This window comes from Triticum urartu, chromosome 5A, assembly GCF_056163025.1.
Source record: "Triticum urartu cultivar PI428250 chromosome 5A, HENAU_Tu73, whole genome shotgun sequence".
In the NCBI taxonomy this organism is placed as follows: domain Eukaryota; kingdom Viridiplantae; phylum Streptophyta; class Magnoliopsida; order Poales; family Poaceae; genus Triticum; species Triticum urartu.
Window position 1 is genome coordinate 80,137,812 of NC_141877.1, and position 144,179 is coordinate 80,281,990.

Consider the following 144,179-nt stretch of genomic DNA (forward strand, 5'->3'; position numbering starts at 1 on the left):
TGGGCCTACTAAGTTCATGCGTACACAAGGTTTATAAAAAAACTTAGTCAACAATCGACTCTACCAGTGTCAGGCCGTTAGATGTCAATCTAACGGCAATCGTGCTTCTTCAATCTCTGATCTTCCTGCCCCAGCCGCCCAAACCAGCACCGTCAGAACCGCCTGCTCCCGCCTCCCGTGGCCGGCTGTGCTGCTGGGTAGGCCTCACGGCCCCATCATATACTCGCATCCCTGGCCTATCTATCCCTCTACTCACCCACACCTCCTGTTATTTTCCAGCGACGGCAGCCGAACCAGTCAACCCTCGTACTCTCCATCGCGTGGGCAGCCACTGGCGTGTCTTCCCCGGCTCCGTGTCGTTCCCTTATTAGGCCTCACCGTCGTCCACCGCCCTGGTGCTCTCGGCGCGGCGTAGTCAACGAACGACATCCATCGGAAGTGGACTGTAGGTGGAGAGCCTGGCAGCTGTGTCCACGGCCGCACACAAGAAAATGCCTCCTTATTACGCGCAAAATAATGATTCCTCCACCTCACATTTGGGACCCGCCGGAAGGGCCTTTGTATTTCGCGAAAAAAATGTCCCTCCGCTGACAAGTCGGACCCACCAACTATATCTTTGCACGCAAGGAAGTGCTTCCTTATTGCGCACAAAAAAATGAATACCCCCTGCCAGCTGGGACCCACCATAGTGGGAGGCTGACTTGTCGGCCTACTAAGTTGACGGGGACAGAGGGCTTTGTCAACTTAGTCAATATGAACGATTCTAGCTCCAGTGACCGTACAATGTCCATCCAACGGCCTTAGTGCTTCTTCAACCTCTGGTCTTCTTGCTCCAGCCGCCCAAAGCAGCGCCGGTCATGCCGCCTGCTCCTGCCTCCCGTGGCCGGCTGTGCTGCCGTGGAGGCCTCACCGCCCCCCATACTACTACCACCGCTGGCCAGGCCATCCCTCCACTCACCCACACCCCCTGTTATTCTATGGCGACGGTAGCCTCACAACGCAGCCGAACTAGTGAACCCTCGTACTCCTCTCCGCGTGGGCATCCACTGCCGTGTCTTCCCCGGCTCTGCGTCGTCCCCTTCCTAGGCCTCGCTGTCGTCCACCGCCTTGGTGCTCTCGGCATGGCGTGGTCAATGTGGTCAACGACCGACTTCCATCAGAAGAGTACTGTACGTGGAGAGGCTGACAGCTGGGTCCACGGCCACAACCCAGTTTTTTGTGATTTGCCAAGTAAGTCGCTTTGTCAGGCCTGTTGGGCTGCAAATCTTTCAAGACGAGCAGAGCTTCATTCGGCTGGCCGAGAAAATGGCCTATCAGTAATGAGAAATGGGATGTACATTTTTAAAGCACATCAAACCGGCAATTAGTTTCAAAATTCTTTTTTTCATTTCAAGATTTTAAATTGCATTGATTTTTATGCATGGACAATTTGTTGGATTTTATATTGATATACATTTATTTTTAAATCAGTTTGAATGTGACTTGAAATTTTGGGATTAAAAACAGTTCGGACCGCATCGAAATATGCAAAATTTTGTATAATTTTTTAACCGTGGCCACAATATGGGCTGTAATGCTAACAAAAAGAATATGGGCTCCAAAAAAACCTTAAAAATTAGCAAATGGGTTGTAAATTATTAGAAATAATGGCAGATGGGCTGTATGATGTTTTCCACGGATTTGAGGCTTTCCTAAAAAAAGGGTTGATGCACAAGCAGTGACTGTTGGATGTCCATCCAACGGCCGTCGTGCTTCTTCAATCTCTGCTCTTCCTGCTCCAGCCGCTCAAACAAGCGCTGGCGGGACTGCCTACAACCTCCTCCCCACGGCCGGCTGTGCTGTCGTGCAGGCCTCACCGCCCCACCGTACTCCCATCGCTGGCCTAGCCATCCCTCTACTCACCCACACCTGCTGTTATTCTCCGCCGACGGCAGACGAACCAGTAAACCCTCATACAGTCGTAATCCCCTCCGCGTGGGAAACAACTGCCGAGTCTTCCCTGCCTTCGTGTCGTTCCCTTCCTAGGCCTCGCCATCGTCCACCGTCTTGGTGCTCTCGGCGCGGCCTGGTCAACATGGTCAACGACCGACATGCATCTGAAGTGGACTGTACGTGGAGAGGCTGACAGCTGGGTCCACGGCCACACGCAAGGAAATGTCTCCTTATTACGTGTAAAATAGTGATTCCTCCACCTGACATCTGGGACCCACCGAAAGGGCCTCTATATTTCATGAAAAAAACGTTACCGCCGCTGACAGCTTGGACCCACCAGCTATATCTTCGCGTGCAAGGAAGTGCCTATTTATTACGCACAAAAAAATGAATCCTCCCCCTGCTAGCTGGGACCCAGTATAGTGGCACGCTGACTTGTGGGCCTACTAAGTTGACGGGGATGGAGGGCTTTGTCAACTTAGTCAATATGCATGATTCTAGCTCCAGTGACCGTACGATGTCCATCAAACGGCCGTAGTGCTTCTTCAACCTCTGGTCTTCTTGCTCCAGCTGCCCAAACCAGCACCAATCGTGCCTCGTGCTCCTGCCTCCCGTGGCCGGCTGCGATGCGGCGGAGACCTCACCGCCCCCTACTACACCCACCGCTGGCCAGGCCATCCCTCTACTCACCCACACCCCCTGTTATTCTACGGCGACGACAGCCTCACATCGCAGCAACCCAGTGAACTCTCATACTCCTCTACGCGTGGGCATCCACTGCCGCATCTTCCCCGACTCAGTGTCTTCCCCTTCCTAGGCCTCCTCGTCGTCCACCGTCCCGGTGCTCTCGGCGCGGCGTGGTCAACGTAGTATAGGAATGGCTTCCATCGGACATGGACTCTACGTGGAGAGGCTGACAGTTGGGTCCACGGCCGCAGCAAGGAAGTGCCTCCTTATTACACGCAAAATAATTATTCCTCCACCTGACAGCGGAGACCCACCGGACGGGCCACCATATTTCGCAAAAAAACGTTTCCTCCTGACTGCTGGGACCCACCAGCTACATCTTCGCACGCAAGGAAGTGCGTCCGAAAAAATGATTCGCCCCCTGACTGCTGGGACCCACCAGCTACATCTTCGCAGGCAAGGAAGTGCCTGACAGTCAGGTCCCACCTGATCGAAGCGTACGTAGTGTTTTCATTCTGGTCGTGAACGTGTACGTACATACTGGTTGATGTAGAGGCGCGCACGTGTCATAGTAGAGGCGCGCACGTAGCATGTACATGGACGTACAGCGGCAAGTGTGCAAGAAAGAAAATACGACCACGTACGTACATACAGGCAGAGTCTTGAACGCCTACTCACGCATACGTACGACCAAGGCTCGTGTACATGGCTAGGTCGGAACGGAGAAACTGCATCATCGTCATGCTCATGGGGAGCCAACCGGCTGGGTCAGAATGAAATGCGTCGTCGTGTTCATCGGGAGGGCTTGGACGGAACAGCCGATGGAAACAAGGCCTGGTGTACCGCAAAACGGAGGAAACAACCTTGTGTTCGACCAGCCACGTTCGAAACGGGATCTTGTTCATCGGGAGGGGTCTGGCGTACCGCAAAATGGAGGAAACGGACCTCCTACGGTCGAAACGGTGGTCCTGTTGATCGGGAGGGGTGTGGCATACCGCAAAACGGAGGAAACGGACTTGTGTTGGAGCGCTAAGGTCAAAACAGGGGTCTTGTTCATCGGGAGGGGTGTGGCGTATCGCAAAATGGGACTCCACGAGATACTGTTCATCTCCACCGTCGACCCCCTCCAGCCTCCATGGGCTATTATTCATCCAAACCCCCAGCAATGCTCACTGTTCATCCAGAGGCAACACCACGGGGTCCTGTTCATCCACCCCACCGGGACTATTCATCCAAACCCCCCAGCAACGCTCACTATTCATCCAGAGGCAGCATCGATCGGCTTCAGTTAGCAGTAGTAGCGAAGGAATCACTCGATCGGGTTCAGTTAACAGCCATCGACCGATCGCTCGGGTTCAGTAACGCGTAGCCTGCAGTGCAATCGCTCGGGTTCAGTTAGAGCCCAACGCCTGGCTCGGGTTCAATCAGAGCCCAACGCCTCGCACCCACGCACGTGCATGTACGAGAGAGAAATGCGCATCGCTCGGGCCTGACCACCCACCGTAACCGGGAACACCCTGATATTTTCCTTTCCCTCGCTTCTACCACGGTTTTTCCGTCATGGACGGCCCAAAGAGTGTCATGCAGTTGCGTCTCCAGCCCGCCCAGGACGAAAAGCCCATTTTTTGTCATGATTTTTTGTCATAGAAGTAGGATCCCACCACATCTATGATGATACCGGGTTTTGTCACAATTATCGTCATAGAAGTGTCATAAATATGGCCGATTTTTTTTGTTCAGCCCAAAATGTCACGGATGTGTCTTTTTTTTGTAGTGGAAGCAAGCCGGCCCTACTGCGTTGTTCTCGTCCAGCTCTAAGGAGAGGGCGAGCTGGTCGAGGCGGTGGCGAGCATCGGTGTCGTCAATGGCGCATGGGCCTAGCCGGCTAGCGACCGCTGTCGGTGTCAAAACCGTTCGATCATAGGTAGGGGGTACCGAACTGTGCGTCTGAGGATTGAAGGTGACAAGGGACAGGGGGAACACTATGTTTACCCAGGTTCGGGCCCTCTTAATGGAGGTAAAACCCTACGTCCGGCTTGATTGTATTTTATAAGTATAGGGGTTACAAGAGTTGATCTACCTCGAGATCATAATGGCTAAACCCTAGCTGTCTAGCCTTTATGAATTCTAATGACCTCTACAGACTAAACCCTCTGGTTTATATAAACACCAGAGGGCCCTAGGTTTGTACAAAGTCAGTTTACAGAGAAATGAAATTACATATCCGGACACGATCTTGCCATCCACGCATAGGAGAGTCCTACCCGGACACGGGGGAAGGCCTTCTGCCTTGTATCTTCACGGCCTGTCAGTGCGGCCCATATCTAGTAGCCCGGACACCCGAGGACCCCCTAATCCAGGACTCCTTCAGTAGCCCCTGAACTAGCTGTCGGGGGGATGACCCCTGGGTAATCCCAATACGGCGAACCGGATGCGGTGCCGGCCTGCCTGGGCCGACTACACCGGCTCGCACCTGCGGCCGGCTTCTCCAGCAAGCCGGCTGCCCGAAGTCAACTTCCACATCCCATCGGACACACGCAGACGGTCATACCCTGCAGTAGTGCACTATTGGAGAATAGTGGAGCACTGTGCACTGTTCATCATCATCATCATCATCTATAGTGCACATCATCATCAACAGTGCACCACCGTCGGCCACAGTGCCACTTTATCCTGGGCGTCTGTTGCTAAAAGACCCTAGGGGCTCTCCTCACATCATCATGCTCGCGGACGCTCTGTTCTCCCGCTCCCTCGTTCTCCCCTTCTCCATGAAATCCCCATGCTCCTGGCCTCCCGTTCCTTCCTTTTTCTCTCGCTAGCACCACCAATGGTCGGTCCCATGGCCAACACCTCCACACCGAGTCGTAGCTCAATGCTCGCCTCTGCTAGTTCCTGCTTCGTTCCCTCACGCTGCTAGCCTTGGTGCAAAAAAGCCATCGTTTCCAGTGCGCTGCTCCGCCCCGGTCACTGATGCGCTCCGGTTCAACCATGGCTACCACCACCTGCTCGCTGTATCCCGTGGCCTTCTCCTCCATGCGGCTCCGCCTCGCTTCCGCCGTGAGGCCCCGGATGACCATCACCATCTCCGACCGCCCCTCACACGCGGTTTCACCCGCTCTTGCGCGCCACCAGGGAAGGATCCCCTCGCACCCGCTCCCCCAGCGTGTCATCCCGCCGCTGCACGCTCCGCTCCGGCCGCGAGCTCCATGCACCGTGCAGCCGCACGCCCGCGGTCTCCCGTCTCCGGTGCCGTTTGGGATACACTCGCGTGGGGACCTAGCAAGTTTGGGATATTCTCTGTAAAGATCTTACAATTAGCTTTCAAGGAAGCACACAAAGGACCATATAGTAGGTCTAGTTCTTTGCCAGATAGGCGTCGTTCTTGCTGGAAGGGTTGTGTGACATGCCCTCGACCGTCCATAACCATGCATGGCAAGTTTCAAAAAATGCATTACCGACCTGGCAGAAAAAAATTAGCAGGGGTTTGGAAAATGATGATCTATGTCCAGTTTGTGGAGTAGAACCGGAGGATAATTTCCACCCCTTTATTCGATGCCCTTTGTCACGCGAACTTTACAATCCTATCATGCATCATGGTATAATGTGGAACCAACTTTCCACTCTCAATTTATATATGAAAATTTCAACACCCTTCAAAACGGTGATAAGATAGCACTCTAATTACATATGGAAAATTTCGTCTCCTCTAAAGTTATGTGCCTGAAACCATTGCCTACTAGCTTATTTCCAAATAAAGATTGCATTATTGAACCTTTAAATTAGGAATACTTGGTAGAGAATTCAGCAATATGATTGTTTGAGGTTCCTCCTTCTCGCACTGCCTTCTTAGCCTTTTGCATCCACTTCATAGCATTCATTTTATACTCGTCCTTCTTCTCCCCATCGATGACATCTCGAATACACCTCTCGACCTCCGCACTCATTAGTGATCCATTTTCACTCTTCCGCAATCACACACCCATACCCTAGTGGTGGGTTGGTCCGCTGAGTGCGGAATTCCCACAAGAGGTACACCGGAGACAACTGCCTCTAGTGTCGAGTTCCATCCACAGTGGGCAACAAAACAACCACACATATATTTATGAAATAAAGATTAGAATGTCATTGTTATTTCCCCATTTTAGCAACACTTTTAATTCATTTTCACATGAAAATGAAAATAAATATGTCTTATGATATGATACCAATGGCCTTGTGTGCTAGAACCTCAAGCTGGGGGCACTAAGAAACAATTAATCCATTCTTCTGACATTTCACCTTGAGTTGATCAGATAACTTGTGTGCCTCATTGGATCTAACAACCCAAAGGAAAGGTTTGCTAGAATTGCATAGTCCATTGCCAAGATCCTCCAACTGAGTCACGTCATAGTTTGGATAACTCCCATATGATACTGTAGTGACCCAACCCAATACGGTCAAGTCTCCATGCTTTCTGTGCCATCCATAGATCAGTATGCTGGTACAAACAGTACTTCGATGAAATACCATAACATCACATGTAAAATAAGTACCGTAGATCCAGAGTATACTTTATGTCACAGCGGAAACATATCAATAGGGGTGTGGAGTCCCATCAACACCAACAACAAGTTGAGTGTGGACCATAACCCTAGATCGTACTCGTACTTGTTGTAGAAATCTTGCAACATGAGACGTTGCAGCCATGTAGGTCAGTATAGTGAATGTACAGGTAAGATCACAATAAGAAAGCAGATGATAAAACTATACTATATGCAATATGGCTTTGTGGCTCTGTGTCTCAGGTTTTTGCATAAAAGTTGGTTTTATTTTCCCTACATCAAAGAATTGTCAAGAAATCTTCACTATAGAGTTATCTACTATGACATGGTTCCGCCAACTGTTGTCTCATAACACCAATTCAGTATAAGTGGCCCATAATTAATTAACAGTCTGGTATTGAGAGTTCAGAGATAGATCCAAGTCCAGAGGCTCAAATTGTCTGTAACCGTGGACACGGCTAATCAATTAGGTTTTAACTCTGCAGAGTGTTGTGCACTTTACCTACAAGAATCGTTCCCTCCTTTTATGTCCTCGCATTGCCTGATGTTTGAGGATGGGATGAACGAAACATGGTCTTTCGAAGAGTTCCACTGACCTATGCCCAGTGCCCATCCAATCCTACCATAGTTCTACATCTACTGGCACTGGTCCAGTGAGAGTCACAACAAAGGTCAACCAAGCCAGAGCCCATAATGACTTGTGGCTGCATAGGTAAGCTTCCGGGCATGAAGTATTCTTCAGTCTCTTTGAGTCTTGGCGGAACTTTCCTCATGAGTACTGGCCTACTCCATCTCATTAGGCATCCACTGGGTACTCCAGGGTGCCTCATAACCAGTCCATCCCAGTAGTGTGTATTGAAATCTTGTCTCTAGTCTTGAAGTGTTGAGGTCTTGAAGATGCAGGCCTTGAAGATGCCATCATGAAGTGGTCGTCATTGACATAGAGTCATCTGGAAGTTTTCTTCATTGATGTGGAGTCCTCCTTCTCACATGACTCCCGAGCACTCTTACCAAACCCCGTCCGCTAGAGCGTAGCATTAAAACTAAATAATTTCCCAGGCTTGATAACAGGGAGATGGGTTCTTACCTCATGCATTCTACTCATCTACAAGAATTCAATATCACTACTAGAGGAAAAGTTGAAAGGGTAATACTACATACAAATAAAACTTAGGTAATAACAAATGGTCAAAGTGAACTTGTCTGGTATTACTTGATGAAGATTTATAATACTCTCAGAAAATGATGTCGTAGAACTATTCGTCAACCCGTTGAAATCTACATTAACAAAAATGACATTCACATAAGCAAGCATTCTAGCAAGCAATACTAACAATCAATATACAACCAAAATTAAAAGCCAATATGAAAACAATAATGAAATCAAAGAACCCAAATAAGATCCAATGAAAAACTTCAAAATAAAACTCTAAAGGAAAACTATAGGGTTTTACTACAAACAACATAACACTTTTTGTCCTAAGTAAACTTAACAACAAGGACAAATACCACACTATTAAATTAACAGAAAATAAATAAAGTTTTATTAAAATAATAGAAAGAAATTTGGACAAAGTTTTCTATGCAAAAAGAATTAACCTAAAAGCATTTATAAAACTCCTACTATGATAAAAAAATAAGGTTTCAAGTAAAAATAAAAGAAATTAAAATAAAAATTATTTTCAACTACAAATAAAAGTGGCTAGTGTTGACTAATAGAAACATAAAACAAATTTGTCAAAAGTGACAAAAGAAATAATTTAAAAATATTAAAAACAACAAAGAAAAACTAAAATAAAACTAAGTAAAATCCTAATTTAAAATAAACTAAAAATAAATCACTATATGGTACCGAATAAATAAATTAATAAGTAAACAGTAGCAAAGAGAATCAATCAAAAATATATTTTAAAACTCAAGATATGGCCAAATTTGTGGATTAAACAAATTTAATGAAATTCAAATTTGAAAACCAAGTGCGTCAAAAGAAACTTCATAAAATTTTGAAACTACGGCAAAAAGAATCAATAAATTTGGATCTAGAAATTAAAAGATATTAAGATTCTAAAATTGAAACTACATCCATTTTTAAAACAGAAACTGAAAAAACTAAAACGATATGGCTGGCCATGGGCCACGTGGTAGCTTATGGTTGGCCGAGGTTCGTGATACGTCTCCAACGTATCTATAATTTTTTATTGTTACATGCTGTTTTGTTATCAATCTTGGATGTTTTATAATCATTTTATATCATTTTTTGGTACTAACCTATTGACATAGTGCCAAGTGCCAGTTCCTATTTTTTCCGTGTTTTTTACATCGAAGAAAATCAATATCAGACGGAGTCCAAATGCCATGAAACTTTACGGAGATTTTTTATGGACTAGAAGGAATATGTTGGCCCCTGGTTGCACCTAGGGGAGTCCCGAGGAGGGGACAACCCACCAGGATGCGCCAGGAGGCCTAGGCGCGCCCTGGTTGGCTGTGCCCACCTCGGGTACCCCCCGGACCGCCTCTTTGCTCTATAAATACCCTAAAAATACCAGAACCCCAGAAGCGTCGATGAAATATTCATCCAGCCGCCGTAGAGTCCATAACCACCAGGTCCAATCTAGACACCATCTTGGATGGGGTTCACCACCTCCATTGGTGCCTCTCCGATGATGCGTGAGTAGTTCTTTGTAGACCTTCGGGTCCGTAGTTAGTAGCTAGATGGCTTTATCTCTCTCGCTGAATTCTCAATACAATGGTCTCTTGGAGATCCATATGATGTAACTTTTTTTGCGGTGTGTTTGTTGGGATCTGATAAACTTGGAGTTTATGATCAGTCATATCTTTTTATATCCATGAAAGTTATTTGAGTTTCTTTGATCTCTTATATGCATGATCTCTTATAGCCTCGTATTTCTTCTCCGATATTTGGGTTTTGTTTGGACAACTTGATCTATTTATCTTGCAATGGGAAGAGGTGCCCGGTAGTTGGTTCGATCTTACGGTGCTTGATCCCTGTGACAGAAAGGGAACCGACACGTATGTATCGTTGCTACTAAGGATAAAAAGATGGGATCTATATCTACGCAATAGATAAATGGATCTTGTCTACATCATGTCATCGTTCTTATTGAATTACTCTGTTTCTCCATGAACTTAATACACTAGATGCATACTGGATAGTGGTCGATGTGTGGAGTAATAGTAGCCGATGCAGGCAGGAGTTGGTCTACTAATCTTGGACGTGATGCCTATGTAATGATCATTGCCTGGATATTGTCATAATTATTTGAGGTTCTATCAATTACCCAACAGTAATTTGTTCACCCACCGTTTGCTATCTTTCTTGAGAAAAGCCACTAGTGAAACCTATGGCCCCCGGGTCTTCTTCCTCATATATTTGCTTGCGATATACTTTTGCTTTGCATTTTTATTCAGATCTATTAAACCAAAAATACAAAAATAATTTGTTGCACATTATTTTATTTGTGATCTATTGTTCCAATCCATTACCAATTTTTGGCATCGTTGCCCGAAAGGGATTGACAACCCCTTTAACACGTCGGGTTGCGTGGTGTTGTTATTTGTGTGCAGGTGATGTTTACGTTGTGTTCCTTGGTTCTCCTACTAGTTCGATAACCTTGGTTTCTTCACTGAGGGAAATACCTACCTTCGCTTTGCTACATCATCCCTTCCTCTTTGGGGAAATACCGACGTAGTCCTAGCAGACAGAAGCTTTTCTGGCGCTATAGTCAGAGAGCGATCAGTTCATTTGCTACTCAGACGATCGCAAGTTAACAAAAGGAAGTAAAATAAAAAATACGGCCTAATCCTACGCGTCAAATCTCAATCTAACAGTGGGGCGGGCCCGATGGCTTACAGTGGAGGAGGTCGCCGGAGTTGGGCAGCACGGCGTCGGGCACGAACAAGGCGGACGCTCTGGTGGTCTTCGGCGTCAGGCGAAGCGTCCAGGTGATGCGGCGGAGCACGATGGACTCGAAGGTGGCGATGGCGGGGGTCGAGAGTGGACGTGGGTGGTGGAGCGAGCTTGGCGAGGCGGCGGCAGACGCGGGTCACCGACGAGGGATTGCGAGAGTGTGAGGGCGTCGGAGAAGGGCGCCAAGGGTGGAATTGTGCGAGGGAGAGCGGGGCTTTATATGGCGAGGTTTCTTGGTGTAGGGGGCATACTGGAATGGCAGGGTAGCACGACAGGGATTCGCTCCTGCGAGGTAAGGCAGGGGATTAGGGAGTTGGGGAAGGTGAGTGCGACAACGATTCGGTTGGCCAGGTGGGTCCCAGCTTCAGCGAAAGGGATGGGAAGGAAACGAATCGAGTAGCCAATCTAGAGGAGATTCGGCATGCGCGGCGCTAAGCGGGCCTGGAAGAGAGAGAGAGGGGGAGGTGCGCCTCGGTCCGTTGGCTTCGGCCATTTTTTGTTTTTTAAATAAAACATAAAAAGGAAAAAAGGAATAAACCAAATAAAATAAAAAGTATTATATAGACATATAATATATCAAAATTGCAGAAAAAGAAATCCTAAAACATGGACTATTTTTCAAGTCCAAATAAAATACGCAAAAATTCTAAGAATGAAAATAGTCCTACTATTGCATTTAAAATGCAAATAATTTTTTTAAATACCAAAATGATTTCAAATTTTCTCCCAATTTTTCATTGAAGGGAATCATTTTACCCTTATTCCCATATTTTTATTTTTGTTTTAGGAGAAAATAATTTTAAAAATAACTCCAAATAGCTTTGAATTTGAATTTAAAATATTTCCCAAATCCCTTATGATTTTCACGTTGATTCAAATTGACACTGAATTTACGTGTCAGATTGCTCCTCTCATGTTTGAATATTTTTGGAGAAATTTGAAATTTGGGAAATTCCTTAACTTTAAATAGAAAATGGATTCCACATGGTTTTCAAAGGGACTTTCAGAATGTTTCTTTTAAACTTCCAACTCCTCTTTGAAGAAGTCATTTTATCTTATCTTATGGAAATCATTGAGTTGCATGAAGTTCCTGGTTTGAAAATATTTCAAATGGAATTCAAATCATTTTCAAGCCCCTTTTCATTTCTATAAATGGAAGAAGTCATATCATCTTCACTCTAGGGTTTTATGATATGTGATTAAATGAATTTGAATTCATGGAACAAAATGCATGATGAAAGTCTTGGGAATTTCCTTTTATTCCCTCTCATTCAGCTTTCAAAAAGTTTCAAATTCTACTCAATTTCACACAATCGTTCACACAACAATCAAACAAACAACCATAACTATTTATTTAATATGACATTCCCGAATTTAGAATTTTGGGATGTTAGAAATACAAGCACAAAAGAGGAGATGCTCTGCTTTTCAAGCCAACCCATGCATGCTGCATCAAAAACAAAAAGGTTGAAAACATAAGACTTGTTGGATGGCACGCAATCATCGCCGAGATAAAATGATGGCCAGGTGGGACGTGGAGTCTTCGCTCTCCATGTTAACTTCTTGTAATCCACCTCCTGTTTGGTTTCCATAGTGTCGATGATCAAAATTAATTTAAAACCCACTCCCTTCATTTGGGTCATAAGTCACACGCATATTCTAAGATTAGTTTTGACCATCAATTTGAGCAACCAACTATGATTCATATGACAAAAAAATCATACCATTGGATCCACATATTAGAATAGTTCCCACCTATACAGTTTTGTATTGTATGTAGCATATATAATAGTCTTGATCTTTCTCCCGAAAAAAGGAGACGGTCAAAGAGGACTGTAGCCCCTCCTCCTCTGGTGCTCCCACGGGCGGTAGGGGAGGAACCCTAGCTGTTGTCCGCCTCTCCCTTCCCCTCACCTCCTCCCTCTCCCGCCGTCGCTAGAGGGCACGGTCGGGCGAAGCCAGGCCGGTGGCGGTGACTTCTCACCCGCTCACTCGACAGCGGCTGTCACAGGTCGGCGTCGTTAGGCCTAGGCACTGTGGTGCGCGGGATGCGGTGGCGGGTCGGCATGGCGGAGGCTCGGTGCCCTGTTGGTGGCACGGTGGGCTGCGCTGGGGCGGGGCGTGCCCGGATAGGAGCTGGCAGCGGCTGTTGCGGCGGCGGCCAGATCTGGCGGGTGGCGCGGGCTGGGTGCTTTGTGGGCAGCTTGGGCCGTGATCGGCCATCTCTGCGGTGATCGTTGGAGTGGCGGCGTGGTGGTAGTGGTTCGTGCCGGTGGTGGCATTGGCTGCGGTGTGGGCTTCGGCCGACCTTGCGTGCGGCGGCCGTTGGCAGCGAGGGTGGTGGCGCTGGTTCGGGTCTGCCCCTCGGGCTCCCTACGTGGATGTGGGTTGCCACGACATGGTGGTGGCTCATGGCGGTGGTCTAGGTCATTTGACGGCGGTGGCTAGACTTCTTCGGCGTCGGCCTGTCGTTGAGCGCCCTTGACGACCTTCGATTCCTCTCCCCGTCGTTCAGGCGCTACCTTCATCGGAGGGTTGGCCCTCTCCCAGGTGTGGCCCATCGCTCATCTCTCGCCCGGCAGCAGGACTGAGCTTGTCTCACGCCCGACAACAGGACCTGACACATCTCGCGCCCGGCTGCAGGACCGAGCTCGTCTCGCGCCCGGTGGCAGGACGAGTTGATGGAGGCCAGTTTTGGCCTGCCTATTGGCTCTCGACGCTGGGGACAGCTCAGGGGTGCGAAAGGCGATACCTTTCCACTCGTCACTTTGGTTGGGTAGCGGTGGGTGGCGGGTGAGGTGGTGTCAAGGTCCTGGATGCCGGGGTGGCGGCCCTGGTGGTGGTGTCGCGGTGCTCATGGGCAGAGCCCGTGGCTTGGTGCTGCCTGGTGGCCATGGCCGTGTGGGCGGCGTGTTAGCTAGGGTGTGACGTTCGGTGGTGGTCAATATTTGCCGGGATGAAAATATTTCTATCTTCGGACGGATCGGCAGCGACGAAGCTTGTTCCCTTCTTGAAGGCATCGTCGTGGCTCTCACTACCCATCATGTTGCTCCAAGGGAAACTCTGATCCTTGGGTCGGGCAGTGGTGGCGCTTCGGTGTCGTAACCTTCCTGATGGCACCACCTTGGAGCCCACGGTTCGTCGTATGTAGCTTCATCTATTCGAGGTGGCATGTCCACGGTTGAGGCCCTCGGTTGCTTATGTAGTGCTAGGGGTGGTGTTGCTGCGCTCAACGCCTATGTATCATGCCTTGGGTGTATGTGTGTGTCCTGTGGGCATGTGTTGTACTGGGTTGTTGATGCTCTTTTCTTTATATATAAAGTGGGGCGAAAGCCTTTTTTGGTATATATTAATCTCAGTGGTTGTCGCAGTAGATCTTGAATTTGTGCATGTCATATAAACTCAATTGGATTGGAGAAATTATTTAACTTTCTTTATAGTGACTATCAAAGTATCTACCAAGCCTAATAACCAGTTTAACAGACCAAACCACCCCTAAATAAGCAGAACAAACGATTTGTGTGGCGGGAGCACACAAGTAGCATGAGTGTATGGCTCACCGTTGGCTTGATGTCACTGAATGAATTGACGAGCACATTGTCGGCGTCCACCAGCCCGTCGAACCGCTAAATCGAGGTCTTAAGGAAAACCGGCAGCGACTCTGGCACCGACGCGAACGGCGGCCCGTCCTCTGGTCCTAGTTCCATGATTTTTTTGAAAGTATGATGAATTTATAGCAAATTCGGAAACTATATGCCTTAATGCATAAAAATCGAAACTATGACCCTGTCGGCCCCCTGTTGGCCGAAAAGGGCCTTTTCGGCCTACCGTTGGCCGAAGAGAGCTCTTCAGCCTGTCGTTGGCCGAAGAGTGGTCAGTTCGGCTGAAGATAGTATCTTCGGTTTATTGTTGGCCGAAGAGTGGTCTTAGGCCATGTGTAGACCAAAGAGTGGTCTTCGGCTTCATGAAGGCCGAAGATCAGTGCACGACCCATCTAGGCGCTTTGCCTCGCTGCAGCTGCACATACACTGGCTGGCTGGCTTGCTGCCATATGCATGCAACAGCCTTTACTCGTGGATATGGACTCGATCTCACATGCATGCAGTTGCATGTACGTATCATTCCATCCGTCGATCTCACATGCATGCAGTTGCACGTACCTGTCGTTCCATCCATCGATCTCACACGGCAGTATCTAATCACGCACAGCTGGCCGTTGGTGCTACTATATTATCTAATCACCTGCAGCATGTGCTAATGCATGTCCCAGATGCTCGCGTCGTTGCAGTTATAGACTCGATGGAATTGACCTATCATTTCATCCAACCATCCATCGATCTCAGCTGGCATGTTTGCATGTTTGTGTACCGACGAAATTGCCCTTTGTATAGGGCGACATCGCGACGGATTTTGGATGACACTTGTGTTCGGTGCTGATCCCGGACTTGGTTATGTTTGTCGTTCCAGGCTTGATGGCTTTCATCTCGAGTTGGGGCACGTCCTCTTGATCCATAGATTGATCTGGTCTGGCAGGCTCTATTGGTCGGGTCCTGATGTAGGTCATACGTGTAGCCGGAGGCGCTGACTCCTTGCCTCTATGGTGAGGGGGCGCCGGCTGGTGTACGGCATAATTAGCCGTTTTGTCTCGTCCATGTGGTGGTCAGTCTGGTTGATCAGCCTGATTGTATTTTGACGGTATTGGCTCAAAGGCCTCGTCGTCGAATTGTGGCAGTAGCCTGCGTTTGGGATAACTCTTTGTTTGGCACTCAAAGACATATCCTTTTTCAGCGGCTAGGACCTTAGTCCATCTGTCATTGAGCATATTGATAACCCACAAGTATAGGGTATCACAACACTTTTCGAGGGTAGAGTATTCAACACAAATTTATAGATTCGACACAAGGGGAGCCAAAGAATATTTGTAAGTATTAGCAACTGAGTTGTCAATTCAACCACACCTGGAGATTAATTATCTGCAGCAAAGTGATCAGTAGCACAGTAATACGATAGTTTTGATAGTAGTGACAATAGCAATAGCAACGGTAACAATGATAGCAGTAATTTTGTAGCAAGTGCAACAGTAACGATAGAAGTAGTAACTTAGCAGAAACAATATGATAGAAATTCGAAGGCATTGGGTCGGCGATTTGTTGGATTATATTCTTCATGTGGCAGTCATAACCTAGGGCAATACGGCACTAGCTCCAGTTCATAAATATAATGTAGGCATGTATTTCATAAATAGTCATACGTGTTTATGGAAAGAACTTGCATGACATCTTTTGTCCTACCCTCCCATGGCAGCAGGGTCCAATTGGACATTAAAGGATATTAAGGCCTCCTTTTAATAGAGAACCAGAACAAAGCATTAACACACGTTGAATACATGAACTCCTCAAAACTACGGTCATCACCGGGAGTGGTCCCTGTTGGAATTGATCTCGACTAACAACCGAGAGAAAAGTTGGGGTGTGGCCCACCATACCTCTCTCGGGCACGCACTGTGATTGGGGGTGCAAACAACCTATTGGTTTCGGTCCCTGTTCCCTAGACCCCACATATAAAAGGGAGGTACTTCTCCTGTATGTGTGATCCATCATTTACAGGTAATTTTTATCATGACCTCAACTACCGATCCTAAAAAGGGGAGCTAAGGGGATCAGAAGGCCGTTTCCACCTCTGGTCGCCGCAAGGCTGTGCCGGCGGCTTCCTGTTGCCACCGGCGAAGCTCCTGGATGAGTTGCTGCCTCTCCACGACTACATCACCGCGGTGCCACTACTGTTGCTCATCCTCATCACTGGAGTTCATAGGCTATGTTGTGCCTGCAACGAGAAAGCATGTAAGATCTCACGAACCACTCTGTTAATCATATCTGGGTGATCTAATGCTAGGCAAATGATCCTATTACAATAATCTTAAAGTAGTATTTCTAACGTTGGCATCAGAGCATGTTTATGCCTAGATTAGATCCCTGACGTTCTGTTTACGTTAATGGTCATGGTTAAGTCATAATGATTTTGGATTAAGAACGATGGTTAATGCCTACAGATTAATGCCCCCTGCTAAGTCAATGAAATATGTTCAGGTTAATTGGTTTCGGTCAAGGCCTAATTGCTATGGGTGAATGCTAATTAGACAAAAAGTTCAATCTATTTTGTTAGATTAATTAAGCCTTGCTTCCGCATTTTGTTTCAATGATCTAATTAGCACTGTTAGCCCAGTTTAAGCAATTAGAAGGAGGGGAATCGTTTTTTAAGTAATCCCCATTTTTCCCAATCATGCAACCCTGGCCCTAGATTGAAAATCCCCAAATGCAAATCTCTACAAATCAAATCGCCAAATTTTGGAACCCAAAGGTTGAAATGAAAGGACAAAAGGTTAAGCGCTCACCTTGATGACGCCGCGTCAGGGTCCAGCACAGCCGCCGCCGTGCGTGGGCATCGACACCGGCGACGCCGCCGTCTCTCGGGAAGATTGCGGCCGTAGCTGATGTGCTCATGGACACATGTGTCGGCCGGCCTCTGTGCCTTGCATGTTGACGCCACTGCCGCCGCGGAATGCTTGCATTGGCAGCCGCCGACGAGATTCCTCCCGCATCCCAGGCGCTGAAGGAGTCCGGGTCTCGCCATGAGCTCGACATGGCTGGTGCCGTTCGGCAGAGGAGCGCACGGCCTTGAGCCAGACACGCTGCTCTGACAAATGGAGCTGCCGCACCGCCATGGCCGGAGTACCTCAGATCACTGTTTTGGTCGCCTCTGTGTTGCTGCTCCATGAAAATCGGGGGAGATGAGGGGAGATGCCGCTAGGGTTTTGACCCTGTGTTGTTTTGCTCTGGCCCGGGAGGATCGGGGCCTTCGGCTTGATCCAACGGCTGAGGCCGACGCGCAGATCCGAACGGGCCTTCGGGCGCTTAAAAGGCCGCTTCTGCAGTTGGGTTGCGGCCCAGCTTGTCTTATCCTGGCAGGAAACATTTTTTTCTAATGTTATTGTCTTTTGAGCTGGGCCGAATGAATTAACGGTAGCCAAGGGCTGTATTGGGCCAACAAATTTATGTTCTGCACGTATTTTCTTTTATTCAGTGCAATTCTGTAATTAAGATTATTCTAAGAAAGTCTTTTGCACTGTTATAGATAGAAAATTGCCAGAAAAATTAAGTTCTAAATTGTGTTTTAGTTTTCTTAGTACAATGGAACCAATGACAAGTTTTGCTTACAAAACTAATGCACAATTAATGTTTATGTAATTTTCATGGCAATCCTTTAATGATGATGAAGATTTATTAATAAAAATACATGGATGATTATAGGTCAAATTATGTTCTTAAGGCATTTTGTGCAGTTTTAGTGCATTCATTAAGTTTCAAATAATGTTTTTGCAGTGATGAGTTTTAAAGTGCCTATAATTATGTTTAAATCTTCTGAATTAAATGGAATCAACGGGAAATTTTATTCTAGAAAATTTAATAAGACGTGCATGTTGATGTCATTTAAAGGCACCTTTTATGGTCATCACTTTTCAAGTATTATAACAATGATGAAATCTTAATGTTAAAACATTGAGCATTTTTTTCAGTCACTCATTTAAGTTTCTAAACATTAATACTTTATTTGGAAACTTTATTTGAGTGTGAAGTTTGTGGTGATGCCATCCTAGTGGAATTTCTTAATGATGTGATCATTTCTAATGGGCTGAGGCCACCTCGCGGGGAATGTGATGGTCACATGGTTCAATTTTTGGCATCATAATAATATTGCGGCGATACACCTATTGGGCAAGACTGAAGTTTTTATTTGGTGCATTTCATGCCATTTTATTATGATGTGCATTATTGAAATATGCATATAAAGACTCTAAATAATGATCATGGGGTTGTGATCAATTCCCTAAAGAAAGGAATTTTTTTCCCACAGTACATGTTGTTGCCAAATATTGTTATTTTGTGAATCCTTATGAAAATTTATGTCCAAATTTTATTATTTGGAAAATGTTATGATGTCATGATGGCAATATTAGTGTCTTTTTAGACTGAATGTAGTAAGTTTAATGTTTATTCTTTGGCGATGGAATTTATATTATATGTTAATTCCAATGCCATTTTTTATTGAATGTCACTCAGAATTTATGATAATTTTCGCACTTATGTTTAATTTTTTAAATGCCCATTAATCGTCAAAATTGAAGTTCAAGATGTCTACAACACGTTATGTATCCTTGTGTCCTATGACACAATGAATTGCACTATATTGTTGCTTTATGTTAATGATGGTTATCAATTTTAGTTGATGCTCTTGTTGGCTTTTATGTGATTTTATGTCTCTCTAATCAATATGGATTAGAGATTTAATAAAATAATAATTCATAATGGCGCTTGACCATATTCTGACCAACGTTGATTATTTTCATGTGTCATTTATGAATGAATAAGATTCTTTTCTGCTTTTCTGCCCAACGATAATACATATTATAATAAAAATTAAGAATATTTTTTATTCATCTCATTGCATGGTTAATTCATGCTTGATGTTTTGCTTTGATGTTCATAATGATGTACTTTGCTTTTATAGCAATGAACATTAATAATGATGCCAAATTCCATTTTTGGCATAGGCAAACCTTATGTAAATAATTGTTTCATATGGAGAGTGGAGATCATTGTCTCATGTAAGGAATCTCCCAATGCTTTTCTGCCACTAAGGTTGAAGGATGTTAATCATGATCATAAGGCAGACATTGGGAGAGGTTTCAAGATGCATGTGCTATCATGCACATTACTAATGCAATGGAGTTTAAAGTTAAATCTATTGTGTTACTTCACTAGGATTTGGGGATGCTTAATTCTCCATCTAATTGATGATGTTTATTCATGCTTCTAGTCATTGGAGAAACTTATCTTTTGTCTCTCGAACATATGGCATGATTTTGTATGTTATTAAGTCAGCTGCAATTACGTAATGTTAGTCCCATTCTAGGGTGAGACAAGTTATGTTTTTCGAATGGATCATTTGTAAAGATTATGCATTACGTTACAATTAAAGGTTTAAGAGAAGTGTAAATAATGAGACCTCATCGAATTGTGGCTTTAGACCACATTTCGAGGGGGAGAATGGAAGCCTCATTTAATATGAGATATATCACGTTCACTTCTCCTACTTAGATCCAAATATGTATGTTAATTCTCTAATTAAAGATGGAACCAACGAGAAGTCTTTGTTGGAGAATGTATGAAAAGAACATACTAGTGTCAGTTCTCTAATTAAGATGCAACAAGTCTTATTTAGAAGAATGAATAAAATTACTCCTTTTATTATGTTATATATAATGTGCACTTAATCCCTTATTAGCATTATGAAGCACACATGAATGCTAAAGTGAAGCATGCTAGTCTAATGAACATCATGATGTAACATGTTGATTATATATATGACCAACATCATTTATAATCATATGTCACACTTCACTCAAGGGGCAAGTTTTTTTTCCAGTATCATGTGGCTCGTGGTTATATTTCTGACTATCGTCGTTTATAATCCTTTGTCACAATTCATTTAGTTCTTTTCCATCTTCGGCCCAATGGTGTTATGTTTTAGAACTGAAATGATTATTACCAAGATATATTTTCCATTTTTCCAATAATGTGATCATCTGGTAACTGGAGCGTATGAACATGAATCTTAAGGATAACTCCATTAGATTTTTGTTCATACGCATCATGTAAGTTGAGAAGAAATGCATATTGCAATACTCAATGTTGAGACTTAACAATTTCTGTGTGATTCATAATGTTTGTGAATGATCATCTTAGAGGCTTGTGTGATATTGAGCTCTAATGATGTATGGAACTCAATAGAGTATCCTCAGTGAGTTGTTTTGACACTTGTGTTATTATTATAACATACTCTTGTGTTGACTAAGTTAAGAATGTATGTATGACTTAACCATAAGGTTTCATCAAATAGGTGAAGTTAACACAAGGTATGTTGCCCCAAGAAATTCAATTATGAAATAAGAAGAGCGTCGGGAGACTCATACCATAAAACTAGGGGGAGTAAGTATACTACCTTGAGAAGATGGAATATTTTTGGCGGGCCAAGAATTTTCTATCTTCTATTTATGACATAAAGAATCTTGGTCATGCCCTATACTTTGTTTGTATCGAGTTTCGCCAAGATGTAGGTCCAAAAGGGGTATAAGTTTTATTATGACGACATACCTTGATAGGGTACGAAAGAAAATATTATGTGATAGTACTCTTATCGCACCTGCTACTAAAATCAAGGGAAATATAGATGGACATTTTAGTGTCCAAGGAACCATTATGAACTGATCAGATAATGCCGTTTCCTTATGCTCAGTTGTCAGAAGAAATGTGTATTCAAGTATGAACATGCCCTTGTTTGTGATCGAGATAATTGGCAAATATACAAGTCCAGAATGGAGCACTGGAAAATCCACCAAATGTCCTGCAGATATGCAAGACAATAAAGTTTACATGCTCACTAATAAGAAGTCTAATAACTTCGATATCCTAGGATATCGACACATTGTTTCTGTGAGGTGTGTGGATCTTAAAGTTTCCACGCTATGTTATATCCTCACTCTCGCATATGGAGCTATATCGTGGAATAGCTCTATAATGACACTGATGGCATTAGAAATAATGCATTTAATTATGTGGCGTGTTAAGAGGCTATTGGGCAGGTTGTATGTCAAGAAGTTTTATTCCTGAAATTATGGTGGTAGACAGCATTTTGTGGCCACCTACTGCAATATGAACACACAGTTTTCTATGCGAGTAACAACAAGTTAAATGGTTTTGCCAAAACCATTGACAATATGATTTTATGTTGTGAAAGATAGAATCCAGGATCAAACATATGATGTTTGATTTATATAAGTTTTGCGGTTCCGCGTATTAAAGGGTTACCACCCATTTTATGATTATTAATTATGTTGCCGGCATGGGTTCAAACAGCCTTTTGATCCTGGAAAATAGGACCGTCGAATAAACCAACTCCCATAAAGTAAATGTTATCCATTTGAGATAGAATGATATAGTGTAAGTATTGAGGTTTAATGGCACATCATTGGCATTGCAACACCTTACTTTGGCATATTATTTCTATTAAGAGTGGGCTTATGATGTCAGTTAGCCTTACGATCAAGGGGGAGAATGTTGGAATTGATCTTGACTAACAACCGAGAGAAAATTTGGGGTGTGGCCCACCATACCTCTCTCAGGCACGCACTGTGATCGGGGGTGCAAACAACCTATTGGTTTCGGTCCCTGTTCCCTAGCCCCCACATATAAAAGGGAGGTACTTCTCCTGTACGTGTGATCCATCTTGTACAGGTAAGTTTTATCATGACCTCAACTACCGATCCTAAAAAGGAGAGCTAAGGGGATCAGAAGGCCATTTCCACCTCTGGCCGCCGCAAGGCTATGCCGGTGGCTTCCTGCTGCCACCGGCGAAGCTCCTGGATGAGCTGCTGCCTCTCCACGACTACATCACCGCGGTGCCACTGCTGTTGCTCATCCTCGTCACTTGATTTCATAGGCTATGTTGTTCCTGCAACGAGAAAGCTTGTAAGATCTCACGAACCACTCTGTTAATCATATATGGCTGATCTAATGCTAGGCAAATGATCCTATTACAATAATCTTAAAGTAGTATTTCTAACAGTCCCGACTATTGTCACTCCGGGGTTGCCGGATCATAACACGTAGTAGGTGACTATAACTTGCAAGATCGGATCGAGAACATGGATATAATGGTGATAACATAAATGGTTCAGATCTGAAATCATGGTACCCGGGCCCAAAGTGACAAGCATTAAGCATGGCAAAGTCATAGCAACATCAATCTCAGAACATAATGGATACTAGGGATCAAGTCCTAACAAAACTAACTAGATTACATGATGAATCTCATCCAACTCCTCACCAACCAACGAGCCTACGAAGGAATTACTCACTCCCGATGGGGAGCATCATGGAATTGGAGATGGAGAAGGGTTGGTGATGACGAAGAAGATCCCCCTCTCCAGAGCCCCAAACGGACTCCAGATCTGGCCTCCCGATGAAGAACAGGAGGTGACGATGGCTCCGTCTTGTGGAACGCGATAATTCGTTCTCCCCCATTTTTTCTGGAAGTATGGGATTTTATAGCGTTGGTTTCAGGGTCTGCGAGGCCACTAGGTGGGGACAACCCACCTGGGCACACCTGGGGGCAGGCGTGCCCTGGTGGGTTGTGCCCCCCTAGGTACCCCCACCCCCCTCTGGTGGTTCTTGGCTCCAGAAATTATCTTTTATTGTATAAAAAATCCTCGCAAAGTTTTGCTCCATTCTGAGAACTTTTATTTTTGCACAAAAACAACACCATGGTAGTTCTGCTAAAAACAACGTCAATCCGGGGTTAGTTTCATTCAAATCATGCAAATTAGAGTCGAAAACAAGAGGAAGTGTGTTAGGAAAAGTAGATACATTTGAGACGTATCAACTCACCCAAGCTTAAACGTTTGCTTGTCCTCAAGCAATTCAGTTGATAAACTGAAAGTGAAAAAGAAAAACTTTTAGCAACTCTTTTGCTCTTGTTTGCATAAATAAGCTTAAATAGCATCCAGGTTTTCAGCCAACATTATAACTAACCATGCCGACAATAACTCCTAAAAATTATAGTAACTCATATCAATGACATAATCAGCTAGCGATTAATAATAAGATATCTCAAACAGCAACACGTTCTCAAAACAACCATGATATAATATGACAATAGCGGTATCTCGTAGCCCTTTCTGAGACTGCAAAACATAAATGCGGAGCACCTCCAAAGTTCAAGCAGCGACTAAACATTGTTCTTCATGGTAGAAAAGATCCAGTCATGATGCACCCAACATTAGCTACACACAATGCATCAGCATGACAGCAATGCTCTCAGGTTCTGGCGCTTATTTTAGAAGGTGATGACACAACATAAAAGTAAATAGATAGTCCCTTCGCATAGGGAAGCAGTGATTTGCAGAGGTGCCAGAGCTCAAGTTTTTAAAACAGAGGTAAATGATATTTTGAGACATGCACCTTTCTTGTTTACGTCACGACCATCAGTTATCAATATCTTCCATGCTAAGCACACTAGCGGCGATTCCCAAGCGATAAAAGTAAAGGTTTACTCCCCGTCCACCAACAATCACACTCCCCGGCTTGTCCGAAACAACAGGTGCCGTCCATACCAACAATAGTCCCGGGGGAGTTTTTTTAATTATTTGCAATTTGAGTTCGGGACTGGGAATCCCTATTATCGTCCTTTTTCTCATACAGTGGCAAGTGAATAAACACTCAACCTGAGAATAACCCGCATAGCATGGAAGATACCGACCACCTCCTGTCGTTCCATGAACGATCCAGGCACACAAAAAGGATATTTATTTGAAGTTTTTAGAGGTGGAACATGCAAATTTACTTAGGATGACAAGGTAATACCGCATATAGGTGTTGGGGAATGTAGCATGCAATTTCAAAAAAATTCCTATGATCACGCTAGATCTATATAGGAGATGCATAGCAACGAGAGGGGGAGAGTGTGTCCACGTACCCTCGTAGACTGGAAGCGGAAGCGTTAGGTTAACGCGGTTGATGTAGTCGAACGGCTTTGCGATCCAACCGATAAAGTACCGAATGTACGGCACCTCCGAGTTCAGCACACGTTCATCTTGATGACGTCCCTTGAACTCTTGATCCAGCAGAGGGTCGAGGGAGAGTTTTGCCTAAGCACTACGTGAATATGACCAGAGGAGTAAACCGTGGAGAGAGACGCCGCACACGGCTTGGAACAATTGGTGTGTCTCCAAGGGGTGCCCTGCCCACATATATAAAGCAGGAAGAGGAGGAGGCCAACCACCAGGGGCGCGCCAAGGGGGGGGGGTCCTACTAGGACTCCACTCCTAGTAGGATCCCCCCCCTTTTCCTTCTCATGGAGGGGGGAATAGGGAAGGGAGAGGAAGAGGAGAAGGAAAGGGGGCGCGCCCCCTCCCCTAGTCCAATTCGGACTCCCTATGGGAGGGGGGCGCGGCCACCCCTTGTGGGCTGCCTCCCCTCTCCCCTATGGCCCATGTAGGCCCAATACTTCCCCGGGGGGTTCCGGTAACCCCTTGGTTCTCTGAAAAATACCTGAACCATTCCGAAACCATTCCGGTGTCCAAATATCATCGTCCAATATATCAATCTTTACCTCTCGACCATTTCGAGACTGCTCGTCATGTTCGTGATCTCATCCGGGACTCTAAACAAACTTCGGTCACCAAAACACATAACTCATAATACAAATCCTCATCGAACGTTAAGCGTGTGGACCCTACGGGATCGAGAACTATGTAGACATGACCGAGACACATCTCCGATCAATAACCAATAGCGAAACCTGGATGCTCATATTGGTTCCTACATATTCTACAGAGATCTTTATCGGTCAAACTGCAATAACAACATACATTATTCCCTTTGTCATCGATATGTTACTTGCCCGAGATTCGATCGTCGGTATCCTCATACCTAGTTCAATCTCGGTACCGGCAAGTCTCTTTACTCGTTTTGTAATGCATCATCCCACAACTAACTCATTAGTCACATTGCTTGCAAGGCTTATAGTGATGTGCATTACCGAGAGGGCCCAGAGATACCTCTCTGATACTCGGAGTGACAAATCCTAATCTCGATCTATGCCAACCCAACAAACACCTTCGGAGACACCTGTAGAGCATCTTTATAATCACCCAGTTACGTTGTGACGTTTGATAGCACACAAGGTGTTCCTCTAGTATTCGGGAGTTGCATAATCTCATAATCAGAGGAATATGTATAAGTCATGAAGAAAGCAATAGCAATAAAACTTAACGATCATTATGCTAAGCTAAGGGATGGGTCTTGTCCATCACATCATTCTCCTAATGATGTGATCCCACTCATCAAATGACAATACATGTCTATGGTCAGGAAACTTAACCATGTTTGATTAACGAGCTAGTCTAGTAGAGGCATACTAGGGACACTTTGTTTTGTCTATGTATTCACACATGTATCAAGTTTCCGGTTAATACAATTCTAGCATGAATAATAAACATTTATCATGATATAAGGAAATATAAATAACAACTTTATTATTGCCTCTAGGGCATGTTTCCTTTAGTCTCCCACTTGCACTAGAGTCAATAATCTAGATTACATTGTAGTGATTCTAACACCCATGGAGTCTTGGTGCTGATCATGTTTTGCTCATGGAAGAGGCTTAGACAACGGGTCTGCAACATTCAGATCCGTATGTATTTTGCAAATCTCTATGTCTCCCTCCTTGACTTGATCGCGGATGGAGATGAAGCGTCTCTTGATGTGTTTGGTTCTCTTGTGAAATCTGGATTCCTTCGCTAAGGCAATTGCTCCAGTATTGTCACGAAAGATTTTCATTGAACCCAATGCACTAGGTATTACACCTAGATCGGATATGAACTCCTATATCTAGACTCCTTCATTTGATGCTTCCGAAGCAACTATGTACTCCGCTTTACACGTAGATCCCGCCACGACGATCTGCTTGGAACTGCACCAACCGACAGCTCCACCATTCAATATAAATATGTATCCGGTTTGCGACTTAGATTCATCCGGATCAGTGTCAAAGTTTGCATCGACGTAACCATTTATGATAAGCTCTTTGTCACCTCCATGAACGAGAAACATATCCTTAGTCCTTTTCAGGTATTTCAGTATGTTCTTGACCGCTGTCCAGTGATCCACTCCTGGATTACTTTGGTACCTCCCTGCTAAACTTATAGCAACGCACACATCAGGTCTGGTACACAACTTTGCATACATGATAGAACCTATGGCTGAGGCATAGGGCATGACTTTCATTTTCTCTATATCTTCTGCAGTGGTCGGGCATTGAGTCTGACTCAACTTCACACCTTGTAACACAGGCAAGAACCCTTTCTTTGACTTATCCATTTTGAACTTTTTCAAAACTTTATCAAGGTATGTGCTTTGTGAAAGTCCAATTAAGCGTCTTGATCTATCTCTATAGATCTTGATGCTCAATATATAAGTAGCTTCACCGAGGTCTTTCATTGAAAAATTCTTATTCAAGTATCCTTTTATGCTATCCAGAAATTATGTATTATTTCCAATCAACAATATGTCATCCACATATAATATTAGAAATGCTACAGAGCTCCCACTCACTTTCTTGTAAATACAGGCTTCTCGAAAAGTCTATATAAAACCATATGCTTTGATCACACTATCAAAGTGTATATTCCAACTCCGAGAGGTTTGCACCAGTCCATAAATGGATCGTTGGAGCTTGCACACTTTGTTAGCACCTTTAGGATCGACAAAACCTTCTGGTTGCATCATATATAACTCTTCTTTAAGAAATCCATTAAGGAATGCAGTTTTGACATCCATTAGTCAAATTTCATAATCATAAAATGTGGCAATTGCTAACATGATTTGGACTAACTTAAGCATCGCTACGGGTGAGAAGGTCTCATCTTTGTCAACACCTTGAACTTGTCAAAAACCTTTCGCAACAAGTCGAGCTTTGTGGACAGTAACATTACCATCAGCGTCAGTCTTCTTCTTGAAGATCCATTTATTTTCTATGGCTGGCCGATCATCGGGCAAGTCCACCAAAGTCCATACTTTGTTCTCATACATGGATCCCATCTCAGATTTCATGGCCTCAAGCCATTTTGCCGAATTTGGGCTCATCATCGCTTCATCATAGTTTGTAGGTTTGTCATGGTCTAGTAACATGACTTCCAGAACAGGATTACCGTACCACTTTGGTGCGGAACATACTCTGGTAGACCTACGAGGTTCGACAATAACTTGATCTAAAATTTCATGATCATCATCATTAGCTTCCTCACTAATTGGTGTAGGCATGCATCATTGGAACTGATTTCTGTGATGAACCACTTTCCAATTCGAGAGAAGGTACAACTACCTCATCAAGTTCTACTTTCCTCCCACTCACTTCTTTCGAGAGAAACTCCTTCTCTAGAAAGGATCCATTCTTAGCAATGAATATCTTGCCTTCGGATCTATGCTAGAAGGTGTACCCAACAATTTCTTTTGGGTATCCTATGAAGACGCATTTCTCCGATTTGGGTTCGAGCTTATCAAGTTGAAGCTTTTTCACATAAGCATCGCAACCCCAAATTTTAAGAATCGACATTTTAGGTTTCTTGCCAAACCATGGTTCATATGGTGTCATCTCAACGGATTTAGATGGTGCCCTATTTAATGTGAATGCACCTGTCTCTAAAGCATAACCCCAAAATGATAGTGGTAAATCGGTAAGAGACATCATAGATCGCACCATATCTAATAAAGTACAGTTATGATGTCCGGACACACCATTATGCTATGGTGTTCCAGGTGGCGTGAGTTGCGAAACTATTCCACATTGTTTCAAATGAAGACTGTCGGTGTCAAAACCGGCGGATCTCGGGTAGGGGGTCCCGAACTGTGCATCTAGGCCGGATGGTAACAGGAGGCAAGGGACACGAAGTTTTACCCAGGTTCGGGCCCTCTCGATGGAGGTAAAACCCTACGTCCTGCTTGATTAATATTGATGATATGGGTAGTACAAGAGTAGATCTACCATGAGATCGAAGAGGCTAAACCCTAGAAGCTAGCCTATGGTATGATTGTTGATGTGTATGTTGTCCTACAGACTAAAACCCCCCGGTATATATAGACACCGGATAGGGTTAGGGTTACATAGAGTCGGTTACAATGGTAGGAGATCTACATATCCGTATCGCCAAGCTTGCCTTCCACGCCAAGGAAAGTCCCTCCCGGACACGGGACGAAGTCTTCAATCTTGTATCTTCATAGTCCAGGAGTCCGGCTGAAGGTATAGTCCGGCTATCCGAACACCCCCTAATCCAGGACTCCCTCAGTAGCCCCTGAACCAGGCTTCAATGACGATGAGTCCGGCGCGCAGGTTGCCTTCGGCATTGCAAGGCGGGTTCCTCCTCCAAGTACTTCGTAGAAGATTTTGAACACAAAATAGTGTCCGGCTCTGCAAAATAAGTTTCCACATATTGCCATAGAGAGAATAATATTTACACCAATCTAATCTGCTCACGTATTCCGTAGCGTGACACACCACGGCCAAGCCTTTATCCGAGTCATTTCATTATCCCACCTCAGTGCGTTATGCGAGGCGGTTTCCTTGGCACGTCTTGTTAAAGTAGAGATCGTGTCCCCTTATTCCGGGATTCTCATCAATACAGGCGTGGGTAACCCAACCGCGCCATTGATTACGGAGCTTGGAGATAAGCGAGTTTACCAGGCTGGTGGGGACATGTAGTTGCGTCCATCCATATAAGGGGATAAAGATCCACCTTTTCACCTACGCCTTCTTCCTCCTTCGCCTATCCATTCTTGCGTACTCGAGCTCCAGCGCCCAAGTCTGCACTCCCTACCTCAACCTTCTCCAGCCATGTCCGGAGCAGGAGGCAAGTGGATGGTCTCCTCCGTCACGGAGGGACATATCAAAAAGCTGAGGAAGTCCGGATACCTGTCTAACGACATCGCATACCGGCTCCCCCTGAAAAGGGGCAGCTCATCCCCACCCCTAGGACCCATGAGAGGGTGTTGTTCCTCCCCCATTTCCTCCGCGGACTGGGCTTCCCTATCCACCCATTTTTCTGGGGGCTCATGTTCTACCACGGCCTGGATTTCCACGATCTGGCCCCGAACTTCGTCCTCAACATCTCGGCGTTTATCGTCATGTGCGAGGCCTTCCTCCGCATCCGCCCCCATTTCGGCCTATGGCTCAAGACTTTCAACGTCAAGCCGAAGGTGGTGCGCGGCAACCAGGCGGAGTGCGGAGGCGCCATGGTGGGCAAGATGGCCAACGTCCTATGGCTCGAGGGCTCCTTTGTGGAGACCCTGAAGGGGTGGCAATCGGGGTGGTTTTACATCACCGAGCCGCGCGACGCCGAATGGGTCGCACCCCCCGAGTTTCGATCCGGACCCCCCACGCGGCTCACCTCCTGGAAGGAGACGGGCCTGTCTTGGGGTAAAAAAGGAGAGCTGACCGGACTCCAAACGTGCATCCAAACCCTGGCGGACAAGAAGCTCAAACTTGTCAACGTAGTCCAAGTTATGCTCATCCGCCTGATCCTCCCGTGTCAACAACGGGCTTTTAATCTGTGGGAGTTCGACCCGGCGCGGCACCAAACTCTAAGCAGGCTCTTTGACACGACGTACGAAGATGCCTGGAAGGTGCTTTTCAAAGGCGCTGAGGCTCCCGCATCCGCTACCGAGGATCGCGGATTCAATGCGCAGCGTCACGCTCTCGCGGTAAGCTGTTTTTTTCCTTTTACAGGGTATCAGTTTTTCATAGTTTGACTCCATGCGGGATCTAAGCTCCCTTACCTTTGACAGGATTGGCAGGTGACATCCAGACAGATCAACTGTCCAGCTCCTTTGCCCGAAGGCCCAACGGACGCTCGCTTGGCGAAGCTGCTCGTTCCGGCACCCTATGTGGTGCCGGAGAAGAAGGCCGCGAAAAAGGCCGCGGGGACTCGAAAGAGTGCTCGGCGCCAGGAGGTGTCGGATCCATCATCCGATGGTTCCGAGGCGCATTCCTCCCGTGAAGACGAGGAGGAAGAAGAGGAGAACTCTCCCCCTCCAGCGGGAGGAGAGAAGAAAAGGAAGGCTGCCCTCTCTGGGGAGGCCGGAGGGTCCAAGAAGGGGAAAACCCTTCCTCCGGACTACTCCACCGACGCCGACGGCGGAGAGGAGTGGCAGCCCAGGGCCAAGCCCCTGGCAAAATTGTAAGTATCCGGATACCAGAGTAATTCATAGTATTCGTTTATTGCACAGCTTTCCCTTACGTCGAATATGTTTATGCAGCCCACCCAAAGACTGGCTCAATGCATCGTCGAGAGGCTCACTGGACTCGTCGGATGTGAACTCGCTTCCGACGGCTTCCTCCCCCCGTCCTACGGACGACACCGAAGTGTTGTCCCAACAGGTTCCAAGCCGGGAGGAGGTGGTCCTGGTGGCGTTGCAAGGCGACCTCCCGGACTCCAGGAGTAAAGGGGATGAAACCCCCCAGGGCTCCAAGTCCGGCTCTAGGCCGGACACCGCTCCGGAACCTTCAAAGGTTCTAGAGTCCGGCGGGGGACCTCCTTCCAAGAGGAGCAAGTCCACCGTGCCGGCGGCCCCCGTCCAACCGGAGGCGCCAGACAATATGTTGGAGGCGCTCCAAGGCGCCTCTATCGATGAGGAGCTCCGCACTATTATGAGTGCGGTGGTCCAGAAGGTTCAGTCCGCCAAGAGCGGACTGACTGAAGCTTGTACTAGCCTTTTGACAGGCTTTGAGGTAAGTAAAGAATGTGTAAATAATAGTACCGCATAGACAATAGCCCCTGATGCTCTGTTTGGCGTTCGGGAAGAAAAGCCGAATAGAGGATCAAATAGAATTCGCAGGAGTCTAACAAAAATGAGTCAATATGCATATGCAGGCTTCACTGCTTGCGTCCGCCACACTGACTGCGGAAGTGGACACGCTAAAGCAGAACCTCGAGCGGTCCGAGCAAGAGCTCGGGCATGCCAAGAAGCAGCTCGAGGACAATGAAGGTAAGAAATACCTTGTTTTTAAATATATATATATATAAAGGTGCAATTACAAAGAATGACAGGATTATCGTGGCTATTTTAGGGGCCACGTCTGAAGTGGCGACCCTTAAGCAAGCGCTGGTCGAGGCCGAGAAGAGGGCGGCCTCGGAGCGCACCGAGCGGGAGAAGTATGAGGCCGAGGTTGGCAAGGTGCGGCAAGAGCTCTAGGCTCTCACGGAAAAACATGAGAGTTTGGAGCTTGACTCAAAGACGCGAGCGTCCGAGCTCGCGGTGGCTATTGAAAATGCCAAGTCTGCCAAGGCCGAATCCCAGAAGACCCTCCAGGAGTTGGATAAGGTGAAGAAGATAGCGGCGGGTAAGGCATTCTTTATGCAAAGCAAACACATAAACGTGAGTTACTTGTTACTTACCTAAATCCGGAGCTCTCTAGGAGCGTTCGCAGATCTTCCCCGGAGTGTGTCCGATGCCGCCGCATTTTATCGAGCCAAGGAGGGTAGCTCGACAGAGAAGGTGTTCTGGTCTCAGTATGCTGAGGCCGGACACCCCGTGCCCCTAAGCGACCAGCTGAAGCAACTGGTCGAGCTCCACAAGGCGGCCGAACAGGCCATGAAGGGCCTCATTGTTTGGCTGTGGCCTGGAGGGGCTCTTCCTGGGAGCAATTTCAGGCTGGTGCGGCGGTTGGTGGAGGCCTGTCCAAGGCTCGAAGTCATCAAGCGCTCCGTCTGCATTGAAGGTGCCCGTAGGGCCCTTTCCCGTGCTAAGGTGCACTGGGGCAAGATGGATGCTGAGAAGCTGGTGAAGGACGGGCCACCGCTGGGGAAAGAGCATCGCAAGCCCGAGAATTACTATAAGGATGTTCTGAAGGGTGCCTGCCTTGTGGCGGATGAATGTTCTAGGGATGTAATTTTTGAGTGAAACTTGCTTGTTTTGTCCTGTGCGCTGAAAACTTGTTTATATGCGCTAAGCAATGCTGTTGGAATTTAAAATATTACCTTTTGTGCGGCTGTTAATCAATTCTGAAAGATGGCGAGTCGTCGGCTTCTGCCCCCATGCCGCTAGTGCTGGGGTGTTCGGGGATAAACCTGAGCGCTCTTTTTCCCATGTTTGGGTCCTTAGAGGGAGGCGCTCAGCCCAACGAACAAGGCAATCGGACTATAATGCGTGAACACTCTCACTTAGCCATAGAATTCTATAATTTTAAATTTCAGCAAAGCCCCTGGTATTCGGAAGACCGAATTCGGGGTGCTATCCACGCCTTGGCCGGACAGAGCCGGCTCCTCGCCCTAAGCGGCATAAGTCTTTAGGGACTCGAAAAACCTGTCGAATAGCGACCAGCTCTCGCTTCATCATGACAGTCAGTTTTAGCTTTCTCCACTGAGGTGCTCGACCCAGCTCAACTGGGGCTCAATCGCAGTGGTTCTCCTAGTGCTACCTTAGCCGATATAGCGAAACGTAAGGCACCAAAACATAGGAGCCGGGCAAACCCAACTATTGACCCAAGACATGATTCGGAGCCGATGCATATAATGCTATAAGTTCGGGGTGCCGCACTTGTTAAAGTGTTCGGACTTCTCACACCATATTGAGTGGTACTAAAGCCCCTGGCGTATTTTGGCCGTACCAACGTGTACAGGTGCAACATGTCGTTAAGGAACATATATAACGAAAAAAGGTAATGCAAAAATAGACGAAAGCTATGCATTGTTTATTAAAAAGGGTTGCGATCAAAGCAGAATGATACAAATAATGCGATAAGTGGAAGCTTGGACTAGTTAACGTGTCCGTTCCAGGGGCAAGCTGCGAAATAGTATGCGGAACAAGTATACTGCTCGTGATAGAGACCACCTGGGAGTTCCGTACTGCGGCGTGGCTTGTCTGCTTCCCTGGTTCTTGCATCGTTTGTGCGGCAATTGAAATTCCGAACAGGCCTTCCGAAGGATGGGGTCCTGAAAGTAAGAGAAAATTAAAAAAATCGGCAGCCCCTGGTACGGTTTAAGCCATATTTTTGGGCGTGCCGTGATGGTGCCCCTCTCCCTGTACCCATGGTATCTCTAGAGCGTAGTTATGTACGCGAAGTATTGGCGTCACCTTTTTGTGAGGGTTGGGGTTGGGGCCGCATTGCTACGCCTGCTCGGATCGTGCCAGGCGGTCTTGTTGTAGGTTACTCCGGGCGCACTTGACGGTGTCCGGTCGTTTAGTGGCTGGACTGGAGAACTGCCTGGAGAGGCTGCTTTGTACTTCCGCTACATGGGCCGCCTTGTGCTCCTCTGTCGGAGGGAGCGTTCGGTGTTTCCATTGACCATAATTACTCCTCGAGGGCCTGGCATCTTGAGCTTAAGGTATGCGTAGTGCGGTACCGCATTGAAGTTAGCGAATGCGGTTCACCCGAGCAGTGCGTGATAACCACTGCGAAACGGGACTATGTCGAAGATTAACTCCTCGCTTCGGAAATTATCCGGAGATCCGAAGACCACTTCAAGTGTGACTGAGACTGTACAGTTGGCCTCTACACCTGGTATTACGCCTTTAAAGGTCGTTTTGGTGGGCTTAATCCTCGAGGGATCTATGCCCATTTTCGGCACTGTATCCTGGTAAAGCAGGTTCAGGCTACTGCCGCCGTCCATAAGGACTCTAGTGAGATGAAATCCACCAATAATTGGGTCTAGGACCAATGCAGCAAATCCGCCATGACGGATGCTAGTGGGATGGTCCCTTCGATCAAAGGTGATCGGGCAGGAGGACCATGGGTTGAACTTTGGGGCGACTGGCTCTACCGCGTATACGTCCCTTAACGCGTGCTTCCGCTCCCTTTTGGGGACGTGAGTTGCGTATATCATGTTCACCGTCCGCACTTGTGGGGGAAAACCCTGTTGTCCACTGTTGTTCGGCGGCCGGGGCTCCTCGTCGTCATCGCTATGCAGCCCCTTGTCTTCATTTTCGGCGTTTAACTTGCCTGCCTGCTTGAACACCCAACAATCCCTGTTGTTGTGATTGGCCGACTTTTCGGGGGTGCCATGTATCTGGCACAAGCGGTCGAGTATTCGGTCCAAACTGGACGGGCCCCTAGGATTCCTTTTGAATGGCTTTTTCCGCTGACCGGATTTAGAGCCTCTGAATCCGGCATTAACTGTCGTATCCTCAGCATTGTCGCCGTTAATGCGGCCCTTCTGCTTGTTGCGACGTGACCTACCACTACTGTCCCTGGTGTCCGAATTACCAGGGTTCTTGGTCATATTGTTTCTATGAGCAAGCCTGCTGTCTTCTCCCGTGCAAAAGCGGGTCATGAGTGTCGTGAGTGCTGTCATAGATTTTGGCATTTCTTGTCCAAGGTGCCGGGCCAGCCACTCGTCACGGATATTGTGCTTGAAGGCTGCTAGGGCCTCAGCGTCCGGACAGTCGACTATTTGATTTTTCTTTGTTAGGAACCGTGTCCAGAATTGCCTGGCCGATTCCTCTGGCTGCTGAATTACGTGACTTAGGTCATCGGCGTCTCGGGGTCGCACATAAGTGCCCTGGAAATTGTCGAGGAATGCGGCTTCCAGGTCCTCCCAACAACTGATTGATCCTGTTGGCAAGCTGTTAAGCCAATGCCGAGCTGGTCCTTTAAGCTTGAGTGGGAGGTATTTGATGGCGTGGAAATCGTCGCCGCGGGCCATGTGGATATGAAGGAGATAATCCTCGATCCATACCGCAGGATCTGTTGTGCCATCATATGATTCGATGTTTACGGGTTTGAAACCCTCGGGGATTTGATGATCCATTATTTCGTCTGTAAAGCATCACTAGTAGAAAAGGGGGCTTCGGTCCAGGCCGGGTAAGCCCATTAGTCCCGGTTCAGTCCAGAACCGGGACCAATGGGTGCATTTATCCCGGTTCATGCGGCTAAGGCATTAGTCCCGGTTCACCTGGGCCCTTTAGTCCCGGTTCGTGCCACGAACCGGTACTAAAGGGTGCGATGCCCATTAGTCCCGGTTGGTGGCACCAACCGGTACTAAAGGTTAGACCTTTAGTCCCGGTTGGTGCCACCAACTGGGACTAATGGGCTTTCAGGCATTAGTACCGGTTCATGGCACGAACCGGTACTAAAGGTCCCATTTTCAAACCCCCCCCCCCCAGTGGACCGCCTTTTCAGTTTTAGAAAAAACAAAAGAAAATGATGGAAATGTCAAAAAAATAAAATAAAATAAGTTTCCCATGTGATATGTGGTCTAGTTGTTGGGAAAATTTACAAATATGAATTTCGACTTTATTTACAAAATCTCTCTGGAATTTGTAAAACGGGCATAACTTTTGCATACGAACTCGGATTAAAAAGTTTTTTATATGAAAAATCATCTACTCGAAAAGTTACATCCGATGGAGACCGCCTACGGCCTATTTGCAAATTTGTAGAATCCTCAAATTCCAAAAGGAAAAAAAGTTATGCTCAAATTTCAGTTTTTTTAAATTTTCATTAAATCTGGTCAAACTACTTATTCAAGAAGTATTAGTGTTACTAAATAATTATTCAAGAATATTAGTGTTATTAAATAATTATTTCAGCTTTTTTGAATTTTGGTCAAATCTGGTCAAACTATGGTCAAACTGTGGTCAAACAATGGTCAAACTACTTATTCAAGAAATATTAGTGTTACTAAAAAATTATTGTTTTTTAGAACAATAGTTTCAAACTCAAACAGTGAAATGTGTGACTTCATGCTCAAGCTAAACTCCTGAGGGTTAATAGGATTGACATCTTACTATTGTCAGGAAAACAACGAGTGCAGACTTGGAAACGAGGGAGAATAGAACCCGGAAGTTAAGCGTGCTCAGGCTGGGGGAGTGGGAGGATGGGTGACCGTCCGGGAAGTTAGATGATTTGAAATGATGAGGGGTGATTAGAGATTAAATTAAGCAGTGATGAGGGGTGATTAGAGATTAGAGGTTAAAATAATTCAGAAAATTGAAAATAAAAAAATTCAAAAAAATCAGAAAATTTCCTTTAGTACCGGTTGGTGTTACCAACCGGGACTAAAGGTGGACCGGCCACGTGGAGGGCCTTTAGTCTCGGTTCTGGATTGAACCGGGACTAAAGGGTCAGGGCATTAGTACCGACCCTTTAGTCCCGGTTCAAGAACTGGGACTAAAGGCCCTTACGAACCGGGACTATAGGCCCTTTTTCTACCAGTGCATAGTGGGTGTGCGGCGCCTCTATACTGGGCGATATCATGACGTAGCTCCAATGAGCTGTGTTCGGCCCTGCCGAATTTGTGGCCGGCGTGACGGTTACCGTCTCGAGCCGTGGGGCGCCCACGCGATCCGTAGATCGAGCGTGTTTGCCTTGCCTTGTCCTCCAACATGTCTCGTAAGTCCGGCGCGTATTCCCGTGCCTTCGTATGGGGTGCGGCTTGAGTGGAGGGCCGGGAGGCCTCTCTGTCGCGGCCACGAGGTGGCCGGTCGGCCGCATCAAGTGCTTCCTCCTCTAATCGGGATAGCAACCTGTGCTTTGGGTAGCTCTTGGAGGGGCGTTCGAGTTTATGTTCTTCGGCCGCAAGGACTTCAGTCCATCTGTCGACTAGCAAATCTTGATCAGCTCTAAGCTGTTGCTGTTTTTTCTTGAGGCTTCTTGCTGTGGCCATAAGCCTGCGTTGGAAACACTCTTGCTCGAGGGGATCCTCTGGCACGATGAATTCGTCGTCGTCGAGGCTTGCCTCGTCTTCGTAGGGAGGCATATAATTATCGTCCTCGACCTCTCTGTCTGCCGCTCTCTCATGAGGGCTGGTTTCTCCATCCTCCTGTGCTAAGTCTTGCTGGAGGGGGTTTTCTTCGGCACTTTATGGAGTATTATTATCTCTCGTGCTGGAATCACCGTATTTGTTTTGGCGGGATTTTGAGCGGCGCCACTGACGCTGGCGCTTAGGCTGTTTCTTGGAGGGGTCATCCTCCGTTGTTCCATCGCCATCTCCCTCTTTTGGGGTGTCCACCATGTATATGTCATATGATGAGGTGGCTTTCCAAGGCCTAGTAAGCGCTGGTTCTTCATCATCTCCTTCATCGGCATCCATACCGTCGATGTCTTCGGAGTCGAAGTCGAGAATGTCAGTTAAGTCATCGACAGTGGCTACAAAGTGGGCGGTGGGTGGGCTTTGAATTTCTTCATTGTCCGTACCCCAACCTTGCTGACCGTAGTCCGGCCAGGGCTCTCCTGATAAAGAGAGAGACTTCAGTGACTTCAGGATATCGCCGAAAGGCGAGTGCTCAAAGATGTCCATGGCAGTGAACTCCATGATCGGCGCCCAATCGGATTCGATCGGCAGGGGCGCCGAGGGTTCGGAGTCTGAAGAGGAGTCCGGCTCCTTGGAGTCACGAGTCTCGCAGAGTATGGGGCTGGTGTTTGGCTCAATGCCGTTGGGGTCGAGTCCCCGAGGTGGCGTCCAACCGCCCATCCTCGATCGGCGCAGTTGGTTCCGAATTAAGGGTCGGAGCCGATGCGGGTGCGGCCTCCAGGGCACTGTTCGGCGGCAGAGCTAGATCATGCTCGTCGTGATAGTGCGGCGCGCTCGGCAGTGGCTCGAATCTGTCGAAGATCAAGTCCCCGCGGATGTCAGCCGTGTAGTTTAAAATTCCAATCTGACCTGACGGCCAGGGGCGTAGCTTTCGATCTGCTCCAGACGGCCAAGCGAATTGGCCCGTAGTGCAGAGCCGCCGAAGACGAAGATCTGTCCGGGGAGGAAGGTCTCACCCTGGACTGCATCGCTATCGATGATCGTAGGAGCCATCGAGCCTGACGGCGACGACACAGAGGAACTCTCAATGAAAGCACCAATGTCGGTGTCAAAACCAGCGGATCTCGGGTAGGGGGTCCCGAACTGTGCGTCTAGGCCGGATGGTAACAGGAGGCAAGGGACACGAAGTTTTACCCAGGTTCGGGCCCTCTCGATGGAGGTAAAACCCTACGTCCTGCTTGATTAATATTGATGATATGGGTAGTACAAGAGTAGATCTACCACGAGATCGAAGACGCTAAACCCTAGAAGCTAGCCTATGGTATGATTGTTGATGTGTATGTTGTCCTACGGACTAAAACCCTCCGGTTATATAGACACCGGATAGGGTTAGGGTTACATAGAGTCGGTTACAATGGTAGGAGATCTACATATCCGTATCGCCAAGCTTGCCTTCCATGCCAAGGAAAGTCCCTCCTGGACACGGGACAAAGTCTTTAATCTCATATCTTCATAGTCCAGGAGTCCGGCTGAAGGTATAGTCCGGCTATCCGAACACCCCCTAATCCAGGACTCCCTCAAAGACCAAACTCGCAACTCAAATATTCACCTCCATGATCAGATCGTAGAAACTTTATTTTCTTGTTACGACAATTTTCTACTTCACTTTGAAATTCTTTGAACTTTTCAAATGTTTCAGACTTATGTTTCATTAAGTAGATATACCCATATGTGCTCAAATCATCTGTGAAGGTCAGAAAATAACGATACCCACCGCGAGCCTCAACACTCATCGGACTGCATACATCAGTATGTATTATTTCCAATAAGTCAGTGGCTCGCTCCATTGTTCCGAAGAACGGAGTTTTAGTCATCTTGCCCATGAGGCATGGTTCACAAGCATCAAGTGATTCCAAAAGCCCATCTGCATGGAGTTTCTTCATGCGCTTTACACTAATATGACCTAAACAGCAGTGCCACAAACAAGTTGCACTATCATTATTAACTTTGCATCTTTTGGCATCAATATTACGAATATGTGTATCACTATGCTACCTCTTGAGCATGCGTAGGTTTTCCCTTGAAGAGGAAAGGGTGATGCAGCAAAGTAGCGTAACTGTTTCCCTCAGTTTTTGAGAACCGAGGTATCAATCCAGTAGGAGACTGCACGCAAGTCCCTCATACCTACACAAACAATCAAGAACCTTGCAACCAACGCGATAAAGGGGTTGTCAGTCCCTTCATGGCCACTTGCAAAGGTGAGATCTGATAAAGATAATAAGATAAATATTTTTGGTATTTTTGCTGTATAGATTGAAAATTAAAGATTGCAAAATAAACGGCGACAGAAATAGCTAGTTCACGGGAAAATAATATAATGGAGAATAGACCCCGGGGCCATAGGTTTCACCAGTAGCTTCTCCCAACATAGCATAATCTACAGTGGGTGAACAAATTACTGTTGAGCAATTGATAGAAAAGCACATAGTTATGAGAATATCTAGGCATGATCATGTATATATGCATCACATCCGTGACAAGTAGACTGAAACGATTCTGCATCTACTACTATTACTCCACACATCGACCGCTATCCAGCATGCATCTAGAGTATTAAGTTCATAGGAATAGAGTAACGCATTAGGCAAGATGACATGATGTAGAGGGATAAACTCAAGCAATATGATATAAACCCCATTTTTTATCCTTGATGGCAACAATACAATACGTGCCTTGTTGCCCCTGCTATCACTGGGAAAGGACACCGCAAGATTGAACCCAAAGCTAAGCACTTCTCCCATTGCAAGAAAGATCAATCTAGTAGGCCAAACCAAACTGATAATTCAAAGAGACTTGCAAAGATATTTAAATCATGCATATAAGAATTCAGAGAAGAATCAAATATTGTTCATAGATAATCTTGATCATAAACCCAGAATTCATCGGATCTCGACAAACACACCGCAAAAAGAATTACATCGAATAGATCTCCAAGAGAATCGAGGAGAACTTTATATTGAGATCAAAAGAGAGAGAGGAAGCCATCTAGCTAATAACTATGGACCCGAAGGTCTATGGTAAACTACTCACACATCATCGGAGAGGCTATGGTGTTGATGTAGAAGCACTCCGTGATCGATTCGCCCTCTGGCGGAGCGCCGGAAAAGGCCCCAAGATGGGATCTCACGGGTACAGAAGGTTGCGGCGGTGGAAATAGGGTTTCGTGGTGCTCCTAGATGGTTTCAGGGTATATGAGTATATATAGGCGAAATAAGTAGGTCGGTGGAGCCATGAGGGGCCCACAAGGGTGGGGGGCACGCCCACCTGCCTCGTGGCTTCCTCGCTGCTTCCTTGATGTCCACTCCAAGTCTCCTGGACTGCGTTTGTTCCAAACACGATCCTCGCAAAGGTTTCATTCCGTTTGGATTCCGTTTGATATTCCTTTTCTGTGAAACACTGAAATAGGCAAAAAAACAGCAACTTGCACTGGGCCTTTGGTTAATAGGTTAGTCCCAAAAATATATAAAAGTGCATAATAAAGCCCATTAAACATCCAAAACAGATAATATACTAGCATGGAACAATAAAAATGATAGATATGTTGGAGACGTATCAAGCATCCCCAAGCTTAATTCCTACTCGTCCTCGAGTAGGTAAATGATAAAAACAGAAGTTTTGATGTGGAATGCTACCTAACATAATTTTCAAAGTAATTCTCTTTATTGTGGCATGAATGTTCAGATCCAAAAGATTCAAGATAAAATTTTAATATTGACATAAAAATAATAATACTTCAAGCATACTAACTAAGCAATTATGTATTCTCAAAATAACATGGCCAAAGAAAGCTTGTCCCTACAAAATCATATAGTTTGGCTATGCTTCATTTTCGTCACACAAAAATGCTCTCATCATGCACAACCCCGATGACAAGCCAAGCAATTGTTTCATACTTTAGTAATCTCAAACTTTTTTCAATTTTCACGCAATACATGAGCGTGAGCCATGGACATAGAACTATGGGTGGAGTAGAATATAATGATGGGGGTTGTGTGGAGCAGGAAAAAAAGGAGAAAGTCTCACATTGACGTGGCTAATCAACGGGCTAGGGAGATGCCCATCAATTGATGTCAATGCAAGGAGTAGGGATTTCCATGCAACAGATGCACTAGAGCTATAAATGTATGAAAGCTCAACAAAAGAAACTAAGTGGGTGTGCATCCAACTTGCTTGCTCACGAAGACCTAGGGCATTTGAGGAAGCCCATTGTTGGAATATACAAGCCAAGTTATATAATGAAAAATTCCCACTAGTATATGAAAGTGACAAAATAAGAGACTCTCTATCATAAAGATCATGGTGCTACTTTGAAGCACAAGTGTAGAAAAAATGATAGTAGCATTGTCCCTTTTATTTATTTTCTCTTGTTTTGTTCTTTTTTGGGACAATGCTCTATTAATGATGATCATCACACTTCTATTTATTTACAACTCAATGATTACAACTCGATACTAGAACAAAATATGACTATATGAGTGCCTCCGGCGGTGTACCGGGATGGGCAATGAATCAAGAGTGACATGTATGATAAATTATGCATGGTGGCTTTGCCACAAATACGATGTCAACTACATGATCATGCAAGGCAATATGACAATGATGAAGCATGTCATAATAAATGAAACGGTGGAAAGTTGCATGGAAATATATCTCGGAATGGCTATGGAAATGCCATAATAGGTAGGTATGGTGGCTGTTTTGAGGAAGATATAAGGAGGTTTATGTGTGATAGAGCATATCATATCACGGGGGTTGGATGCACCGGCGAAATTTGCACCAACTCTCAAGGTGAGAAAGGGCAATGCACGGTACCGGAGAGGCTAGCAGTGATGGAAAGGTGAGAGTGCGTATAATCCATGGACACAATATTAGTCATAAAGAACTCACGTACTTATTGCAAAAATCTATAGGTCATCAAAAACCAAGCATTACGCGCATGCTCCTAGGGGGATAATTGGTAGGAAAAGACCATCGCTCGTCCCCGACCGCCACTCATAAGGATGACAATCAAAGAACACCTCATTTTTCAAATTTGTCACACAAACGGTCACCATACGTGCATGCTACGGGACTTGCAAACTTTAACACAAGTATTTATCAAATTCACAACTACTCAACTAGCACGACTCTAATATTACCATCTTCATATCTCAAAACAATCATCAAGTATCAAACTTCTCATAGTATTCAATGCACTTTTTATGAAAGTTTTTATTATACCCATCTTGGATGCCTATCATATTAGGACTAATTTTATAGCCAAAGAAAATTGCCATGCTGTTCTAAAGGACTCTCAAAGTAATATAAATGAAGCATGAGAGATCAATAATTTCTATAAAATAAAGCCACCACCGTGCTCTAAAAGATATAAGTGAAGCACATAGAGTATTCTAATAAATTCAGATTCATGTGTGTCTCTCCAAAAGGTGTGTACAGCAAGGACGATTGTGGTAAACTAATAAGAAAATACTGAAATCATACAAGACGCTCCAAGCAAAACACATATCATGTGGTGAATAAAAATATAGCCTCAAGTAAAGTTACCAATGGACGAAGACGAAAGAGGGGATGCCTTCCGGGGCATCCCCAAGCTTAGGCTTTTGGTTGTCCTTGAATTTTACCTTGGGGTGCCATGGGCATCCCCAAGCTTAGGATCTTTCCACTCCTTATTCCAAAATCCATCAAATCTTTACCCAAAACTTGAAAACTTCACAACACAAAACTCAACAGAAAATCTCATGAGCTCCGTTAGTATAAGAAAACAAATCACCACTTTAAGTTACTGTAATGAACTCATTATTTATTTATATTGGTGTTAAAACTACTGTATTCCAACTTCTCTATGGTTCATACCCCCCGATACTAGCCATAGATTCATCAAAATAAGCAAACAACACACGAAAAACAGAATCTGTCAAAAACAGAACAGTTTGCAGCAATATGTATCAAACGCATACTTCTGTAACCCCAAAAATTATGAAATAAATTGGTGAAAGTGAGTAATTTGTCTATTAATCATCTGAAAAAAGAATCAACCTAATAGCACTCTCCAATAAAAAATGGCAGCGAATCTCGTGAGCACTAAAGTTTCTGTTTTTTACAGCAAGATCGCAAAGACTTTCCCCAAGTCTTCCCAAAGGTTCTACTTGGCACAAACACTAATTAAAAACATAAAACCACATCTAAACATAATCTATATTAATTATTTATTACTAAACAGAAACAAAAAGCAGGAAACAAAAATAAAATTGGGTTGCCTCCCAACAAGCGCTCTCGTTTAACGCCCCTAGCTAGGCATGAAAGCAAGAATAGATCTAGGTATTGTCATCTTTGGTTGGCATTTATTCAATGGAACACTTATAACCCTTATGAGTTTCCTTCTTTTTATTAATGATGAAACTCCTAGGAAAGAAATCAAGAAATTCATTTGTAGCAAAAGGTTCCTTAATGATAGCGAAAAAGTTGGGGTGAACACTTATTGATTTGAGATCCGCATTTTCCTTACTAGAAGATTCACCTTTATTTTTAGGCACATACATAAACTTGGCAACTTTAGTAGTAGGAGGATTTGGAGTATTTTTCATGGAAGAAAAGGCAGACCCTAAGTTTGTAATAATATCCTCAAGTTTATCAATTCTTGTGGAATCTTGATCTATCTTTTCGTTAACTATGGGTTCCTTTTCTTTAAAAATTTAAGAGTGACTCTACCTTAGATCCGTATTGGGTAATTTGGTTGTGGATCTTTTTATCTAAATTTTCAATCAACTCTACAGTGGCAACTTTATTTTCAATAATTTCAAGCCTTTGCATCACATGTTCCAACGTTAAAATAGTTCCATTAACAAAAAGAGGTGGTGGGCCAAACAAATCTAACATAGAATTATAAGAATCAAAAGTATGGCTACCAAAGAAATTCCCTCCGGTAATGGTATCAAGAATATATCTGTTCCAAGGAGTGATGCCTACATAAAAATTGCGAAGAAGAACGGAAGTAGGTTGCTTCTTAGTAGATCTATTCTGAGCATTGCAAATTCTATGCCAAGCACCTTTTAGATTTTCTCCCTCCCTTTGTTTAAAATTAAGAACTTCATGATCGAGATTACTAACAATGATAGAAGGACTAGCCATGATGACGAAACAAATGATCTAACACACGGACACACAAGAGGCAAGCGAAAGAAGGCGAACGGAAAAAGGGCGAACAGAAAAGAGGCGAATAAAATGGCAAGGGTGAAGTGGGGGAGAGGAAACGAGAGGCAAATGGCAAATAATGTAATGCGAGGGAGAAGAGTTTGTGATGGGTACTTGGTATGTCTTGACTTGTGTGTAGATCTCCCCAGCAACGGTGCCAGAAATCCTTCTTGCTACCTCTTGAGCATGCGTTGGTTTTCCCTTGAAGAGGAAAGGGTGATGCAGCAAAGTAACGTAAGTATTTCCCTCAGTTTTTGAGAACCAAGGTATCAATCCAGTAGGATACGACATGCAAGTCCCTCATACCTGCACAAACAATCAAGAACCTTGCAACCAACGTGATAAAGGGGTTGTCAGTCCCTTCACGGCCACTTGCAAAAGTGAGATCTGATAAAGATACTAAGATAAATATGTTTGGTATTTTTGCTGTGTAGGTTGAAAAGTAAAGATTGCAAAATAAACGGCGACAGAAATAGCTAGTTGACGGGAAAATAATATAATGGAGAATAGACCTGAGGGACATAGGTTTCACTCGTGGCTTCTCTCAAGATAGCATAATCTACGGTGGGTGAACAAATTACTGTCGAGCAATTGATCGAAAAGCGCATAGTTTTGAGAATATCTAGGCATGATCATGTATATAGGCATCACGTCCGTGACAAGTAGACCGAAACGATTCTGCATCTACTACTATTACTCCACACATCGACCGCTATGCAGCATGCATCTAGAGTATTAAGTTCATAAGAACAGAGTAACGCATTAGGCAAGATGACATGATGTAGAGGGATAAACTCAAGCAATATGATATAAACCCCATCATTTTATCCTCGATGGCAACAATACAATATGTGCCTTGCTGCCCCTGCTGTCACTGGGAAGGACACCGCAAGATTGAACCCAAAGCTAAGCACTTCTCCCATTGCAATAAAGATCAATCTAGTAGGCCAAACCAAACTGATAATTCGAAGAGACTTGCAAAGATATTTAAATCATACATATAAGAATTCAGAGGAGAATCAAATATTGTTCATAGATAATCTTGATCATAAACCCACAATTCATCGTATCTCGACAAACACACCGCAAAAAGAATTACATCGAATAGATCTCCAAGAGAATCGAGGAGAACTTTGTATTGAGATCCAAAGAGAGAGGAGCAGCCATGTAGCTAATAACTAAGGACCCGAAGGTCTGTGGTAAACTACTCACACATCATTGGAGAGGCTATGGTGTTGATGTAGAAGCCCTCCGTGATCGATTCCCCCTCCGGCGAAGCGTCGGAAAAGGCCCCAAGACGGGATCTCATTGGTACAGAAGGTTGCAGCAGTGGAAATAGGGTTTCGTGGTGCTCCTGGATGTTTTCAGGGTATATGAGTATATATATAGGCGAAAGAAGTAGGTCGGTGGAGCCAGGAGGGGCCACGAGGGTGGGGGGCGTGCCCTCCTGCCTCGTGGCTTCATCGCTACTTCCTTGACGTCCACTCCAAGTCTCCTGGATTTCGTTTGTTCCAAAAACGATCCTCGCGAAGGTTTCATTCCGTTTGGATTCCCTTCGATATTCCTTTTCTGCAAAACACTGAAATAGGCAAAAATAGCAATTTGCACTGGGCCTGCGGTTAATAGGTTAGTCCCAAAAATAATATAAAAGTGCATAATAAAGCCCATTAAACATCTAAAACATATAATATAATAGCATGGAACAATCAAAAATTATAGATATGTTGGAGACGTATCACACTACGATCAAGATTCAATAAAAATAGACCACTCATCAAGGGTGCATGACCATAAAAGATATTACTCATATAAATAGAACAACCATTATTCTCTGATTTAAATGAATAACCGTATCGCATCAAACAAGATCCAGATATAATGTTCATGCTCAACGCTGGCACCAAATAACAATTATTTAGGTCTAAAACTAATCCCGAAGGTAGATGTAGAGGTAGCGTGCCGGCGGCGATCACATCGACCTTGGAACCATTTCCGACGCGCAACGTCACCTCGTCCTTAGCCAATCTTTGTTTAATCTGAAGCCCCTGCTTCGAGTTGCAAATATGAGCAACAGAACCAGTATCAAATACCCAGGCACTACTACGAGCATTAGTAAGGTACACATCAATAACATGTATATCAAATATAATTTTCACTTTGCCGTCCTTGTTATCCGCCAAATAATTGGGGCAGTTCCGCTTCCAGTGACTAGTCCCTTTGTAGTAGAAGCACTCAGTTTCATGCTTAGGTCCAGACTTGAGCTTCTTCCCAGGAGCAGCAACTTGCTTGCTATTCTTCTTGAAGTTCCCTCTTACCTTTGCCCTTTTTCTTGAAACTAGTGGTCTTGTTAACCATCAACACTTGACGCTCCTTCTTGATTTCTACCTCCGCAGCCTTAAGCATTGCAAAGAGCTCGGGAATTGTCCTTTCCATCCCTTGCATATTATAGTTCATCACGAAGCCTTTATAGCTTGGTGGCAGTGATTGAAAAACTCTGTCAACAACACTATCATCCGAAAGATTAACTCTCAGCTGAGTCAAGTGGTTATGGTACCCAGACATTCTGAGTATGTATTCACTAACAGAACTGTTCTCCTCCATTTTGCAGATATAGAACTTGTTGGAGACTTCATATCTCTCAGCTCGGGCATTTGCTTGAAATATTAACTTCAATTCTTGGAACATCTCATATGCCCCATGACATTCAAAACGTCTCTGAAGTACGGATTCTAAGCCGTAAAGCATGGCACACTGCACTGTCGAGTAGTCATCAGCTTTAGCTTGCCATATGTTCATAACGTTCAGAGTTGCTCCTACAGCAGGCCTTGCACCTAGCGGTGCTTCCAGAACATAGTTCTTCTGTGCAGCAATGAGGATAATCCTCAAGTTACGGACCCATTCCGTGTAGTTGCTACCATCGTCCGTGTATTTGCTACCATCATCTTTCAACTTAGCTTTATGTAGAAACACATTAAAATTCAAGGGAACGGTAGCACGGGCCATTGATCTACAACAACATAGATGTGAAAAACTATCAGTACTAAGTTCATGATAAATTTAAGTTCAATTAATCATATTACAAAAGAACTCCCACTTAGATAGACATCCCTCTAGTCATCTAAGTGATCACGTGATCCATATCAACTAAACCATGTCCGATCATCATGTGAGATGGAGTAGTTTTCAATGGTGAACATCTCTATGTTGATCATATCTACTATATGATTCACGTTCGACCTTTCAGTCTCAGTGTTCTGAGGCCATATCTGTATATGCTAGGCTCGTCAAGTTTAACCTGAGTATTCTACACGTGCAAAATTGTCTTACACCCATTGTATGTGAACGTAGAGCTTATCACACCCGATCATCACGTGGTGTCTCGGCACGACGAACTGTAGCAACGGTGCATACTCAGGGAGAACACTTATACCTTGAAATTTAGTGAGGGATCATCTTATAATGCCACCGTCGTACTAAGAAAAATAAGATGCATAAATGATAAACATCACATGCAATCAAAATATGTGACATGATATGGCCATCATCATCTTGTTCCTTTGATCTCCATCTCCAAAGCACTGTCATGATCTCCATCTTCACCGGCTTGACACCTTGAGCTCCATCATAGCATCGTTGTCGTCTCGCCAACTATTGCTTCTACAACTATCGCTACCGCATAGTGATAAAGTAAATCAATTACATGGTGATTGCATTTCATACAATAAAGCGACAACCATAAGGCTCCTGCCAGTTGCCGATAAGTTTTATAAAACATGATCATCTCATACAATAACTTATATCACATCATGTCTTGACCATATCACATCACAACATGCCCTGCAAAAACAAGTAAGACGCCCTCTACTTTGTTGTTGCAAGGTTTACGTGGCTTCTACGGGCTTCTAGCAAGAACCGTTCTTACCTATGCATCAAAACCACAATGATTTTTCGTCAAGTGTGTTGTTTTAACCTTCAACAAGGACTGGCCGTAGTCAAGCCAGTAAAGCAAACGCTACGGCGATTTTCCAAACCCAAGCAACAAGCTATGGGGGAGGAGCTAGCCAAACTACTCGAAGTCGGGTTCATCAAAGAGATCAAACACCTGGATTGGCTAGCAAACCTGGCCATGGTGCCAAAGAAGGATAAATCCTAGCGCCTTCGTGTCGATTTCAAAGACCTCAACAAGGTATGCCCTAAGGACCCCTTCCCATTGCCCCGCATTGACCAAATCATCGATACAACTGCAGGACATGATTCGCCATGCTTCCTTGATGCATACTCCGGATACCATCAAAATAAGATGAAGGAATATGATCAGGCCCCAACAACATTCATTACTCCGTACGGGCCTTTCTATTTCAACACCATGCCTTTCGGACTCAAAAATGCCGGCGCCACTTACCAACGCATGATTCAAACATGCCTAGAAAAGCAAATAGGCAAGACGGTGGAGGCATATGTAGATGATGTAGTCATCAAGACTAAACATGTCGAATCATTGGTGGATGATTTACGCCTCACATTCGACAACCTCTGAACATATGACATATGGCTCAATCCAGAAAAATGCATTTTCAGTGTTCCGGCCAGAAAGTTACTCGCGTTCATTGTCTCCAATAGAGGAATTGAAGCAAACCCGGCCAAAATCTGAGCCCTGTCGCAATTGGCAATCCCAACAGACCTAAAGTAGGTCCAAAAACTAGTTGGGTGTGTGGCAGCCTTGAGCCGCTTTATCTCTAGATTGGGAGAGAAAGCGATGCCGCTCTATCGCCTGATCTGACGTACCGACCGCTTTGAGTGGATGGATGCGGCAACAGCCGGCTTGGAAGAAATAAAAACTTTACTAGCAAATAACCCAATCCTTGCCACACCCAATGTTGGTGAACCTATGCTGCTATACATATCCGCAACTCACCAGGTGGTGAGCATTGTGCTCGTCGTCGAACGAGAGGAAGAGGGACATAAATTCCCACTCCAAGAGTGCTTGATCACGATGGCCTCCGAGGTACCCCTCAATGACATCATAAACAATCGAAATGCCACCGGCCGCATTGCAAAATGGGCTATCGAGCTCTTACCATTTGAAATAACATACAAGCCATGCCGAGCTATTAAATCTCAGGTGTTGGCCGACTTTGTCGGCGAGTGGACAAAAGCCGAACTCCCTAAAGAGTACGGCACATACTCCAACTGGGTGATGTACTTCGACTGTTCTAAGATGTTAGCCGGACTGGGGGCTGGTGTCATCCTAACATCCCATACAGGGGATACAGTCCGTTATGTATTACAAATCATGTATACGGACTCCAATAACGCAGCCGAATATGAGGCACTACTGCATGGTCTCCGGATGGTTGTTTCTATGGGCATACAATGCCTCGAGGTGCGCAGGGATTCAAACCTCGCAATATCCAAATAAACGGAGAATTTGATGCAAAAGATCCAAAGATGGCGGCTTACCGCAATGCTGTACTTAAAATATCAGCTCAGTTTGAGGGGCTCGAGTTTCATCATGTGGCCCGAGACAGTAATCAAGTAGCGGACGTCCTTGCTCGAATGGGCGCTAAATGCGACCCCATCCCACCTAACACCTTCGTGGAAAGGCTTTTCAAGCCATCCGTGGTATGGTAGGACGAGAGCGGAAATTCCAGTCCGGCGCCGACCACACCCATGGATGCCAAACATGATTCAGATATCATCGGGGGCTCGGGCACCGAACTAACGCCTTCCGCCCATGTAATCATGGCAGTGATCTCCCCATGGACCGAACCCTTCCTAGCCTACCTCAATAGGCAGGAGCTCCCTGATGACCAGAACGAGGCCCGCCGCATAGTTCGACGCTCTAAAGCCTACAAGGTCCATGAAGGAGAACTCTACAAGAAAAGTACTACCGGAGTCCTTCAAAGATGTATCTCCGAAGAGGAGGGGCGGCAGCTCTTGGCCGAAATACATGCGGGTCTTGGCAGCCATCACGCCACAGCTCGGGCACTTGTAAGTAAGGCCTTCCGTACGGGCTTCTTTTGGCCCACGGCCCGAGCAGATGCACATGATCTTGTACAATGCCGTGTCGGATGCCAACTTTTTGCCAATCAAAGCCATATGCCGCCCACTGCCCTACGAACAATCCCCATTACTTGGCCTTTCATTGTCTGGGGACTGGACATGGTCGGACCCCTTAAAGGGGGAAGCCATAAGAAAAAATACTTGCTGGTTATGGTAGATAAATTCACTAAATGGATAGAGGCCAAACCAGTTAAAATGGCTAAGGCCGGACCGGTGATAGACTTCATATCCAGTGTCGTACACCATTATGGTGTCCCACACAGCATTATTACTGACACCGGCTCTAACTTTACAACCGATGAGGTGAAAAATGGGTGTGCTAATTTGGGCATTAAACTCGATTACGGCTCCGTATATCAGCCCCAAACAAATGGTCAAGTTGAAAGGGCCAATGGCCTGATAATGAGCGACATCAAACCCAGACTAGTGCGATCCCTAAAGGATTCAGAAAAACACTGGGTCGAGGAGCTTGACTCCGTACTCTGGGGCCTGCGGACCACGCCCAACCGCACGACCGAATATACACCATTCTTCATGGTGTACAGTGAAAAAGTTGTCTTGCCCTGCGACATTATTCATGACTCACCTCAAGTGCACATGTATGAGGAGAGAGAGGCCAAGCTAGATCGGTAGGATGACTTAGATGGCCTAGAGGAGGAGCGCGATGTCGCAAAAGCTCGTTCTGCATTTTACCAACAACAGGCTCGAAGATACCAAAGCAGAGAAGTGCGAGTGAAGACATACAATGTCGGCGAACTCATTCTATGCCTGCCAGAGAAGAAAAAGGATAATCTCTAGCCCAAATGGGAGGGTCCCTTCATTATAGATGAAGTTCTCACTGGAGGAGCCTATCGCCTTCGCAATGCCTCGGATAATAGCCTAGAGCCGAACCCATGGAACGCTGCTCGGCTCTGAAGATTCTATGCCTAAAAGTCCAGACATACACCTTTGTGCGTCCCTTCTTCTCCTTTCTTTCAATTTTTTCCTTTTTCTCTTTTTCATTTTTATACGACTTCTAGCGTGTATGTTCGGGTCATCCGCACACTGGATGGGTATACATCCTTAAATATACACACCCCACCATAATTGGGGGCCTCTCTTAACAGAAGCTTATTATTATTGTGAGTATAGAACTCACTATACATATGTATTTTTTTATACGTCATGTCTTCGCCATTATATGCACCTCTATGACTTAAGTTTTTGCCAAGATGGGTTGCCTGGCTCCTGTGCTTATGCTCTATGTTCCCGCTTGTTCGGCTAGGGCATAAAGGGAGCACCTCTGCGATTGTTACAATCGGGTCATCCGGACATGTACCTCAGACGGGTGAAGCCGAAAGCTAGCATTCTTAAGGGAATATTTGGTCGGCGGACAAACAACGAACTACCTTCATTGCAATCTAAACTATCAAAATATAAAGACTCCTGTGATTCTTTCGCATCATGGCTTAGGCATGCATACATAATACATGCTGACCTAGGGAGAGGAACCCTTAACAGAACTATTCTCTCTGGAAGATGTTTCTTATGTTAAAAAGTAATATAACATAACTCCCCGAATACAGTTTATCTGTTCAAGCACTATGACCAGATTGCCTGGTTTCCACACGTGCTTAGTGCTTCCCATAAGTATAGTATGCGAAAGCACTCCAAACCTTGGGTTTAGGAGGATGAAGCAGAAGGTCTGCCATGAAAATCTTTTAAATTTCGACCGGGGATGAGTTTGATGATAAAGTACATCTTTACATGGAATCAAACGCCTACTCTTTATCTATATCATCTATCAGGCTGTCTAGTCTATAGTCCTGTTGTGAAAATTTGGCGACTATTTTTACTTGGTCGTATACCAAGCTAACCGGAATTTCTTGTCTGTCTAGTCCCTGAGGTCCGACCCGGGCCATATGATTCAGATCAAGTCCGGTATATCGCGTTTTCACCATGGCCCAGGCTTCTCGTGCACCTTCTCGACATGCTGATGCCTTCCATAGCTCAAAACAAAGGCGAGCTCCTCCATAATTTCTGGAGGATAATTAGATGGCCATAAAGCCTTCGCCATGTTCTTCAAGGCTTTTCGGGGTCGCTCGTGCACTTTGGATAGCTCTTGAAGCAGGTCACCTTGAAATCCAGACACTTCCCCCTTGGGTCGCCCGGTTAACAAACCTACAGGAACAATCTCATAAAACATTCCATCAGGGGACTATATGAAAGTAAGGTTAAAAGACATACTAAGTATGCCACCTTTCAACTTTCTGTTTTCCTTGAGGGCATCCGACAATTGGGCCCATACGTCCTTCAGTTCTTCGGCTTGCTTGATGTTTGCATCCTGTAGCTTGTTCTTCTCATCCCTGGTCCATGTCAATATACGTCGACCAGCGGCTTCTTGCCTTTCATCATGTTGTTTGTCCGCTTGCGCATCCTTTAATATCTCCGCCAACTGATCTAGCGATCCTGCTGCTGCAAACAAAATAGTGCATATTTAAAAATCATTGTTGGCGCAGAATCGTATTTGCCGGACACTAATTGGCCTTACCATCCGGTGCCTTCTTGGACTTCTCCAATTCGGCGGTGACAGCAGTTAGCTTGGTCCGACATTCTTCAAGATCCTTGGATAGCATGTTGTTTTTCTCCGCGAGTACCTGATAATATGACGATCCTTAAATCAGTTGGGTCAAACTGCTTCAAGTCTCGGGGGCTACCGGCACATGATTATTGGATCTACATAAAGCTCTTACCCGCATATCCTTTGAAAGCTGGTGTGCGGCTCCGGCAAGTCCATCCCGAGCAGCTCGGATATATGCATCCGCAGAGTTGAGGTCATAGAACACCTCTCCGGTGAAACTTGGGTTGCGCATGGCCTCTTTCTGCTGCCGATGATTCATCGCACTCTCCACTTCAGAATTGGTGACGGATACATCATCTGAATCCTCTTGGAGATGACAGTCTGGCATTTTACCTGTATCAACCCTAGTCCTTACGGCAGGGTCCGGGGCCGGATTGGTCGATGCATGGCCGGTGAGGTCCTCGGATATAGTCCGTCGTATGCTCAGCAGAAAATGTCACAATTCGGTCCACCCACCGAGTGCCTGGTAAAAGCTATACCTTTTCGGTGAAGGCGGGGGCTCGGTACTATCACCGTTCGCCCTTATTTTCAAAGACCCGCCCTACGCGGGCGTCACTGTAACGCCCTCGATGCGGCTATATCTCCCACGTGTCGAAGCACGACTTAGAGGCATAACCGCATTGAAAGCAATGTCGCAAGTGAGGTAATCTTCGCAAACAACCCATGTAATACAATAAGGGAAAAGAAACATAGTTGGCTTACAATGGCCACTTCACACAAATACATGAATAAAGCATTACATCATCCAAATACAATCAGGGCCCGACTACGGAGCCAAAATAAAAGAAGACTACCCCAAATGCGACACGGTCCCCGATCGACCCCAACTGGGCTCCACTACTGATCAACTAGAACGAAGCAACACAAAGGACAAGATCTTCATCGAGCTCCTCCTTGAGCTCGGTTGCGTCATCTGCACAGTTCAACGGCACCTGCAAACTGGTTTTGGAAGTATCTGTGAGCCACGGGGACTCAGCAATCTCGCACCGTCGTGATCAAGACTATTTAAGCTTATAGGTAGGGTAAAAGGTATGAGGTGGAGCTGCAGCAAGCGACTAGCATATATGGTGGCTAAACATACGCAAATGAGAGCGAGAAGAGAAGGCAAAGCACGATCGAGAAACTATGATCAAGAAGTGATCCTAGAACAACCTACGTCAAGCATAACTCCAACACCGTGTTCACTTCCCGGACTCCACCGGAAAGAGACCATCACGGCTACACACGCGGTTGATGCATTTTAATTAAGTTAAGGTCCAAGTTATCTACAACCGGACATTAACAAATTCCCATCTGCCCATAACCGCGGGCACGGCTTTCGAAAGTTCAAATCCCTGTAGGGGAGTCCCAACTTAGCCCATCACAAGCTCTCACGGTCAACGAAGGATATACCTTCTCCCGAGACATTCCGATCAGACTCGGCATCCCGGTTCTACAAGACATTTCGACAAGTTAAAACAAATCCAGCAACACCGTCGGAATGTGCCGAAAATCCCGATAGGAGCTGCACATATATCGTTCTCACGGCACACTCAGATGAGACTAGCTACGAGTAAAACCAACCCTCAAGTTTCCCCGAGGTGGCCCCGCAGGCAGCTTGGTTCAGACCAATACTTAGAGAAGCACTGGCCCGGGGGGGTTAAAATAAGGATGACCCTTGAGTCTGCAGAACCCAAGGGAAGGTGGTAGGTTGTTAGTGCAAAAGGTAAAACCAAGGTTGGGCATTGCTGGAGGAGTTTTATTCAAGGCGACTGTCAAGGGGTTCCCATTATTACCCAACCGCGTAAGGAACGCAAAATCCGGGAACATAACACCGATATGACGGAAACTAGGGCGGCAAGAGTGGAACAAAACACCAGGCATAAGGCCGAGCCTTCTACCCTTTACCAAGTATATAGATGCATTAGTTAAATAAGAGATATTGTGATATCCCAACAAGTAAACATGTTCCAACAAGGAACAACATCTCCATGTTCCAACAAGGAACAAACTTCAATCTTCACCTGCAACTAACAACGCTATAAGAGGGGCTGAGCAAAGCGGTAACATAGCCAATCAACGGTTTGCTAGGACAAGGTGGGTTAGAGGCTTGGTTCAACAATATAGGAGGCATAATAAGAAAGTGGTAGGTATCGCAGCATAGGCATAGCAAAAGAGCGAGCATCTAGCAAAGCAAAGATAGTAGTGATTTCGAGGGTATGATCATCTTGCCTGAAATCCCGTAAGGAAGAAGAACGAGTCCATGAAGAAGATAAACAGACGTAGTCGAACGAGTCCTCACAATCATGACGTTCACGCAACCAACCCGAAGAAGCAACACCAGAAAGAAGCACACAACATAGTAAACAACCAACACATGAACATGATATGATATGCGGGATGCGGTATGCGATGCATATGCATGATTTGACAAGGAAATAAAGAACCTGTACTCAACTTGGAAATCCAAGTGTGCCATTGGAAAGGTGAGGTGAAATCGCTTGAAAACGATATAAAGAACGCCGGAATCGGAGTCACGGTTTGGAAATGGCAAGCAATTCAAATATGGCACCGGTCTGCGATATACAGCAAGTAGCCATCTAAATGCAACAAGATGAACATGCTACAGCACCCAAACATGGCAACAAAATACATGGCAGGATCCATTCATGATGCTTGACAAAATATGAACACTGAGCTACGGCCAATTCATCCATTAACAGGTTCAAACAAGCATGGCAAAAATGCATTTGATAAACAGATTTCAGACTTAGTGAAATTAACACTTGTCTGGAATTTCAGATCAGGTAACACACTTTGGAGCATGAAAACTATATGCTACAGGACCTGAACATGGCAAAGTAAAGCATGGCATGGAGCTACTCAAAGATCTTAACAAAAGTCCCTTAGTGACCTTGGGCCAAAAGGGATCAGAAAATACATTTGCAAGCATGTGAACATGGCAAAAACATAATCAGATCTCAGACTTAGTGAAAAACTGGAGCATGCAAATCAGATATCAAGTAGGCATGCTTACGAGCTCGATGCACTCACTACAGAGCATGTCATGACAATCTACGCATACACCCATCAAGAAAACACATTATACAAGCTAGACATGGCAAGAACAATAACATAGCATGCACGGATCAACTACAACATCCTCGGCAAAATCGCTAACAAGTAGACAATCTGCCCAGATTCACGAAATAACAAAAGTAGAGCTCGATTGACTCAAGCTAGGGTGCTCCATAATTGCAAACAAAGACATGGATGGATAGAGCGCTACACGATTAACAAAACATCCTTACTGATCATCCTCAAAAGAGGCACGGATCACTAATAAACAACATGAACATATGGCATATTGAAATAAACAGATCAAGGACTTAGTGGAAATGCTAAGTCCCTGAAATCAGCATTAACGAATGCTCCACTTTGCAAGCTTGTGCTAGTCACCACACACATCAAAAAAATACAAGGATTGCACCTCTGGAAAGATGGCAAAACATATAACAAAACACATGTAGAGCTCAGGGGCATATCATGCACACAATAAACATGGCAAAAATGACAAATATCTAATTGGAGCAGCAGATCTGACAATTATCTCAAATAGCACTCTTCCAACAGCATTTCGGGCATCAAGATGAACTCAAATGAAAATGATTCAATGATATGAAATGATGTACTCTCTGAGTCGAACATTTTGATATGCTATATGCCCAAAACGGAGCTACGGATGCAAAGTTATGACATGATGAACATGGCCAACCGCGTAAGGAACGCAAAATCCGGGAAAATAACACCGATATGACGGAAACTAGGGCGGCAAGAGTGGAACAAAACACCAGGCATAAGGCCGAGCCTTCCACCCTTTACAAAGTATATAGATGCATTAGTTAAATAAGACATATTGTGATATCCCAAAAAGTAAACATGTTCCAACAAGGAACAACATCTCCATGTTCCAACAAAGAACAAACTTCAATCTTCACCTGCAACTAACAACGCTATAAGAGGGGCTGAGCAAAGCGGTAACATAGCCAATCAATGGTTTGCTAGGACAAGGTGGGTTAGAGGCTTGGTTCAACAATATAGGAGGCATAATAAGAAAGTGGTAGGTATCGCAGCATAGGCCTAGCAAAAGAGCGAGCATCTAGCAAAGCAAAGATAGTAGTGATTTCGAGGGTATGATCATCTTGCCTGAAATCCCGTAAGGAATAAGAACGAGTCCATGAAGAAGATAAACGGACGTAGTCGAACGGGTCCTCACAATCACGACGTTCACGCAACCAACCCGAAGAAGCAACACCAGAAAGAAGCACACAACATAGTAAACAACCAACACATGAACATGATATGATATGCGGGATGCGATATGCGATGCATATGCACGATTTGACAAGGAAATAAAGAACCTGTACTCAACTTGGAAATCCAAGTGTGCCATTGGAAGGTGAGGTGAAATCGCTTGAAAACGATATAAAGAACGCCGGAATCGGAGTCACGGTTTGGAAATGGCAAGCAATTCAAATATGGCACCGGTCTGCGATATACAGCAAGTAGCCATCTAAATGCAACAAGATGAACATGCTACAGCACCCAAACATGGCAACAAAATACATGGCAGGGATCCATTCATGGTGCTTGACAAAATATGAACACTGAGCTACGGCCAATTCATCCATTAACAGGTTCAAACAAGCATGGCAAAAATGCATTTGATAAACAGATTTCAGACTTAGTGAAATTAACACTTGTCTGGAATTTCAGATTAGGTAACACACTTTGGAGCATTAAAACTATATGCTACAGGACCTGAACATGGCAAAGTAAAGCATGGCATGGAGCTACTCAAAGAGCTTAACAAAAGTACCTTAGTGACATTGGGCCAAAAGGGATCAGAAAATACATTTGCAAGCATGTGAACATGGCAAAAACATAATCAGATCTCAGACTTAGTGAAAAACTGGAGCATGCAAATCAGATATCAAGTAGGCATGTTTACGAGCTCGATGCACTCACTACAGAGCATGTCATGACAATCTAAGCATACACCCATCAAGAAAACACATTATACAAGCTAGACATGGCAAGAACAATAACATAGCATGCACGGATCAACTACAACATCCTCGGCAAAATCGCTAACAAGTAGACAATCTGCCCAGATTCACGAAATGACAAAAGTAGAGCTCGATTGACTCAAGCTAGGGTGCTCCATAATTGCAAACAAAGACATGGATGGATAGAGCGCTACACGATTAACAAAACATCCTTACTGATCATCCTCAAAAGAGGCACGGATCACTAGTAAACAACATGAACATATGGCATATTGAAATAAACAGATCAAGGACTTAGTGGAAATGCTAAGTCCCTGAAATCAGCATTAACGAATGCTCCACTTTCCAAGCTTGTGCTAGTCACCACACACATCAAAAAAATACAAGGATTGCACCTCTGGAAAGATGGCAAAACATATAACAAAACACATGTAGAGCTCAGGGGCATATCATGCACACAATAAACATGGCAAAAATGACAAATATCTAATTGGAGCAGCAGATCTGACAATTATCTCAAATAGCACTCTTCCAACAGCATTTCGGGCATCAAGATGAACTCAAATGAAAATGATGCAATGATATGAAATGATGTACTCTCTGAGTCGAACATTTTGATATGCTATATGCCCAAAACGGAGCTACGGATGCAAAGTTACGACATGATGAACATGGCCATATGAAACTAGGAATCTCGGGGACTTAGTAGAAATTTAGACCTCCGAGATGTCAACCCGGGACGGTACGGTGCGGGATGAGGAGATCCGAGATGGAGGACGACGTTTGGATGCGGGAATGGGTGGATCTCATCCATCCTCACCCGATCCGGCCGGAATTGGATCGCCGGCGAGCTGCGGCGATTCCAGCGATGGCCGGCGACGTGGAAGACGGCGGCGCGACGAGGAGGAGGCGGGGCCGAGCGGGGCGGAGACGTTCGGCCCGGCGGCGGAGCTCGGCGAGCGAGCTCATGGCGGCGCTGTGCGGAGGCCGAGGCCGGACGGCGTGGTTGACGGCGAACGAGCGGCGAAGGCGCGGTGGCCGGTGTAAGATGGCGGCGGCGGCGGCCTCGGGCAGGAGGCGGGGTCGCGGCAGGGCGGCGCCGATGACCGGCGCGAGCGGTAGAGCGACTCGGGCGAGCGGACGAACGAGCTCGGGCGGCGGGCATGGCTGGGAGGACGGCCGGAGCGGTTGCGCAGCTCCGGCGAGGTCACGCCGGCGAGGCGGCGCCGGTGGACGTCGGCGGCGAGCAGCAACGCTGCGCGGGGCAACGGACGGCGGGATCCGGGCTCCCACGGGCTCGGGAGGGCCCTAGATGGGCCTGCAGGGCCAGCGGCGACGGTGGGAGGCGCGGCCGGCTGAGGTGGCGCACGCTGATTGGGTGAAGGCGACGGCGAGGCTGACGTGTCGGGCGCTGATTCGCCGGAGTGAGGTGGCCGGTGGACGCGTCCGGCGCGGACGGACATGTCCGGCGGCGCGGAGGGAGGAGGTTAGGGTTTCAACAGCGAAAATGAAGGGGGGGCACCTATATATAGGTAGAGGGAGCTAGGAGTGTCCAAATGAGGTGTGGTTTGTGGCCACGCGATCGTGATCGAACGCTCTTGATGATAGAAGGGGTTTCGGTGGGTTTTGGGCCAAATTGGAAGGGTGTTGGGCTGCAACACACACGAGGCCTTTTCGGTCCCTCGGTTAACCGTTGGAGCGTCAAACGGAGTCGAAATGGTACGAAACATGACAGGCGATCTACCGGTAGTAAACCAAGGCCGCTTGGCAAGTCTCGGTCCAATCCGAAAATGTTTAATCCCCACACATGAAAAGAAGGTAGAAAGGGACACTGGGTGACATAGGAGCGCCGGATTGCAAAACGGACAACGGGGAAAAAGCTCGGATGCAAGAGACGAACATGTATGCAAATGAAATGCACATGATGGCATGTTATGCAATGCAAGACACGCAAACAATGACAAGGCAACAACAGCGAATAACTGGACGACACCTGGCACATCGGTCTCGGGGCGTTACAACACTCCACCACTACGAGAGGATCTCGTCCCAAGATCTAGAATGGCACCGGAGGGACAACGGAAGAGAAAGAGGAGAGGTAAAACTAAGTTGCTTCTTTGACAAACGAGTGAAAACAAAGAACCTTGAGAGGTTAAGCCACTTCGAGAGAATAGTACAACGGAGATGAACGAAGTTGAAAGCACTCCGTTAAGAAAGAAGAACAAGAAAGAACCGATACGGGTAGCACTTCGGTTGAAAAGGGATGAAGCCTTGATAAAATGAAAGAGCTTGAGCAAAAGGGACACAATGCTCCGGATAAATGGGATAAGCGAGGAAAAGAATATGGACTTGACAAGACCAGAAGATGGGTTGAAGAGAGCAACATCACAATGGCTCTGGAACAAAAGTAAGAATGGAATGGAATGAACGAAGGGAAACAAGATCTTGAGGGAGCACGCTTACAACAAATGCTAGAACGGAGTTGTTGGAACAACAACAACGAAAAGAATAATCTTGATATGGTCTTATGGAATCCATCTCAAATTATGAGGTGACAACCTGCCACTCACGGGAAAAAGAATTGGATTGGTATGACCAAGGAGACGAGAAAGATTATTTCACCGGGAGGATAGATGAAGAACTTGGCTCATTTATGAACACCATAGATAGCAACAATCCTTAGGGAAGGCTTAAGGTGAAATATAACCCCAGATAACTTCAAAGAAGAGATTGATGGATTTATTATATCTCATTCTTAACAACATGTGAATCATGAAGCATGAACTCAAATTATCAAGAATGACATAATACCACCTCCAATGATATGGAAGAAAGAATTGCACTCCGGATTGCAATATGAAGAAACTTAAGCTCCTTAGAAAAGAATCTTGATGAACGCTTCGGGAAGGAATTAAATCCTTGATGAACCATCATGTAGAACCTCCATGAAGAACTCCGTTAAACAAAAGAATGATCAAACGGAAAGAAAGAGAAGTTGAAAACACAAGGTGAAACCTTGTAAAGATTTAGATAGATCTCCGTGATAACATAATTGCGAGAGCTTGGAACTCCAGAAAAGAAAGATGAGCACTTGAAACCAAGAATATGTATGATGAGCCACTCCGGAATAAGGAATTGAATCAACTCGATGAAACAAGAATAAGAATTACATTATGCTTATCCTTCACCAATTCAAATTGATGACAACCAATGGAATTGGCATACTACTTATTCTCGTAGAAAGGATTAAGATAGATAATGCGCAAACTTGAAGAGGCCTTTGATGATCCCCCGGTAGGATTTGAAAGAACGGAAGTATGATAACGTAAGAAGGGGAATCTTGAACAAGCCACCGTAAGAATTGAAAATGAACGAAGAAAAGATAAAGAAACACCGGAAAGAATTAGCAAATGAACTAAGAAGCTTGAGGGGATTTAGATACATCAAAACAAAGAGATCAAGAACTGATTGGAGGATATTTGATTGATGCACCGGTAAGATTTGGAGAATGTGAGCTGCCAGCTGAAATGAATAATATTTGAAAAGATGGCCTTCGGAGGAAAGAAATGGAAAACAACTCAAGAAATGATTCGGATGGGTGAAAAGAATTCTCACGATCAAAACAATTATGAGAGGATGGTCTCAAATTAGAACCACGAATCTCTGAGAGAACGGATAAGATATAGAGGTAAAACTCTTCTTCGGTCTTCAAAATTCCGAGAATGACGACGAGAAACACCACCATGAATTATTTAGACACTCCGGAATAATCAAAACGAAGAGGTTGATCCAATGATGAAAAGCATTCGACAGATATTGGAGAAAAAACATGAGACTGATGATAATTCATTCTTACGTCAAACTTTAAAAGATTTGAGGATAGCTCCGGTAAAAAATGGAAGAGTCAGGTAAGATCCTATGAAAAGACATGTGGGTTAGGGCCCACTCAAAAGTAACACCGTTGAATGATTTAGAAGATAGATTGCGCCGGTTGAAATAAATGGCTAGAATGAGATAACATCCTCGAAATATGTTTGAACGGAACTTGAATGGAAAGACGAGCCTTCCGAGATATCTTCAGCACTCCCGAACAAATGAATAGCGAGAAGTGAATTATTATGAGGTGCACCGGTATGAGAATGTATTTGAAACGAGGAAAAAGGAATATGAGATCAACAAAGCTTGAATTGGTTCCACCGGAGAACAAAGAGAACGGAGAATGACGAACTAGTAGAACATCTTCATGGAAACCACTGGGTAAGAGCATAGACGGAAAAGGAATGAAGAGGCCTCGCATCAATAAGATGGATAGTGATTAAGAAATCTGGGTCCTTGAAGAAAAAGGGTGGGTGGGTGGGAAAACAAAGACAACTAGGAACGGATGAAGCATACACCGTTGAGAAGAACTGATACTTGATCTTGCGGATGTTGCAATGACCGGATCCACTTGGAGAGAAGCACACCGGTGAAAAGGATTGATTAGACCATCTTGATGATCAAGAAGGATTAGTATTCACATCGGAATATGAGAACACCGCTTAGAGAAGGTATGGAATCAACATTTGTCTCTGAAGCAACTCGGATACCACAACTCAAAACAAAAACAAAGGGTTGGCTTGCAGAATAAGCCGGAACAAACATATGATAGAGATTTCGTCCGAAGTTTTCGTGGTGGGGCCTACACGGGCTCGATCGTACAGCACCATCATGTACAAGGCAGTACACATGACATACGAAGCATCCCCGAGTCGGCATAGCCAAGGACTCTTTAAGACACAACGAGACCACTATAGAACCAACCGTGAATAGGCGGACCACTAGACGTCGAACCCCAATTTCATATCATACATTTGTGGGAAAGATATTCTAAGAGCTACTTGAATTCCCACTTATAAACTCCCGAAATTTTCCCGGTTATGCAATCAGGTGTTGGGGATACAGGGGAAGCATAATATCTCACCCAAAACTAGCAAATCCTACATCCAGCTGTATCCATCCTTCAACACATAACCAAGAAACCTTCGGAAATCATCTACCTCAACCTTCGAAAAAGCATCCGTTAAACAAGTTATGGCAATACTCCCGAACTCCCGCCCCAGTACTGGGTGGCGTCGAGGTTATCTCACCAACAACTGCATAAAAGAGATTTTCGATGTCGGCGAACTAAACTCAGGTATTCCAGAACTGCAACGATAAAATTGTGACGAAAACACCTCGGAGCTCAACTCCCCGGGACACTGCCACAACCCCTAAATGTCAGGAGGCACCAAGAACAATGTTCTCGTCACAAATCGATCGGAACGATTCCAAGATACCCGCATGATCCTAAATTTTTTTAGTGATATTTGAGAAGAGAAGAGTCAAAACTCTACGTCAGGATGCCTCACCAGAGCGATGAAGGGACTGGGGAGTAAAAAGAATTCCTAAACTCTCCGATATATAACTCCTAAACGACTCAAAGCATTTTTCTAGACTCAACAACGGCAGCTAATTCGATCAAGCAGTGGGGGCTCGTAAGGTCAGGGAAGGCTCTGATTACCAACTTGTAACGCCCTCGATGCGGCTATATCTCCCACGTGTCGAAGCACGACTTAGAGGCATAACTGCATTGAAAGCAATGTCGCAAGTGAGGTAATCTTCGCAAACAACCCATGTAATACAATAAGGGAAAAGAAACATAGTTGGCTTACAATCGCCAGTTCACACAAATACATGAATAAAGCATTACATCATCCAAATACAATCAGGGCCTGACTACGGAGCCAAAATAAAAGAAGACTACCCCAAATGCGACACGGTCCCCGATCGACCCCAACTAGGCTCCACTACTGATCAACTAGAATGAAGCAACACAAAGGACAAGATCTTCATTGAGCTCCTCCTTGAGCTTGGTTGCGTCATCTGCACAGTTCAACGGCACCTGCAAACTGGTTTTGGAAGTATCTGTGAGCCACGGGGACTCAGCAATCTCGCACCCTCGCGATCAAGACTATTTAAGCTTATAGGTAGGGTAAAAGGTATGAGGTGGAGTTGCAGCAAGCGACTAGCATATATGGTGGCTAAACATACGCAAATGAGAGCGAGAAGAGAAGGCAAAGCACGATCGAGAAACTATGATCAAGAAGTGATCCTAGAACAACCTACGTCAAGCATAACTCCAACACCGTGTTCACTTCCCGGACTCCACCGGAAAGAGACCATCACGGCTACACACGCGGTTGATGCATTTTAATTAAGTTAAGGTCCAAGTTATCTACAACCGGACATTAACAAATTCCCATCTGCCCATAACCGCGGGCACGGCTTTCGAAAGTTCAAATCCCTGCAGGGGAGTCCCAACTTAGCCCATCACAAGCTCTCACGGTCAACGAAGGATATACCTTCTCCCGAGACATTCCGATCAGACTCGGCATCCCGGTTCTACAAGACATTTCGACAAGTTAAAACAAATCCAGCAACACCGCCGAAATGTGCCGACAAATCCCGATAGGAGCTGCACATATCTCGTTCTCAGGGCACACTCAGATGAGACTAGCTACGAGTAAAACCAACCCTCAAGTTTCCCCGAGGTGGCCCCGCAGGCAGCTCGGTTCGGACCAACACTTAGAGAAGCACTGGCCCGGGGGGGTTAAAATAAGGATGACCCTTGAGTCTGCAGAACCCAAGGGAAGGTGGTAGGTTGTTAGTGCAAAAGGTAAAACCAAGGTTGGGCATTGCTGGAGGAGTTTTATTCAAGGCGACTGTCAAGGGGTTCCCATTATTACCCAACCGCGTAAGGAACGCAAAATCCGGGAACATAACACCGATATGACGGAAACTAGGGCGGCAAGAGTGGAACAAAACACCAGGCATAAGGCCGAGCCTTCCACCCTTTACCAAGTATATAGATGCATTAATTAAATAAGAGATATTGTGATATCCCAACGAGTAAACATGTTCCAACAAGGAACAACATCTCCATGTTCCAACAAGGAACAAACTTCAATCTTCACCTGCAACTAACAACGCTATAAGAGGGGCTAAGCAAAGCGGTAACATAGCCAATCAACGGTTTGCTAGGACAAGGTGGGTTAGAGGCTTGGTTCAACAATATAGGAGGCATAATAAGAAAGTGGTAGGTATCGCAGCATAGGCATAGCAAAAGAGCGAGCATCTAGCAAAGCAAAGATAGTAGTGATTTCGAGGGTATGATCATCTTGCCTGAAATCCCGTAAGGAAGAAGAACGAGTCCATGAAGAAGATAAATGGACGTAGTCGAACGGGTCCTCACAATCATGACGTTCACGCAACCAACCCGAAGAAGCAACACCAGAAAGAAGCACACAACATAGTAAACAACCAACACATGAACATGATATGATATGCGGTATGCGATGCATATGCATGATTTGACAAGGAAAGAAAGAACCTGTCCTCAACTTGGAAATCCAAGTGTGCCATTGGAAAGGTGAGGTGAAATCGCTTGAAAACGATATAAAGAACGCCGGAATCGGAGTCACGGTTTGGAAATGGCAAGCAATTCAAATATGGCTCCGGTCTGCGATATACAGCAAGTAGCCATCTAAATGCAACAAGATGAACATGCTACAACACCCAAACATGGAAAAAAATACATGGCAGGGATCCATTCATGATGCTTGACAAAATATGAACACTGAGCTACGGCCAATTCATCCATTAACAGGTTCAAACAAGCATGGCAAAAATGCATTTGATAAACAGATTTCAGACTTAGTGAAATTAACACTTGTCTGGAATTTCAGATCAGGTAACACACTTTGGAGCATTAAAATTATATGCTACAGGACCTGAACATGGCAAAGTAAAGCATGGCATGGAGCTACTCAAAGAGCTTAACAAAAGTCTCTTAGTGACCTTGGGCCAAAAGGGATCAGAAAATACATTTGCAAGCATGTGAACATGGCAAAAACATAATCAGATCTCAGACTTAGTGAAAAACTGGAGCATGCAAATCAGATATCAAGTAGGCATGTTTACGAGCTCGATGCACTCACTACAGAGCATGTCATGACAATCTAAGCATACACCCATCAAGAAAACACATTATACAAGCTAGACATGGCAAGAACAATAACATAGCATGCACAGATCAACTACAACATCCTCGGCAAAATCGCTAACAAGTAGACAATCTGCCCAGATTCACGAAATGACAAAAGTAAAACTCGATTGACTCAAGCTAGGGTGCTCCATAATTGCAAACAAAGACATGGATGGATAGAGCGCTACACGATTAACAAAACATCCTTACTGATCATCCTCAAAAGAGGCACGGATCACTAGTAAACAACATGAACATATGGCATATTGAAATAAACAGATCAAGGACTTAGTGGAAATGCTAAGTCCCTGAAATCAGCATTAACGAATGCTCCACTTTCCAAGCTTGTGCTAGTCACCACACACATCACAAAAATACAAGGATTGCACCTCTGGAAAGATGGCAAAACATATAACAAAACACATGTAGAGCTCAGGGGCATATCATGCACACAATAAACATGGCAAAAATGACAAATATCTAATTGGAGCAGCAGATCTGACAATTATCTCAAATAGCACTCTTCCAACAGCATTTCGGGCATCAAGATGAACTCAAATGAAAATGATTCAATGATATGAAATGATGTACTCTCTGAGTCGAACATTTTGATATGCTATATGCCCAAAACGGAGCTACAGATGCAAATTTACGACATGATGAACATGGCCATATGAAACTGGGAATCTCGGGGACTTAGTAGAAATTTAGACCTCCGAGAAGTCAACCCGGGACGGGACGGTGCGGGATGAGGAGATCCGAGATGGAGGACGACGTTTGGATGCGGGAATGGGTGGATCTCATCCATCCTCACCCGATCCGGCCGGAATTGGATCTCCGGCGAGCTGCGGCGGTTCTGGCGATGGCCGGCGACGTGGAAGACGGCGGCGCGACGAGGAGGAGGCGGGGCCGAGCGGGGCAGAGAGGTTTGGCCCGGCGGCGGAGCTCGGCGAGCGAGCTCGTGGCGGCGCAGTGCGGAGGCCGAGGCCGGACGGCGTGGTTGATGGCGAACGGGCGGCGAAGGCGCGGTGGCTGGTGTAAGATGGCGGCGGCGGCGGCCTCAGGCAGGAGGCGGGGTCGCGGCAGGGCGGCGCCAATGACCGGCGTGAGCGGTAGAGCGACTCGGGCGAGCGGAAGAACGAGCTCGGGCGGCGGGCATGGCTGGGAGGACGGCCGGAGCGGTTGCACAGCTCCGGCGAGATCACGCCGGCGAGGCGGCGCCGGTGGACGTCGGCGGCGAGCAGCAACGCTGCGCCGAGGCAACGGACGGAGGGATTCGGGCTCCCACAGGCTCGGGAGGGCCCTAGATGGGCCTGCAGGGCCAGCGGCGGCGGTGGGAGGCGCGGCCGGCTGAGGTGGCGCATGCTGATTGGGTGAAGGCGACGGCGAGGCTGACGTGTCGGGCGCTGATTCGCCAGAGTGAGGTGGCCGGTGGACGCGTCCGGCGCGGACGGACATGTCCGGCGGTGTGGAGGGAGGAGGTTAGGGTTTCAACAGCGAAAATGAAGGGGGAGGCACCTATATATAGGTAGAGGGAGCTAGGAGTGTCCAAATGAGGTGTGGTTTGTGGCCACGCGATCGTGATCGAACGCTCTAGATGATAGAAGGGGTTTCGGTGGGTTTTGGGACAAATTGGAAGGGTGTTGGGCTGCAACACACACGAGGCCTTTTCGGTCCCTCGGTTAACCATTGGAGCGTCAAACGGAGTCCAAATGGTACGAAACATGACAGGCGGTCTACCGGTAGTAAACCAAGGCCGCTTGGCAAGTCTCGGTCCAATCCGAAAATGTTTAATCCCCACACATGAAAAGAAGGTAGAAAGGGACACCGGGTGACATAGGAGCGCCGGATTGCAAAACGGACAACGGGGAAAAAGCTCGGATGCAAGAGACGAACATGTATGCAAATGAAATGCACATGATGGCATGTTATGCAATGCAAGACACGCAAACAATGACAAGGCAACAACAGCGAATAACTGGACGACACCGGGCACATCGGTCTCGGGGCACGCCGGATTGAATTGCACTCCGGATTGCAATATGAAGAAACTTAAGCTCCTTAGAAAAGAATCTTGATGAACGCTTCGAGAAGGAATTAAATCCTTGATGAACCATCATGTAGAACCTCCATGAAGAACTCCGTTAAACAAAAGAATGATCAAACGGAAAGAAAGAGAAGTTGAAAACACAAGGTGAAACCTTGTAAAGATTTAGATAGATCTCCGTGATAACATAATTACGAGAGCTTGGAACTCCAGAAAAGAAAGATGAGCACTTGAAACCAAGAATATGTATGATGAGCCACTCCGGAATAAGGAATTGAATCAACTCGATGAAACAAGAATAAGAATTACATTATGCTTATCCTTCACCAATTCAAATTGATGACAACCAATGGAATTGGCATACTACTTATTCTCGTAGAAAGGATTAAGATAGATAATGCGCAAACTTGAAGAGGCCTTTGATGATCCCCCGGTAGGATTTGAAAGAACGGAAGTATGATAGCGTAAGAAGGGGAATCTTGAACAAGCCACCGTAAGAATTGAAAATGAACGAAGAAAAGATAAAGAAACACCGGAAAGAATTAGCAAATGAACTAAGAAGCTTGAGGGGATTTAGATACATCAAAACAAAGAGATCAAGAACTGATTGGAGGATATTTGATTGATGCACCGGTAAGATTTGGAGAATGTGAGCTGCCAGCTGAAATGAATAATATTTGAAAAGATGGCCTTCGGAGGAAAGAAATGGAAAACAACTCAAGAAATGATTCGGATGGGTGAAAAGAATTCTCACGATCAAAACAATTATGAGAGGATGGTCTCAAATTAGAACCACGAATCTCTGAGAGAACGGATAAGATATAGAGGTAAAACTCTTCTTCGGTCTTCAAAATTCCGAGAATGACGACGAGAAACACCACCATGAATTATTTAGACACTCCGGAATAATCAAAACGAAGAGGTTGATCCAATGATGAAAAGCATTCGACAGATATTGGAGAAAAAACATGAGACTGATGATAATTCATTCTTACGTCAAACTTTAAAAGATTTGAGGATAGCTCCGGTAAAAAATGGAAGAGTCAGGTAAGATCCTATGAAAAGACCTGTGGGTTAGGGCCCACTCAAAAGTAACACCGTTGAATGATTTAGAAGATAGATTGCGCCGGTTGAAATAAATGGCTAGAATGAGATAACATCCTCGAAATATGTTTGAACGGAACTTGAATGGAAAGACGAGCCTTCCGAGATATCTTCAGCACTCCCGAACAAATGAATAGCGAGAAGTGAATTATTATGAGGTGCACCGGTATGAGAATGTATTTGAAACGAGGAAAAAGGAATATGAGATCAACAAAGCTTGAATTGGTTCCACCGGAGAACAAAGAGAACGGAGAATGACGAACTAGTAGAACATCTTCATGGAAACCACTGGGTAAGAGCATAGACGGAAAAGGAATGAAGAGGCCTCGCATCAATAAGATGGATAGTGATTAAGAAATCTGGGTCCTTGAAGAAAAAGGGTGGGTGGGTGGGAAAACAAAGACAACTAGGAACGGATGAAGCATACACCGTTGAGAAGAACTGATACTTGATCTTGCGGATGTTGCAATGACCGGATCCACTTGGAGAGAAGCACACCGGTGAAAAGGATTGATTAGACCATCTTGATGATCAAGAAGGATTAGTATTCACATCGGAATATGAGAACACCGCTTAGAGAAGGTATGGAATCAACATTTGTCTCTGAAGCAACTCGGATACCACAACTCAAAACAAAAACAAAGGGTTGGCTTGCAGAATAAGCCGGAACAAACATATGATAGAGATTTCGTCCGAAGTTTTCGTGGTGGGGCCTACACGGGCTCGATCGTACAGCACCATCATGTACAAGGCAGTACACATGACATACGAAGCATCCCCGAGTCGGCATAGCCAAGGACTCTTTAAGACACAACGAGACCACTATAGAACCAACCGTGAATAGGCGGACCACTAGACGTCGAACCCCAATTTCATATCATACATTTGTGGGAAAGATATTCTAAGAGCTACTTGAATTCCCACTTATAAACTCCCGAAATTTTCCCGGTTATGCAATCAGGTGTTGGGGATACAGGGGAAGCATAATATCTCACCCAAAACTAGCAAATCCTACATCCAGCTGTATCCATCCTTCAACACATAACCAAGAAACCTTCGGAAATCATCTACCTCAACCTTCGAAAAAGCATCCGTTAAACAAGTTATGGCAATACTCCCGAACTCCCGCCCCAGTACTGGGTGGCGTCGAGGTTATCTCACCAACAACTGCATAAAAGAGATTTTCGATGTCGGCGAACTAAACTCAGGTATTCCAGAACTGCAACGATAAAATTGTGACGAAAACACCTCGGAGCTCAACTCCCCGGGACACTGCCACAACCCCTAAATGTCAGGAGGCACCAAGAACAATGTTCTCGTCACAAATCGATCGGAACGATTCCAAGATACCCGCATGATCCTAAATTTTTTTAGTGATATTTGAGAAGAGAAGAGTCAAAACTCTACGTCAGGATGCCTCACCAGAGCGATGAAGGGACTGGGGAGTAAAAAGAATTCCTAAACTCTCCGATATATAACTCCTAAACGACTCAAAGCATTTTTCTAGACTCAACAACGGCAGCTAATTCGATCAAGCAGTGGGGGCTCGTAAGGTCAGGGAAGGCTCTGATTACCAACTTGTAACGCCCTCGATGCGGCTATATCTCCCACGTGTCGAAGCACGACTTAGAGGCATAACTGCATTGAAAGCAATGTCGCAAGTGAGGTAATCTTCGCAAACAACCCATGTAATACAATAAGGGAAAAGAAACATAGTTGGCTTACAATCGCCAGTTCACACAAATACATGAATAAAGCATTACATCATCCAAATACAATCAGGGCCTGACTACGGAGCCAAAATAAAAGAAGACTACCCCAAATGCGACACGGTCCCCGATCGACCCCAACTAGGCTCCACTACTGATCAACTAGAATGAAGCAACACAAAGGACAAGATCTTCATTGAGCTCCTCCTTGAGCTTGGTTGCGTCATCTGCACAGTTCAACGGCACCTGCAAACTGGTTTTGGAAGTATCTGTGAGCCACGGGGACTCAGCAATCTCGCACCCTCGCGATCAAGACTATTTAAGCTTATAGGTAGGGTAAAAGGTATGAGGTGGAGTTGCAGCAAGCGACTAGCATATATGGTGGCTAAACATACGCAAATGAGAGCGAGAAGAGAAGGCAAAGCACGATCGAGAAACTATGATCAAGAAGTGATCCTAGAACAACCTACGTCAAGCATAACTCCAACACCGTGTTCACTTCCCGGACTCCACCGGAAAGAGACCATCACGGCTACACACGCGGTTGATGCATTTTAATTAAGTTAAGGTCCAAGTTATCTACAACCGGACATTAACAAATTCCCATCTGCCCATAACCGCGGGCACGGCTTTCGAAAGTTCAAATCCCTGCAGGGGAGTCCCAACTTAGCCCATCACAAGCTCTCACGGTCAACGAAGGATATACCTTCTCCCGAGACATTCCGATCAGACTCGGCATCCCGGTTCTACAAGACATTTCGACAAGTTAAAACAAATCCAGCAACACCGCCGAAATGTGCCGACAAATCCCGATAGGAGCTGCACATATCTCGTTCTCAGGGCACACTCAGATGAGACTAGCTACGAGTAAAACCAACCCTCAAGTTTCCCCGAGGTGGCCCCGCAGGCAGCTCGGTTCGGACCAACACTTAGAGAAGCACTGGCCCGGGGGGGTTAAAATAAGGATGACCCTTGAGTCTGCAGAACCCAAGGGAAGGTGGTAGGTTGTTAGTGCAAAAGGTAAAACCAAGGTTGGGCATTGCTGGAGGAGTTTTATTCAAGGCGACTGTCAAGGGGTTCCCATTATTACCCAACCGCGTAAGGAACGCAAAATCCGGGAACATAACACCGATATGACGGAAACTAGGGCGGCAAGAGTGGAACAAAACACCAGGCATAAGGCCGAGCCTTCCACCCTTTACCAAGTATATAGATGCATTAATTAAATAAGAGATATTGTGATATCCCAACGAGTAAACATGTTCCAACAAGGAACAACATCTCCATGTTCCAACAAGGAACAAACTTCAATCTTCACCTGCAACTAACAACGCTATAAGAGGGGCTAAGCAAAGCGGTAACATAGCCAATCAACGGTTTGCTAGGACAAGGTGGGTTAGAGGCTTGGTTCAACAATATAGGAGGCATAATAAGAAAGTGGTAGGTATCGCAGCATAGGCATAGCAAAAGAGCGAGCATCTAGCAAAGCAAAGATAGTAGTGATTTCGAGGGTATGATCATCTTGCCTGAAATCCCGTAAGGAAGAAGAACGAGTCCATGAAGAAGATAAATGGACGTAGTCGAACGGGTCCTCACAATTCCGAGCCTTCCACCCTTTACCAAGTATATAGAGGTAAAACTCTTCTTCGGTCTTCAAAATTCCGAGAATGACGACGAGAAACACCACCATGAATTATTTAGACACTCCTGAATAATCAAAACGAAGAGGTTGATCCAACGATGAAAAGAATTCGACAGATATTGGAGAAAAAACATGAGACTGATGATAATTCATTCTTACGTCAAACTTTAAAAGATTTGAGGATAGCTCCGGTAAAAAATGGAAGAGTCGGGTAAGATCCTATGAAAAGACCTGTGGGTTAGGGCCCACTCAAAAGAAACACCGTTGAATGATTTAGAAGATAGATTGCGCCGGTTGAAATAAATGGCTAGAATGAGATAACATCCTCGAAATATGTTTGAACGGAACTTGAATGGAAAGACGAGCCTTCCGAGATATCTTCAGCACTCCCGAACAAATGAATAGCGAGAAGTGAATTATTATGAGGTGCACCGGTATGAGAATGCATTTGAAACGAGGAAAAAGGAATATGAGATCAACAAAGCTTGAATTGGTTCCACCGGAGAACAAAGAGAACGGAGAATGACGAGCTAGTAGAACATCTTCATGGAAACCACTGGGTAAGAGCATAGACGGAAAAGGAATGAAGAGGCCTCGCATCAATAAGATGGATAGTGATTAAGAAATCTGGGTCCTTGAAGAAAAAGGGTGGGTGGGTGGGAAAACAAAGACAACTAGGAACGGATGAAGCAAACACCGTTGAGAAGAACTGATACTTGATCTTGCGGATGTTGCAATGACCGGATCCACTTGGAGAGAAGCACACCGGTGAAAAGGATTGATTAGACCATCTTGATGATCAAGAAGGATTAGTATTCACATCGGAATATGAGAACACCGCTTAGAGAAGGTATGGAATCAACATTTGTCTCTGAAGCAACTCGGATACCACAACTCAAAACAAAAACAAAGGGTTGGCTTGCAGAATAAGCCGGAACAAACATATGATAAAGATTTTGTACGGCGGGATCCGGGCTCCCACGGGCTCAGGAGGGCCCTAGATGGGCTGCAGGGCCAGCGGCGGCGGTGGGAGGCGCGACCGGCTGAGGTGGCGCACGCTGATTGGGTGAAGGAGACGGCGAGGCTGACGTGTCGGGCGCTGATTCGCCGGAGTGAGGTGGTCGGTGGACGCGTCCGGTGCGGACGGACATGTCCGGCGGCGCGGAGGGAGGAGGTTAGGGTTTCAACCGCGAAAATGAAGGGGGAGGCACCTATATATAGGTAGAGGGAGCTAGGAGTGTCCAAATGAGGTGCGGTTTGCGGCCACGGGATCGTGATCGAACGCTCTAGATGATAGAAGGCGTTTAGGTGGGTTTTGGGCCAAATTGGAAGGGTGTTGGGCTGCAACACACACGAGGCCTTTTCAGTCCCTCAGTTAACCGTTGGAGCGTCAAACGGTGTCCAAATGGTACGAAACTTGACAGGCGGTCTACCGGTAGTAAACCAAGGCCGCTTGGCAAGCCTCGGTCCAATCCGGAAATGTTTAATCCCCACACATGAAAAGAAGGTAGAAAGGGACACCGGGTGACATAGGAGCGCCGGATTGCAAAACGGACAACGGGGAAAAAGCTCGGATGCAAGAGACGAACATGTATGCAAATGAAATGCACATGATGGCATGTTATGCAATGCAAGACACGCAAGCAATGACAAGGCAACAACAGCGAATAACTGGACGACACCTGGCACATCGGTCTTGGGGTGTTACAGTCACCTTCTTGGAAGACGCCTCTGATATAGCTCTGCGAGACGAGCGCCGCCCCTTCGGAGCACGAGACAGTGTGGTGGGTGAGGCGCGAGGGTAAAACTCTTTTGGAGGAGATGTATCCTAAGTACTTACCTGGGAGGAGGGGAGAAGACTGGGGTAATCGGCTATAATAGCCACTTCCGTACCGTCATAGCTCGCCTAATAGAAAATCCCCTCCTTGAGTTCTATAAATATATCCGGATCTTCTTCATATCTGGGATCCATGTCTCGAGCATGGTCCTCTGGCTACGGAGCGAGGCTGTATACCCCCTCGACGACATTTCTCCACTCCTGTTAAAAGTAGCCGAGTTAAAATCGGCTAGTATAACTCAGGAAAGAAATTAAGTGGGGTCACTAATAAAAAAACTCACCCGGTCGATGGGATTATACATGGAAAAGCCTTGCCGACATTTCAAGCGACTGAAGTCTTCCTTCTCCCCTTTGTAAAGGTCTGCTAAGATGGTGGCCAGAGCAGCAAAGTTGTCTGGACCCTGGCGTAGGCAACGGGATGCATCGTCCTCCCCGTTGTAATTCCACATAGGAAAGCCTCTGGATTGGAGTGGCTGAACGCATCGCGTTATTGAGATCGCCATTACCTCAATTATAGACAGCCCGGAGTGGGCAAGCACTCTGATTTTGCTTGCCAACCTCGCGACCTCCGCACTGTCTTCTTCCTCGAGGCTTCGGGGACGCCAGCTGGAGCTCTTCTTCAGAGGAGCACTGGTGAATTCGGGGGGACCGCGCCGGATTGGATCCGGAAGAACGACGTCTTCGATATAAAACAATTCCGAGGGCCACTCTTCGTATGCCTTCTTCGGAGTGCCAAATAGGTATCCTGTCCTGGCTATGCGCCATACTTCTGCACCGCCCACCTCGAATATAGATCCCTTCTAGGAGCGGGGGACGAGGCAGAAAAATTTCCGCCATAGCTCGAATGAGCCTCACAGCCTAAGAACAGCTCGCAAAGGGCAACGAAGCCGGCGATGTGTAGAATGGAGCCTGGCGTCAAATTGTGCAGTTGGAGGCCGTAATACTCTAGGAGACCTCTGAGGAATGGGTTGATAGGAAATCCTACGCCCCTCAGAAGGAAGGAAACGAATCACACCCGTTCCTCTTTAGAAGGATTAGGGAAATTCTCTGCCAGAGCTTCGCCATTGTAGGCAGTTAATGCAGCCCGAACGGAGACTAGATCCGCGGAAGGAAGATATCCCTGCGTGTGAAGTTTACTCAGATGGGCACAGGATACTGGGCAGCTTTCCCAGTCGCCTTTTTGATAGCCGTGGGGGCGTGAAGAAGAGCCTGGAGCGCCGGTCATGTTTGGACAAGTTTCAAATGGAGAGTTCTAAGGATTTTTCCCGTGGTGTGGAATGGCATCTGAGATCTAATCTCTTTAAATAGACGCCTTCCTTGCATGGTCGAGGGGTTATTTGTAAAAAAACACCTAGGCCGTTCGCCTTCATCTGACGCGCAGAAGCCGATGCGACGAAAACAAAGAATCAATAGAATATGTTATTTAATATATGCCGGACTATCGTCAAACCGAAGTGTAATGGAGAACCCACCTTGCAAAGCCGAAGACATAACGCCAAATACTACATTGTCATTTGAAGGAAAGTTCGGGGGGCTACTGAGGGAGTCCTAGAGTAGGGGGTCCTCGGATGGTCGGGCTATGTGACATGGGCCGAACTGATGGGCCGTGAAGGTACAAGATAGAAGGCTCTCCCCCGTGTCCGGATAGGACTCTCCGTTGCGTGGATAACAAGCTTGGCAGCCAGATGTGTGGTTCCCTTTCTCTGTAAACCGACTTTGTACAACTCCCCCTCTGGTGTCTATATAAACCGGAGGGGTTAGTCCGTAGAGATCATCACAAATCATACAGGCTAGACATCTAGGGTTTGGCCATTACGATCTCGAGGTAGATCAACTCTTGTAACCCCTATACTCATCAAAGTCAATCAAGCAGGAAGTATGGTATTACCTCCATTAAGAGGGCCGGAACCTGGGTAAACATTGTGTCCCCCGTCTCCTGTTACCTTCAATCCTCAAACGCACAGTTCGGGACCCCCTACCCAAGATCCGTCGGTTTTGACACCGACAGTGGGTGGGAGATAAAATTCCCTACTCTGAGCCCCCAGTTCAAGCTGGGCGTAGTTCGGAGGCGATACTTCCATGATGGCGAGCGATTGTATTAAATCCAGTGTTTCGTTTAAGAACGAGAGCTGCACATGCGTCTGAGGATCTGCGGAGCTAGGCTCGGCGATAAGCACTTGACCGAGCCCGAAGGACGCAGACCTCGAGAGTTTGGAGTTGTTGTCCAGAGGTGAGTCCGGCTTCTTGATGACGGGAAGAGTCCTGTTTGACTCCGGGTCCGCCGACGGCGTGGTCGCATCTGGGTCTCCGACTAGAAGCTCCGTGATGGGAGAGAGTCCGGTGGGGTTCACCCTCCCGTCTTCGGACGAAGTGGTCTGCCCCGGATCTAAGGCCGGGGCGGGCATGAGCGTCGACCCCTGGACGGGATCTTATAGTAGATCCGAAGGGCCTCCTTCGTGTGGGTGGGGAGCGGCGGCCAAGGCCGTGAACCCCTCGAAGATCAGGTCTCCTCGGATATCGACAATGTCGTATAAACTTCCATACCTTATTTGGTGACCAGGGGCGTAGCTGCCGACCTGCTCAAGGTGACTGGCCGAGTTGGCACATAGCACGAAGCCGCCAAACACAAAGAGTTGACCAAGGAGAAAGGTCTCCTCGGAAACAGCGTCGTCGTCGATGACGAGGTGAGCCATCGATTCTTTTGTCAACAACACAACAGAACTCTCAATGAAAACACCAATGTCGGTGTCAAAATCGGCAGATCTCGGATAGGGGGCCCCAAGTTATGTGTCTGAAGATCGATGGTAACAAGGGGCAATAGGGACACTATGTTTACCCAGGTTCGGGCCCTCTTAAAGCAGGTAAAACCCTACGTCCTGGTTGATTATATTCGGTGTGTGTATAAGGGTTACAAGAGTTGATCTACCTCGAGATCGTAATGGCTAAACCCTAGTTGTCTAGCCTATGAATCTTCTCCCCTTCTACGGACCTAACCCTTCGGTTTATATACACACCGGAGGGGCCTAGGGTTGTACAGAGTCGGTTTGCAGAGAAAGGAAATAGTACACCCGGACACCAACCTTGTTGTCCACACACATAGGAGTCCTACCCGGACACGGGGGATAATCTTCTGCTTTGTCTTCACGGCCCATCAGTCTGTCCCATATCGAATAGACCAGACACCCGAGGACCTCCTAATTCAGGACTCCCTCATCGGGTCCAGATGCCAGCCGTGCGACAGGCGACAGGCTGACATCTGGGTACGGGAGTGGCTGCCGGTACTGCTAGTGCCACCGTGCCAGGTGGACTGGGATGTGCAGGTTCTTGCGCACCCATGGCGGCCCACCGCGTCGATGAGCCGGTGGCAGTGGCGGGAGAGGAGGAGGCACGTGGCCTTGCCCTTGCCACTGAAGAAGCCCATGGCGCTGCCCAAGGGTTTGCCTATCGCTGGCAAGGGGGCAAGCTACACTAGATGTGGACGGGGGAGGGAAGTGGATGAGGCCGGCCCGCCACACGCTTGGATTAAAAAGGACGAGGACCAGTGGCTTCCACCCACTGCCAAGCGGGCCCCGAGGTAGGTTGCCGCATTTACTATGACCACGGGCGGTGGTTGAGCGGCCGACAGGTGGGGCCGCGGCAGACAGCGAGAGAACATGTGACGTGTCCGTTTTGTGTCAGTGTAGACGCAAACCAGGCGCAAATTTGGGCCTAAATGCATCCAGACAAACACCAAGCATACACGTTTTGGGTTTAGCTCCGCGCATTAGGTAGGCGCTTTGGCCCGTTTCGACCCAAACAGCCATGCGCGAACGATTTGGGTCGGCCGATTAGAGTTGCTCTTATAGCCACGTACTAGTGCACATGCATTAGTACATGTTGCAGGTGATTAGATAATACAGTAGCACCAACAGCCAGCTGGGCGTGATTAGATAATGCCATGTGAGATCGATGGATGGAACGACAGGTACGTGTAGCTACATGCATGTGAGATCGAGTCCATATCCATGAGTAAAGGCTGTTGCATGCATATGGCAGGAAACAGCCAACCAGCGTAAGTGCAGCTGCAGCGAGGAAAGCGCCTGGATAGATCCGGCACTCTTCGGTCTTCACGAAGCCGAAGACCACTCTTCGGCCAACAGTAAGCTGAAGCTACTATCTTCGGCTCAGTTGGTCATTCTTCGGTCAGCGGGAAGCTGAAGAGCTTATTTCGGTCAACGGGAGGCCGACAGATGCTGACGGGGTTATAATTTTGATTTTTATGCATTAAGATGTATAGTTTCTGAATTTGCTATAAAATTCATCACTTTCAAAAAAAAATTCTCCATACTTCCATGCGCAGCGCTCCGCGCGTCAGAAGCTCACGCCCGTCCGTCACCGGCAGCGCCAGCCGCCCCGCCCACACCTCCCCATAGACGACGTTCACCGCGCACGGCTGCGAGAAGAACATCGCGTCGGGCTCGCCGGCCGCGCGCGCCACCCGCCCTGCCCACGGCAGGTGCGAGTCGTACACGAGCACGCACACCGAGGTGGCCTTCTCCGACAGCAGGAGCTCGCGCAGCGTCTCGGACCCACGGCCACCAGCCAGGAGAAGTACTCGGCAGGGTCCGGGCACGAGGCGAAGCCGCCGGCGTCGAATCCGTCAGAGAAGGCGGCCACGCGGAAGAGCGCGTCGGGGGGCGGGGTGGAGGAGAGCACGTGGCGGGTGGAGACGAACGTGGTAGTGTTTCCTGGATCTTTCTTTCTTTCGGTGGATTTTATAGGCATGGAAACAGAGTGACGCGCAGGATTTCTCTTGGAGCAGGATGGTCGGATTTGTTGCTATGCTCCTGTCTGGTGGCGACTGAAGCAACGCGCAAGTTGTTCCCGCCCAGCCCCAGGGGAAAAGACGGAGTCAATCACTCGGAAATAGACCTGGCCATGGGCAGCCCGGCCCGGCCGGCCCGGCCCGACCCGACGCTGCTCCCGGGCCGGGCTCAGGCCTAGATTTTGAGCCCGGTGACTTGCCGGGCCAGGCCCGGGCCCGTCATTTTTACAGTTTTCTAAAGAGACCCGGCCCGAGGCCCGGCGGGCTTTTGCATGTACGGGCCGGACTTGGGCCCAAAAACTAGGCCCGATGGCCAGGCCGGGCCGGGCTTGGGCCCAGGTTTTTTGGCTCGGGCTTGGCTAGGCCCGGCCCAGCCCGAGGTTTGGCCAGGTATACTCGGAAACACTTGAGTAGAAGAAGTTGCGCTCCAGCTCCACCCCATCGCCATCAACTCGAGTGCGGTAAGTATGCGATGACACTGGTCCTACACCAACAGCGGCACCCAATTTTCAGATACTACTAGTTTAAAATGCAATGTAGCTCACCACTACTAGGGCTGCAAACAATGCGAGTTTGACTTGGCTCAGCTCAACTTATATTAAAATTCGAGCGAGCTCAAACTGAGTGAAGCTTAAAATTGAGATGTAGAACATGACTCGTGCTCATTTTATAACGATCCCGTGTCAGTCTCGAACTAATTTCGAGCTAAATGAGACGATAAAAATTACAAAATCTACAACTATCATTCCAACTAGATGACGTGAAAGTGAAAAAAGGCTTACTCCAATTAAAGGTACGACCATTTCTTTGCGCTGGGGAGAGCTTATCTTCTCTTGGACGAACTGCATACTGTGGTCTTCATGAATGAATGAAAGAAAAGAAAAATAAAGATACATATGCCGGGAACCTTTGCAAGAAACAACAAAATATTGAACACACGGCCCGATGTACCATATTTGCTTGTAAATAAAATGGAGATAAATCCTACACGAGATAAATGATAATAAATTATTCTATTTTCATTTGATATATGGCATGATAATTTAACATAATGATATTATGCTGAGCTATCGAGCTAAAATTGAGCGAGCAAGCATTGGCTCAAGATCGGCTCGTTTCTCGACCGAGCTACAGAAAGTGTTTGTACTCAGCTCGTTTCTTTTCGAGTCGAGTCAAAAAACGAGTCGATCTCGAGTGGCTCACGAGCCTCGAGCTTTTCTTGAATTCCTAACCACTACCGATCCAACAATTCTACGCCAATAGCACCGACTAGGTTCTGGTTTCAGTTACCTGAGACATTGCTCAGATTTGTTTGGACATGTTCTTCGGCGGTGGTTGGATTCAGCGACGATGGCGCATGAGCACCGTTCCCTCTCTTTAGGCATTGTTGTTGGAGAACCTTCTCGTAGTACAGGTGATGTCAAGAGATGGTTAGTGCTGTGGTTGTTTTCGTAGATTGTTGATCACCGTTTTGATCGCTTGTTTTTTTATCTTTTCTTCACCATGGCATAGCTACGATCTTATTTGATTTTGCTAGTTGCTAGTGTGGTTTTCTGCGGGTGTGAATTGGTGTTGATTGTGTTCATTTTATCTATGCAGAGGCTAGTTGCATGCTCTTTATGTTTGTATCCCTTTAATGTTACATTTTAAACAAAAAAATCCACTCTTTGTCAGAAAAAAAATCCTATCTTCCCATGAAAGGAATAGAGAATAATTGATCATGTCCTCTAAAAATGCAGGGATATATGGACACATTAGATCATTGATGGCGCGCGTTGCTGCGTCCATCTGTTTTGGCTATTAATTGTTAGGGATGAATAAAGTATTTTTTTACATATTTACATTCAATTTTCCTTCAAGTTTTATATGTGCATACACAGCCTGCACTTGAAGATAGTGTTGATGACACAGCAGAAGAAAGACGCATGGTCGATGAGAGGTCGGCCGCGGGAGCGAGCAGGCCGGGCGCTGCCGAGGTGACGGTGGGAGGGGGAATATCTCGCTCTCGCTCTCACTACTTTCAAAGTTCCGGACCAAAACAATGTCTTTTCGAGTACTCTGTCCCAGGCCAAATCAGTGTTCTTTTTTCAAGTGCTGTATCGCTCAACAAAGATTCATTAAAGTTTTTTTTTATAGAATATTGGATCATAGTTAAGCTGGGCACTGATAGTCTATTAGGTACATCACTTGCATACTTCATATGTGCCTCTTGCTATTGAGCCTATGCATAAACCCACCAGTAGATGTACCTCCTTGCTTCGTGCCTTCTGTCCAGCGGTGTTATCGTCGAAGTATGTTTCCAGAGCCACACAATAATAATCCCCTATTATCCTCTATGGTGTTGCAAACACATAACGGTTGAATGAACTATGCTAGATCTATGCATGAGACAAATATGAGTTGACTGTTATTATTTGTGGAACTAATTTAATTCCAAAATATGAATAGAGCATGAATTTATATATCAGTTCAGTAACAAGGATCTGCAGCCTTCTTGAATTACATCAAACACGTTGTCTACAGAAATGTAGAAACCTGCAAAAACTGAACTGCAACAGGCCAGCAACACAGATGGTTCAGTCCAAATTTGAGACTAATTAACACGGATTCAATATCAAACAGGAAATCCATTCCTTGTTTTTCGAAAAGGGACTCCCCGGCTTCTACATCACAAAGATGCATACGGCCACATTAATAAATAAATAAATAAGTTCAACAGAGTCTTGCAGTGTGCTCCAAAAAAAAAATTGGCTCACAAAAAGCAACAAAAACAAATAAGGCCCAAAAACCACAACCGGCTGGCATAAGATAGATAGGTAAACTAGTCGCCTATCCTATTACATGACCGTCATCCAAACCGGTTGAAGATATCCCGCGCTACCATCTCCCACCAGAGAGATCCAGTAACCAAACGCTCCCTGGCCTCCGTCGGAGTGAGTAAGGACCACATACGGATTAGCGCAGTAGCCCGGAATAAAATCTGCAAAAAATGAATAGTTGTTGTTCTGTTAAAAGCCAAATCATTTCTGCAGTTCCAGATTGCCCATAACAACGCACACGCTCCTACGCGAATTTGTCTAGCTGTTTCGGACTCTATCCCAACAAGCCACGTTCCAAATAATGACCTGACCGAATTCGGAGGAGTAATGTTAAAGGCAACTTGCACCGAACGCCATAAGACCTTCGCCAACAGGCAATCAAAGAAGAGGTGCTTGATATTTTCATCCCAATCATAGAAACTACACCTAGTAGATCCTGTCCAGTTTCGCTTAACCAAATTATCTTTCGTTAAGATGACTTGTTTATGTACAAACCACATAAACACTTTAATTTTCAGAGAAACCTTAACTTTCCAAACATGTCTGGAAGTAGGAATCACACTAGAATTGATGACATCAATATACATCGACTTGACTGTGAATTCCCCAGATCTAGTAAGCTTCCAACACAACTGATCGGGCTGATGCGTAAGCTGAACCTCCATCAGTCTACTCACCAGATGAAGCCAGGCTTCCCACCGGTCTCCAACAAGCACCCTCCTAAACTGAATATTAAGGGGAGTGGACTGCAAACTCGTTACAACCAGAGCATCACGACGCTACACGATACAATATAGCAAAGGATACTGAAGCGCCAACGGAGCTTTCCCCAGCCAAGTATCCTCCCAGAAGCGAGTATTGTTGCCATCCCCAACAATAAACTTTGTTCTACTAAAGAAACTAGCTTTGACTCTCATTAGCCCTTTTCAGAAAGGTGAATCAGTCGGTCTGACTGTCACCTGCGACAAAGTCTTAGACTGGAGGTACTTGTTACGCAGAATCTGTGCCCAAGTAGCTTCAGTCTCAGCAGTTAACTTATATAGCCACTTACCGAGAAGACATTTGTTCTTGACCTCAAGATTTTCAACACCAAGACCCCCTTGGTCCTTCGGTCGGCAGATGATGTCCCATTTGGCTAAACGGTACTTTCTTTTAAGTTCATCACTCTGCCAGAAGAAACGGGACCGATAGAAGTCCAGCCTTTTCATAACTCCAACTGGTACCTTAAAAAAGGACAAGAGGGAACATAGGCAGACTCGTGAGCACCGAATTAATAAGAATCAACCGGCCTCCATACGACATGAGGAAATCCATTCCCTAAGTGACCTTCAGAATAGGAAAAACAAAAGGAGTAAGATTAATTAAGGAAGATGTAATACAGGATTTTATGTACCCCGCTGACTGAAATGCTGATGCAAAGGATAGATGAGTGCAACGTGTCATGTGTTTTCAGTTTCCACAGGTTTCCAATGGCGCAAACTTGTCAAGGATTGGCTGTAGATCATGTGGTGTTTCCAGTTTGGGTACAAGATCTTGCTTGAAGGTGGCCATCGTTAAGTAGTTGGTGAGATATGTGGGATCGGTGAGATATGTGGGATTTTTTTACTACATGTGGTGCCTAGCGGTTTTTATTGGCGTGTTCTCTGCCGTATGTAGGGAAAAAAATTAAAAGGAGGACCATGGTGTTTTGCTTGTTTTGATTGTGGGAAGTACAGTATTTTCAGAATATGCAGATTGTGATGTCAATGCATCAGCGCATTGTTCAACATTTGTATGTTTTGTTCGTTTTGGTCTGGGAAGCAGTGATACCTCAGCGCCTTGTACGACATTTGTCTTTCTTTTGTGCATTTTTCACTTGCTAAATAACCTGATACATGGGGCAGGAACAGTAGGAGGTACTTTTGATTATTTCAACCAATCATACAATGCACAGATCCCCGGGCACATTTATCCAAGATCTGAGACAAGACGAAATGAGGGCGACTCCCCGGGCGACCGTGGAGGCGACCACCGAGGCGCGTCGCCCCGCGGCGGCGGACCGGGCAGGCGTCGGCGGCCGATTCTGGGCTCTTCTGGATTCGGACGACGAGGATGCCGACGGGGACGGAGAGGATCCAGGGGGTTCACCGACGTCGCCTACTCCATCGGATTTGATTTTTGATTTATTTCACGCAGCTTACGACGAAGATTATGTGGCCACAACCGTAGACTCGGTATTGCCGGTGGAGGATCCGGCACGGGTCGGGCTTCTTCCGGACGAGAGGAAGGAAATGGTGCGCCGTGTCGTTCACCGGAGAACAGCGGCATCGGCGGTCAGGCCGTGGAAGGGTCCTTTACCTAAGGTACGCCTTCCAAACCTCACGCTTCTCGATTTAATTCATCCGGATTCGTGGACGGTGGTTAAGAAGAGAAGGCCGGATCGCCGTTTGAGGGCTGGATCGCTGCCGACGGCGGCGGCTGCGGTGCCGTCGAGGTCGCCGATCGGGATCCGTGAGGCTCGCAGCGAGCGTTTGAACCAGCTGCTGGGCCGGTTTGGGCCGGGTTCAACGTGCGTTGACGCGCTACTAGATGGGCCGGAGATGGCTGGGCATGAGGCCCAGGCCATACCGGGCGCCACATGCATAGCCGCGGCCGCTGCATGCACGGACGTGATTGAGTCTTCCCGTGCGTGCGTGATCGTATCTTTGCCTAGGGTTCATCGGCGTGGGACGCCTGTTCTGCCTCCGTGCGATCCTGGCCGTGCTTGTCGGATCCCTCCACTGCGTGCGATGGCAGGCCGGGGAGCGGGAGGGCCACCGGCGGCGAAGTCCCAGGCGGCTGCGAGCAGGACTGGGGCTGTCGTGCCGCCGCCGCCTGGGGGTGCTGGACGAGGGGTCGCCGGCACGGGGCTTGGCGCAGCCGGTGCTGGGCTGGCTGTAGCCGGCGCCGGGCGAGGCGCTCCTACCCCTAATCTGGATAGGGGGTGGGCGAGCGGCAACCAAGGGCCGCGGCCGCATGTGCTTGTGGCGGCCAGGCCACCGGTGCTACCCGCGGGAAGAGGGGGCCCTACTGGACCCCGACCGACGGGGCCAACGCCTTCGGTGGTTACTGCTATGGGTCGGGGTGGCGGGTCTGGCCCGAGACCAGTCGTGCCGGTCCCGGGTGGCGGTCCGTCTCGGGCTGCTCCGCTGCCGTACTATGTCGCGAGGTCGGCTCAGAACCGTTCGGGGCCTTCGCAGACAAGGCAAAATTCGACAGTTAGAGATTCTTTTGAGCCGCCCCGAGGTCTGTGGGGGGATGATGGTGTTGATGCGTATGGAGACGGAAAGCACCATGGTTCCTCGTCTACTGGTGGAGGCCGAGGCTATGCTTGGCAGAGTGACGGGTCTGCTGAGAGACCGTTTCTCGGGCCTCCTGGTGGCTTTGTTGAGGGGGCATCCGGTCCGGATCACCGCCAGAGAGGTGGCTACCGTGGACATCGGGGTGGTCGGAGTGGTGGCCGTGGGAGGTATCATCGGCAGCCTCCGCCCCCGGCTGCTGTTGACCATGCGGCTACAGCTGTTGAGGCAGATAACGCTCAGTCTACTGATCTTACTAGCCAGGCGATGGATGTGGTAACGGCCCTGGCCAATGTTGAGGTTCCTGTGCCTGGGACTGTGGCTGAGGAGTCTGACAGGTCTGATTCAGAGAGGGCGTCCAAGTGGGCACGCAAGAAGGAAAGGATGCTATGTTACCGGTGTGGTGAGAAGGGCCATTTTATTGCAGAGTGCGTGGCGGAGCTGTGTGACTCGTGTGGCAAGCCAGCACATGCTTCGGGAGAGTGCCCGTTATTGCGTGACCAGGCTCTGACTATGTATGGGCTATATTGTGCGGAGCTTTTGTTCTTCGAGTCCCCGGCCACGAGGGAGATTCCAGAGGAGACACAGTGCTTGACTACCGGGATTGTGAAAGCAACCCAGGGCGAGGTGACTGAGGCTCAGATTATCCAGAGGCTTCAGGAGTTGGCACCGGGTGACTTCCAGTGGGAGCTAGTCAGCCTCGAAGCTAATGTCTTCAAGGTGGATTTTCCATCTGTGGAGGATTTGCAGAAACTGCTGAGCTTTGGCTTGTGTAGAGTTCCTAGTACTAAGTGTATTTTGGAGTTTCACGAGTGGACGAAGGTGGAGCCTAAAGGAAAGCCGCTTACACAGGTCTGGTTGAGGTTTTCTGGGGCCCCATCTAAGCCTTTGCAGGATGTTTGAGTTGTGGCCAGTATGGGTATCATGGTTGGGAAGACGGAGAGAGTGGATATGGCTTTTACTCGTGCCCATGGAGTGGCTCGGATCTTGGTGAGTGTTCTGAATGTTGATTTCGTGCCTGATGTGGTCCACTGGACATATAGGGGAGTTGTATTCCCGCTCGACATAGAGTTTGAGGACGTTGAGCTATTTGCTGAGGAGGTTAATGGGGATGATGTTGATATGCACGAGAGTGACGGCGGTGCAGGAGCCAAGGGGGCACCGACCGAGTCCGCTCGAGAGGGGTCTACCGGGTCTCGCCCAGATGCTCAGTTGCCTGGGGAGGGGACCGGGGTTGAGCCGGCACCCTCACCTTCGGTGCCTATGACGTCGTTGCGTTTTGGGTCCTTTGAGCCTGCTTCTGCGCCTCCCAGACTTGGGAGTGATCGGGTGGAGATTGATGATGTGTTTGAACACACGCTTCCCTTGTTGGACTTTGAGGTGGCCGCAGTTCGGGAAGTGGAGCCGGAGGTCGCTTCTATTTCCCTTGCTTCACCGGTTGTCGTGGCTCCGGTGATGTCCTCTATGTTCGAGGTGGGCCTTGGGGGAGGGGGGTCAGGGCAGGTGGCCTTGACCTCGCCACTCCCTGTCCCGACGCCGGTCACGCCGGTCGCGTCGCGGTCAGCCAGCGCTGGGAGTGGGAGCCCAAGGCAGGCGGCCTCGGCTCTTCCTCCTTAGGTCCTGGCGGTGGCACCCGCGTCTCCCGAGGCGCTGGGGAGGGGGAGTTGGGGCAGGTGACCCTAGACCTCCCTTCCTCGCCTGCGGTCAGGAGGACCGCGCCTCCTGCGACGTCGACGCTTCGCTCTGAGCCGGTGGGTGGGGCAGGAGGAGGGAGCGGGCAGGTGGCCCCAGCTATCCCGTCTCTTGTCCTACCCGCGGGGCACTTGTCCGAGGGCCTTGGGAGCCCGCAGCCGCCTCCTCGGTTTACTAGAGAGGAGGTCGTTGCCTTTGGCGGGATCCCGGACCCGGTCTCGACGGGGAGATGGATGAGTGCTCGCGTTCAGGAGCTTCCGGAGGTGGATGATATGCAGCAGCGGTGCGCTATGAGGGCGGCCAAGCTTCACGATGTTGCGATATCTTCTTGTATGTCCATCAACATATCTAATTCTTTATTGCATTTTTCTCATGAGGAGATTATTAATAATGCAAACCAATTAGGAGTTACACTAGGTGCTATTGATAGTGAGATCTCCAATTCGGTGAATGATATGTTAGATTTGGAGGCGGAGCGTGCCTTAGAGACTATTCGTAATCTGGCAGCGGTTAAACCCATGAATGATGAGGAGATTGATGCGTTAGGGGTTAGAGTGCTAGATAATCTGTGTGCGGATCTAGCACCTTCTAATCATGAGTCTGAGGATGATGATGTGCCCCTAGATGTTGCAGATGTTAGTTCCGTTCAGCCCGGTTATGAGGACCGGGCGACAGAGCCCACTAAGCCAAAGCGTAAGTGGAAACGGAAGATTTATCCCGATTCTGCAGTTCGTAGGAGTGCTAGGATTCGGACTACTGAAAAATTCCATGACGAAATATGAAAGGAATCTTTTGGAATAGCAGAGGTCTGAAAGACTTGGCTAAAAGAAGGTTTCTTGCTGAGGCTTCTCTGGAACATCGGTTAGATTTTATTGCTCTATCGGAAACCGCTAGAGATAATTTTGCGCTGCAGTTTCTATCCTCTCTTGCGGGTGGTATTGATTTCGATTGGCATTGCCTCCCTCCGCGAGGAAGATCGGGAGGTATCTTACTGGGTGTGAGATGCGATTCCCTTGAAGTCTGGAGTGTAGTAATGGGCGACTTCGCGGTAAAGTTTCGAGTTAGGTCTAAAGTTGATGGGTTCAACTGGGCTTTGGTGGCGGTTTATGGGGCCGCACAGCCCGAGCTTAAACCGGAGTTTCTGGCGGACCTTGTTCGGATCTGTGGGTCCGAACAGCTTCCGATTTTGGTCGGGGTGATTTCAATATCATTAGGAGGAGAGAGGAGAAAAATAATGATAACTTTGACGGCAGGTGGTCGTTTATGTTCAATACCATTATTGAAAGCTTGGCTCTGAGGGAGATAGAGCTTTCTGGTAGAAAGTTTACCTGGGCTAATGCTCTGCCAAACCCGACATATGAAAAGCTTGATCGAGTTCTCGCGAGCGTGGAGTGGGAACAGAAGTTCCCTCTTGTTACGGTGCAAGCTCTCATGCGGGGAATTTCCGATCACACACCATTGTTCGTCGACTCAGGGGAGCCGAACCATATGGGAAACAAAAACACCTTCTCATTCGAGATGGCCTGTTTCGAACGCGAGGGGTTCTTAGACCTCATAGCCAGGGAATGGGCTAAGGGTGTAGGAGGTAGGACGGCGGTCGAGCATTGGCAGAATAAAATTAGGCATTTGAGAAGTTTCTTGCGGGGTTAGGCCAAGCACCTCAGTGGGGTGTATAAGATCGAGAAGGATAGGCTCCTTTCTCTTGTACAGGCCCTGGACATAAAAGCCGAATCCGCGATTTTGCTGCCTCCTGAGCTCCAGGTTAAAATGAGGCGGAGAAGAGGCTGAAAGAACTTCTCCGTGAAGAAGAATTGAAGTGGGCTTTGCGAGCTAAGGTCCGCAGAGTGGTCCAAGGGGACGCGAATACTCAATTCTTTCACCTCATTGCTAATGGTAAACACAGAAAGAAGCGGATCTTTCAACTTGAACAGGATGAGGGTACTATTTTAGGTCAGGATAATCTCAAAAACTATATTACCGAATATTATAGACAGTTATTTGGACCTCCGGAGGAAAATTGTGTGTCCCTCTATGAGTCCAGGACTGAGGATGTGCCTCAATTGTCTGCTGCTGATAATGATATCCTGGTTGCCCGTTCTCAGAGAAGGAGGTGTTTGATGCTATTGCACAAATGAAAAACAATAAGGCTCCCGGACCAGATGGGTTCCCGGCCGAGTTCTATAAAAAGTGCTGGCACATTATTAAGCGGGATTTACTACCTATGTTTCATGATCTATTCTCTGGACAACTTCCATTATTTCACTTGAATTTTGGAACTATCACATTGCTCCCTAAGAAAATGGATGCTGTGAGAATTGAGCAGTTTAGGCCGATCTGCGTCCTCAATGTTAGTTTCAAAATCTTCACCAAGGTCAGGACCAATAGGCTCACACAGATTGCGCATTCTGTGGTGCAACAATCCCAAACTGCTTTCATGCCGGACAGGAACATCCTTGAAGGGATGGTTGTTCTTCATGAAACGCTCCATGAAATCCATTCCAAAAAATTAGATGGAGTAATTTTTAAGGTGTATTTTGAAAAAGCGTATGATAAGGTCAAGTGGCCATTCCTCCAACAGGCATTGTGTATGAAAGGTTTTGATAAAGCCTGGCGCCGACATGTCGAATCCTTTACGCAAAAAGGGAGTGTGGGAATTAAAGTGAATGACGATATAGGTCATTACTTCCAAACACATAAAGGCCTCAGACAAGGAGATCCGATGTCCCCTATCCTGTTTAACATTGTGGTGGATATGTTAGCAATTTTGATAGGAAGGGCTAAGGAGAATGGTCAAGTGGGTGGTTTGGTACCTCATCTTGTTGATGGAGGTGTATCCATCCTTCAATACGCAGATGATACAATCATCTTTATGGACCATGATTTGGCCAAGGCGAGAAATATGAAGCTGGTGTTATGCCTTTTTGAACAATTGATCGGGTTAAAGATTAATTTTCATAAGAGCGAGTTGTTCTGCTTTGGCAGAGCCAAAGACGACCAGGAGTCTTATAGGCAATTGTTTGGGTGCGAGTTGGGGAGTTTACCTTTCTCATACCTTGGTATTCCGATACACCATCGTAGGCTGACAAACAGAGAATGGAAGTGCATCAAGGATCGATTTGAGAAAAAACTGAGCTGCTGGAAGGGTAAGCTCATGTCATATGGAGGCCGTTTGATCTTGATTAATTCGGTGCTCACGAGTATGCCTATGTTCCTCTTATCGATCTTTGAGGTCCCAGTTGGTGTTAGGAAAAGATTGGACTTCTATCAGTCGCGTTTCTTTTGGCAGGGTGATGAACTTAAAAGAAAATACCGGCTTGCTAAATGGGACATCATCTGTCAATCGAAAGACCAAGGGGGTCTTGGTATTGAAAATCTTGAAGTTAAGAACAGATGCCTTCTTAGTAAGTGGTTGTGGAAGCTTTCTTTCGGGACTGAGGCCATGTGGGCGCAGATCCTCCGCAGCAAGTACCTCCAGACTAAAACATTGTCCCATGTCACAGTCAGGCCGATTGATTCGCCTTTCTGGAAAGGACTAATGAAAGTCAAACAATCAATGTTCAATAGGACGAGGTTTGTTATTGGAAACGGTGCAAGTACACGTTTCTGGGAGGATACTTGGCTTGGCGACTCACCTTTAGCCATTCAATATCCGTCTTTATATCGGATTGCTCAATGACGTGAGGTGTTCGTGGCAACGGTATTTCAATCTATCCCCCTTAATATTCAGTTTAAACGGTCGCTAACGGGCAATCGTTGGGAAGAATGGCTCCATCTAGTTAGGAGACTGATGGAGGTTCAACTTTCTCATCAACCCTATGGATTACGCTAGAAGTTGACTAGTTTTGGAGTATTTACAGTTAAATCAATGTATATTGATGTTATTAATTCGAACTCCATTCCAACTTCCAAGTATGTTTGGGCTGTCAAAGTTTCTTTAAAAATTAAAGTGTTTATGTGGTTTGTCCATAAATAAGTTATTTTAACAAAGGACAACTTGATAAAGCGTAATTGGACAGCACCTACTAGGTGTAGTTTCTGTGATCGGGATGAAACAATTAAGCATCTTTTCTTTGATTGCCCGTTGGCCAAAGTTCTTTGGCGGACGGTCCATATTGCTTTTAATATTACTCCATCGACTTTTGTCAACGCATTATTTGGGACATGGCTTAATGGGGTTGAGCCTAGACCTGGCCATGGGCAGCCCGGCCCGGCCGGCCCGGCCCGAAAAAGCCCGACCCGGCCCGGCCCGACGCTGCTCTCGGGCCGGGCCCGGGCCTAGATTTTGAGCCCGATGGCCTGGCCGGGCCGGGCCCGGGCCCGTCATTTTTGCAGTTTTCTAAAGAGGCCCGACCCGAGGCCCGAGGCCCGGCGGGCTTTTGCATGTACGGGCCGGGCTTGGGCCCAAAAACTAGGCCCGATGGCCGGGCCGGGCCGGGCTCGGGCCTAGGTTTTTTGGCTCAAGCTTGGCTAGGCCCGGCCCGAAGCCCGGCCCGGTCCGAGGTTTGGCCAGGTATAGTTGAGCCTGACTTAGCAAGACATATTCGGGTTGGAGTTTGCGCTTTGTTGTGGACTATCTGGAATTGCAGAAATGATTTGGTTTTTAACAGAACATCACGGATTCATTTTTTGCAGGTTATTTTCCGAGCTACGGCAGTGATCCGTTCGTGGTCGCTACTCACTCCGATGGAGGCCAGGGAGCATTTGGTTACTGGATCTATCCGTTGGGAGATGGTAGCTTGGGATATCTTCAACCGGTTTGGATGGCGGTCATGTAATAGGATAGGCAATTAGTTTACCTATCTATTATTAGCCAGCCGGTTGTGGCATCTTTTCCTGACTAGTTTGTGTATCTAGCCTTTTAGGCTCTGTGTGAGCTGCCTTTTTCTTTTTTTTTCAGCTGGAGACTTTGGCACCTTGTTGGCACTTTTTGTTTTTTGGTTAATAAGATGGTCATATGCATCATTCTGATGCAGAGGCCGGGGAGCCCCCCTTTTTGAAAGAAAAAAATACAATGCACAGATTGTGAGATGAGGCATAATTAAAAAAGGGACAAGAGGAAACTGGTGCTGACCTGTCTGTTAGCGGTTAGCCATTGAAATATTGGATCAGCTGCAAGTGCGAAAGAAACCAACCAGTAAGTAGCTCGAATTCCTACTTGGAGACAATCTTTAAGTATATGTACAACAACAATTGAAAATTGGAAGCAGTAAATCACCTTCTAACCAAGCAGAGTTGGAACGGCTGGAGACCTAAGGAAGTCCGGGAAGCATTGGCCATGTATGAGAGGACCACGGGACAACACATAAACCCGACGAAGTGCTGCTTGCTGTTCGGCCCTAAATGCAGTGAGGTGGATCGTGTGACGGTTGCTCAAGTACTGCAGGTTCAGAACACCAGTTTTGAGGAGAAATACCTCGGCCTCCCAACACCCACCGGTCGGATGTCAAAGGGCACATTTCAGTGCTTACAGGAACAACTACTTAAGCGGATTTTGGCATGGGGAGACGCGGTTTCACAAGGAGGCAAAGAGACTCTAATTAAGGCAGTCGCACAATTGCTGCCTACATACTTGATGGGGGTGTTCTGACTCCCCCGCAGCGTGTGTGACGACCTTACGCGTATGGTGCATAACTTCTGGTGGGGAGCAAAAGAGGGAAGGAGGAAGACTCATTGGAGGGCCTGGGAGGTGTTGATTAAGTCAAAGAACCATGGTGGCTTGGGATTTCGCGACTCCAGACTCTTCAACTAGGCACTCCTTGCTCGGCAAGCGTGGCGGCTACTCTCTAACTCAGATAGCTTGTGCGCGCGGGTTCTTAAGGCTCGGTATTATCCAGATGGGCGGCTCGAGGATACGGTATTTTCCGGTAATTCCTCCCAGACATGGCAATCCATTGTTCATGGGCTCGAACTCTTAAAGAAGGGGCTGATTTGGCGCATTGGTAGAGGTAATTCGGTGCGTATCTGGCGTGACCGGTGGATCCCGCACCAGCTGAGCCGGGGCCCGGTGTCCCCCCAGGGTCGCTGTCGCTTGCGCCGGGTTAGCGAGCTCCTGGATTGCTATGGCAATTGGAACGTCTCTCTCCTCCGCCAACACTTCATGCAAGTGGACATTGACGAAATAATGAAGATCAAAGCATCACCACGGCTGGGTGAAGATGTGATTGCATGGGCGCCCGAACGCAACGGAAACTTCTCGGTGCGAAGTGCTTATCATCTCGCCTTGGACGAACGACATCTACCCTCTTCTGTCGCAGCAAGCAGGGCACCGGACGGGCGACGTGTCGTCTGGGCACTTATTTGGAGGTGCCCTGCTCCACCTAAGGTGCGTATCTTTGCGTGGAGGCTGGCATCTAACTCTCTTGCTACTTGGGCTAATAAACACGCACGGTCCATGGAACTTTCTGACTTTTGCCGGGTCTGTGAGACGGAACGGGAGGATACTTTCCACGTCTTCTGTAGATGCCCGAGAGCAGTATCATTATGGCAAGCTATGGCGGAGCATTGGAACTTGCCGGAGATCCGACGAGTCAAGCCCACGGGTGAGGAATGGCTCTTCGATATGTTGCATGGGCTGGGCGACAACGATCGCATGAGAGTCTTGATGGTGCTGTGGCGTAGCTGGCACGTCCGGAACAAGATCGTCCATGACAAACCACCGCCCCCGGTGGAAGCTTCACGTCGATTCCTGCTAAGCTACGAGAAGTCTCTTTTGGATATCCAGCAATTCCCGGACGATGATATTGTGAAAGGTAAAATGGTGATAAACTTTGACAGCCGTAGTGCATCGACAACAAGTACTGTACCTGCACCACAACCTCCCGCTTGCTGGGTTCCACCTGCAGCTGGCCGAGTGAAGCTAAATGTTGACGGCTCCTTCATCGAAGCTAGTGGTGAAGCTGGAGCAGGTATGATCCTCCGGGATAGTTCAGGGACCATCGTCTTCTCGGCATGCAGGTCCATTTTATCTTGCTCGGGACCATTACAAGCAGAACTCATGGCATGCTTGGAAGGACTCAACCTTGCGCTGCAATGGTCTTCGCTGCCGGTGGACGTAGAGATGGACTGTCAATATGTCGTCAAACTCATTAAATCTGAGACACAAGATAGGTCACCACATGCGATGATAGTGCAGGAAGTGAAACGTCTCCTAGGTGAAAGGGATAGCTCTATTGCTCACATTAGTAGGAATCAAAATTCTGTTAGTCGTAGATTAGCCACGTTTGGCCGTGTAGAGGCTAGGACTGCAGTTTGGTTGAGGTCAGGCCCTACGGATGTACCCCAACTTTGTATGGAGGACCTGGTTCCCCATTGAGCAATGAAAATCCCTTTTAACCCCGCAAAAAAAGAGTGGTTTGCCAAAATGAGCAGAGTGGGAGACGAGCAGCGGCGAGGTTGGGATTTTATAGTCTCGCATGAATATATGGAGACACGATTAACCTCGCAATCAATCAATTGGCATGAATATGAATAGGGGATGAAACTGATCTACCCGAAGCATCGATTGGCATTAATGGCCGATTAACCTATTAATCAAGGAGAGGTGTTCAAATCATCCAGCTGATTTTCTAGAGAATTCATCCTCGTCCTGCACGCGCCACGTGTCTAGGCCACGCATCACCCGTCGCTTTTCCTTATCTTATCTCCTGGCGTTACAGGAGATCCACTCGTTGGCTTTTCCTTTTGGTTTCTCCTACCTCCGCGTTCTTCCTACCTCCGCTCGTCTTTTCTTTCTCTTCCTCTCTTAGCCTGGCCGGCGGCCACCGGAGCCGCGACTCATCACGCGCTGCTGCCACCAGTTGCTGCAACGGCAAGGAACGCTACACCGCCACCGCTACAGCTGCAAAGTACCTTCTCTCCCTCTTGCTTCTCTCCTCTCTAGCATCAACCACATCGGCGCAGCACCTGAACACACACTCGCTATGCTGCAACCCGGCGAGGGGTGCTACTATGCAACGACAGCGGCGCTGCAACCCGCAGATTCTCACCGGTGAGCAGATGCTGCAACGAGCGTCGCTCGTGGTGATGCAATCGACAGACGAGTTGCAACTGCAGGACCACGCCGGCGACAGATGCTTCAATGCAATGACTGGTACTGCGATGCAACCTCGTCACCGCTGCTGCCAGTTGGATGGGGCGTGGAGCTAGAGGAGACACCGGCGCTGCATTGCAACCTCGTCGGCACTGCTATGCAGCACTCCCGACGCACGCGACAAGAGGCGCCGGTGCGGCGATGTAGCTCGTCGGCGCTGCGAGGCAGCACTCCTGAGGCTGGAAGCCGGCGTCACTGTGAAGGCTGCGACGATGCTGCGTGATGGTTGGGATGCTGCAGGGGCCGGCGACAAAGTTGTGTGGCTGGCTGCAATGGAGCATACAAGGGAGGCCGGAGGCGGCGCTGCTGCAACGCACCTCGCCCCCGATGCAAGGGAGGTCGGAGGCGACCGCAGCTCGCGCGCCGGTGCTGCAACCCAGCACGCAAGGGAGGCGGGGCGCGACGCTGCAGGGAGGACCTGGTACTACAATGGCAACTTCGACGCTTTTTCTTTTTTGGTGATGTTGGTGTTGCGACGCAGCGACGGCTACCTGGCGTTGCTATGTGGCGGCTGGAGTCAGCGAGCAAGGGGCGCGTGCTGTTTGCATCGGACGCAGCTAGAGGAGAACAAAAGGGGGAGATGAGACCAGAGGAGGAGGACTCCATGTCACGTTGACTGGATCCGACGACTAGCGAGCAAAAGATCTGACGGCCAGCCAGCCGGCTGATTTCTCTAAGAAATAAGTCGGCTGATTCGTAGCAGCCGCCATTAATCAATAATCCTTTGCGATTGAACTTCACGGTTGTTCGCCGCCACACCCCATCCTAAGGATGGCAATGGATCGGGTTCGGCCCGGGTTGAACAATATCAAATCCATATCCAAATCCATGAAGACATTATGTGCCCGTCCATGAAAAATTCCATGGGCGAAAAACAATGTCCATATCCAAACCTGATGATATCCATCGGGTATGGATATCCATTGGGTACTCTCAACACGTATACATAGAACATAGCACGAGTGCACAAGATTCACATAAGATTTCCAATTTTCATGAAACCACATAGCACAAGTGCACAACAACGAATCATCTTTTAGATTCTAACAAAATGACATAAAAAAGTGCACATCACCAAATAGCAAAAGTGCACAACATCAAGTAACCACAGGTACAACCATGCATCATCTTCCATTCTTCACCTCAATGTTCTAAGCATCATCTTCTAGGTTTCGGTTATGATAGAATCAGACTCGTCCTTGAAGTGAACATAACAAAAGAACATCTATTAAAATCATGGAAACAAACAGAACAAACATTGCAAGTTTGCAACATCTAGAAGTGGAATTTCATGAGTGGAATATGTTACCATAGTTTCTTCATCATCATCAAGAACACTGTGAAATTCTGCAAATAGAGTGGAGTTGCTATCCCCTAATGCCAATATTTAGATGTTGGGCTACTAGCTGAGTTAACATTTCCAGGGCTAACCACAACAGGACCTTGTGCTCCATCATGAGAAGCTACTGATCTATACAAGAAAAAAACAATTTTCAGTTTCAATTAAAGTTAGACAAGGTACATAATATCGAGACTGTACAATTTTAGTCAAAAAAAACTATACAGATCTGAAAATATTGTGATCTGTAAGTTGTAGTGAATGGTAACTAGCAACTTAAATTAATTTTTCTATCTTTATTCTTTTAGAGAATAAGGTAGACCTGCCAAAATTACATGTCAGATTGAAATTCACTTATGTGGCAAAACCTAATTAATAATTAACTTGCATATATACAAACCACGGATCATGCCATGTACCAAAAACGAACTGTGACTCAATTAGTAACCTGTGAAAATTAATACTAATATTCAAGAGTACTTTGCAGAAATTGGTACTGTAAACTTAAGTACAGGAGTACTCTACTCCAATTGCTACTGTAACTTAAGTACAAGAGTATTTTGTAGAAATTCATGAACAACACAAGCTGCACACCCACGTACAGGAACGCTAGACATACAAGAGAGGGATTGATGGAACAAAAGATTACCCTAAGGGTCAGGCTCCTCATCGTGGTCTGCGCGCGGCTGCCTCCTCGCACAGCCGTGTCGTCATGCTCCCGGTCCTGCGCGCAGCAACGCTCTTGTACATCGCACCGCTCCGCATTGCAGCTCAGAGCCTTGCGCCGGCCCGCCGTCATTCCCATCCGTGCGTGGAGAAGCGGAGATGGAGGGGTGAGGGGATATGGAGTTGGGACATTGGGCTGCCACTGTCCAGTTGTGGTCTTGGCTGCTGAAGTGCTGCACCATAAGACTACCCATAGTGGGAATAACATAAGTAGTAATATTACACATATTTAGGTTAAATAGATGATGTGGCATACAATAAATGAAAAAAGTGATGAGAGTGATAACATAGCTAGTTACTACTAATATGAGTAACATCACACATATCAAGGCAAAATGTGTCTATAGCCTAATAAATGAAGCGTTACATGTTACCGCACATATGTTACTCCCCACTATAGAGGTAGTAACATAGACTAGGAACATGGGCATGTTACTAGTATATGTTACTACCCATTGTGGCTAGTCTAAGTAGTAGTACTCCCTCCGGTCCTTTTTACTCTGCACATTGCATTTACCGAAAGTCAAATTTTGCTAAGTTTGACCAGGTTTATATTAGAAATTATTAGCATCTATAATATGTAATAAATATAATATAAAAATATATTCCAAGATGAATCTAATGATATTGGTGTTGTTATGTAAATGTCTATAATTTTTTGTATAAATTTGGTCAAAGTTAGATGAAATTGACTTCCGTCAAACCTAATATACAGAGTAAAAAGGACCGGAGGGAGTATGATTTGGCGGCGCTGGCGGCTGTACCTAGGGCTGCGGGAGGAGCAAGAGCAAGCTGAGGAGATGGAGTCACTGCTTAATGCCGAGTCGTTTAACGAGGAGATACAAGATGAGTCTGCTAAAAAAACAGAATCTGAAGCGGCGGCAGAGTAAGTTACGGTTGGGAGGGATTGCAAAATTTATTTATCATTTTTTATAAAGTAAATAAGTAAATTGGAAGTTGGGATAGTGTGGATCATTGAATTTTCCCCCACATGTCATACTATCGGGTCGGGTTCGGGTATATCCACGGATACATAGCTATGTCTATACTCTATCCATGAATAATCGGGTCGGGTTTGGGTGCTACCCATGGACGTAAACATGTATCCAAACCCTACCTATTCGGATCGGGTATCCGCGGGTATCCATGTCCACGGATAAAATTGCCATCTTTACCCCATCCCGTCATGCCGCTCGCACCCGTGCGACCAAGCAGACCAGGAAGGCACTACCTGTCGCGCCGGTGCCATCACAACGCAGTCGCCGTTGCAATCCGAGACCCTACATCGGTCATTCATGGCGAGGCGCCGCCACGCAATGCTGCGACTGAAAGACACCAAGGTCACGACTGTCCATGTTTTAGAGACGGGATCCTAGTAGAGGCTAAGTAGGCCAGTAGGCCCAATTGAATCTCTGGTGCCCAAAAAAACCAGTGGAGTAGCGGCCCGAGAAGGCTAGCGCAGCCTATACACACGATTTAGCCTGTACGGTGCGATTTAGGTGGGATTAAGAGCAAATTTGACGGCCGAGGATGCTTAAAAGTGACGATCTAGCGGCTAGAAATGCTAATGACCTCAAAGGGCAGGAAAGATGCTCAGTTGTAATATATCTAAATTTGTAGTTTATCTTATACAATCTGTTCCCGGCTGTCTACTATAATAAGTTGTCCGCCGCCGACGAGATAGCGGTAAAGATGATTGCGCGCCTTTGGTTTGCTCCATTTTTCTGTAGTTGTTGCTAGGTGGTCACCGACCTGGATCTACCATGACAATTAATGAATAAATCATATTCCTGGAAAAAAAAACCTCGTCACCTCAACTTGCACAATATACTTGTCTAGAAAATGTGCAATACAATCAAACAAAATTTACCGTAATTTTCGGGACATTCAATTGTTAATCACAGTATGTTCTCTGCAAACAATTTATTCCATATATTTACCCTGTTTAACATTGAAGCTTGAATCTGATAAACTTATTCCACGGTTAGACCCATGTAACGATCAAGTCAAACACTTCATCGCCAATCCCAAAATATTAGTAGAAATTAACTACCGCAAATGATCTTGAAAAATCTAAAGTAATTATTTCTACCCTGTTTACCTTCAAATTAGATTATACAAAAGATTAGTCTTATAAATTTGTCCATCTTCTTTTTTTGCGGATACAAATTTGTCCATCTTTTGAAATAGAAAACTGACTACATCTTGAGAGACAAATATCTTCTCTCCTCCAAGTATTATTTTTTGTGAGCAACCGGCGGGAGCGTCGCCTTCTCTCGTCCCAATATCTCTGTCATCTCTGCCAGACTAGATCCCATTCCAACAAAATATCAACAAGAGAAACATGACAAAGGAGAGAAAGAAAAAAATAACTGTGACCGGAGAGGGAAGTCTTGAAATGTTGAATCTACATGAGCACCTTCCGTGTGGCTGTCAATTAAGCGTAAAAGTGACTTGATTATCTTGTTTGAATGCATAGTCCCTGTTGAGTATAAATGTTGTGTTGCATGTATTACGTGTTGTGGCTCATCTTCTAATCATGTATAGTTGAGTTTGAGGCTTATCTTATATTTATATATACGTGCACCAGCACCCATCAATACAAAGCGTATTGCAAAACTATCCTTCTACATGATATTATCTCTCAAGATTCTGATCTAGGCGAAGCCGCCGCAGCGCCACCCTACGCGCCACTGCTCCCCACCTCCGCCGCACCCCACCGCCGCTGCGCCTCTCCCTCCCGGCCGCCGTCGTCCCGTGCCGCCCGCTTCCGCTCCTCCCGCCGCGCGCCACCCTTCTCCCGCGCTGCGCCACCCTCCTACCACGCGCCACCCGCGCCATCTCCCACGCCGCGCCGCCTTCTCCCTGCCACTGTCGCCCTCTCCCATCGCAGCCGCCGCACCACCCGCCTCTCCCGCTGCTGCCGCCCTCTTCTCCCCATTCCAACAAAACCCTAACACTAGCCGTCGCCCTTCACCATCACCGCCGCCCTCATGGACTCCTTCCCGGGCTCCTCCACCACCTGCTCGTCGAACCCCTTTGTAGGCCCCAAGCCCTCCGCCGCCGCCATCCGTGATCTCAACATCGAGGCCCGGGTCCCTATCCGTCTCGACAGCTCCAGTACGTCGTACTACGCGTGGAAGACCTAGAAGACCTACTTCAACCTCATCTTCCGCGAGTACTATCTCACCGAGCACATCGACGATTCTATGGACAACTAGTACATACGGGGCGATCCGGAATGGTCCGTCATTAAGGCCACGATCATTCGATGGTTCTACCAGACCGTCTCGAAGGACATCTTCCACACGGTTGTCGCCGAGGACGACGATGCCTGCGCTGTGTGGGCCAAGATAAACGCGCTCTTCACTGACAACAACCTTCAGCGCCTTGTTTTCTTGCAGCAAGAGTTCTTCGGCTGTCACCAGGACAATTCCACCATCGATGAGTACTGCCTGAGGCTCAAGATGCTCGCCAACGAGCTTCGCGACGTCGGCGCCAAGGTCTTTGACGACCTCATGTTGAGCACCCTCACCGCCGGCCTTAACAAGGACTTCGGCAACGCGGCGTCCAACCTCACCCTGCTGCCGCAACCCATTTTTCAACGTGTCATCGCGTACCTCAAACTTGAGGAGCGCCGGATGACGAAGATAAAGCAGCGGGTCCAACACACCGCCCTCGCCGCCGCACCAACCGCGGTGGTCCTGCTCCACCGGCAGCGCCTCATCCGCCCACGCCACCTGCGCCCGCCGGCTACTTCCCATTGCCGCTCGCACCGCCCGCGCCCCCCACGCCTTCCCAGCAGCCGCAAGGTGGCGAGGGCCGGCGCAACCGGCGGGGCGGCGGGGGCCGCCACCACCAGCAGCAGGCACAGGGTGCAGGGGGGTGCCCCGCTACCAGCAGCTCCTCCGCCGTGGGCAGCCGGGCAGAACCCGTGGATGAGCGTCGTCCACGCCTATCACATGCATGTCCCATGAGCTCCTGCACCGGGTCTCCTTGGTCCCCGCCCCACGGGCCACTGGGCGTTCATCGGCGCCCGCTACCAGCCCTAAGGTGCTTCGCTCGCGTCGCCACCCCTCGGTGGCTACGGGGCGCCCGCCCAGGCGCCACCCTATGGAGGCCAGCCGCCGCCGTCGGTAGCTGCACCGTGGGACCTGCCCTCTTGGCCGCCCTACACTTGGTGCCGTCGCCGAGCAACTATGGCGGTGGAGGTGACTGGTACATGGACTCAGGTGCTACTGCGCACATGACAACTCATCCCGGTAACCTATCCTCTTCCACTCCAGTTAACACACCCACTCGTATCACCGTTGGCAACGGTTCGTCTTTACCTATCACTCATGTCGGTAGCACTAGTTTTCCTTCTAGTTCCACACCTATCACTATGTCTAATGTCCTTGTCTCACCTAACTTAGTCACTAGCTTAGTTTGTGTTCGTCGTCTTACTCATGAGAATCCACTTACTGTTGAATCTGATGGTGTTGATTTTTTTATGAAGGGCGCCCGTACCCGGATGGTCCTTCACCGATGTGATAGCCCTGATGAGCTTTATCCCGTGCACGCCGGCACCTCCACCTCTACACCCGTCGCCCTCGCCGCTGGCGTCGACCTTTGGCATGCTCGCTTGGGCCACCCCAACCCCGCTGTTTTGCGTCAGATTCTTAGGAGTTTTTCTTTCTCATGTAATAAGCTCGACGAGCATACTTGTGAGGCTTGTCGTTTGGGAAAGCACGTTCGTCTTCCCTTTAGTGCGTCTACTACAGTTTTCACTTTTCCATTTCAATTACTTCATAGTGATGTTTGGACGTCTCCCGTTGCGAGTAATACGGGCTATCTATACTACTTGGTGATTTTAGATGATTATTCTCATTATGTGTGGACTTTTCCTCTTCGTTGTAAATCCAATGCTTTAGCCACACTCACATCCTTTTATTTCTATGTCACCACCCAGTTCGGTCGCCCCATACTCGCACTCCAGACTGATAACGGAAAAGAGTTTGACAACGTCGCTCTCCGCATACTTCTCGCCTCTCACGGCACCACCTTTCGTCTGACTTGTCCTTACACCTCTCAGTAGAACGGTCGCGCCGAGCGCATCCTCCGCACTCTTAACTACTCTTTCACTCTAACGTGACCGCTCGGTTTTGGCTCGATGCTCTCGCCACTGCCACTCTTTTAGTTAACATCCGTCCGTGTCGTCCTTGATGGAACTACGCCCCTCACCACCTTCTCTTCGATGCACCGCCGTCCTATGACGGCCTTCGCATTTTTGGGTGTCTTTGTTATCCTAGCACTGTGTCTACTACGCCACACAAACTCGCACCACGTTCCGTCCCATACGTCTTCCTTGGCTATCCCTCCAACATCAAAGGTTACCGGTGCTATGATCTTGTCACTCATCGTGTGTACACCTCGAGCCACGTATATTTCATCGAGACGGTGTTCCTTTTTTTCAGGTTTCTCCGGCTGCGGCTTTGCCGGCGCCGACCCCCGCGCCCCTTCTTGGAGTGATGCACGGCGGTCCTCGGTGGTTCCACCCTCCCAGCGTCTTTCGCTGCCGCCCAGGTTCTCGACTCCCTCCCCCAAGGTCGAGTCTGACCAAACCCCTGGGTCCCCGGCTCCCTCCTTAGAGGTTGAGACCGATCAGGTTTCCCACCTCGGCGCCGCGGCGGCCACCCCGCCCTCTACCTCGGTTGGCGCCGTCACCCCGACACGGGCTCGACTTCCACCTTGCCTGTCGCCACCCCTGCTGCCAGCTCGGACGCTACCTCCGGTTCGTCTGCCCCCCCCCCCCCCCCGCCGCCACGGGTCCCTCTGGCGCCGCGACCCCCACCGTCAACGCGGGTCCCTCTGGCACCGCGGCCTCCACCGCCGCCGCTGCTGCACCTCTCGGCGTGACGACCCGTGCTCGGGCTGGTGTGCTTTGGCCGAGCACGCGCTACTTCTCCGACGAGTATGTGTGCGCCGCCTCAACGTCGACGCTGTCACCCATCCCTCCCTCCGCTCGCGCTGCCCTTCAGGATCCCCACTGGGTAGCAGCGATGCAGGAGGAGTTCAACGCCCTGCAGCGCAACCGCACGTGGCATCTTATTCCGCGACCCCCTCGTGCAATGTCATCACTAGCAAGTGGGTGTTCTGCCATAAGACCCACTCGGACGGTCTCTCGAGCGCTACAAGGCTCGGTGGGTGATTCGTGGATTTTGGCAGCGCGCAGGCATGGACTTCACCGACACCTTCCCTCCGGTTGTCAAACCAGGCACGATCCGCGCCGTACTCCAGTTGGCGGTCTCGCAATCCTGGCCTGTGCACCAGTTGGATGTCTCCAACGCCTTGTTGCACGACCATCCTTCTGAGCAGGTGTTCTGTGAGTAGCCCACCGGTTTCGTCGACGCCGAGCATCCAGACTTCATGTGCTTGCTCCCCCGTTCTCTTTACGGGTTGAAGCAGACACCTCGGGCTTGGTACCAGCGTATCGCAGCCTTCCTGCAGTCTCTGGGCTTTTGGTCCACTCTCTCAGATGCCTCACTCTTTGTGTATCAACGAGGAGTTGACACTGCATATCTGCTGCTCTACGTCGGCGACATCATCCTCATGGCGTCCGCCCCCGATCTCCTTCAACGGCTGACTGCTCGTCTTTGTGATGAGTTCGCCCTCAAGGGCTTGGGGCCTCTGCACTACTTCCTCGGCATCGAGGTGGTCCGACGGACTGACGGCTTCTTTCTGCATCAGTAGAAGTACGCCCACGAGCTTCTGGAGCGTGCCGGTATGCTTAACTGCAAACCGGCGCCCACCCCTGTCGACACGAAGGCAAAGGTCTCTGCTCTGGAGGGGTCTCTCGCGTCCGATGCAGTGTTCTATCGCTCCATTGTTGGTGCTTTACAATACCTGATGCTGACCTGACCCGACCTACAGTACGCTGTCCAGCAGGTGTGCCTCCACATGCACGCTCCGCTTGACTCCCATTGGACCTTGGTGAAGCTTATTATCCATTACATACGCGACACCATGTCCTTGGGACTCACCTTGGCGGCCTCTGCCTCCACCGACCTCGTGGCCTACCCGGATGCCGACTGGGCTGGCTGCCCCGACACTCGACGCTCCACGTCCGGCTATTGTGTCTACCTTGGGCCCTCGTTGATTTCTTGGTCATCGAAGCGGCAGCCCACGGTCTCCCGCTCCAGCACCGAGGTAGAGTATTTGGCCGTGGCTAACGTCGTGGCCGGGTGTTCTTGGATCCGTCGGCTACTCCAGGAGTTGCTTTGTGACGTTCACAAGGGTACTCTTGTGTACTGCGATAACGTCAGTGCGGTTTACCTCTCCGCCAACCCGGTGCACCATCGGCGTACGAAGCATATTGAGCTCGATATTCACCTCGTGCGCGAGCAGGTTGCCTTTGGCCGTGTTCGGGTTCTCCATGTTCCGACTCGCAACAGTTTGCTGATGTGATGACTAAGGGATTGCCCACTCCTGTCTTCGAGGAGTTTCGGTCCAGTCTCTGTGTCTCCGGCGACGCTTCGACTGCGGGGGGGGGGGGGGGGGGGGGAGGGGGGAGGGGGGGTTGAGTATATATTTTGTGTTGCATGTATTACGTGTTGCGGCCCACCTCCTAGTCATGTATAGTTGAAATTGATGCCTATACTGTACTTATATATACGTGCACCAGCACCCTATCAATACAACACGTATTACAAAACTATCCGTCTATAGTCCCTTTTGTTGCTGATGTCGTGCCTGCGTGCTCCTTCCTATGTATTTCTGCCTGAACTCGTGATTTATGTTTGCCACATTGTGAACTATGTGACTTACTCGCCTTGTTATGGGCATTATATTAATTTAAAGCGGGATGCTTCTTGCGTCTTCATTCTAAAGAAACCTAAGTCGTGGCATGAGGAAACTACATGAGCACCTTCCGTGTCAACTTGATTAGTTAGGCGTGAAAGTGACTTGGTAGGTCATAGCCATGCTCAGAGAAGCTTCCCATCACTACTTATTTTACTTGCCCGCCACTCTACTCGAATCCTGCAGCTTCCCTATATACTGTACTTATTGCCAACACTTGCATCTTACACTCACTCACTTCATTGAAACATCCAAAGCCGAGAAAACAGAGACATGGACAGCGCGACCTCGTCGTCCGGCGATGAGCGCGGCGGCGTGCACGTCCTGCTGGTGCCGCTGCCGGCGCAGGGCCACATGAACCCGATGCTCCAGCTCGGCCGGCGCCTCGCGTACCACGGCCTGCGGCCCACGCTCGTCGCCACGCGGTACGTGCTCTCCACGGGCCCGCCCCCCGGCGACCCCTTCCGCGTGGCCGCCTTCTCAGACGGGTTCGACGACGGCGGCATGGCCTCCTGCCCGGACCCCGTCGAGTACTGCCGCAGGGCCGAGGCCGTGGGGTCCGAGACGCTGGCGCAGGTCATCGCCGCCGAGGCGCGCGCCGGGAGGACGCCGTCCGTGATGGTCTACGATCCGCACATGGCGTGGGCGCCGCTTGTGGCGCGGGCCGCGGGCGTGCCGACCGCCGCGTTCATGTCGCAGTCGTGCGCCGTGGACCTGATCTACGGGGAGGCGTGGGCGGGGCGCGCGCCGCTGCCGATGGCGGATGGGAGCGCGCTGCGTCGCCGGGGCGCGGTGAGCGTGGACCTCGGGCCCGAGGACCTGTCGCCGTTCGTGGTGTCGCCGGGGCTATACCCCAAGTACCTGGACGTGTCGATCCGGCAGTTCGAGGGCCTAGAGCACGCCGGCGACGTGCTCGTCAACTCCTTCCGTGACCTCGAACCGCAGGAGGCGGAGTACATGGAGTCCAGATGGCGCGCCAAGACGGTCGGCCCGACGCTGCCGTCCTTCTTCCTCGACGACGGCCGCCTGCCGTCGAACAAGGCCTACGGCGTCAACTTCTTCAGCAGCGCCGCGCCGTGCATGTCATGGCTGGATCGGCAGCCTCCTTGCTCAGTAGTCCTCGCATCTTATGGGACGGTCTACAGCCTCGACGCCGGTGAGCTTGACGAGCTTGGAAATGGGCTCTGCGATTCCGGCAAGCCATTTCTCTGGGTCGTGAGGTCCAACGAGGCACGGAAGATATCTCAAGAGCTCCTTGGCAGGTGCGAGGAAAATGGATTAATTGTGCCTTGGTGCCCCCAGCTTGAGGTTCTCGCGCATAAGGCCATAGGTTTGAAATTGTCAATCTTTGATAAATAGGTCTAAACAAATACTACTAGTTATCTGATTGTCTTGCCAATAATATTGCCTACTTTGGATATGCAGGTTGCTTCTTGACTCATTGTGGATGGAACTCAACGACAGAAGCACTTGTTGCCGGCGTGCCAATGGTGGCGATGCCGAGGTCGGCCGACCAGCCAACCACGGCAAAGTACGTGGAGAGTGCATGGGGGATCGGCATGCGGATGCGGACAGATGAGAAAAGCTTGGTGAGGAGGGAGGAGGTAGAGAGGTGCATCAGGAAGGTGATGGATGGAGAGGGAAAGGTTGAATACCGTAAAAATGCGACAAAATGGATGAGGATGGCCAAAGAGTCAATGCAAGAAGGAGGAAGCTCTGACAAAAATATTGCCGAATTTGCGGTTAAGTATTTATCAAGATGAATTTAGGTCCAATTATCCACAACCACTCAATAGTCATCGCATACTATGTATGGACATGTTGATATAGTATTATTCCTCTTCACTTTACAGAGCAATGTCAACGCATTCACCGAGAAGCCTATAGCTAAGCTCAAGTTTTCTTGTCTGAGTGACCTTAATACAAATTTGTTTTCTATTGAGTTACCAATGGGTTGACTATACCTCGGCATATCGTCGACGTAAGGTTGTGGAGAATTAGATATGCTTGGTTTTATGCACATAGGTGTAAGCGCTAGATAAAGATGATCACTTGCTACCACCAAAACTTGATGCGGGAGTATTCAAAGTTTGAGTAAATTTCCTGTTTTTACACCATATTTGTGCTCCAGTGATAACTACTATCCTATTTTAGTAAAATTGCACCTAGTTACCCGATTTAAGAAGTTTATTTCACGTTTTGCCTCATTTGATGTCAGATCCTCCTAAGACCATTGTCACACTCATTCAGACCAGAAAAAGGGTGAAATTATATTCTCCAACTCTTCTAGACTATATTCTAATTAAATTACGCTATTAAAGTTTAGAGATCTCTTTAAGTTTATGATCTTAAATTAAATTTTGAAATTCAATTAACTTGAGTTTCATGTACTATAAAATGTTTAACATATTCAATATAAGATCTACAATTTGATCGGTTCTCCTAAGTTAATTTAACAACAAATCCTTCAGCCCCAAACAAGTTGGACTGGGCTAGAGTTAAAACTCATAAGATCTAGAAACCAACTCATGATCCTGGCACGTGAATAGCTAACTTACACGCACCCTTCCATGTCAAGTTTGGTCTACCATGACCTCTTTTGACATTATCAGCATGCTTTAACTGTCTGCAATGCACTAGAGCTTTTCAAGGCATGCGATGTATATACCCAAACCATATCAAACGATGTTGGATAAGCTTCTGTTCAATCGAAGCTAGCCCAACTCTGTCATGTATATCATCATTCCGAAACCGATCCTTTCTTGTGTGGCCACATATCCATCTTAGTATGTGCATCTCACTACACCCAACTATTGAACATGTCATATTTTAGTCAGCCAACACTCAGCGCCATGCAACATTGCGGGTCGAATCACTGTCCTATAGAACCTACCTCCCTTTTAGCTTTTACGGTACTCTCTTATCAAAGAGAAATTCAGAAGCTCGGCGCCACGTCATCCATCCAGCTTTGATTCAATGGCTCACAACTTCATCGATATCACCATCCTTCTGTAACATTGATCCAAAATATCGAAAGGTGTTCTTCTGAGGTACAACCTGCACATAAAGGCTAACCACCTCCTCATGCCAAGTAGTACTGAAACTGCATTTCATGTACTCCATTTTAGTTCTACTAGGCCTAAAAGCTTTCAATTTCAAAGTTTGTCTCCGTCGCTCTAACTTTCTGTTAACCCCCGCCCAACTATCATCTACTAGCACCACATTGTCCGCAAAGAGCATACACCATGGGATATCTCCTTGTATACCCCTTGTGACCTCATCCATCACCAAAGCAAAAAGATAAAGGCTCAAAGCGCTGACTCTTGGTGAAGTCGTATTTTAATTGAAAAGTCATCAATGTTGACATCACTTGTTCGAATACTTGTCACAACATTATTGTACATTTCCTTGATGAGGGTAATGTACTTTGTTGGGACTTTGTGTTTCTCCAAGACCCACTGTAGTGGTTCTAAGTCTGACAGTAGATTAGGGGGTACGTAAGAGGAGGCAAGATCCTAGCTAAGATGAAGTTGTGCACGCAAGATTTACGAGTTCAGGCCCTTCGCGAAGGAAGTAACAGTCCTACGTCTCGGTGCCCTGAGGCGGTCAACTGGATTATGCGTGAAGTTACAGGGGGTGCGAACCCTTGTCTCAGTGGTGGGGGTGGCTTATATAGAGTGCGCCAAGACCCTAGCCGGTCCATGTTACAAGGAGTTCAATGTACATAAAGGTGAGGCGTTACTGGTAATGCCAACAATAAAGTCATATAAATGATCATTAACACTACGGAGTGAACACCTGACCGTTGCCATTCTGAGTGACTTTAGATCTTCTGTACTCCGAGTGGTTTCTTATACGGTCGAGTGATGGTGTACTGGTCGAATGGAATTAGGCTATCCGAGTGGAGTTTTTGGTCGAGTGGGTTGCACTCTAAGGTGATTCCAGTCGGTAGAAATTATTGTGCTTTGAATGATGTTGATCTTTGGGTAGCGTCCTTGGGAAGGGTGTCTAGGTCAGGCCCATTACCCTACCCTAGGTACATGTCATCGTCATTAGCCCCCGAATGGATCGAGGTCTGAGGAAAGGAAGAGGTTGGAGGTAGTTCCGACTCAATTTTTATGCTCCAGAGGCATCTTGCTTGGGAAGGTGACCTATTTTTGAAACTTCAACCTTATTTTCAGTCGCCTTGATCCATTCAGAACCTGTCAAGTGAACTTATACTGGAACGCTTCGAGTGTTGGAGAGGAACGAAATCTTTGGCGTGATTGACTGCGCTGCCATCTCCGGATCTCACGGGATTCAGAATTTGGGGAAGCGCGCAGGACGGAGTGCGCCGCAGTAATCGGGATGGATTAGGCAAGGGCGCCTCGATTTTCGTGCCGCCTTTTTCGCCACGTACCGAGCGCACGTCTGTTGCGTGATTTGGCAGGATTTCTTGGGCCCGCGTGTCAGTCACTCGAAAATATGCAAATAAAAGACTCCGCCGCCGGTGAATCTGCACAGCGTTCCCCATTCTCCTTCTCCTCCCTCTGTTTCCACATCTCACACTCCGCAACTCTCGACACCACCGCACCACTTGTGTGAAGTCTGCGGCGATGGGGAAGGACAAGACGACGGCTCTGGAGCGCGCCGAGAAGGCGACGACGACGATGACGACGGCGGCGAAGCCGAAAGGGAAGAAGACGAGTCGGGGAGGATCCTCCTCGAGGTCTGGCCTGCCGCCCGGCTAGATCCAGGGCGACTGGATCCGCTCCACGATCCAGCTGGAGTATGTGGAGGATCTGGCCTCGGGAGGTTTGATTTCTCATGAATCTTGAAGGCTTCCCGGCAATGAGACCGAGCCGCAGCCGCAGGAGGGTGAGTGCATCCTCCTTGTGACCCACGTCGACCGCGGATTCTCTCTGCCTCCTCATCCTTTTTCCGGGGCTTTCTGAACGCAGCCCAGCTTCATCACTTTTCCCCCAACACCATCATGTATCTAGCTGTGTTTGTTTCCATGTGCGAAAATTTCTTGGGTCGTCGACCGCATTGGGGTCTCTTCAAACATATCTTCACCTGTCGCTCTCAGTCGGTGAAAAAAGCTAATCCGAATGATGAGAAGACTCACGTGATGCAGATGTGTGGAGGCCTGGGTATCTAGATGAGGAGCAAAAGTGCCTTTCCAGCCGTAATCCTTCCCGAGTCAGTTAGAGGGTGGCAGTCGACCTGTTTCTACTGCAAGGACCAGCCGACTCCTGGTCGGTCGACTGGTCTCCCTCCCTTCTCCATGGAACGAGTCCAACAGCCCACTTCCTTGAAAGTAACCCCAGCAGAGAGAGCGGAGGTGAACATGCTGATGGAGCGAGTAGTCCAATTGGTCCGGGATGGCGTGACTGGTATGGACCTGCTGGAAGTGTTCCTCAGTCGACGCATCCAGCTGCTCCAGGCCCGCGATCATCCTATGTGGATGTATTCAGGCATTGAGGACACCACTCGGATCCACCCGGAGGACGTCACCGAGGAGATAGTGGAGCTGTGGTTGCAGGGCATCACCGGGAACAAAGATAACCCCCGGGGGTCCAGAAGAGTTCAACCATTCTGCGCTGGTCATGAACCTGAAAAGGTCTGTCTTTTCCTGTCGAGTGCTTATCTGTTGAGTGCTTATCTGTTGAGTGCTTCTTCATTCTGATTTGTAACTGCTTTCGTGCCCGACTGACATCTATGTTAATCTTTGCCTTGTAGGTCTACATTGATGCATATTCAATGCCCAATGGAGAGCAGGACCAGGAGGGAGAGGTGAGTGGGGGCGAAAGCGGCGATTGGAGATCCGATGACGAGGACGAGGAGGAGAGTGAGGATTCAAGCGACGGCAAGGAGGTCGACTCTCCGCCTCATACTGAAAGACACTCCAAGAAGATCCATGACCCTGCGAGTATTCGCGGCAAGGCAGTTGCGCAGACCTCAAAGCGCACTCGGACTTCCTCTCCTGTCCCGACTGAGAAGGCGCCGAAGTAGCCCAAGATTGCGGCTCCTAAGCCTCGGAAGACTCTGCCCAAGATCAAGATCGACGTTCATGTTGCCTCCGGGTAAGTGTTTTGTTTTCTCCTTTGATACAATGATTTCTTAAGCAGACATCGACTCGCTTTCTTGCTTGATCGAGTGAATTCGAGAACTTGCAGTATTGCTACTTCTGGGACCTCAGTGGACATTTACAGGAATGAGGATGACGTAAAAATGGAAGATGCGGCCACCTCCAGAGAAGGTGTGACTCTGCTATCTTGCTTCCACTCTGTTAATTGCCTTGCAGGTCGACTGACAAATTGCGGTCTAAACTTTTGCAGCACCACAACATGTGATTGGACTTCCAAACGATGACCAAGAAGTGCCACTGAGGCCTATGGGAAGGAGAGGTAGGAGCTCAGGAAGGAAAGCGTCGATCGGCAAGACAACCCAAACGACATCAGTGCCCGAGCCAGTGGTCCAGCAAACTGGAGATCTCAGTCGGGCTTCCATCACTTTTGCTGATCCTGTGTCGAATGAACGCCCGTCAGCGTCGACTACCCAAGACCCTGCTTCATCTGTTCAATCTCATGCCTCGGACCCGCAAGTTGCTGCGACTGTTCCACCATCTCTTCTGTTCGTCACCCATCACGTTCCGGAGGATCAGGCAAGCACTGCTAAGGAAGCTATACGCCAAGCAGGCCTGATGATGGAGTGGATGAAGACGGTGCATGAGACCAGCCAAGCTGCATATGATGCCAGTGCAGCTCTCCAAGCCAATGTCCAGGTTAGTTGATTTCCGACTGACCCTCCAACTTGATGCTTGAGAACTGTTGTTTTCTTATTCGTAAGATGTCCGTGGATGATCGTTTTCACACTTTCAAACTTCATGCGCATCTGTTCACCCACTAGGTGTGTTCTTTTATTACACAATCTTCTTCTCCTGAATCGATGTCGAGTGAACTTCGAATCAGTGGGAGCATGCAGAGTGCACCCATTGGGTGTAGTCCCCGAGACCGCCCTCAAATGTTTGATTCGGCGGGGGTCTTAAATCTCTGTTGATAAAAAATTCACTCGGTCTTGAACGGATCTTGTCGAGTGAATTCTTAAACCAGTGGGGGCACACCAAGTGAACCCATTGGGTGTAGTCCCCGAGAAAGTGGTCGACTGCGGACAGTCGGCCGTGGTCTGAGACCTTTTTTGAGCGACTGGACTGACCAGGTCGAGTACCAGTGGGGGCAAGCCAAGTGCACCCACTGGGTGTAGTCCCCGAGACTACTGGTGAATGTTTGATTCTGCAGTAGTCTTAGAATTGTGATGGGTACTTGGTATATTGACTTTTTGCGTAGACTCCCCGGCAACGGCGCCAGAAATCCTTCTTGCTACGTCTTGAGCTTGCGTTGGTTTTCCCCGAAGAGGAAGGGATGATGCAGCAGAGTAGCGTAAGTATTTCCCTCAGTTTTTGAGAACCAAGGTATCAATCCAGTAGGAGCCCACGCTCAAGTCCCTCGTACCTGCACAAAGCGATAGCTACTCGCAACCAACGCGATTAGGGGTTGTCAAGCCCTTCACGGTCACTTACGAGAGTAAGATCTGATAGATAGAATATTTTTGGTATTTTTGATATAAAGATGCAAAGTAAAAAGTAAAAGCAAAGTAAAAAAGCAAAACAATATAAAAGTGATGGAGATTGACATGATGAGAATAGACCCGGTGGCCATAGGTTTCACTAGTGGCTTCTCTCAAGAGCATAAGTATTCTACGGTGGGTGAGCAAATTACTGTTGAGAAATTGATAGAATTGAGCATAATTATGAGAATATCTAGGCATGATCATGTATATAGGCATCACGTCCGTGACAAGTAGATCGAAACGATTCTGCATCTACTAGTATTACTCCACTCATCGACCGCTATCCAGCATGCATCTAGAGTATTAAGTTAAAACAGAGTAACGCCTTAAGCAAGATGACATGATGTAGAGAGATAAATTCATGCAATATGAAATAAACCCCATCTTGTTATCCTCGATGGCAACGATACAGTACGTGCCTTGCTGCCCCTTCTGTCACTGGGTAAGGACACAGCAAGATCGAACCCAAAGCTAAGCACTTCTCCCATGGCAAGAACTACCAATCTAGTTGGCCAAACCAAACGGATAATTCGAAGAGACTTGCAAAGATAACCAATCATGCATAAAAGAATTCAGAGAAGATTCAAATATTATTCATAGATAGACTTGATCATAAACCCATAATTCATCGGTCTCAACAAACACACCGCAAAAAGAAGATTACATCGAATAGATCTCCACAAGAGAGGGGGAGAACTTTGTATTGAGATTCAAAGAGAGAGAAGAAGCCATCTAGCTACTAACTATGGACCCGAAGGTCTGAGGTAAACTACTCACACTTCATCGGAGGGGCTAGGATGATGTAGAAGCCCTCCGTGATGATGGCCCTCTTCCGGCGGAGCTCCGGAACAGGCCCCAAGATGGGATCTCGTGGATACATAAAGTTGCGGCGGTGGAATTAGGTTTTTGGCTCCTGTTCTGATCGTTTGGGGGTATGTGTGTATATATAGGAGGAAGGAGTACGTCGGTGGAGCACCGAGGGGCGCACGAGGCACGGGGGCGCGCCCTAGGGGGGCGCCCCCCACCCTCGTGACCACCTCTTTGATCCCTTGCAGTAGGGTCCAAGTCTCCTGGATCACGTTTGGTGAGAAAATCACGTTTCCGAAGATTTTATTCCGTTTGGACTCCATTTGATATTCTGTTTATCCGAAACACTGAAATAGGCAAAAAAACAACAATTCTGGGCTGGGCCTCCGGTTAATAGGTTGGTCCCAAAAATAATATAAAAGTGGAAAATAAAGCCCAATATAGTCCAAAACAGTAGATAATATAGCATGGAGCAATAAAAAATTATAGATACGTTGGAGACGTATCAGGCATCCCCAAGCTTAATTCATGCTCGTCCTCGAGTAGGTAAATGATAAAAAGAGAATTTTTGATGCGGAGTGCTACTTTGCATAATTTTATGCAAATCTTCTTAATTGTGGTATGAATATTCAGATTAGAAAGATTCAAGACAAAGGTTTATATTGACATAAGAAATAATAATACTTGAAGCATACTAACAAAGTAATTATGTCTTCTCAAAATAACATGGCCAAAGAAAGTTATCCCTGCAAAATCATATAGTCTGGCTATGCTCCATCTTCCCCACACAAAGTATTTAAATCATGCACAACCCCGATGACAAGCCAAGCAATTGTTTCATACTCTAACTTTTTCAAAACTTTTTCAATCTTCACGCAATACATGAGCGTGAGCCATGGATATAGCACTATAGGTGGAATAGAATGGTCATTGTGGAGAAGACAAAAAGGAGAATATAGTCTCACATCAACTAGGCATATCAACGGGCTATGGAGATGCCCATCAATAGATATCAATGTGAGTGAGTAGGGATTACCATGCAACGAATGCACTAGACCTATAAATGTATGAAAGCTCAACAAAAGAAACTAGAGGGTGTGCATCCAACTTGCTTGCTCACGAAGACCTAGGGCAATTTGAGGAAGCCCATCATTGGAATATACAAGCCAAGTTCTATAACGTAAAATTCCCACTAGTATATGAAAGTGACAACATATGAGACTCTCTATATGAAGAACATGGTGCTACTTTGAAGCACAATATATGAGACTCGCTATATCATGGTGCTACTTTGAAGCACAAATGTGGAAAAAATGATAGTAGCATTGTCCCTTTTTTATTTATTTATATTTTTTTGTTTTTTGGGCCTTTTTTTTTTCTTTGGCCTTTCTCCTTTTTTTTGGAACAATGGTCTATTGAATGATGATCATCACACTTCTATTTATTTACAACTCAATGGTTACAACTCGATACTAAAACAAAGTATGACTCTATATGAATGCCTCCGGCGGTGTACCGGGATATGCAATGAATCAAGAGTGACAAGTATGAAAGAATTATGAACGGTGGCTTTGCCACAAATACTATGTCAGCTACATGATCATGCTAAGCAATATGACAATGATGGATGTGTCATGATGAACTAGATGGTGGAAAGTTGCATGGCAATATATCTCGGAATGGCTATGGAAATGCCATAATAGGTAGGTATGGTGGCTGTTTTGAGGAAGGTATATGGTAGGTGTATGATACCGGCGAAAGTTGCACGGTATTAGAGAGGCTAGCAAGGGTGGAAGGGTGAGAGTGCGTATAATCCATGGACTCAACATTAGTCATAAAGAACTCATATACTTATTGCAAAAATTTAGAAGTTATCAAAGCAAAGTATTACGCGCATGCTCCTAGGGGGGTAGATTGGTAGGAAAAGACCATCGCTCGTCCCCGACCGCCACTCATAAGGAAGACAATCAATAAATAAATCATGCTCTGACTTCATCACATAACGGTTCACCATACGTGCATGCTACGGGAATCACCAACTTCAACACAAGTATTCTTTAAATTCACAACTACTCAACTAGCATGACTTTAATATTATCACCTCCATATCTCAAAACAATTATCATGCTTCAATCTTTTCTTAGTATTCATCACACTCAAAAGAAAGTTTCACAAATCTTGAATACCAAGCATATTATTATTAGGCAAATTACCATGCTATTAAGAGACTCTCAAAATAATTTAAGTGAATCATGAGAGATCAATAGTTTCTTTAAAACGAATCCACCACCGTGCTCTAAAAGATCTAAGTGAAGCACATAGAGCAAAATTATCTAGCTCAAAGGATATAAGTGAAGCACATAGAGTATTCTATCAAATTTTAATTTGTGTATGGCTCTCTGAAAAGGTGTGTACAGAAAGGATGATTGTGGCATACTAACAAACAAAGACACAAATAACACAAGACGCTCCAAGCAAAACACATATCATGTTGGTGAATAAAAATATAGCTCCAAGTAAATTACCGATGGAAGTGGACGAAAGAGGGGATGCCTTCCGGGGCATCCCCAAGCTTTGACTTTTTGGTGTCCTTGTATTATCTTGGGGGTGCCATAGGCATCCCCAATCTGAGTCTCTTGCCACTCCTTGTTCCATGATCCATCAAAAGAATTCACCCAAAACTTGAAAACTTCACAACACAAAACTCAACATAGAAAACTCGTGAGCTCCGTTAGCGAAAGAAAACAAAAGACCACTTCAAGGTACTGTAATGAACTCATTATTTATTTATATTGGTGTTAAACCTACTGTATTCCAACTCTCTATGGATTATAAACTATTTTACTAGCCATAGATTCATCAAAATAAGCAAACAACACACGAAAAACAGAATCTGTCAAAAACAGAACAGTCTGTAGTAATCTGTAGCTAGCGCAATATCTGGAACCCCAAAAATTATAAAATAAATTGCTGGACGTGAGGAATTTATCTATTAATCATCTGCAAAAATAATTAACTAAATATCACTCTTAAAATAAAAATAACAGCAGTTCTCGTGAGCGCTAAAGTTTCTGTTTTTTACAGCAAGTTCAACAAGGCTTTCCCCAAGTCTTCCCAACGGTTCTACTTGGCACAAACACTAATTAAACACAAAAAACACAAACAAAACAGAGGCTAAATAATTTATTTATTACTAAACAGGAGAAAAAATCAAGGAATAAAAATAAAATTGGGTTGCCTCCCAACAAGCGCTATCGTTTAACGCCCCTAGCTAGGCATAACGAGCAAGAATAAATCTAGGTATTGCCATATTTGGTAGGTAATTCTTCAATTAGGCATCTACCATCTTTAGGAATTTCTTTCTTTTTATTAATTATCAAACTTTTAGGCACAAGATCGAAAAATTCATTTGTAATAAATGGTTCTTTAATGATAGCAAAAAGATTGGGATGAATACTTACAGATTTAAGATCAGTAGTTTCCTTACTAGATGATTCACCCTTATTTTTAGGAACATACATGAGCTTGGAAATTTTAGTAGGAGGACTAGGAGTATTCTTTACGGAAGAAAAAGAGGTTCCCAAATTTGTAATGATACCCTCAAGTTTATCAATTCTAGTAGAATCTAAGTTTATCTTCTCATTAACTATGGGTTCCGTTTCCTTAATATTTTTCAAAGTCATTCCTACCTTAGATCCATATTGAGTGATTTGATTGTGGATCTTTTTATCTAGATTTTCAATTGATTCAATAGTAGCAACTTTATTTTCACTAATTTCAAGTCTTTGCATAACATGCTCCAAAGTGATAGCTACTCGTAACCAACGCGATAGGGGTTGTCAAGCCCTTCACGGTCACTTACGAGAGTGAGATCTGATAGATAGAATATTTTTGGTATTTTTGATATAAAGATGCAAAGTAAAAAAGTAAAAGCAAAGTAAAAAGCAAAACAATATAAAAGTGATGGAGATTGATATGATGAGAATAGACCCGGGGGCCATAGGTTTCACTAGTGGCTTCTCTCAAGAGCATAAGTATTCTACGGTGGGTGAACAAATTATTGTTGAGAAATTGATAGAATTGAGCATAATTATGAGAATATCTAGGCATGATCATGTATATAGGCACCACATCAGTGACAAGTAGATCAAAACGATTCTGCATCTACTACTATTACTCCACTCATCGACCGCTATCCAGCATGCATCTAGAGTATTAAGTTAAAAACAGAGTAACGCCTTAAGCAAGATGACATGATGTAGAGAGATAAATTCATGCAATATGAAATAAACCCCATCTTGTTATCCTCGATGGCAACGATACAATACGTGCCTTGCTGCCCCTTCTGTCACTGGGTAAGGACACCGCAAAATCGAACCCAAAGCTAAGCACTTCTCCCATGGCAAGAACTACCAATCTAGTTGGCCAAACCAAATGGATAATTCGAAGAGACTTGCAAAGATAACCAATCATGCATAAAAGAATTCATAGAAGATTCAAATATTATTCATAGATAGACTTGATCATAAACCCACAATTCATCGATCTCAACAAACACACCGCAAAAAGAAGATTACATCGAATAGATCTCCACAAGAGAGGGGGAGAACTTTGTATTGAGATTCAAAGAGAGAAAAGAAGCCATCTAGCTACTAACAATGGACCCGAAGGTCTGAGGTAAACTACTCACACTTCATCGAAGGGGCTAGGATGATGTAGAAGCTCTCCTTGATGACGGCTGTCTTCCGGCGGAGCTCCAGAACAGGCCCCAAGATGGGATCTCGTGGATACAGAAAGTTGCGGCGGTGGAATTAGGTTTTTGGCTCCTGTTCTGATCGTTTGGGGATACGTGTGTATATATAGGAGGAAGGAGTATGTCGGTGGAGCACCGAGGGGCTCACGAGGCAAGGGGCGCACCCCCCTCTTTGATCCCTTGCAGTAGGGTCCAAGTCTCCTGGATCACGTTCGGTGAGAAAATAACGTTTCCAAAGATTTTATTCCATTTGGACTCCGTTTGATATTCTGTTTATCCGAAACACTGAAATAGGCAAAAAACAGCAATTCTGGGCTGGGCCTCCGGTTAATAGGTTAGTCCCAAAAATAATGTAAAAGTGGAAAATAAAGCCCAATATAGTCCAAAACAGTAGATAATATAGCATGGATCAATCAAAAATTATAGATACGTTGGAGACGTATCACAACACAGAAGGAGGCTCAGGAGAAAACAACACTTGCCAACAAGAAGCTGACTTCAGTCGGGGCGTTAGAGGAATACAATGCCAAGCTGAAGACTGCTCTTGCCAAAGCTAACAAAGAAGTGACCCGTCTGAAGTAGGACAAAGTAGCCCTGAATGACAAGATTGAAGATCTCTCTTGGAAGGGAAATGACCTGGAGGCTTATCTGGGGGGGACTCGCCAAGAAGTTGTTCCACATGCTGGAAGGTATTTTCTCCTGGTCGACTGGTTTCACCTTATAGTTGTTGGTTCTCCAGACAATTCTTTGACTCGTCATTTTGCTGTGCGGAGTTCTGCCATAACTTTGAAGAGGAGACTGAACGGATCAAGACGAACTTGGATCCCATCAACTCTCCCGTTCAGGACGAAGCCACCATGAACATGCTCCGACTGGAATCTCGTCTCGCCAGTGTTGTGTATTATCTGGCTCAACTGAAGGTGGCGGTTTCTCGAGTCGACACGGTGCTCAGGCTGAAGAAGAGCTTCCAAAATGCCCTCGAGTCTCTGATGACTCGACTCAACGAGATTCCCGGTCGAGTGCAGGAATGGAAGAAGTCTTCCGCCTGATGTGGTGCTGATGTGGCTCTATGCCTGGTCCGTGTCCACTGCAAGGAGGCCAAGGAAGAGAAACTGGCAGCGCTCAATGTCGCCAACACCAAACATCGCCAGTTTCAGTCCTTCATGGAGACCTTCATTGATGTCACCACTCGCATTGTAGACGGAATCGACTTGGACGAGTTTGTCAAGCCAGCCAGTCCTCCCCAGGAGGAGTGAACAAACTTTAAATCTTAATTCAATTTGCCTCGGAATGCCGAGTGATTTTGTAACCATTAAAACTCCTTCGGGATGGATGCCCGAGAACTTTTATCTGCGGTTCTGAACTTTGAGATTTATCTGAACTTTGTTGTTTTTGAATCTCTTGTCTCTGGGTGGAACTTGATTCTTCAGTCTGAATTTTTACTGACTCTATGATGTAGCTCTATCGAGTGGACCATGGACAAGGGCACTTGATGCCGTCCATGACCTGCACCTCGTCGTCCTTGCGGATCAGGATGGAGCGGACATTATACTTGTGTCGCAGCTCCATCGAGTGGGGCGTGGACAAGAGCACTTGGTGCTGTGCACGACCTGCACCTCGTCGTCCTTGCAGATCGGGATGGAGCAGACGTTATACTCGTGTCGCAGCTCCGTCAAGTAGGTCGTGGACAAGGGCACTTGATGTTGTGCAAGACATGCACCTCGTCATCCTTGCGGATCGGGATGGTTTTTAACTTTGGCGAGTACGAGACTACAGCTAAGCCTCCGAGTGGGAGGATTGCTCTCCACTCGGTAGGATTTTTTTAAACTTAGGCGAGTACGGGACTGCAGCTAAGCCTCCGAGTGGGAGGATTGCTCTCCACTCGATAGGATTTTTAACTTAGGCGAGTACGGGACTGCAGTTAAGCCCCCGAGTGGGAGGATTGCTCTCCACTCGGTAGGATTTTTTTTAAACTTAGACGAGTATGGGACTGCAGCTAAGCCCCCGAGTGGGAGGATTGCTCTCCACTCGGTAGAATTTTTTAAACTTAGGTGAGTACGGGACTGCAGCTAAGCTCCCGAGTGGGAGGATTGCTATCCACTCGGTAGGATTTATAACTTAGGTGAGTACGGGACTGCAGCTAAGCCCCCAGGTGGGAGGATTTCTCTCCACTCGGTAGGATTTTTTAAACTTAGGCGAGTACGGGACTGCAACTAAGCCCCCAAGTGGGAGGATTGCTCTCCACTTGGTAGGATTTTTTAAACTTAGGCGAGTACGGGACTGCAGCTAAGCTCCCGAGTGGGAGGATTTCTCTCCACTCGGTAGGATTTTTAACTTAGGCGAGTACGGGACTACAGCTAAGCCCCCGAGTGGGAGGATTGCTCTCCACTCAGTAGGATTTTTTAAACTTAGGCGAGTACGGGACTGCAGCTAAGCCCCCGACTGGGAGGATTGCTCTCCACTCGGTAGGATTTTTTTAAACTTAGGCGAGTACGGGACTGCAGCTAAGCTCCCGAGTGGGAGGATTGCTCTCCACTCGGTGTGATTTTTAACTTAGGCGAGTATGGGACTGCAGCTAAGCCCCCGAGTGTGAAGATTGCTCTTCACTCGGTAGGATTTTTTAAACTTAGGCGAGTACGAGACTGCAGCTAAGCTCCCGAGTGGGAGGATTGCTCTCCACTCGGTAGGATTTATAACTTAGGCGAGTACGGGACTGCAACTAAGCCCCCGAGTGGGAGGATTGCTCTCCACTCCGTAGGATCTTTTAAACTTAGGCGAGTACGGGACTGTAGCTAAGCCCCCGAGTGGCAGGATTACTCTCCACTTGGTAGGATTTTTTAAACTTAGGCGAGTACGGGACTGCAGCTAAGCTCCTGAGTGGGAGGATTGCTCTCCACTCGGTAGGATTTTTAACTTAGGCGAGTACGGGACTGCAGCTAAGCCCCCGAGTGGGAGGATTGCTCTCCACTCGGTAGGATTTTTTAAACTTAGGCGAGTGCGGGACTGCAGCTAAGCCCCCGAGTGGGAGGATTGCTCTCCACTCGGTAGGATTTTTTAAACTTAGGCGAGTACGGGACTGCAGCTAAGCTCCCGAGTGGGAGGATTGCTCTCCACTCGGTAGGATTTTTAACTTAGGCAAGTATGGGACGGCAGCTAAGCCCCCGAGTGGGAGGATTGCTCTCCACTCGGTAGGATTTTTTAAACTTAGGTGAGTACGGGACTGCAGCTAAGCCCCCGAGTGGGAGGATTGCTCTCCACTCGGTAGTATTTTTTAAACTTAGGCGAGTACAGGACTGCAGCTAAGCTCCCAAGTGGGAGGATTGCTCTCCACTCGGTAGGATTTTTTAAACTTAGGCGAGTACGGGACTGTAGCTAAGCCCCCGAGTGGGAGGATTGCTCTCCACTCGGTAGGATGTTTTAAACTTAGGCGAGTCAGGTTCGCGGCTAAGCCACCCACTGGGAGATTTTGAACACACAACTTGACAGGATAACAATCATTAAGGCACCACAAAAATATTGTTTTTGATAAGCAAAATGAACGATTCTTATTACAACTCGCCGACCCGAGTGCTTAAGTGTTAAAAGGGCGGAGCAGATCCGCGTTCCAGGCGCATGGCTCATCTTTCTTGTGTTCCACATTATAAAGGTGATAAGCTCCGTTGTGGAGGACCTTGGTGATAATGAAGGGACCTTCCCAAGCAGGAGCAAGCTTGTGAGGTCATTGCTGATCCACTCGGAGTACCAGGTCTCCTTCCTGAAATGCTCGACCTCTCATGTTTCTGGCATGCAATCGATGGAGGTCTTGCTGATAAATGGTCGACTGGATCAAAGCTATCTCTCTCTTCTTCCAGGAGGTCAAAAACATCTTGCCGAGCTTGCTCTATTTCGGCTTCTGAGAAAAGTTCTACTCGGGGCGCGTTGCGGAGCAAGTCTCTTGGCAGCACGGCTTCAACCCCATAGACCATGAAGAAGGGGGTCCGGCCGGTCAACCGATTTGGCGTTGTTCTCAATCCCCAAAGGATGGAAGGCAATTCGTCTACCCAAGCGCCTGCTGCATGCTTGAGGTCATGCATCAATTGGGGTTTCAGCCCTTGGAGGATTAAACCATTTTCTCTCTCTGCCTGTCCATTCGACTAGGGATGTGCAATAGACGCGTAGTCAACCCGAGTACCCTGGGAAGCGCAGAATGCTCTGAACTCATCAGAATCAAAGTTGGAGTCATTATCCGTGATAATATTATGAGGGACTCCATATCTGAATGTCAGCTCTCTGATAAAACTGATGGCAGTGCTTGAGTCGAGATTCTTGATAGGCTTGGCTTCGATCCACTTAGTGAACTTGTCGACTGCTACTAGCAAATGAGTGAAACCACTTCTGCCAGTCCTCAGGGGTCCAACCATATCCAACCCCCAAACAGCGAATGGCTTGACGAGTGGAATGGTCTTCAAAGCTGAAGCGGGCTTGTGAGACATGTTGGAGTAGAACTAGCAGCCCTCACACTTGTCAACTATTTCTTTTGCCATTTCATTTGCATGTGGCCAGTAAAAACCTGCTCGGTATGCTTTGGCCATGATTGTCCGAGGAAACGCATGGTGACCACAGGTTCTCGAGTGGATATCATTGAGGATCATTCGACCTTCCTCTGGGGTAATGCATCGTTGAGCAACTCCAGTCACACTCTCCCTATACAGTCGACCACCTATCACGGTGAAGGCTTTGGATCGACGGACGATCTGATGGGCCTCATCCTCATCCTTTGGAAGTTCTTTTCTGAGAATGTATGCAACATATGGCACCGTCCAATATGGGGTGATAACCAAAATCTCCATGATTGGGTCGACCACGGCTGGAATTTCAACCTTAGTCGAGTTGGTGGAACTTTTCGGTTGCGGGGGTTCTCCCGTGAAAGGATCCTCTTGAACTGGCGGAGTGTGGAGATGTTGCAAAAACACATTGCTGGGAATAGACTCGCGCTTGGAACCTATCTTCGCAAAATCATCAGCTGCTTGATTCTTGACTCGGGGTATGTGATGGAGCTCTAACCCCTCGAACTTCTTTTCCTACTTCCTCACTGCATTGCAATAACCAGTCATAGTTGGGCTCCTGATATCCCATTCCTTCATCACTTGATTTACCACCAAATTTGAGTCACCGTAAACCATCAGGCGGCAGACGCCGAGTGAAATGGCCATACGCAACCCGTACAGAAGTGCCTCATATTCAGCCTCATTGTTGGAGGAATCAAAGTGAATTTGGAGAACATAACTAAGTTTGTCGCCTCGTGGGGATACCAGGACCACCCCAGCACCAGAACCATTCAGCATCTTGGACCCATCAAAGAACATAGTCCAATGTTCCGAATGAACTTGAGTCGGTTGTTGTGGCTCATTCCACTCGGCGAGAAAATCTGCTATTGCTTGGGACTTGATTGCTTTCTTTGCCTCAAACTTGATATCTAACGGAAGGAGTTCAATCGCCCACTTCGCCACTCGACCAGTTGCATCTCTGTTGTTCAAAATTTCTGATAATGGAGAATCACTGACAACTGAAACCGAGTGATCTGAGAAGTAATGTGCAACTTTCTTTTCGTCAGATAAATCCCATAAACCAACTTCTGATAATGAGGGTATCTCTGCTTGGACGGGGTTAAGACTTCAGAAATATAATATACTGGGCGCTGAACTTCGAAGGCTTTGCCTTCTTCTTCTCGCTCGACCGTGAGCACCGTACTGACAACTTGTCCAGTGGTTGTGATATAAAGAGTTAAAGGCTCTTTGCTTATTGGAGCAGCAAGCACTGGTTGGGTGGAAAGCAGGGTTTTGAGTTCTACAAACGCTGCGTCAGCTTTAGGAGTCCACTCAACTTGTCAGACTTCTTCATCAGTCGGTAAAGAGGTGCCTTTTCACCAAGACGAGAAATGAATCGGCTCAATGCGGCCAGGCAAACAGTAAGTTTCTGGACATCATGCACATGCGCAGGGCATTTCATTCAGAGAATTGCACCAACTTTCTCTGGGTTTGCATCGATCCCTCATTCAGAAACGAGAAAACCGAGTAACTTTCCTCCTGGGACTCCGAATGTGCACTTTGATAGATTAAGCTTGATACCATATCTTCTTAGATTGGCAAAGGTTTCGGCGAGGTCAGTCAGTAGGTTGGAACCCTTACGTGACTTGACCATGATGTCATCCATGTATGCTTCCACATTCCGACTGATTTGAGTGAGCAGACACTTCTGAATCATGTGCATGAATGTGGCACCAGCATTCTTGAGACCAAAGGGCATGGTAACATAGCAAAAGCACCTGAATGGGGTGATAAAGGCTGTTTTTATTTCATCTGGACCATATAGTCGGATCTGATGGTACCGGAATAAGCGTCCAGAAAGGACAAACGCTCGCATCCTGCGGTCGAGTCAACAATTTGATTGATGCGGGGTAGAGGGAAATGATCTTTCGGGCAGGCCTGATTGATATGTTTGGAGTCGATGCACATGCGAAGTGAATCGTCCTTTTTGGGGACCATGACAACATTAGCATGCCACTCGGAGTGGTATATCTCGCGGATGAACTCAACTACCAGAAGCCAAGCCACCTCCTCGCCAATTGCTTTCCTCTTCTCCACGGTGGACCGACGGAGATGCTCTTTGACATGTTTTGCTTTTGGGTCGACTCGCAAATGGTGCTCAGCCAGTCCCCTGGGTACACCTGGCATGTCAGAAGGTTTCCATGCAAAGATGTCCCAGTTCTCACGGAGGACCTGGATGAGCACTTCTTCCTATTTGCTATCGAGTGTTGTTGAAATATGAGTCGGAGCAGCATTAGGATCGGTCGGGTCAACATGAACTTGTTTCGTTTCACCGGACGACTGAAATGAAGATTCTGAGGCGGGCTTCTTGGCACGCAACAAATCACTCGAATCTGCGTTCTTCTGGTACTCTTGCATTTCTACTGCTGCCATCTTCATACGTCTCCAATGTATCTATAATTTTTGATTGCTCCATGCTATTATATTATCTATTTTGGATGTCAATGGGCTTTATTTTACACTTTTATATCATTTTTGGGACTAACCTACTAACCGGAGGCCCAGCCCAAATTGTTGTTTTCTTGCCAATTTTAGGGTTTCAAAGAAAAGGAATATCAAACGGGGTCCAAACGGAATGAAACCTTTGGGAACATGATTTTCTCAACAAACGTGATCCAGGAGACTTGGAGTGTGCATCAAGAAACGATCGAGGAGGGCACGAGGCAGGGGGCACGCCCTCCACCCTCGTGGGCCCCTCGTTGATCCACCGACGTACTTCTTCCTCCTATATATATCCACGTACCCCCTAAACATCCAGGATCACCATGAAAACCTAATTCCACCGCCGCAACCTTCTGTACCCGGGAGATCCCATCTTGGGGCCCTTTCCGGAGTTCCGCCGGAGGGGGCATTGATCACGAAGGGCCTCTACATCAACTCCATGGCCTCTCTGGTGATGTGTGAGTAGTTTACTTCAGACCTATGGGTCCATAGTTATTAGCTAGATGGCTTCTTCTTTCTCTTTGGATCTCAATACAAAGTTCTCCTCGATCTTCTTGGAGATCTATTCGATGTAATCTTCTTTTGCTGTGTGTTTGTCGAGATCCGATGAATTGTGGGTTTATGATCCAGATTTTCTATGAACAATATTTTATTCTCCTCTGAATTCTTTTATGTATGATTGGTTTATCTTTGCAAGTCTTTTCGAATTATCAGTTTGGTTTTGCCTACTAGATTGATCTTTCTTGCAATGGGAGAAGTGCTTAGCTTTGGGTTCAATCTTGCGGTGCTCAATCCCAGTGACAGAAAGGGAACCGACACGTATTGTATTGTTGCCATCGAGGATAAAAAGATGGGGTTTATATCATATTGCATGAGTTTATCCCTCTACATCATGTCATCTTAGTTAAAGCATTATTATGTTCTCTTGAACTTAATACTCTAGATGCATGCTGGATAGCGGTCGATGTGTGGAGTAATAGTAGTAGATGCAAAATCGTTTCGGTCTACTTGTCACGGACGTGATGCCTATATACATGATCATACCTAGATATTCTCATAATTATGCTCAATTCTATCAATTGCTCAACAGTAATTCGTTTACCCACCATAATACTTATGCTCTTGAGAGAAGCCACTAGTGAAACCTATGGCCCTCGGGTCTATCTTCCGTCATATTAATCTTCCAATAGTTAGTTATTTCTATTGCCGTTTATTTTACTTTGCATCTTTATTTCTCTTTATCATAAAAATACCAAAAATATTATCTTATCATATCTATCAGATCTCACTCTCGTAAGTGACCGTGAAGGGATTGACAACCCCTTTATCACGTTGGTTGCGAGGTTCTTATTTGTTTGTGTAGGTGCGTGGGACTTGAGCGTGATCTCTTACTGGATTGATACCTTGGTTCTTGATACGTCTCCAACGTATCTATAATTTTTGATTGACCCATGCTATATTATCTTCTGTTTTGGACATTATTGGGCTTTATTATCCACTTTTATATTATTTTTGGGACTAACCTATTAACCGGAGGCCTAGCCCAGAATTGCTGTTTTTTTGCCTATTTCAGAGTTTCGCAGAAAAAGAATATCAAACGGAGTCCAAACGGAATGAAACTTTCGGGAACATGATTTTCGGAACGAACATGACCAGGAGACTAGGACCCTATGTCAAGCAACCAACATGGAAGCCACGAGGTAGGGGGGCGCGCCCTCCACCCTCGTGGGCCCCCTGTTGCTCCACCGACGTACTCGTTCTTCCTATATATACCTACGTACCCCCAAACAATCAAATACAGAGCCAAAACCCTAATTCCACCGCCGTAACTTTCTGTATCCACGAGATCCCATCTTGGGGCTTGTTCCGGAGCTCCACCGGAGGGGGCATCGATCACGGAGGGATTCTACATCAACACCATAGCCCTTCTGATGAAGTGTGAGTAGTTTACCTTAGACCTTCGGGTCCATAGTTATTATCTAGATGGCTTCTTGTCTCTTTTTGGATCTCAATACAAAGTTCTCCCCCTCTCTTGTGGAGATCTATTCGATGTAATCTTCTTTTGTGGTGTGTTTGTTGAGACCGATGAATTGTGGGTTTATGACCAAGTTTATCTATGAATAATATTTGAATCTTCTCTGAATTCTTTTATGTATGATTGGTTATCTTTGCAAGTCTCTTCGAATTATTAGTTTGGTTTGGCCTACTAGATTGATCTTTCTTGCAATGGGAGAAGTGCTTAGCTTTGGGTTTAATCTTGCGGTGTCCTTTCCCAGTGACAGTAGGGGCAGCAAGGCACGTATTGTATTGTTGCCATCGAGGATAACAAGATGGGGTTTCTATCATATTGCATGAATTTATCCCTCTACATCATGTCGTCTTGCTTAAAGCGTTACTTTGTTCTCTTGAACTTAATACTCTAGATGCATACTGGATAGCGGTCGATGTGTGGAGTAATAGTAGTAGATACAGGCAGGAGTCGGTCTACTTGTCTCGGACGTGATGCCTATATACATGATCATACCTAGATATTCGCATAACTATGCTCAATTCTGTCAATTGCTCAACAGTAATTCGTTCACCCACCGTAAAATACTTATGCTCTTGAGAGAAGCAACTAGTGAAACCTATGGCCCCCGGGTCTATCTTCCATCATATTAATCTTCCAACACTTAGTTATTTTCATTGACTTTTATTTTACTTTGCATCTTTATCATAAAAATACAAAAAATAATATCTTATCATATCTATCAGATCACACTCTTGTAAGTGACCGTGTAGGGATTGACAACCCCTTATCGCGTTGGTTGCGAGGATTTATTTGTTTTGTGTAGGTGCGAGGGACTCGCGCGTAGCCTCCTACTGGATTGATACCTTGGTTCTCAAAAACTGAGGGAAATACTTACGCTACTTTGTTGCACCACCCTTTCCTCTTCAAGGGAAAACCAACACAAGTGCTCAAGAGGTAGCAGTTCTCAAAAACTGAGGGAAATACTTACGCTACTTTACTGCATCACCCTTTCCTCTTCAAGGGAAAACCAACGCAGTGCTCAAGAGGTAGCAAGAAGGATTTCTGTCGCCATTGCCGGGGAGATTCGCGCCAAGTCAAGTCAAGATTCGACTCCCGACAACGAGCCATTACTGGCACCGTTGCTGAAGTCTATGCACAAGTCAAGACATACCAAGTACACATCACAAACTCTTATCCCTTGCATTACATTATTTGCCATTTGCCTCTCGTTTTCCTCTCCCCCACTTCACCCTTGCCGTTTTATTCGCCCTATCTTTCCGTTCCCCTTCTCTTTTTCTATTTGCCTTTTTGCCCGTTTCTTGTTTGCTTGTGTCTTGGATTGCTTGCTTGTCACGATGGCTCTACCTAGATTTGGTGATCTTCACCTTAAAAGGTTAGAAGGGATTGAAAGCAACGTCAGGAGTTTTATGACTTTACAATTTGAGCATAATAATTTATTTAGGAACGAGCTTAAGGAACAAAAAAGCTTTATGGGTTATATGAATAAAGAGCTCGATGATATGTCTAAAGAATTTTATGGTTTGAAATCTCAGATTGCTCATCTTGAAAAATTAATTGCTGAAGTCTCGTATAAGCAGGCCACCTTAGTTAATAAGATGGCCGCTAAGCCGGAAAATTTTCATGAAAATAAAGATGAAGATCTAAAAGTTATTGATGTGTCTCCTATTAAATCTTTGTTTTGTAATATGAATCTTGATAATTATGGGACTGAAGATGAGCCACCTTTACCTAGAAGGCGTTCCAAAAATTTGGAGTCTTTAGATCTTGATGCAAAAATTGTTAAAAGTGGGATTGAAGAGATTAAAACTTTAAATAACAATGAACCCACTATCTTGGATTTCAAGGAATTTGATTATGATAATTGCTCCTTGATAGATTGTATTTCCTTGTTGCAATCCGTGCTAAATTCTCCTCATGCTTATAGTCAAAATAAAGCTTTTACTAAACATATCGTTGATGCTTTGATGCAATCTTATGAAGAAAAACTTGAGTTGGAAGTTTCTATCCCTAGAAAACTTTATAATGAGTGGGAACCTACTATTAAAATTAAAATTAAAGATCATGAATGCTATGCTTTGTGTTATTTGGGTGCTAGTGTTTCCACGATTCCAAAAACTTTGTGTGATTTGTTAGGTTTTTGTGATTTTGATGATTGTTCTTTAAACTTGCAACTTGCGGATTCCACTATTAAGAAACCTATGGGAAGAATTAATGATGTTATTATTGTTGCAAATAGGAACTATGTACCCATAGATTTCATTGTTCTTGACATAGATTGCAATCCTTCGTGTCCTATTATTCTTGCTAGACCTTTCCTTAGAACGATTGGTGCAATTATTGATATGAAGGAATGGAATATTAAATTCCAATTTCCATTAAGGAAAGGCAAGGAACACTTACCTAGAAAGACAGTTAAATTACCATATGAATCTATTATGAGAGCCACTTATGGATTGCCTACCAAAGATAGCAATACCTAGATCTATCCTTGCTTTTATACCTAGCTATGGGCGTTAAACGATAGCGCTTGTTGGGAGGCAACACAATTTATTTTTATTCCTTGCTTTTTTATCCTGTTTAGTAATAAATAATTTATCTAGCCTCTGTTTTGGTTGTGTTTTTTGTGTTTAATTAGTGTTTGCGCCAAGTAGAACCGTTGGGAAGACTTGGGGAAAGTCTTTTTGATCTTGCTGTAAAAAACAGAAACTTTAGTTCTGAAGAGAATTGCTGCCATTTTTATTTGGAAAGTTCTATTTAGTTAATTGTTTTTTCAGATGATTAATAGATAAATTCCTCACGTCCAGAAATTTATTTTGGAATTTTTGGGGTTCCAGAAGTTGCGGCTACAGATTACTACAGACTGTTCTGTTTTTGACAGATTCTGTTTTTCGTGTGTTGTTTGCTTATTTTGATGAATCTATGGCTAGTAAAAGAGTTTATAAACCATAGAGAAGTTGGAATATAGTAGGTTTAACAGCAATATAAATAAAGAATGAGTTCATTACAGTACCTTGAAGTGGTGTTTTGTTTTCTTTCGCTAACAGAGCTCACGAGATTTTCTATTTTGAGTTTTGTGTTGTGAAGTTTTCATGTTTTGGGTAAAGATTTGATGCATTATGGAACAAGGAGTGGCAAGAGCCTAAGCTTGGGGATGCCCATGGCACCCCAAGGTAAAATTCAAGGACACCAAAAAGGCTAAGCTTGGGGATGCCCCGGAAGGCATCCCCTCTTTCGTCTTCGTCTATCGGTAACTTTACTTGGGGCTATATTTTTATTCACCACATGATATGTGTTTTACTTGGAGCGTCTTGTATGATTTGAGTCTTTGCTTTCTATTTTACCACAATGATCCTTTCTGTACACACCTTTTGAGAGAGACTCACATGATTGGGAATTTATTAGAATACTCTATGTGCTTCACTTATATCTTTTGAGCTATATAGTTTTTCCTCTAGTGCTTCACTTATATCTTTTAGAGCACGGGGGTGGTTTTATTTTATAGAAATAATTGATCTCTCATGCTTCACTCATATTATTTTGAGAGTCCCTTAGAACAACATGGCAATAATAAAAACTTTCATACAAGTGCATTGAATACTATGAGAAGTTTGATACTTGATAATTGTTTTGAGATATGGAGATGGTGATATTAGAGTCATGCTAGTTGAGTAGTTGTGAATTTGAGAAATACTTGTGTTAAAGTTTGTGATTCCCGTAGCATGCACGTATGGTGAACCGTTATGTGATGAAGTCGGAGCATGATTTATTTATTGATTGTCTTCCTTATGAGTGGCGGTCGGGGACGAGCGATGGTCTTTTCCTACCAATCTATCCCCCTAGGAGCATGCGCCTAATACTTTGCTTTGATAGCTTGTATTTTTGCAATAAGTATGTGAGTTCTTTATGACTAATGTTGAGTCCATGGATTATACGCACTCTCACCCTTCCACCATTGCTAGCCTCTCTAGTATCGCTCAACTTTCGCCGGCACCATAAACCCACCATATACCTTCCTCAAAACAGCCACCATACCTACCTATTATGGCATTTCCATAGCCATTACGAGAATATTTCCATGCAACTTTCCATCGTTCCGTTATTATGACACACTTCATCATTGTCATATTGCTTGCATGATCATGTAGTTGACATCGTATTTGTGGCAAAGCCACCGTTCATAATTTTCATACATGTCACTCATGCATCATTGCACATCCCGGTACACCGCCCGAGGCATTCACATAGAGTCATATCTTGTTCCAAGTATCGAGTTGTAATTCTTGAGTTGTAAGCAAATAAAGTGTGATGATCATCATTATTAGAGCATTGTCCCAGTGAGGAAAGGATGATGGAGACTATGATTCCCCCACAAGTCAGGATGAGACTTTGGACGAAAAATAAAAAATAAAAAAGGGGAAAGAGGCCAAAAAGAAAAAGGAAAATAAAGAAGGCCAAAAAAATGAGAGAAAAAGAGAGAAGGGACAATGCTACTATCCTTTTTCCACACTTGTGCTTCAAAGTAGCACCATGATCTTCATGATAGAGAGTCTCCTATGATATCACTTTCATATACTAGTGGGAATTTTTCATTATAGAACTTGGCTTGTATATTCCAATGATGGGCTTCCTCAAATTGCCCTAGGTCTTCATGAGCAAGCAAGTTGGATGCACACCCACCTAGTTTCTTTTGTTGAGCTTTCATACACTTATAGCTCTAGTGCATTCGTTGCATGGCAATCCCTACTCACTCACATTGATATCTATTAATGGGCATCTCCATAGCCCGTTGATACGCCTAGTTGATGTGAGACTATCTTCTCCTTTTTTTGTCTTCTCCACAACCACCATTCTATTCCACCATAGTGCTATATCCATGGGTCACGCTCATATATTGCGTGAAGATTGAAAATGTTTGAGAACATCAAAAGTATGAAACAATTGCTTGGCTTGTCATCGGGGTTGTGCATGATTTAAATATTTCGTGTGGTGAAGATAGAGCATAGCCAGACTATATGATTTTGTAGGGATAACTTTCTTTGGCCATGTTATTTTGAGAAGACATGATTGCTTAGTTAGTATGCTTGAAGTATTATTATTTTTATGTCAATATTAAACTTTTGTCTAGAATCTTATGGATCTCTACATTCATGCCATAATAAAAAAATGCATTGAGAAATATGTTAGAAAGCATTCCACATCAAAAATTCTTCTTTTATCATTTACCTACTCAAGGACAAGCAGGAATTAAGCTTGGGGATGCTTGATGCGTCTCCAACGTATCTATAATTTTTGATTGCTCCATGCTATTATATTATCTATTCTGGATGTCAATGGGCTTTATTTTACACTTTTATATCATTTTTGGGACTAACCTACTAACCGGAGGCCCAACCCAAATTGCTGTTTTTTTTTGCCTATTTTAGGGTTTCAAAGAAAAGGAATATCAAACGGAGTCCAAACGGAATTGAACCTTCGGGAACGTGATTTTCTCAACAAACGTGATCCATGAGACTTGGAGTGTGCGTCAAGAAACGATCTAGGAGGGCATGAGGCAGGGGGCGCGCCACCCCCCTGGGCGCGCCCTCCACCCTCATGGACCCCTCATTGCTCCACCGACGTACTTCTTCCTCCTATATATATCCACGTACCCCCCAAACATCCAGGAGCACCACAAAAACCTAATTCCACCGCCGCAACCTTCTGTACCCAAGAGATCCCATCTTGGGGCCTTTTCCGGAGCTCCGTTGGAGGGGGCATTGATCATGGAGGGCCTCTACATCAACTCCATGGCCTCTCCGGTGATGTGTGAGTAGTTTACTTTAGACCTACGGGTCCATAGTTATTAGCTAGATGGCTTCTTCTCTCTCTTTGGATCTCAATACAAAGTTCTCCTCGATCTTCTTGGAGATCTATTCGATGTAATCTTGTTTTGCGGTGTGTTTGTCGAGATCCGATGAATTGTGGGTTTATGATCCAGATTTCTATGAACAATATTTTATTCTCCTCTGAATTCTTTTATGTATGATTGGTTTATCTTTGCAAGTCTCTTTGAATTATCAGTTTGGTTTGGCCTACTAGATTGATCTTTCTTGCAATGGGAGAAGTGCTTAGCTTTGGGTTCAATCTTGCGGTGCTCAATCCCAGTGACAGAAAGGGAACCGACACATATTGTATTGTTGCCATCGAGGATAAAAAGATGGGGTTTATATCATATTGCATGAGTTTATCCCTCTACATCATGTCATCTTACTTAAAGCATTACTCTGTTCTCTTGAACTTAATACTCTAGATGCATGCTGGATAGCGGTCGATGTGTGGAGTAATAGTAGTAGATGCAGAATCGTTTCGGTCTACTTGTCACGAACGTGATGCCTATATACATGATCATACCTAGATATTCTCATAACTACGCTCAGTTCTATCAATTGCCCGACAGTAATTCGTGTACCCACCGTAATACTTATGCTCTTGGGTCACTAGTAAAACCTATGGCCCCCGGGTCTATCTTCCATCATATTAATCTTCCAATACTTAGTTATTTCTATTGCCATTTATTTTACTTTGCATCTTTATTTCTCTTTATCATAAAAATACCGAAAATATTATCTTATCATATCTATCAAATCTCACTCTCGTAAGTGACCGTGAAGGGATTGACAACCCCTTTATCACGTTGGTTGCGAGGTTCTTATTTGTTTTTGTAGGTGCATGGGACTTGAGCGTGATCTCCTATTGGATTGATACCTTGGTTCTAAAAAACTGAGAGAAATACTTACGCTACTTTACTGCATCACCATTTCCTCTTCAAGGGAAAACCAACGCAGTGCTCAAGAGGTAGCACATCTATTCATCGGCAATCTTTGAGCCTTTCTATAAACATTCCTCTGTCCTCTACCGATTCCCAGTTATCGTAATCACGCCTTTGGGCCCAGGCATCTTCAGCTTGAGGTATACATAACATGGTCGAGCCATGAAGCGAGCATACGTAGGCCTGCCCAAAATAGCATGATAAGCACTGTGAAAATCCACAACTTCAAATGTCAACCTTTCCTTGTGATAGTTCTTCCAATTGCCGAAAACCACGTCAAGAGTGATCTGGCCGAGTGAATCAGCTTTTTTCCCAGGGATGACACCGTGGAAGCGCATATTGCTTTCGCTGAGCTTGGACATCGGGATGCCCATCTCTCGGAGGGTCTCAGCATACAGAATGTTCAAACCACTGCCACCATCCATGAGGACTTTGGTCAATCGGGTGCCTCCGATGACCGGGTCGACCACCAACGCTTGCCGCCCTGGGGTGGCAACACGTGCCGGATGATCTGACTGGTCGAATGTAATGGGAGTCTTTGACCACTTCAAATATGTTGGCGTTGCCGGAGCAACCATGTTCACTTCTTTGTTAATGACTTTCAATCGATTTTTACTCTCAACATCAGCGAAAATCATCAAAGTGGCATTGATGTTGGGGAAACCATCATCTTCCTCTTTGTCTTCATCCTTATCAGACTCTTTCTCTTTCTCTTTGGACTGACCCTCTTGGAATTGCTGAATAAGGAGCCGACATTGTCGAGTGGTATGCTTGGGATAAATCAGGTTTCCTTCTTCATCCACTTTGGTGTGTATATGACACGGTAGATCCAACACATCATTCCCTGCTGAATCCTTCACCTTTTTGGGGACCCATGGTCCTTTTGGTTTTCCATTGAATTTTCCCTGAGTCACTGATGCGGCTTCACCAGGAGCGGCGGGTTCGGCCTTGCGCTTCTGTTTTCGATTGGAATTACCTCCCCCGGCTTCCTGGGCGACTGGTTTGCTCTTGCCGCTATGGAGTCAGTCTTCTTCTTCACCGTTGGCGTACCGAGTGGCTATTTCCATCATTTGGGTCAGAGTCATATCTCCTGTCCAACCGAATTTCAGGTGTAGCTCCCGGTACCGAACGCCCTCCTTGAAGGCACAAACTGCTTGGTGCGGTGACACATTTTCCACTGTGTGATGCAAAGTGGTCCACCTCTGGATGTAATCTCTGAGCGTCTCATTCGGCTTCTAAACACAATGTTGCAATTCTGTCAGTCTCGTGGGTTGTTTGCAAGTGCCTTCATACGTTCTGACAAACACTCGGGCCAACTCCTCCCAACTGAATATGCTGCCAGGAGCCAACTGATTCAACCAAGCCCTGGCCGACCCTTCCAACATCAAAGGAAGGTGTTTCATGGCTACCTCATCACTACCGCCGCCAATCTGCACAGCCACTCGGCAATCCTCTAACCAGGTGTCAGGTTTGGATTCACCGGTGAACTTACTTACCCCAGTCACCAACCTAAAGTTGAGAGGGATCTTTGCGGCTCTGATGGCACTGCTGAAACACTTAGGCCCTGATACATGTACTCGACTGCTCGCTGGTCGATCTCTGTCTTGTCCTTCTCTATGAGCTCTGTTCCGGTCGACCAGACCTTGTACCAACATTGATCTTGCATTAAATCCAGGTTCCCTGGGGTCGACTGGATGCCTTCGCTCGTCACCATACGGACGCCTGTCGTCGGGTCACCGCGGTGCATATGACCCGCCTCTCGGAGGGGGCATTGACACTCGACGAGGGTCCTCATGGTCAACCCGATGATCATATTGCTCATAATTTCGGCCCATGAACTGCTCCTGACGGTGTCCACGGCCCTCATGCCGGGAAGGAAATCTTGGGCTGTGAGCCGACTAGACAGTGTCCGCAACCACAGATCTGCTATGGATCCTATTGCGCGACTAGGAAACTGATGTGTTCTGCTCTCCCGCTGCATGGAGCAGCGCTCTAATCTGCATCAAACCTCTTCCAGCCTTTGATTGGGACAACTGGATTGACTCTGCCATGCAGGCCGCAGCAGTAAGATTCTGAATTGGGGTACGGTATACCTGATGCTCGGGAGGAAACAATTGCCGTTGTTGTCGACTGGATCCAGGGACCAGCCGTCGGGCGCGGTCGTCGAGTGAACACTGGAGATTCTCCAGTCGTGCGCGCTCAACCAAAGTGGCCAGGCACGCAGTCTCCAAGGCTCGAGCCTCGGAGGTTTCCCCGACGATGGGAGTGTGGAGTGCCTCCGAATTGCGACGATGCAGCTCCTCTCGCTGCAATGAAGTAAGGGCTTGAGGACGATATTCTTCGTGAACGTGTGATGGATCACCGCCGCCATCGCCGCCGTCACTACGGCGGAAACCAGGCGGGCTGCGTGGCGTGTCGACCATTAGAACTTCTGCCGCAGGGTCGCTGGTGTCACACTCGGATAGGGTCTCGACAGAGCCAGGCGACAGGTCGAACAACCCATAGAGAGATTCGTCGGGCTCGATTGCCGCGACTTGAGGGGTGGCCGATCGGCGAGCCACCGCATGCTTGATCCACCGCTGAAGCCGCGATCGACCGGATTGCTTGCGGCGTCGAGCGGCGAAGAGTGAAGACGTTGCGGGAACCGACCGATACTGGGTCGACGGCTGCCGCAGAAGGACGCCACGATTGCATGCCCAAAAGTGGGTCGCTCCGCACATGGGGAGCGCCTCGACATCGAGGGGAGCTTCCTGAAGCCAAGCGGAGTCGTCGGCGATGAAAACGAGCGCGCCGAGACAGATCTCGCGGCCCTCAGCCAAACCTCCGCCGGAAACCATGATGATAGGACTCGGAGAAATCACAACCTCACCGGAAGTCGCTAAGACACCTGCCCCACGGTGGGCGCCAACTGTCATGGTTCTAAGTCTGACAGTAGATTAGGGGGTACGTAAGAGGAGGCAAGATCCTAGCTATGATGAAGTTGTGCATGCAAGATTTACGAGTTCAGGCCCTTCGCGGAGGAAGTAACAGTCCTACGTCTCGGTGCCCTGAGGCGATCGACTGGATTATGCGTGAAGTTACAGGGGTGCGAACCCTTGTCTCAGTGGTGGGGGTGGCTTATATAGAGTGCGCCAAGACCCCAACCAGCCCACGTTACAAGGAGTTCAATGTACATAAAGGTGAGGCGTTACTGGTAACGCCAGCAATAAAGTCATATAAATGATCATTAACACTACGGAGTGAACGCCTAACCGTTGCCATCCTGAGTGACTTTAGATCTTCTATACTTCGAGTGATTTCTTGTACGGTCGAGTGATGGTGTATTGTTCGAATGGAATTGGGCTATCCGAGTGGAGTTGTTGATCGAGTGGGTTGCACTCTGAGGTGATTCTAGTCGGTGGAAATTATTGTGCTTTGAATGATGCTGGTCTTTGGGTAGTGTCCTTGGGAAGGGCGTCTAGGTCAGGCCCATTACCCTACCCTAGGTACATGTCATCGTCACCCACCACATGACATTCCACGACATCTTATCGTAGGCCTTCTCCAAGTCAGTGAACACCATATGCAAGTCCTTCTTTTACTTCATGTATCTCTCTATAAGTTGTCATACTAAGAAAATGGCTTCCATGGTTGATCTCCTACGCATGAAACCAAACTTATTTTGGTCACGCTTGTCATTCTTCTTAAGCGGCGCTCAATGACTCTCTCGTGTATCTTCCTTGAATCTTAATTTCAATGATATGCTAAACCTACCCTCCTTCGGTACTTTAGCCCTAACATTTCCAAATGATCGTGTCATGTGGGTAGAGCCCCAAAGTATCTATATAATAAATTATTTTTTTGCCAAAAATCAAATAAATCATTTTTTGTTTTTCTTAACCATAAAAAAGAAGGTTTGAACTAAAAGTATTTATTTTCACAAAACATTAATTCATTAAAAGTTATTTATGAGGCATATTATTTGTAAAGTTATTTAAGTTTTTTTATCTATTTCCTTCTTAAAAGGCCAAAAATGGGCTTTAAGTGGTTAAAATGTTTATTTTTCTCCAGAAATTCCAAAAATATTACCCACAAGCCTTATTTCATCATTTTGAATATCCCACCAGACCTTCACCACCTGGTCACGGTAAAGTACTAATGAAACAATAATCAAACAACATCTACTCAAAAGTAGGGTTCCCTTATACGTCTCCATCATATCTACTTTTCCAAACACTTTTGCCCTTATTTTGGAATCTAACTTGTATGATTTGAATGGAACTAACCCGGACTGACGCTGTTTTCAGCAGAATTGCCATGATGTTGTTTTATGTGCAGAAAACAAAAGTTCTCGGAATGACCTGAAACTCCATGAAATATCTTACAATAAATAATAAAAAATCCTCGCCAAAGATGAAGACCAGGGGGGCCCACACCCTTGCCACGAGGGTGGGGGCGCGCCCCCTACCTCATGGGCCCCTGGAGACCTCCCGACTCCAACTCCAACTCTATATAACTGCTTTCGGGGAGAAAAAAATAGGAGAGAAGAAATCATTGCGTTTTACGATACGGAGCCACCGCCAAGCCCTAAAACCTCTCGGGAGGGCTGATCTGGAGTCCGTTCGGGGCTCTGGAGAGGGGGATTCGTCGCCGTCGTCATCATCAACCATCCTCCATCACCAATTTCATGATGCTCACCGTCGTGCGTGAGTAATTCCATCGTAGGCTTGCTGGACGGTGATGGGTTGGATAAGATTTATCATGTAATCGAGTTAGTTTTGTTAGGGTTTGATCCCTAGTATCCACTATGTTCTGAGATTGATGTTGCTATGTATTTGCTATGCTTAATGCTTGTCACTAGGGCCCGAGTGCCATGATTTCAGATCTGAACCTATTATGTTTTCATCAATATACGAGTGTTCTTGATCCTAACTTTCAAGTCTATAGTCACCTATTATGTGTTATGTGTGACGCCCCCGATTTGACCGTACACTAATCATGCACGCAAATGTGTACGATCAAGATCAAGGACTCACGGGAAGATATCACAACACAACTCTACAAATAAAATAAGTCATACAAGCATCATATTACAAGCCAGGGGCCTCGAAGGCTCGAATACAAGAGCTCGATCAAAGACGAGTCAGCGGAAGCAACAATATCTGAGTACAGACATAAGTTAAACAAGTTTGCCTTAAGAAGGCTAGCACAAACTGGGATACAGATCGAAAGAGGCGCAGGCCTCCTGCCTGGGATCCTCCTAACTACTCCTGGTCGTCGTCAGCGGGCATCACGTAGTAGTAGGCACCTCCGGTGTAGTAGGAGTCGTCGTCGACGGTGGCATCTGGATCCTGGGCTCCAACATCTGGTTGCGACAACCAGGTAGAAGGGATAGGGGAAAAGAGGGAGAAAGCAACCGTGAGTACTCATCCAAAGTACTCGCAAGCAAGGAGCTACACCACATATGCATGGGTATATGTGTAAAGGCCATATCGGTGGACTGAACTGCAGAATGCTAGAAAAAGAGGGGGATAGCTAATCCTGTCGAAGACTACGCTTCTAGCAGCCTCCGTCTTGTAGCATGTAGAAGAGAGTAGACTGAAGTCCTCCAAGTAACATCGCATAGCATAAACCTACCCGGCGATCCTCTCCTCGCCGCCCTGTTAGAGAGCGATCACCGGTTGTATCTGGCACTTGGAAGGGTGTGTTTTATTAAGTATCCGGTTCTAGTTGTCATAAGGTCAAGGTACAACTCCAAGTCGTCCTGTTACCGAAGTCACGGCTATCCGAATAGATTAACTTCCCTGCAGGGGAGCACCACATAACCCAACACGCTCGATCCCATTTGGCCGGACACACTTTCCTGGGTCATGCCCGGCCTCGTAAGATCAATACGTCGCAGCCCTACCTAGGCACAACAGAGAGGTCAGCACGCCGGTCTAAATCCTATGGTGCAGGGGTCTGGGCCCATCGCCCATTGCACACCTGCACGTTGCGTACGCGGCCGGAGAGCAGACCTAGCAACCTCCATTACAAAGGAAGTTGCGTTACACGGTCCAACCCGGCGCGCGCCGCTCAGTCACTGACGTCACGAAGGCTTTGGCTGATACCATGACGTCGAGTGCCCATAACTGTCCCCGCATAGATGGTTAGTGCGTATAGGCCAGTAGCCAGACTCAGATCAAATACCAAGATCTCGTTTAACGTGTTAAGTATCTGCGAACGCCGACCAGGGCCAGGCCCACCTCTATCCTAGGTGGTCTCAACCTGCCCTGTCGCTCCGCCACAAAGTAACAGTCGGGGGCCGTCGGGAACCCAGGCCCACCTCTATCGGGATGGAGCCACCTGCCCCTTCAGCCCCCATCTCCGAACAGTATCACAGGTAATGTAATAGTGTAAAGTAAATAGTATATGCCCGTGATCACCTCCTGAAGTGATCACGGCCCAGTAGTATAGCATGGCAGACGGACAAGAGTGTAGGGCCACTGATGGAACACTAGCATCCTATACTAAGCAGCAGGATAGCAGGTAAAGGTAACAACAGTAGTAGCAAGGACAGGCTACGCAGCAGTATAGGATTAACTGAAAGCAGTAACATGCTACACTACTCTAATGCAAGCAGTAGAGAAGAATAGGCGATATCTGGTGATCAAAGGGGGGGGGGCTTGCCTGGTTGCTCAGACAAGGAGGGGTCGTCGGTGACGTAGTCGACCACAAGGGCATCAGCATCGTCACAGGGTCTACCGGAGAGAAGAGGGGGGAGAAACAGTAAATACATAGCAAGCAAGTGCTTAACAGGACAACAGGCAAAGCTAGACGTGTTCTAACGCGGTATGAGGTGATACCGGTGAAGGGGGGAAACATCCGGGAAAATATCCCCGGTGTTTCGTGTTTTCGGACAGACGAACCGGAGGGGGAAAGTTGCGTGTTCGCTATGCTAGGGATGCGTGGCGGATAAACGGACTACGTATTCAGATTCGTCTCGTCGTTCTGAGCAACTTTCATGTTGAAAATAATTTAATCCGAGTTACGGATTAAAAGATATGATTTTCTAAAGATTTTATTAATTTCTAGAATTTAATTAATTATTTAATTTAATTCGAAATTTGGTTTTATGACATCAGCATGATGTCATGCTGACGTCAGCAGTCAACAGAGTTGACTGGTCAACCTGACCAGTGGGTCCCACTAGTCAGTGACACCTATTAATTAAACAGTTTAATTAAACTTAATCAAAATTAATTAGGGGTGGGCCCCACTGTCATACTAATTAATTAGCTAATTAACTAACCAGGTTAATTAGATAACTAATGTTTAATTAAATTAATTATTTGTTTAGTTCAATTAATCAAAATTAATTAAGTTAATTATTTCTGTAATTAATTAATTAGTTATATATTTTTATGTATTTTTTTTAATTCTTTTTTTTTAATAAAACGTTCTGGGGCCATGGGGCCCCCGTGTCAGTGGCCCAGGGGGCCATAGCGGACGCCGGGTACTGGGTGCAGGGCGCAGGCGCGAGCCCGGATGGGCGTGGGCGCTGCGGGCGTAGCCCCAGGGCGATGCGGGGCGCCGGTGGCGATGGCGCCAGCCAGGCGGCTGGAGCGGTGGCCGGCGAGCAGCTGCGGAGGGGGGGAGCCGTCAGACGAGGCCAAGGGCCAAAAAAAAGGAGGGAATGGTCGTGGTCGAGCCAGACGACCGGGACGAGGCACGGGCTGTTGCGGGCAGGAACGGCAGGGCGCCGGCGAGCTAGGGCGAGGCCACGGTGGGGGGGGGGGGGGTAGCGGCGACGGGAAGGAACGGGGCGGCGCGGCCACAAGCTGGCGTTGCGGGCAACGACGGGTGCGGCGCGGCTAGCAAGGAGCAAGACGGGCGGGGCTTGCGGCCCAGGAGCGGCGCGGGGAAGGTCGCGGCTCTGGGGGGCGCAAGCGCGCGCGCTGTGGCGCGGGCATGCACGTCCAGGAGCAGGGGCGCGGCGACGTGTGCGCGCATGGTGAGGCGGGCGCGCGGGCGAGAGAGGGAGTGGGGAGGGGCGCACGGAGACGAGCGCGGCGGCAGGGCTCACATTGGGGCGTAGGGAACGGGGCAGTGGGTGTCGGGGTGGTCGACGGGGACGGCTTGCCGAAGAGGAAGTAGACCGTCGGGGAGGAGGCGCCGGCGAGGCAGCGGTCCGGCGTGGGAAGGAGACGGGGAGGCGACGGTGTTCGGCGGCGAAGGGCACGGCGTCGGGGGGGCGTTCCCTCGATCCGATTTGGATCGAGGAGGAGGGGGAAGTGAGTGGGGGGCGAGTGGGGAGTGGGCGGCTAGGGTTACAGGGGGAGTGGGGATAAGGGAAGAGAGTGGCCGGCTGGGCCTTTGCCCAGTTGGGCCAGTGGCCGAATGGGCCGGCCAGTTGGGTCGGCTGGCCCGGGGGTTCTTTTCCTTTTATTTATTCTTTCCTGCTTTATTTTAGTTGCATTCTATTTTAGTAAAATATACACTTGGTATCTAAATTAGTATTACAACTTAGCCCATAGTCACAAAAAGTCTAGACCCCAATTATCTTAGTTTGACATTTTATTAAATAAAAAAGGTATTTAAATAATCATTTTTGCTACTGTTTTAGTCATCTCATAGTATTTAAACATTTTATAAATGTGTGGTTTTTCCACCATAATTATCTATGCAATATTTGGTTCACTCAGAACATTTTAGTTTTAATATTTGAAAACTTTTATTGTTTGCCTGTTTTTTTGAATTTGAAGTTGAACCGGTTTCGAACTAACTCGAGATTAGCAACTATAAACGAGGTGACGTGGCATCATTAGCAGAGGATCACTGTAGCTTAATTACCCGGGCGTCACATTATGATCCGTTAACTCTAAAGTGACAATAATCGGGATACTTACCGGTGATGATCGTAGTTTGAGGAGTTCATGTATTCACTATGTGCTAATGCTTTGTTCCGGTTCTCTATTAAAAGGAGGCCTTAATATCCCTTAGTTTCCATTAGGACCCTGTCGCCACGGGAGGGTAGGACAAAAGATGTCATGCAAGTTCTTTTCCATAAGCACGTATGACTATATTCGGAATACATGCCTACATTACATTGATGAATTGGAGCTAGTTCTGTGTCACCCTATGTTATGACTGTTACATGATGAACCACATCCGGCATAATTATCCATCATTGATCCAATGCCTACGAGCTTTCCATGTACTGGTTTACGCTTATTTACTTTCCCGTTGTTATTGTTACAATCACTACATAATACCAAAAATATTGCTTTGCTTTCATTACTCTTTTGCTACCGTTACCACCACTATCATATTACTTTGCCAGTAAACACTTTGCTGCAAATACTAAGTTTCCAGGTGTGGTTGAATTGACAACTTAGCTGCTAATACTTGAGAATATTCTTTGGCTCCCCTTGTGTCGAATCAATAAATTTGGGTTGAATACTCTACCCTCGAAAGCTGTTGTGATCCCCTATACTTGATCCGATGCCTACGAGCTTTCCATGTACTGGTTTATGCTTATTTACTTTCCCGTTGCTATTGTTACAATCACTACAAAATACCGAAAACATTACTTTGCTTTCGTTACTCTTTTGTTACCGTTACCGTCACTATCATATAACTTGCTACTAAACACTTTGCTGCAGATACTAAGTTTCCAGGTGTGGTTGAATTGACAACTCAGCTGCTAATACTTGATAATATTCTT

At 46.7% G+C, this 144,179-nt stretch overlaps 1 protein-coding gene and 1 pseudogene across 1 annotated transcript; one reads left to right on the forward strand and one right to left on the reverse strand.

The window, feature by feature from the left end:
• Window positions 1-6,861: 6,861 nt before the first annotated feature.
• LOC125506220 (UDP-glucosyltransferase UGT13248-like) lies at window positions 6,862-79,711 on the reverse strand (annotated as a pseudogene).
• A 25,927-nt stretch (window positions 79,712-105,638) lies between these two features.
• On the forward strand, window positions 105,639-107,401 carry LOC125507955 (UDP-glycosyltransferase 79). The gene is made up of 2 exons (XM_048672499.2): window positions 105,639-106,785; window positions 106,881-107,401. Exons 1-2 carry the CDS (start codon window positions 105,729-105,731, stop codon window positions 107,216-107,218), a joined length of 1,395 nt encoding a protein of 464 aa, XP_048528456.2. The 5' UTR covers window positions 105,639-105,728; the 3' UTR covers window positions 107,219-107,401.
• Window positions 107,402-144,179: the final 36,778 nt, after the last annotated feature.

What these genes read in the sequence shown, in the direction of transcription:
- LOC125507955 (XM_048672499.2), top strand. Translation starts at nt 105,729, where the DNA reads ATGGACAGCGCGACCTCGTCGTCCGGCGATGAGCGCGGCGGCGTGCAC. An exon ending in TCTCGCGCATAAGGCCATAG is followed by an intron (nt 106,786 to 106,880) that starts GTTTGAAATTGT and finishes TTGGATATGCAG; the next exon opens with GTTGCTTCTTGACTCATTGT.